This window comes from Pelodiscus sinensis, chromosome 3 (genome assembly GCF_052426305.1).
Source record: "Pelodiscus sinensis isolate ZL-2025 chromosome 3, ASM5242630v1, whole genome shotgun sequence".
NCBI classification, from domain to species: Eukaryota; Metazoa; Chordata; order Testudines; family Trionychidae; genus Pelodiscus; species Pelodiscus sinensis.
The window spans coordinates 36,307,454-36,451,632 of record NC_143054.1 but is presented as its reverse complement, the minus strand read 5'-3'; the positions used below and the strand labels follow the sequence as shown (position 1 = coordinate 36,451,632).

At 41.7% G+C, this 144,179-nt stretch overlaps 1 long non-coding RNA gene across 2 annotated transcripts; it reads right to left on the bottom strand.

Moving 5' to 3' along the window:
• Positions 1-65,314: 65,314 nt before the first annotated feature.
• Positions 65,315-123,662, bottom strand: LOC149524638 (uncharacterized). Of its 2 annotated transcripts, none has more exons than XR_016349129.1 (3): positions 123,180-123,662; positions 109,022-109,103; positions 65,315-65,588 (listed from the first exon to the last, which is right to left on the bottom strand). It is a non-coding gene; the product is annotated as an uncharacterized LOC149524638 (long non-coding RNA). The 2 variants fall into 2 exon arrangements; XR_016349130.1 differs by lacking the exons at positions 109,022-109,103; positions 123,180-123,662 and adding exons at positions 73,657-73,748; positions 74,571-74,888.
• Positions 123,663-144,179: the final 20,517 nt, after the last annotated feature.

The following is a 144,179-nucleotide window of genomic DNA, read 5'->3' as shown; positions in this document are numbered from 1 at the left end:
AGTGCCGTGGTGTCCCAAGTGAGGGCAACCAGAGCACACAGAGACAAAATGCTTTGTCTCTTTGCTGTCTCTCAAAATGCTTTGCTGTCCCTTGCTTGTAGGCAAGCAAGCAGGGAAAGCTGAGAACTGGCTGTCCAGGGGGAGTCCCTTTAAGCATAGGTCTCAGCCTCAGACAGCAGCCACACAAAGTAATTCCTGACCTGATGCCCTGGTTCCAGCCGGCTTTAAATTCAATTCAGCGTCCACTCAGTGTGGATGTGCTATTTCGAAATAGCAAAATGCTATTCCGAAATACATTTTGTGTGTAGACGCGTTATTTCGAAATAAGCTATTTCAAAATAACTATTTTTAAATAAGATATTTCAAAATAATGCTGTAGTGTAGACATATCCTGATAGAATATTGATATTTCTGGAATTAAGGAGGCGGGTGAGTGTCTGTGAAAAAGATTTACAATCTATGTGTAGATAAGACATGATAAATCAGAGCAGTTTTGGATGGTCAGCTAGAACTAATAGCATATTTTATCTCATAAACTGTTCAGAAGTGTCTTGACAGGACAACATCAAGCTGAACATTTTGATAGAATAACATAGCCATACAAGAATGAAAATAACTGGATGCTTTATCAAGGGCATTTGCTAGTTTCAACAAATTGCCTATTTCAATTATTTAAAAAATGCCTCTGCTTCTTCAATCATACTTTCCTAGCTACAACAATACATTTGAACAAATGCACTAAAGATGTCATTACAACTTGTCTATGATGCCTTCTCCAACATTGCTGAAAATTTCATCATAGCAGAAATATTGATAGATGACTTACAACAATCATTTATTCTGGTTAGACACTTAATAACATGACTAAATAGAATCTGAGTCAAACAAGTCTTCCACTGAAGACAGTATCTTGCCTTTAGCAGCGACTAAACCTGATGCCATAAATTACCTTCTTGAGACAGTCCATTGTTTTATTTCAGCAAAAAAGCAATGGTAATATTTTTACAATATTGTCTGCATTTTAAAACTGTGAAAGATTTTTTTAAAAAGAACATTATCTGAATAAAATCCACCTATGTTTCTTTGATAATATTCTCAGCAGTAAACTAAACTCATATATCCTATTGTTTCTGTATTATGTACTGTTTTAACATAGTGACTTTATTTTGCCATCTTATTTGCATATTTATTTTTAATTAGTATTGTAAGTTTGTTTGTTTTGGTGGCTCAGAGCTTTACATGTCATTTAACAAATTACAATCTTTTCTTTGTCCTTGTCCTCTGAATGTAAACCACATCTTATTCTGTGCACCTGCAGATTGTAGAAAGTATTTATTACAGCCAATTATTCCTCATTACAATATAGCCGTCTTCTTTTTAAGCTCATTGGATATAGGATCTTGGGCTCCAGCAGTTCAAAATAACTGAATATAAAAGTAAGAAAAAGAAAGATTATGTTTATTTTGTTTTAATTTTTAGCGCATCTTCATCAGACCAGAATAAAAGAAGGCCAGAAACACATCGGGAAATTAGGATACTGTTCTCATAAAATAATTAGAATGTAGTCATGTCTCATGTAACTTGATGCAGGACAGTTAGGAGTGTTGGGAGAATCATTCATCAAGCTAAACATGCCGAGACTTGTATTGGATAGAGAATACACAACAAAGCAATTAATCATGTATTTTAAAGACCTGCTATTTTGTGCTGTGTATGCTCTGCAGCCCATGTTGCCCGAAACAGTTGCTGGCAAGAAGGATTCTAGGCTTTCGGGGGAATTTACACTAAGTTCCACTAACAGACACATTGTTACAGCATAGTAACAATGTGCTGTTGTGAAATATGTTTTATATGTAGCTTATGTAGGGCTAGACTGAGCCTATCTTTCTATATACATTCAGGGGAAAAAAGAATAAAGGATCATACCTCATTTTATATAATCATATATATTGTGTGCAGCCCAAATATGGCTATGCAGGGAATAAAGGATGCCTCACTATTTTGCAGGTCCATCAGGACTTCCAAAGTTATATATTCTAGGGAACCCTAGGCATTCCTCAGAGGCTCCTGAGGTCTAAAAAGTGAAGAGTGAGTGGAAAGGGATATGTAGTTGGTGGAGCCTCCCAAATGAACAGCCAACAGGACTGGCTGTGTGAATGGGGGACAGATAGTATGTAGCACCCCCTAAAGAGATGTCTCAGATTGTTCCCTCCCAGATCAACAAGGTAGCCCCAGAAGGACTTGTAACTCTCAGGGAAACATTCTGTTTAAATAAGCCCATATTGCTTATGCATAAGGCAGCAAGTCTTAGAATCATAGACTCGTAGAGCTGGAAGAGACCTCAGGAGGTCATCAAGTCCAGCCCCCGGCCCAAGGCAGGACCAATCCCAACTAAATCAACCCAGCCAGGGGTCTTCCACAGAGGTCGCAGAAGTCAGATTCCCTGATTTTTTAGGATCTCTGTGACTTCTGCAGCAGCTGGTGTGACTGACTCCCAGGCTTCCAGAGCAGCTTAGGTAGTCCCTGGGCCAGTTGCTTCTTGGTTGGCCCTAGGCATCTAATCCCAGGGGCTGCTTTAAAGCAGCTATCCAGAGCATCAATGGAGCCCCGGGCCATTCCCCACCTGGAGCTGCAGCAGTGGTGGTGCCGCAGCTGTTCTCACCCCCCATGGAGCAGCTGCAAAGTCGTGGGCCACCTTCCCCTGAGCAACAGCATCCACTGGAGCATCACCCCCCAACATCATCATCTGCTGGAGATTTCCTTCCTCTTCCCTCTCCCACCCCCCAGTACCTAAGATGAAGTTAAGGATATTTATAGCACAAGCCATGGACAGGTCATAGATATAGTTCACCCAAGATGTGTGGCAATGCAGCTTCCCACTTAGCCCCTCACAGGAGCTGTGCAGGGGCTCAATGCTGAAGTAGTGAGGGATCTTTCCCCAAGCCCTGAAGCTGAAGCCAGCATGGAAAAGCCCCTCACCTCCATGACACACATCACTTTCACATTGGTGCATATAAGATGCACATTGGTGCATCATTCTACTCAGAGGTGGGTAACATTACGGGGAACACTGATCATAGGCCATGGATTTTTGTTTATTCTCTGACCTGTCCATGGCTTTTACTAAAAATACCCATGACTAAATCATAACGTTATTTATGCACAACCTAGTCCACAATGGATAATTAATTACAGATTGTTCTTGTGTATTAGTAGTACTCATTGAATAATTAATTCAGTTTCACACAATCCTGGGAAGATTCTTTGTATCTTATGGATGTGGCTGGAAGAGACCAATCCTAGGGTAATATTAGGTACCACATTTTGAATTATGAAAACAGTAGGTTAATATAACCATATTCTAAATCAAAGTAGTTTAATGTTTTTTAAAGTTTATTCTTATTTATAGCTACTGGTTTATTAGTAACACAGTAATCTCTTGCCATTTGTATAAGTTGAAGCTCCCTAGTCCAGCTCTCTCTTATCCGGCAATATCTGTGGTCTGTCATTTCAGTTAGTTGAATGTCCACTTATCCTGTGTGTAGCCAAGTTTCCCACCGTCCCATTAAGATTGTTTATAGCCACCTGTCCTGGCTATGTTCTGTGCTGTTATTTAGCTCCAAATTGCCCCTAAATGTCTTCCAAGAGCCCAGCAAGCAGTGGAAGTGTTGGTAATGCTGCTACACAATACTGACCTCCCGTGGTCTGGCAAATTCTGTGTCAGCACCGATCAGATTCCAAGGGTGCCAGACTAGGGAGGTTCAACCTGTACTGTTTCCTTTGCTGAAAAATAAGCTACCACTTACAGAACTGCTCACAAAATGCAATACTTGTACACATGGAATTGCAGCATTTGATGAAGCACATAAACAGATACATAATGGCACAACTACAACTATTTAAGGATTTGTTATTCCAGAAGTGCAATACGCACAAGGGCCAAGGCATCAACCCTGCCACTGGTGAGGAAAGATGGTCATGGCAACAACCTCTTCTTTTGGAAATGTACAGCAGAATTTAATTTAGAAAAAAAAATATAACTTTGTAACTTACATATAGAATTCCATAGAAGAGACTTAGATTTTAAAACATCTTATAACTGTTTTATTTTTTATTTTATTTTTTATTTTCATTTAATAAATTCTATAATTGTGTTTATACAAAGAACTTCTATAAGAGATAAGCTTAGCCTCATGAAGGCTGTGGACTTTTGTCAGAAGAATTATTGCTTTTGCGTCTCAGGGCATGTCTATACTAGGAAATTATTTCAAAATAACTAAATTCGACAGAATAACTCCTGATTTAACAAAATCAAAATAGTGTGTCCCCACTATGGGGAAGCATTCAAATTAATCAGGATTATTTTGAAATAGGCTACACACTGATTGGAGCTTGCCTCTGACTTAGAGCACAGAGAAGCACTCTGGGGAGGACACCAGGAGGTCAGAGACTTCCTGTGGCTGCTTGGTCACACAAGCTTTGACGCATGCTTCCAGGGGCTCCTCTTTACGGCTGCGTCTCACACACCACTCCTCCAGTGCCTCCCTACTCGCAGGAAACAAAAAAGACGCAGTGGGCATGTGCCTTATGCTCTGGTTGGCCTTGCGGACCCACAGCACTCACAGCATAAAGCCAGAGCTGCTGCAAAGCAGCGCCATGCTCATGGGCCTTGTGCTGCATCTCATGGAGCAGTACTTCCAGACTGCCCACATGTTGCTCCAGTAAGATGAAGACCAGGACCGCAGGCCCTGCTCACCCAGGTCCTGGCACTTCTGCTGCTGCATATGCCCCTCAATCTCCTGGACACTGCGGAACACTACTTCTGGCTGTGGGAGATGAGCTCGGACTGGTGGGACCGCATCGTCCTGCAGGATTGGGATGGCCAGCAACATGTGGACGGCCACCTGCCTGTATCTCTGGGACTGCCTTTCCCCTGCCCTCAGGCAACAGAACACATGCATGCGACCTGCGATTCCCATGCAAAAGTGCGTAGCCATCACCCAATGGAAGCTCGCCAGGCTAGACAGCTACCACTCCATCATGTTGGGAACTAGTCCAGCGTGGGAAAATCCATAGTCAGGGCAGTACTCCTGCAGGTATTGAAGGCCATCAACCAGGTGCTGCTACAAAGGGTCATCACTCTGGGGAATGTGGACACTATTGTTGATGGCTTTGCCACTGTGGGCTTCCCCAATGGTGGGGGGCCACAGACAGCATGCACATCCCCATCCTTGCCCCTGACCATCATGCCTCGGACTATATAAACAGGAAGGGGTATTTCTTTATGGTGTGGCAGGCCTTCATGGATTACAAGGGACCTTTCACTGATATCAATGTCAGCTGGTCAGGAAAGACGCACAAAGCCCGCATTTTCCAGAACTCCTGCCTGATCCAAACGATGCATGCTGGCACTTTTTTCCCCGACCACACTGTCAGAGTTGGGGAGGTGAACATGACCATAGTAATCCTAGGTGATGCAGCCTCGTGCTTGTTCCCCTGGCTCATGAAGCCCTACATGAGCAGCCTGGACCTCACCAAGGAGTACTTCAATGCCAGACTGAGGAGACGCTGCATGGTTGTGGAGTGGGCATTCAGCTGTTTAAAGGGGAGTTTCAGGAGTCTCCTCATCTGCCTGGACCTCTGCAAGCACAACATCCCTTTTTTGGCATCCAGTTGTGTGCTCCACAACCCTTGCGGGAACAAGGGGGAGACTTTTCTGCCAGAGTTGGGGGCAGAGGCTGAAGGCCTGGCCAGGGAATTCAAGCATCCAGACACCGGCACCATCAGGAGAGCACATCAAGGGACTGTGCTCATCAGGGATGCTTTGAGGGAGAGTTCTGTGCAAGGCTAGTTGTGACAGGTCCTTGTATTTCCTGTGTGTGCCTTTCCTCCTCCACCCCTCTCTTCCCCTGTCCTCCCTTTCCTCCTTCTCCCTTCCCCTGCAGAGCAAATAATAAAATCTTCTTCTCTGAAACAACATGACTGTTTATTGGGGTGGGATATACAACAGCGGAGGGACTGGGGAAAGAACTTGGACTGGTGCCTGCTTCCGAATGGTCAGGAGGCTTTGGCTGCACGGGTGGTCTCACCACCCAATGTTCTGGGATCCCGGAAGCTTTGGGTGAGGGGGCGGGGGGAGAGAAAGTTGCTGGTGGCCTGCTCCATGAATGACACCATATACCATCTGGGGGAGGACATAACTCTGTGCCATGTGTGGCACAGCTGTGTGGTTCCATGACCCCAGACTTCTTAGAGGTCGCTTTTCGTGGGAAGGTTTTCCACCATGGAGGCTGGAGTAAGGTAGGCCTCTCCAGGAACCTTGTGAGAAGGACCGAATAGATCCTGTGTGATAGCATCATGGGGTTGAGTACTCCAGACTGGTGCTCCATGTGCACCCATGTGCATGGGCTGTTGTGTGGCCCCCCAGGCCTAGTAGGCCAAGACAGGAGTATTCAGACCCTCGCAGTCCACCACCTGCCGCTGCATGTATATAGGGAATTATAGAACTCATATGAAGTGCCTTCCTTGAGTTCATCTGAAGCCTGGGAGATAGCCTGGGAGCGGGGACTGACTCCAAGGTGAGGAGTAGGTCCAGGATGGTGGGCATGGTCTCCTGGCTGTCCTGCTTCTCTTCCTCCTTCTTCTCCTCCTCCTCCTCCTTGTCCACCATCCTGCCCTCCTGGAGGCTGACACGGGGTGTGTCCTCTCCGGAGTCCACAATGATGGTGGGGGGGGGGGGAAAGGTGACCAGCCCTCCTCCCAGGATGGCATCCAGATGCTGGAAGTAGTAGCAGCTGTGCGGTGCTGCCCCAGAGCATCCGCTCTACTTCTTGGGTCTATGGTAGGCTTGCTGGAGCTTCTTAAACTTCATGTGGACCTGGTCCAGGGTTCAGTTGTGGCCTTTGCTGGCTAGGCTGGTGGTGATCCAGCTGTGGACCTTCACATTTCTCTTTCTGGTGTGGAGATCCTGGAGGGTGGTCTCCTTCCCACAGACATCAATGAGATCCAGGATCCCTGCACCATTCCAAGCCAGAGCTCTCCTGCATCCCTGGCCAGTTGCAGCCAAGGGAGCAGCACGAGTGCTGGCAGCCATGGGAAGCTCTGAGGGATCACTGGGGTCTGTCACAGCTCCCTCACTTGCTTCTGTCTCACACATGGCTTTCACTGATCTCCAGTGCATGAGAAGCCCTTCTCCTGCTGCTTGGATGTTTAAGCTCTGCAGGAGAGGGGGAACAGTAGAGACACCAGGTGTGGCCAGACCAGTCAGAACTGCAGCTGTGAGAGGCATTTGGAGGCCAATTATTTTGCATTAGCAGTAGCGGAGCATCCACTCTAACACTATTTCAAAATAACTCTTTTGAAATTAGTGTTATTCTCCAAAAAAGCAGGAGTACACATTTCAAAATAACCAGCCTCTTATTTTGGAATAATGGACTTGGACACTCTGCTTATTAATTTGACCTAAAGAGGCTTATTTCAAAATGACTCCCTAGTGTAGAGCAGGGCTCAGTTTATCTGCTGCAGACTAGAAGGGTCCTATATAAAATATCTCACTGAATACAGAAGGTTGGAAGCGGGATTTTTTAATTGTCTAAATCTTTTCTAGTCTCAAGTCACCAAATGACAGACATAGCAGTCATAATTCCACTTGTCACTGGAATAGTTTTTCTGCTATATTTCTGAAAATATATACCATAAATTAACAGAGCGCTTGAACATTGGTCTAGTCTAACTCATTACAATGGTGCCTGACCACTTTAAGGTCTGAGTAATTTATGTGTTTCTATACCTTTTGCAAGCAAGATACAATTTCCTGTCTTGGTTTATTCTGAAAATGGTAGAATAATTTTCATTTGCCAGGAAAAAATTGAAAAACAACTAATAGTCTAGCAGCACCTTAAAGACTAACAAAATATGTAGATGGTACAACCCACTTTCATTGGTACAACCCACTTCTTCAGATGAATGGAGTATAAAAGTCCAGATCCAAAAATAAATAGGGGATGGGGGGAAAGGAAAGGGGAAAAATAGTCAATTAACTAACTCAGCTACCCCTCTGAAGCTTTCATTTGCTAGTTTATCAGCTTCTCACTGTTTTACTCTGCTTTAGGTTTTTATTTTACTTTATATTTTATAAATAAGCGAATGATTGTTTTCAGTTTAAATGCTTAATAGATTAATAATTGTATTGATATGAATATTTTATTCAATTTTACTCTTGTCAGATGAATATATACAGTTCCTCATAAATTAATTATGATATATTAATGTGTTTAAATAATTTATGTTAATGTAACAAATACATGTACTAATATATCTATTCTAAGTTTGACTAATACATTCAGATTGAACACAGGGCTGCATGAATATATTAAGATAATAAATTGTTTCTTGAACAACTGAATACATTTGTATGACTGGATAATATAGGTCTAGCTAATCAATATTGCATTTTACAACTCAAAATTGGAGAGTCAGACTTTGCCGAAGCTTTTCTGGATATTTTCTAAAGTCGCTGTTCTTAACTTCAGATTATAGATACAGGTTGCTTTAAATTATGGCACTCTTTAAAATGCAGATATACTTGTCAGTGGGAAGAATGGGATGCACACAGAGCCTCTGCCAGGTTTAGGTGACATGGGGAACTACAGTATGGGGGAGAGGGAGAAACTGGGAGAAGAGAGAGAGCACGCAGAAGTCTTGACATGGGAGGAAGAATGCGGGACAACTGTAGGCAGGGAGGGGAACGTAGGGGAAACCGAGAGCTTCAGCCAGTGAGGTATAATTGGGGATTGTAGTATAGAGGGAAGAAGAGGGAATACAGAGAGCTCCTCCAATGTAGAGAATGGGTGAAAAGGAGAAATGAGAGAAGGGGGCACAGATAGTTCCTGGCATATGGTAGAGGGGAGAATAGGAGACACACACAGTCCCTGGTATGAAAGGGAGGGGTGCAAAGAGCCCATGAAATAGAGAGCGATGACGGATAGCATTTGTGGGGCAGGATGGAAGAACACAGGGAGTGCCTGTTGTGTGCAATGAGTTTACCCTTCAGAAGCTATGAAGTGTAAACCTAATTATATATATTTCTTATGTATATTTTTAAGGAACAGATTCAAATAATTGGAAAATAAAGCTAAGAAATGGTAACTGGCTTATCATTGATTGCTTTGCTTTGTTAAACTTCTCTTGGCTTTGTCCCAGCCAGAGAAAGTACATCAGGGCAGAGCAATACATGGCCCATGGTCTGGATCCAGTCTGCTAAGCCACTGGATCCGACCCGTGGAGGTAGCGAGGAGCCTGAGACACGTTCCCTGTCTGTCTCCCTGTCCCCTGCACGCCACTCTGAAAAGTGGATGCCAGGCCATTTGTCTTTCAACAGCTGTGAGCCCAGAGAAGGAGGGAGGCAAGAGAGGCTTCCCAGCACAATCCCATTGACCAGTTTCTGGCCAATGGGAACTGCCTGTGTGAGGCACAGGCAGCACATGAAGTACCCCTTACACACTTCCTAGTTATTCTCAGACTCATAAGGCCCCTGTTTCCGGGGTTGGAGCAGAGCAGGCAGAGAGCCTTCCTGAGACACCTGCTGGGCTGCTGGCCAGAAGCCACCCAGGAAAGTGTCCCAGCCATAGCCTGCCTCTGGCACCCCAGCCCCTCCATCCTCCAACTCTCTGCCTGCTCACTCTAGCCCATCTACCCCACATAACCCAAACCTTATGTCCCTCCTGCACCCATCCCACCTCCCAGACCCTGTACCCCAATCCTCTGCCCAAGGTCACAACCCAAACCTTACACCCCCTCCTGCACCCCAGTCCCTTACCCCAGGTCACAACCACCACCTTCACTCAAACTCCCTCCCAGACCTTATATCCCCTCCTGCACCCCAATTCCTTACCCCAAGCTCTCTTCTGCACCCAACCTCCATCCTAGACATTGCACCTCTTCTATTAATAACATGAAAGAGTGTGGCCCTTGACCACTTTCCAAATTCTTGGAGTGCTCCCCCCCTCCGCCCATCAAACATTATTGTGCATCCCTATTCAACATCATTCACTAGTGAAGAATGTTAACTTATACCCCATTATCTCCCTTGTGAATAAAATCTGTGAACATACAAGCAAGAGATCTGCAGCAAGCTGTCTGCAACAAATTATTTTCCTCCAGGCTCATAACTTTAGCTCTTATAGTCATGTTGAAGGCTGAGCAAAAGTCAAAGCAAAATGCTAGAAAATGTCAAGTTGCTTCAAGCATGGAAGCCAGTCATGCTGCAGATGCTGAAAGGGGAGAACTGTCTGTGAAAACATGCAGCAGCTGTGGGGGATTGGAATTGGTGATCTTGGGGGGTTACCTCAGATGCTCAACTATTATGATACAGAAGAAAAAAGGCCAAGCAAAATCCCTGCCTCACTGCTGCATTCAAAGCAGGCTTTCATTGGCAAGTGTGATGCAAGCTTTTCTCCACACTGATGTATGTCAGCAAAAGAAGAAGAAAGGGAAACATGCCGTGAGCATAAAAAACACCCAAAATAGCATTTTCAAGTGCTGAAAAGCAGCAAGGGTGGAAGGAAGACAACAGGAGAAGTAAGCACAGAAAATGTCACACAGTGCACAGTCAGAGGATAGGTCTATATAATGAAGGACTTCTGATTTTAATAGGATGTCCTTGTACCATCAGTGTCACTAGGCTGGATATATATTGTACATCCCCAGGCATTAGCAAAGGTCAATTTTCTGTTATTTGTAGAGTTTTCTTTCTTTTTTTTTTCTCCCTTCTTATCTGATTTTTAAAAATTCCTCCTGGTTGCAACCTCTTATGTAGGTCTTTCCTGTTCAGTCTCTCAGGGTATGTCTACACTACCCCACTAGTTCGAACTAGCGGGGTAATGTATGCATACCGAACTTGCTAATGAAACCCGGGATTTGAATTTCCCGGGCTTCATTAGCATAAAGCCGGCGCCGCCATTTTTAAAAGCCGGCTAGTGCGAACCCCGTGCCGCACGGCATACAGATAGTTTGGAGTGGCTACGTAGTTCGAACTATCTAGCCCATGCCGCGTGTAGCCGCGCGGCACGGGGTTCGCACTAGCCGGCTTTTAAAAATGGCGGCGCCGGCTTTATGCTAATGAAGCCCGGGAAATTCAAATCCCAGGCTTCATTAGCAAGTTCGGTATGCATACATTACCCCGCTAGTTCGAACTAGCGGGGTAGTGTAGACATACCCTCAGATATTCTAGATACGGAAGCAGAGAGATGATGTTGACTTTGGCATCTCTCAACAGTCAGCAATAACCAGAACATTATTAGTAGTCTCAAGCAACACAGTGTTATATTTTCCTCTAGAATAAGTAACTTAATATTTGCTGCTGCTCTTAAATTTACATCACTGAGGCTGATTTGGCATTGCAGCAAGAAAGGCTATTTCTTTATCAGCAAACTGCACAATGTTGTTATTAGTGTTAGGCTGTGTCTACACTGGCAAGGTTTTTCCGGAAAAACATCTGATTTTCCGGGAAAACTTGCCAGCTGTCTACACTGGCTGCTTGAATTTCCGGAAAAGCACTGACGATCTAATGTAAAATCATCAGTGCTTTTCCGGAAAAACTATGCTGCTATTGTTCGGGCAAAAGTCTTTTTCCAAAAGACTTTTGCCCAAAAGAGCCAGTGTAGACAGCATGGTAGTGTTTTCCGCAAAAAAGCCCGGATTGCGAAAATGGCGATCGGGGTTTTTTTGCAGAAAAGCGCCTCTAGATTGGCCACGGACACTTTTCCGCAAAAAGTGCTTTTCCGGAAAAGCGTCCTGCCAATCTAGATGCACTTTTCTGAAAATGTTTTTAACGGAAAACTTTTCCGTAAAAGCATTTTTGGAAAATCATGCCAGTGTAGATGTAGCCTTAATGTATATAGGGATCCTAAAGTTTCCATGGTGTCTTTTTATGAGACTATGACTACGTTTAAACTGCAAAGTTTTTGCGCAAAAACTCACAGAGCATCCACACTATGTTTTTGTGTAAGTTTTTGTTGCACATTTTTGTGCAAGAAAAAGTACAGTAGATCGTCAAAAGACAGGGCTTTTTGCGCAAGAGTTATTCCTCTTTCTATGAGGAATAAGCCTTTTTGTGCAAGAGCTCTTGTGCAAAAAGGCATGTGTGGACTGACAATAGGGATTTCTTGTGCAAAGAATGGCCATCAGAGCTTTCTTGCACAAGCGAATCCATGGCAGTGTGGATGCTCTCTTGTGCAAAAGCACATGGCAGTGTGGACAAGCTCTTGCACAAGAACTTTTTGCGGAAAATCTCTTCCGCAAAAAGGTTCTTGCACAAGAAGCCTGCAGTGTAGATGTAGCCTATGCTATGTTTTTGGAGCTGCAGTAGCTGAGCTGGAGGAAGTTCTAAGCAGAAGACCTATAGTAAAGCAGAACATGAAAAAGAAAGAGTAGCTGAGGTAAAAAAAAAAAAAAAAAGGTTTTTCCTGTTCTAATAATTCCTTGTTCAGTTTTGGGAAAAAAATATTTTTCTGTGAGTCTTTGACACACAACAAAGTACATGCCTGGAAGATTTTATAATCTACGGACCCAATTCTGTCTTCCTTACCCCCTCTCTATGAGGAGTATTTTAGCTTGTGAATGATTCCAGTAATTTTAACAGGACTACAAAAGGGAAAAGGACTTTGCAACAAAACAAAATGTCTAAATTGTTGTTGGCTTGTTAGTTCCATGACTTTTACTATTATTTAGCAGAATTCTAACATTTTGCTTATTTGGTTATTTTTTTAAAAAGTAAAAAAATGATAATTGTTTATGTTGCGAATGTGGACTCTACCATCTCCTCCCTTACTCAGCCCTTATCCTGCCTACTTGCCGATTGGCCCTACAAATTTTGTCAAGTATTATATATATGCACATTGTTTTTGTTTGTCTTTGTCACACTTTATCTCCATTTGTATTTGGGAACCATGTTAACACGGACATTGTCTATCTTTAATTTATTTATTTTAATTTTATATAGCAGTCACCCATTTCACAATCAAGACTAGAAAGCTCCATTATTCTATGGTTTAATCCTCCAAATATAGAAAAGATCAATAGTCACTCTGTTGTGTCTCTCTCAGCTTACATTTTGACAATGAACTCTCAAGATGTTTGGGCAAGAAAAGTGTTTTTTCGATAATTTGCTCATATTGTAACCAAAGCATTAGTGTGACTGAAAAGGTGTTAAAATGCATTTACATAGGTGTTGAGAGAGCTTTTCAATCATTCAGCTAACTTGATTTTTAAAAGAAACTTTTTTTACCTGCATGCATAGGCGGAGGAATCTCATATCTTCCTCAAATTAAATAAGTACTTTGCAAATAAGTGCAATATTTTATCTCCAGGAAGAAGGATCATTTTTACAGCTTGCCTTACACCTTTCCATAAAACAACATTTTCCTTAGTATTTTCTGTGCTTTCATTGTCCAGCTATACCAAAAGAAGGACAGGAGACACTAGATATGGATTTAATCAGGCTGTAACTTTAGTATCAGATGTCTGGGATGATCCAGCTGATAAAATTGTACAGTCAGGTAACTCCCTGTTTATTCCATAACTACCCAGAGGCTGCCCCTCTTTTTCCATCCACGTCCTTTCAGTAAATCTATTGCCAGGACCTTACCATTCACTCCCCTGATAGGAGGGTTAAGGTGGGCTATAAGAAAATTGGCTCCCTGCTGTTCTAACCACAGAAGCACCAAACCTCCAGGCTACGTCTACACTGGCCCCTTTTCCGAAAGGGGCATGCTAATTTTCCAGGTCGCAATAGGGAAATCCGCGGGGGATTTAAATATCCCCTGAGGCATTTAAATAAAGACGTCCGCCGCTTTTTTTCCGGCTTGTAGAAAAGCCGGAAAAGAGCGTCTACACTGGCCCCGATCCTCCGGAAAAAAGCCCTTTTCCGGAGGATCTCTTATTCTTACTTCAAAGAAGCCATCTTCTCTAACCACAGCATCTGATGAGGTAAGTTTGCCTATATCCTAGTTTGTGCTTCTGACTTTCATTGAAACTACTCATTGTAAGCAAATCAGAATATACACACAAATACTGCCTGATTATATCTATCTACTTAAACTAGGCTGGGGTTTCTCCAGGTGTGCCTGTACTATAAGACCTGCATAGATAAGGATGGCAGCCTCCCAATTTTCTGTTTTGTTACAGATCAATTCCACAAGCCAAATACACAGTGAAGGACTGGAACTACAATTAATTCACAAGTTTGATATTCATGCTAATGGATTAAATAAAGATACTTGATGGCTGGGACATTATCAACCTACCAAACAATAAAGGGGCCAATGGTTCTTTGTCTGAATAGTATCTGCCGTTAGTACTCTTTCTCTCTAATTGCCTATTAATGGTTCTCATCTGCCTATTTTGACTATCCAGTCTTTAGGTACTTATAGGCTATTTGTTTTTCCTGTTATATTCCAGCTCGGCTTTCCCCTTGATATTTTTATACCCACTGCCTCTTCTTGTTCCCCTGCCTCACCCACTACCAATTTTTTCCTCCCCCCTCTTTTTCCCTCTTTATTTTAGTTCTGGACATCCAACACTCTGGTCATCTCAAGAAGTGGGCTGTGCCCATGGAAGCTCATGATACCAACATATTTTGTTAATCTTTAAAATGCTACCGGACTATTTGTTGTTTTTTAAGTTTATCCTGTACAGACTAACTCGGCTACCCCATGAAGCTCCATGCAATTTTCTGAGGTTCTAGGCCCGCTAGGGTGCTTAGGCAATCCTTTATTCTGTTGGCTGTGTCACAGCTTACTTTCTGTCAACATCTCCCTGTGCAGCAGGGATATGTCCACATATTCTCCTCTCTTCACTTTATCTTTAGTCATATTGAGAAGGTGAATTCTTATTGGGTCAATCACCCTAGAATATGGTACTCAGGATAAGCTGACTGGGCAGCCTCCATGCCCTGTTCCCCCAGAGCACCTCCCAGAATCTCAACTCTGTTCCAGGAGGTTATATGTCTTAATGACTGGTGTGTCAAAATGTACCCAGGGGCTTACCCACATCCCTGCCCCCAACCGCATTGTGTAGTGAGTTTGCTCTAAACATCTCCCGATTCCCAAACTCATGCCTATGCTGGACCTCCCCTAGAATCCAGGCCCCTCAACTCAGATGCCTGAAGTTGTTGCAACAACTGCAGTTAGCTGGCAGCATCTATGCAACAGCATCATTTTTCCCATCTTGGGTGCGCTATCGAATCTGGGAATCTCATTCCTGGTCTCTGCCTATTTATTATCCCATAAAGCCCATTTCCATCCCCCTGAACTAAACTCAGGTTACGTTAAATTGGAAAAAGCAGCGTTAAATTGGAAAAAGATACGCAGTTTGAAGTACCCAAATTGCTTATCTTTTTCTGATTTACTTTTGAAAGACGCTTTTCTGAAATTTGGTGCATCTACGTGGTGCCAAATTTAGGAAAAAAATGCTTTTGACACATTCCTTATGCCTTGGAGAACAAGATTTACAGGGATGGTGAAAGAACATGTCCGCTTTTTCGAAATTTTTTTTGGAAAAGCAGACGCGTTCTTTGGATGTGGCATTGCTTTTCCAGAATACCGCTGGTATCCCAGAAAAGCAATGCAGTCTAGACATAGCCTCTGAGAGGGAGAATTCGAGCATAGGCCTTGGATGCCCTGAGTGCAGGAAGTTGGGAGAGCGTAGGGGGTTCAAGGTAGGAAGGTAGAGTTTGGGTGGGTTGTAAGATTTAGGGTAGGCAGTTGGGGGTCATAGGCTCAGGGCAGAGGGTGGGGGGTTCCGGTGCATTCCACTGGGGTACACTGGCTTATTTTGACCTTTGGGCATGATATGACATTGCATTATTGCAGTTCATCATCATTATGTACTACTAATGCAATGCCAGGAACATAGTGTCACTCCATCAGTTAGATGTTGGTTTGTATTTCTTAGCAACACTAACACTTTTATACTCCTACTTTCAGCACCTCCACCTCTCTTGCTTTCTTCATTAGTTATTCTCCTCTTGTTCAGCATCCTTTGAAGATATGGGAAAGAAACCTGAATTCCCTTTGCTCAGTACACCAGGGCTGACTCATGTATGGCTGGCAGAACTACACGATGATCAAGTTTGTGAATTATATTCAAAACATATGCAGCCTTAGAGCCTCAGACTGGATATCACTGGATTAGACACTTCTCATGTTTTCACAAGTTCTTTAAATGATATATCTTATGCTACTCTCCTTACTGTAACCTTTACACACCCAGTGTTCTGTCTTTCCCAAAGCACCTTCTTTGAATTCAAATAATATATTCAAAATAGCATAAACAACCATGTGTAAACATGAAAAATGTGAAAACTTTCATATTAGCCTCTCTTTGTGAGAAATTGACACATAATGTGATATAAGAATATTTCTGATGCCAATTGTTTTAGCACCACAGTAGGCTGTAGACAATTGAACAGCAAGAGGTTAATCGTATGGACCAAATACAACGTTCCCATTAACTATCATGTAAAATTTGTTAGTTATACAGTGAAAGTGCTTTACTCATGCTAATGTCTAATTGCCCTCACCATTACCTACTGTTTTAAACATTTCATGTTCTTATCTATATTGAATTTTGGATTCCACTGAGACTAATTTACTGTTCATTTACAGTGACTGCGGCATATGGTTCACCCATTAGGAAATTGTTTTTCCTACACCTATTGGTATTAAATAATTTCCATGCCGACTCATGCAGTAAATTAACAGTGCTAGTGGTGGATAACCTATTAAGGGCATAATTATCCTCGATGAAGATGATAGTAGTATTCTAATATGGGAGTTATATTGTAATGTGATCTGTGTATTGCAATATAGCACATTTAATATGACCTGGGACATGATATCAGCTTTCTTTTGAAGGATCAAGAGCTAGCATTTAAAAGATTTGTTCATAGAGTTCATTGTTTTCATACAATATAATTAAATAATTATTTAAAGTCTTGCTTTTTTAACAGTTTGTAGTTTTATTGCATAATTTTAAAAAATAGTCTGAAAGGCCCATATTCAAAAGGATCATCAAAGCTGTTCATGCTTCTTTTTAACAATAAAATCATACTCAGAATACCAAAGAAAATGAGACACAATGTTTCTTATAAGACCAATCCTGGAACAATTTGAGTCAACTCTCATTGAACATTGTCATCAGTTTAATTTATAATGTCCGTGAGGGGACTCAGCACGTGGCGGGATTGGACTGTATTATCAGTTATAGAGTTGTATGTTAATGCTTTCTTTAAAAGTAGCAGAGTTCTGATAAAGAACATGTTACCAGAAGATAGCTTTAACTTAATTAACAAATTATAGAATGGTTCTATCACATCAATTTATGAAACAACATGACAAGTTTTTTTCTGGGTTTGCATTTGCAGTGCTACAACCATGAAAACATCTCTTCTTACTTACATATGTTTACCAGAGATAATGTTGACAGCATTTTTTATGGAAACTGAAGTGTTTCATGCTGCTAAGAGTCATTTGTAGTGTTATTTTAAAGAAAAGTCATCTTCATTTTCCACTGCAGAAGTACATTAATCATGTAATGTACAGTAGTAGCCTAACAGATACCACCATTTCAAAAACTGTTTCACACATACTCTTCCAAAATAGTGTTAGTTTTAGCAAGAAGAGGGAACTGATGCATAATATTTTGGATTAAAATATTTTGGATTTTGTGTGTAGAGCCTATCACACACTACTGATCAGAATGGAAAATTAGAACAAAAGCCGTTAGCAAATGTATACATGTTTTGTTTGTTTGTTTTGTTTAAAATAGGGCATGCACTGACTGTAGAGAGCAACCATGGTAACAGTTATAATATATAAAAAGCAATAAAGTTCAGTATTACTACCTTTCCTAACTCAGAAGGATTTTGAGCACTAGTAAAAATATTTCAGACAAATATCTTTAAAATAAGACTCTTTAAAAATGTTAACTTCTAAAATAAATTTAAAATTATTAGAATGCCCTCTTCTGTTGAGCAGATATAGGTGGCATTATTGGTTATATGAAGGCAGTAGTCAATCTTGCACTAAGATAGTGGGTAAAGGCTATATTGAGGAGGGGTTTGATAGCAAGCAAAAGAAGTTTGTGTTGGATATGGTAGAAGAGGGGGAGACAATGAAGGGATTTAAAGAGGGACAATGAGCTAACAGGTCTTAAAGACATACAAATCTTTGCAGAATTTTGAATTGACTTGAGAAAGACCACGGTTGGAAGCATCAATTGACTTGAGAAAGACCACGGTTGGAAGCATCAAGCCCATGAATTATCAAGATATGAGATGATCAAATTTCGACAGCATGAGCAGAGAGACAAGGTCTAATGTTGGGAATGTAGTACAAATCAATCAAATGAGCCTAAGAGCATGTCTACAGAGCAGGGCTTAAGCCAAAATAAACTACACAAGTTGAGCTACATCAATTGTGTAGCTTAAGTCAAAATAGCTTATTTCGGCTTTTGGCACTGTCTATATAGCAGGAAAGCCGAGAAAGAGCACTCTTACTCCAATTTCCCTTATCCTCATAAAATGAGGGTTACCAGAGTTGGAGTAAGAAGTCCTCCAGCTCAACATTATTCTAACATTATGTCAAAATAACTGCTTGCAGTGTAGACGCGGGCTATGTTATTTCCGAAATAACACTATTGTGTAGACATACCCTTTTTATAAAGTCAGCATATCCATCTTGAAACACTGTTAGAATGATCGTTATAGAGAAAGAGGGGAAAGCTTTGTGTGAATGATCATAAACTCATTATAATCAATGTAAGATTTACTATTGACTTAAATGGAGCATTACTGAGTTGTTCATAACTAAGAGACTGATTTATTTTTTTTGTAATATATTATAATTCTAGCCTGAGGCAATTGTTTGTCTTACTATGTTGCATGCTATTGAGATTAGTGGATACCACTCAGTCCTTCTCACACTGTTTTGAGGACTTTTAAATCTGACCAGACATAATTTCCATCTCATGTATTGTTTAGCTGTGGTGTACTGAACATGTAATCTGTAATTCCACATTTATAAAATAATGAATAGGAATATCCATTTTTTTACTGCTGGACCTGGACCTTATAGGCCTAGACCAGAGCATCTTTTTGGCAAATCACAAATTATTAGTCTACAAATATGTTAATGATACTTACCTTCTGTAAATGTACCTGTATTTATTTAAAATCCAATATATTTTCAGATGTTTATTATGGTAAATAACATGTAGCAGAAGACAAGGGGTATGCACATGGAGAGTGGACCAGAGTGAAAGGGCTTTTCAGTATTTATATGTCTTACTGCAAAACAGGTTTATTCCATCTCAAATTAACAGTAATAATAAAGTGTGTGGCTACAAATTTCAAATGAAAATTTCAGTAAATATTTTTCACCTAGTTTTGTCAACATCGTGATTATCTTAGTGTAGAAAATTGGTCTTATTTGCAATCAAAACATTATGTAACATGTAATGGTGAGAAATAGAAAAATGTAAGGAGTTTAAAAGGTGACTGTGGCTGGCTAATTTTTTGCTTCTAACATTGTATATCCTGATAGCCTGTCACTTTAAATGTTAGGGAAGCTGTGTGCTCTCTCCATGATCTCCAGCGTACAACCTCATTTTTGTGTTAGTTTCAGTATTGTAGCCAAAACAATAAAGCAAGCACAGCAGAAAGGTGTGTTTCCATCAGCTACCTCTGTGTCTGTTTGTCTATTTCTTTCTCTCCTGGCTCCAGAAATATAACATTGGCAGAGATGATCTTCTATAAGGACCACCATGGTTCCAGAGAAAATGTGGAAATGGCAGAAGTGCTTAACGACCTCTTTATTTTGGTTTTCACTGAGAAGATTGATGGTGATTGGATGCCCAGCATGGTGAATTCTGGAGAAAATGAAGTAGGTTCAGAAGTAAAAATAGTTAAAAGAACAAGTTTAAATTATTCAGAAATGTTAGATGTCTTCCAGTCAGCAAGTCCTGATAGAAGCTGTAAATGTGGTTTATTTAGGCTTTAGTAAAGCATTTGAAACAGTCTCACTTGACCTTCTTACAAATAAAGTAGGGAAATTCAAGCTAGATAGGGCTATTACAATGTGATGGACAACCATTCCCAGAGAGTAGTAATCAATGGTTCACAGTAATGCTGGAAGGGCATAATAAGTAGGGTTCTTCAGGAATCAGCTTTGGGACGAGTTCTGTCCATTATCTTCATCAATTATCTAAATAATGGCATAGAGAGTATGTTTTCTAAAGTTTCAAGTATCAGAGGGGTAGCCATGTTAGTCTGAATCTGCAAAAGCAGCGAGGAGTCCTGTGGCACCTTATAGACTAACTGAAGTGTTGGAGCATAAGCTTTCGTGGGCAAAGACCCACTTCGTCAGATGCATGTAGTGGAAATTTCCAGAGGCAGGTATAAATATGCAGGCCAGAATCAGGCTGGAGATGAGGAGGTGGATCCAATCAGGGAGGATGAGGCCCACTTCTAGTAGCTGATCTGGAGGTGTGAATTCCAAGAGAGGAGAAGCTGCTTTTGTAGTTAGCGAGCCATTCACAGTCTTTGTTTAATCCTGAGTTGATTGTGTCAAACTTGAAGATGAACTGTAGCTCAGCAGTTTCTCTTTGAAGTCTGGTCCTGAAGTTTTTTTGCTGCAGGATGTCTACCTTTAGATCTGCAATTGTGTGTCCAGGGAGACTGAAGTGTTCCTCTACAGGTTTTTGTATGTTGCCATTCCTAATATCTGATTTGTGTCCATTGATTCTTTTACGTAGGGACTGTCCAGTTTGGCCAATGTATATAGCAGTGGGGCATTGCTGGCACATGATGGCATATACTACGTTACTAGATGTGCAGGAGAATGAACCAGTGATGGTATGGCCATCTGGTTAGGTCCTGTGATGGTGTTGCTGGTGTATATATGTGGGCAGAGTTGGCACCGAGGTTTGTTGCATGGATTGGTTCCTGAGTTCGAGTTATTATGGTGCGGTGTGTAGTTGCTGGCGAGAATATGCTTCTGGTTGGCGGGTTGTCTGTGGGCAAGGACTGGCCTGCCTCCCAATGCCTGTGAAAGCGAGGGATCATTGTCCTGGATGGGTTGTAGATCACTAATGATGCATTGGAGAGGTTTTAGCTGAGGACGGTAGGTGACGGCCAGTGGTGTTCTGTTGGTTTCTTTCTTGGGCTTGTCCCATAGCAGGAGGCTTCTGGGTACACGTCTGGCTCTGTCAATCTGTTTCCTCACTTCCTCGTGTGGGTATCGCAGTTTACAGAATGCTTGTTGAAGATCTTGTAGGTGTAGGTCTCTGTCTGAGGGGTTGGGGCATATGCGGTTGTACCTCAGTGCTTGGCTGTAAACAATGGATCGTGTGGTGTGTCCGGGATGGAAGCTGGAGGCATGCAGGTAAGTACAGCGGTCAGTAGGCTTTCGGTATACGGTGGTGTTGATGTGACCGTCAGTTATTTGCACCGTGGTATCCAGGAAATGGACCTCCCGTGTAGACTGGTCCATGCTGAGGTTGATGGTGGGGTGCAAGCTGTTGAAATCATGGTGAAATTCTTCCAGAGTCTCCTTCCCTTGGGTCCAGATGATGAAGATGTCATCGATGTAGTGTAGATAGAGAAGGGGCGTAAGTGGACGAGAGCTGAGGAAGCGTTGTTCCAGGTCAGCCATAAAAATGTGGGGCCATGCGGGTGCCCATAGCAGCCACCAAAGGTTTAAGCTAAAGAAGATAGAACTCTCTCTCTCTCTCTCTCTCTCTCTCTCTCTCTCTCTCTCTCTCTCTCTCTCTCTCTCTCTCTCTCTCTCTCTCTCTCTCTCTCTCTCTCTCTCTCTCTCTCTCTCTCTCTCTCTCTCTCTCTCTCTCTCTCTCTCTCTCTCTCTCACACACACACACACACACACACACACACACACACACACACACAGACAAACAAGGAAGCACACACCCCTCCTTTCACTCACTCATTCACACCCATTCATTCCTGCCCTCAGGCAATCACACACTTACACAGACCTATGGGTTGCAGAAGGAGCCAAGGCATGTGGATCCTGGAGGGTCTGTCTGCTCATCATGGCTGGGGAAGCTGGTCAGGAGAGAGAGAGACACTGGAGAGGAGCTTCTCAGGAGCAGGGGAAGGAAAAAGAGAGAGTCTCACATGTGCTACTTCTCCTTATATAGTGTCTGTATGGCCCCTGTGACTCATTCACCTTGTCATCAGGGAGCATGCCCAGACTTCCCTTTCTCCAGCAAGGAGCATGCCTAGACTGTGATGACTCATTGAAATGTGCTCCATTGTTCCAAGTCTTCTTCAAGCACACTCTCACTCTCTCTCTCCATTCACTCAGGGGAGAATGCAGCTTAGAGAAAGTTACAAGCAAGGTGGCTGAGAGTTACAAAGATTACAAAGTTGCAGTTTACAGTAAGTTTGAGAGTTACACAGATTACAAAGTTTGACAAAGATCACAATGAGTTACAGTTTAAAACCTTAGACCTTACAGTTTGGTGTAGCTTCAGAAAATCCATGTATATAAATCTAGTGAGCTCAGGCGGAGGCTTTTTTATGCAACAATAGGGATGTTAGATATCGTTTACTTGAATAGTTCATGTATCCTCACCAAAACTTATTGGTTACACAATTATTTGACTGTTCCCAGGAGCGAAGCCAACAGTCAGTGCATTCCCGGCCTCACTGCCAGGGAGCCTCCAGCCAACCCATGCTGCTGCCTCTGATACAGAGAAGATCCATGAGGGGAGCTGGTTTAAAAATGGGTTCCCTGCACAGACCAGCTCTCGCTAACATCCCTACTAGGCACCAGTTTCATTCCAGAACTACAGTTACAAATAGAACAGTCCCATCCATAGGACAGTTTGGGGCAGCTGCGCCAAGCCTGTGACAGGGGGTCCGAGCTCCCCACAAACAGATGCTGTGGGGGGCCCAAGTTTCCTGTGGACAGAGGCTGCTTCACCATTCCATAGAGGAGCCTCTGTTCATAGAGAGCCAGGCCTGCCATGGACAGAAGCTGCTCCACAGCAGCAGCCCCTGTCCATGGAGGGGCCTGAGCTCCCTGCAAACAGGGGGTGCACTGGCTTCTGCATGCCCCCCCCCTTCTGTAGCAAAAGCAGCAGGACAGCGGGGGGAGGGGGTAGGCAGCTGTGCAAAGCTGGTGCTCAGGTTACCTATCTCCCACCTCCCCCCACCACTGCCTCTGTGAGCCCCCTCTATCAGAGGCAGCAGCCCAGAGGTGGGGGAGGCAGGCAGTTCTGTGGGATCCATTGCTGATGGGGAGCTGGCTTAAAAGTGGGCTCCACACAGGCACCAGCTCCTGCCTCCCCCTTTCTGCTGCCTCTAAATGATATCTAATACAAAGCAGCAATTGGGAGGGGTAGTGCGGGTAGTGTTAGGATTAATTGATAAGTACAGTCTTATTGGTTAATTGTTTACACGACTATACACTAACATCCCTAGCACCTAGAGAGCTTGTAAATTACAAGGGGTCTGTTTCATTCATGATAAAACTATCTGATAGTATTCTCTGGGAATACCATATGAACCAGTTGTAGCCTTGTCTACTACTGAAGTCCAGGGATGTTCTAGTAGAACTTTCTGTTCCTACAATTGACCCTCTTTCCATTATAACTTCAAATTCTGATAGAAGAAACTTTAGTACCAGATTCAGCTGATTTCATACAAGATCCAATTGATTCCCTTCACTGACTGTTCCTTTTGATCAAGACACTGCCACATCATCATCAGTATATACTTCAAAGAGAGTGTGATAATTAGTTTTGTGCCTAACTTTATGCATTGTTTAATTGGCAAGTTGCTATCCCTGACAAAATAATCCCTTATAATTTACAAATCTACAGTCATCCACAATTATTAGTTTTTATGGTGTATCATGATAGCCATGCAAATGATAATGAATATGAGTTTGGAAAGTTTTTTAAAGTAGGGTGAAGGAATATGATTCTTGTCCTTTTAAATGTTCAAAGGGTTCTTCCCCCCCTCCATCTGCACAAAGCCTCACTTTTTGTGTTAGTTTCAGTTTTGAAGCCAAGGAACACAGCAGACAGCAATGTTTTCATTAGTTCCCTCTGTTTCTGTCTGTCTAGCTCCTCCTCTGCTGACTTCAGAAATATAATACTTATTATTTCAAATAGAAAAATATATAATTACAGAGCATCACAATAAAGAATATAGTGAATCTAAAAAGAGCACCATGCTGCGTTTTTTTAATCAAGTGCTCATTAAAATCTAATAGGGTGAAAAAATGAATCTTTTGAAACTAACTTTTACAATTGTTCAAGTAGATTAAAAAAAACACCACTCTGGTATTGAAACCACTGCTGATCAACATCCACTTTGCTGGAGTCCCGATGCAAAGAAACCATAAAAGCAAGTTCCTTTCCAGTGGACACAGCATCCATGCTGTTTAAAATTCCCTTAAATGAAAAGGTACCCTTTATATGCTAATTGGCTCAGTTCAAAGAACAACTCAGTGGCTAAAAACGTGATCAAAGTGGAAAGGGGGAGAGGGAAGAATTATGAGAGAGACTTTGTATTAGGGAATAATAAAGTATGTGGCAACAAAGAAAGGAGAAGTTGCCCAGCCCTCATTAGAAACTTCTTCCAGCGACTCTTAGCTGGAGGGAGGGCAGCCAATGGAAGAAAACTAGATTACTTTTTGTCACCTCACTGATCATGTCTGACAGACTAGTTTGTCAATACAAAATATGAAATAGTAAACATATTTGAGGGTCCATAAGCTATTTATAAATGGCTGATGCACTTTCTGGGTGAGGCAGAATGTTAATTTCCTGCAGTCCTTGTTTTTATATTTCCACTTAAACTATATACATTGGTTTAAGTATTTTACATTTGCCTGCACAATAGCTATCATCAGGGCAAATAAATCAGTGCAATTACTCTTGGCTAAGTTTTTAAAAGTATTTTGAAAATTGTAATGCTTAAACTAGCAGATCCCATGATAATTACCAGAGTGTAACACAACATAGTGAAAGCAAGGTGTTTTTCTATCCAGTATTATTTTAAGAAAGACATGATTAAATGTCCCCTCATTGTGTTTTAATAGCATTTATCAGTCTAAACATAAGATTAAGGAGAGCATACTAACATGACTGCCAGTGGGAAAATATCTCACACCTCTCTGGCTTACTCAGAATTCCAGATTGTCTCTTGAGCTTTTTCAAGATGAGACAATGGTGTAATGATGACAATAGGCAGACTTAGGGCATGATCTTCTCACTGGGTGTTGAGCATCCATGATTGTAACGGGAGTCGTGGGTGACTGTAACCATTCTGGACAGGGCCCTCTGATTCCAGTGATACAACACTAACTGACCTCAGATAAAATCTGCCCCAAACATAGGGAGGTGGTGAAACCTCAATCCCTGGAAGCTTAAGTCCCAGCTTGACAAAGTCCTGCCTGGGATGATTTAGTTGGAGTTGATCCTGCTTTGGTCTAGGTGTTGGACTAGATGACCTTCAGAGGTCTCTTCCAACCTTATGATTCTAGAAGCCCAAGTTTGTCCTGGGAGTTGCATAGGTTTGATACAGTTTGGAGAAGGCAGCAAAGGCTACCTGAACATAATGCTGGCTGCTGAAGTTGTAGAAGGGACAGCAGGAGGATTATTGTTGAAGAGAGGGAAGCTAATTGCAGCCAGTCCTCTACAAGCACTTCTTCTGTGGGTACAGCTACACTGCAATCATAGATGTGACTCTGGCAGGTGGTTTGATCTAGTTAGCTCAAACAACAAGAGCAATGATGCCATGGCAACATGAGTTATATAACCCTGACTAGAATCTCAGTTGTGTTTTTGAGTATTCCATGCACCATCTAAGCTCCTGTGGCATCACTGCTGTTGTTATTTGTGTTACCTTAATCAAAGCCAGCTCAGCTATGTCTACACAAGTTGCAGTCACAACTTTTATTGCAATGTCAGCATACCTTGTGTTGCATGCCCAGGAGCATGCCTCCTGCAAGACTTCCTAGAGGAGCAACAGTCCTCTGCTATGGTTCTCTTATTATGCTTATGTTCAGCTTGTTTCTTCTGTCCCAACCTCTACCCTCTTGCTTCCATCACAGCAACGCCTGACGCTTCCTTTTTGTGCAGGGAGTCTAAGGAACCTCCTCCCTGAAAAGTAGATTCTTATGGCACCTATGGTTGTGTTTGGCAGCAGTGTAATGAAATATTTTGCCTTCAACACTCTGAGAACCCTTACAGCACTTTAAAAGGAGTTTGCAGAAGAATTTTGGAAGAGATGTAAAGTACCATAAAGTTCACATCTCTCAATTAATATACTTAAAATGGTGACAGTATCTGGACCCTTTGGAGAATATAAAATAATAATTAGTTTTAAGCCTAATGCATTAATCAAGTCCCAATTAATGTTAGTTTACACTTAGAAAATCCAATCTGTTGGGCCAAACTGGTGGCTATAGAGTTGGTGCAGTGGGAAATTCCACTATCAAATAGGGTTACCAGGTAGGTTTAGAAAAAATACCGGACACACTTGATGGGGGGGGGGAGGAGGGGATTGGCTGAGAGGGGGGCGGGGCTGGTCAGGAGGGGGGGCAGCATGGCTAGCTGTGGGAGACGGGGGGGCCCAGGGGGCAGGGCTGGTGGGTGGGGGATTGGGCCAGCACAGCTGGTCCGGAGAGATAGGGGAGGGGTCGGGGTAGCGCAGCTGGCCTGAGGAGATGGGGGGGGGGGGGGTCGGGGCAGTGCGGCTGGCCCGAGGAGATGGGGGGATCGGGGGCAGTGCAGCTTGATAGGGGAGATGAGGGGCTGGAGGGGTGGGGCTGGCAGGTGGGGGGTCACGGGCAGCTGGCCAGGGAAGATCGGGAGGAGGAGAACCGGCCAGCAGGAAGCAGGGGTGGATGGGAGGAGGTCGGGGGCAGTGGAGCTGGTCACGAAGGGTCGGGCAAAGTGTATGTGGGGGGGTGGAACTGACCCGGGCATATGCAGATCCTGAGGCTCTGTCAGTCCCGCGCACAGTCCGGAGAAGCTCGAGTAAGTCCGGCTGCAGCTCCACCACACGGTCAGGAGCAGGAACAGGGCTTCTCCTCCTCCCCAAGGTGTCAGATGCAGCCAGGGCTCCCAGCGCCGATCGCGCCCCACCTTCCAGCCACTCCCCCAACCCCCGCCAGGCTTCCATCTGGTGCCCAGCCAGAAATCTAGGAAATACCGGACATTGCACATGTCTGGTATTTTCTGGATTTTTTTTACCGGACAGAGGGCCCAAAAACCATACTGTCTGGTAGAATACCGGACACCTGGCAACCCTACAAAAGTATAGGCTTCTGCGTTAATTCCATGCCCAGAGGGAGGAGCACTACTCATCTAAGAATAGTCTCAGAAGGAAGAGCACTCCTAAGAATAATATTGATAACAACGAGGAATGACTGAGCATAAATGCTAATTACAGAAAGCTGTACAAGTTGATTGGCTGAACATTTGAATAAATTAGGATAAAGAGCAGACCTTGAGAGAGCAACCAATATACAAGGCCAAGAGCCAGAAGGCTGAACTTGCAGTGGGTTTGGAGTTTCATGAAGAAAAGAAGCTTCAAGACAGCAGCAAAGAAGAGAAGCTCCCTGAAAAACAGCAAGCAGCAGAGAGTGGAAGCCTGAGTTTACCCTGGCAACAGCCCCTTAGCTAGCTGCCTCTGCCAGCAGCAAGCCTCAGCATCCTCAGCAATTAGGAAGGCAGCATCCTCTGGGCAACATAGATCTCCATAGCTGCTACCTAAAGCTGTCACCTCAGTGATGACCTCCACTGCTTCTGATGACACATGAAGGAGACAACTGCACCAGCTAGAGAGAGAACATCACCATCCATTGAGAGAGCAAAAGGCCTTGGTGACAATTCAGAGGGAAATAAGAATGATAAAAGTGAGTATAATTATCTGTCCTTCATTAAGGAAAGTATTGGGTTTTGCCTGTAAATAAAGCTGGAGGCTTGTGGCCTGTGAGAGAGTTTCCCCTATCCATCTGGCCGGTGCATATTGGATGTTAAGGATAAAATGCTGAACATTAAATGCTAAAAGTTAAAATGCTACTGCTAAGTAAATATGTATGCTTCATTGTATGCTATGAAGGCTATGTCCTTTAATTAATGCACCACTAAATTTTAAACCATATTTCTTTTATGATTTATTGATTCTTATTTTCTGTAACGGTATATCTCTTTCAATAAACAATTATTTCTGTTTCAAAGAATTTCTCTTTCAGTTTGTCAATCCCTATGCAAAAGGTGTCATTTTTCAGAGGTCAGCAAGACCAGCTTGCTCTGGGAAGCAGTGTTCCCTCAAAGATTTTTCAAGCGAGTTTTGGCTTTTGCACCAACATTGAGATCATGTATGCAGGTTTGGATGTGTGCGAGTGAAAGACAAACCTCCTGGGAAAACTTTTGCAATTCCTTTAGGAGGGACATTATCTTATTATTCTTTTCTAAATTTAAGTCATTCTTGTAGAGTCATTTAATTGGTGTCTTAAATCTTCCAGACATCTTCAGGTGCTCCCTGATGGTGACACAGTGGTGCCTCTTGCTCACACTGACTTCACTGAGAGCAGGATTGAGCCTGATCTGGGCTATTCTGCAGTGTTGCCACCTCTTGCCATTTTAATGTGAGTCTCACAATATATTGAGCATTCCTTAAACCCCACAGGTCCTGGAGACAAGTGTTTACTTAAGAAGCTCATCTTTCTCTAAAAACATGCAAGTTTTTTGCTCCCATGGTTATGGTGGAAACCTGAATATGTTTACCCTAAAGGTTCAGAAACCAAAAGGCCAAAAAGGAAAGGAGTTCTAAAGGAATGAATTATTAAAATCTCATGCTTTGGAGCCCAACATACAATTTTTGAATGCTTGGAGTTTGCAATACTGATGCTCAGCAGAAAGCTGAGCTCCTGGGGAGCCCACACAGCATGTGCATTATGTTTAATTTTTAGCTTGATTAAAAGGGAAACTTGGTTTCTCACCAAAAGCATTCAAACACAGGGAGAGCCACAATAATAACTTTGACACATTTCACTCCTGCATCATCATTACATATTTGTATTAGGCCCCATTTTACTTAGCACTGTACAATACAGAGTTTGAGGTAGTCCTTCTGAAGAACGCACAGTCTAATTAGGCACAGAGATAAATGGTGGGAACTGAACATAGTCACACAGTGGCAAAGGCGCCTTCCCAAAGTCATGTAGCAGGAACCTAAATCTCAGTCCAGCACCTTCTCTTTTGACCATGCTGCCTCACCATACAAATTAAATAATTTCTGCATAGACTTCTAGTGGCCTTTGTGCAATTTACTTAAATTTGTTTTGGAGATTCAATGTTCCCCTTATACCTGTACAGTTACGCACCTGTTTTATTAATCCACTGTCCAGATGAAGTGGGGTGAAGTCCTAGGATATTTTAGTCCATCTGCTTCTTCTGCTTTATGAGTCAGAGGAGCCAGGAGGTTTATAGGAGAGGAAGTGTGAGGGAGGGACAGCTACAGCACATGTAGTAATTAATCACTGTCCTTTTGAGTTATTTCACTGACAAGGTATGTTATCCAAAAGGCCTGCAACAAAGGTGACAAAAGGAATTTTGCATATTCCTGTTGCAGGATCAGGCTCATAATGGAGACAAGAGAAAGAGGAATGCCTTTGTCTTAACAAATATTACGAAGTCGAGTGCAGATGGTGCACTGGGGGCACACAAAGGCATTGAGTTGTTATACATTTCATATAGCTAGAGCTGCAAACAAACTTCTTGAATGAACGAGTTTATTCATAGGAGTCATCTAAATGTGCTATCAAAAAATGTAGCACCACACTTGTAGAGGAAAAAAGAAGCATTTATCATCTTTCCTTAACATTATGTTGATGTAAATCTGCTTGGAGACAATAAATCTCTGAAAGAAAAGAGCCTGTTTTATCAGCTGGGAAATAATAAATGTCAACACATAAAATAACAAGGCAATTATATTTAACAGTCTGTTGACACTGATTGGCAGAAACAGTGGCAGAGGTTCGGATGCCATAACAACCTATTGGTTTATTTGAAAAGCATAATTTCAAAGACTGATATTTGTATTTTCAAATTAGAGCGATAGCAGTAATGAAATCCCTATTCCCTGTGATAGAGATACACTGGATATGTGCTCAATGACTCATAGACACATCTTTCTCCTTGGTGAAAGTTAAATGCAGCTGTGCCATGAAACCTTCATTTGATTTCACCTCACCACAAGAAACATTTTCCATGTGTTCTCTCTGCCTCCAACATTATCACTAATAATTCGTATTAATGTAGTGATTCTTCTGGCTAAATCCATTGCCCATTTGTGAGAATCATTATTTGTAACATTGAAGGCCCTGGAAAAGGATGGAGTATGAAAAGCTAAAGCATTTAACATTATTTAATTAGGATAAAAATGTAAAAATATGATAGAGGCACACACAATGAGCGAAGATAGGGGAAAAAAAATGATCAGGCCAAAATGTAGGAGTCAAAGGTTCTGCAACTTTAGCGTGGTCTATTATATAATAGCCAGCTAAGTATGAAATTCAGATCCATATCTGTGTTTGCAGATAAGGAGAAGTACAGAAGCCAAAGTGTGGAGTATAGAGCAAGGGTGGGAAACCGTTTTTGAGTCGGGGGCTGCAGACCTGCAGAAAAGTCAGTTGGGGACCGTACACAAGTAAAAAGCAAAAACCAACCAAGCAAACAAACAAACCCTCACTGATGTGGCCCCTGACTGAGAAGGAGAAAGACACTCCCCACATTCCCTTTGCACACCAGAGCCTAGTGAGGTCCAGGCTAGTAGTGTGGAGGGAGAGCCATGAGCCTTGGAGGGATGGATCTAGGCAAATCAGGGGCCACATCCAGCACCTGGGCCTTAGGTCTCCCACCCCTGGTATAGAGATTAGGGGTTAGTTTCATCAAACAGTTTTGATGCACTTCTAAGTGTCATGGCAGTGGGAGTGGGAAGCATAAATACAACTGTTATAAATGCAAGCACATTTTCACTTTCCTCTGAAACATGTAAGTATCCATTAGCAGTCTTAGAACAGGATACTGTTTATCTGGTACTGTAAGGAGATTCCTAATTCCTATTCAATGCGAAGCAGGCTAAATGAATCGAACAAAATATATTTACTTTATATTTTGGGTCCTGTAAATGTCTTAGAACACTGATTTCATTGTTTCTGCAAGCCCCTTTGACTTCAGTTTGTTATCAGAGAGGAATTCAAAAAAGCTAAGACTCAAACACATTGTGATGGGGTGTACCAACCCTGCACTGGACCTGCAAGGGTTAATAAGAGTTGCCTGCCTGATAGATCCCTGCCCTCAAAGCACTGAGGGTCATGCTCCAATTGGAGGCCAGCTATAAAGCCCGGGGGAGCAGCTGAGTCTTGGCTGATGGCTGCTGGGGAAGGAGGTGCTACCAGAGCTCCAGAGGAGGAGTTGCAGATGGACTGAACCACAGAGGTCAGTGAGCAGGGAACAGCCAAAGAAGCCCCCAGTTCACAGGAACATGGCAAAGAAGGTGCTTTGGTGAGACCAGTAGGAAGGAGCCAGGGTAGAGAGTTAGGGTATGTCTACACTACCACCCTAGTTCGAACTAGGGTGGTTAATGTAGGCAACCGGAGTTGCAAATGAAGCCCGGGATTTGAATTTCCCGGGCTTCATTTGCATATTGCCGGGCGCCGCCATTTTTAAATGTCCGCTAGTTCGGACTCCGAGCCCGTGGCTACACGCAGCACAAACTAGGTAGCTCGGATTAGGCTTCCTATTCCGAACTACCGGTACACTTCGTTCCACCGCCATGTTAATTGCAAAAATTGTAATATATATAATATGTCTAATGATACTTCTCAGCCAATCAGGTGGTTTTGTCAGTCAGGATGTTTATAGAGTGCAATACAGCAAAGAGGTCTCAAATGCAGGCCTTGATTCCTGACACGGGGAATGCTACAAAATTGAATGCAGATTTAGTTATGTGTAGGTTCACTAGCTTGTCTCAGTTATTCACTGAAAGATAAGTCATGGGCATTCAAGACAGAGCCACACCTATAAAAACATCTCTCATTTTAAAAGTATGCATTTTGAAATGTGCATGTGATAGAGCAAGCATATGTTATCACCCCAGTTGAAGTCTGTATGTTGGTTAATAATTTTTAAAAGTGCTCTCTCTTTCATTCTTATAATTACTTATTTGTGTTTTACCATAGGAGTCATATTTTACTTCCATATCTGTGAGATGGATCTGAATAGTCTGCTCTTTGATTGTGACACATTTGCTACCTGGAATTTATCAGTTTTGATTATGTACATCCATATTATAAAATTATGTATAGGATGTATCCCTTTCCTACTCAAATTCATACTTAAAAACCTACCCTCTTCACTGATAACATGAACGCAGTGTAAGTTTTGTGCATGCCTGTTACAGCTGGGTGAATAGGGAAAGAGTTATTTCATTAAAATGTTTATTAAATCTGGTGATTCAAATCTTACTATTCCTCTTCCTCATTAGTTTGCATTTCTGCAAAAAAAGTGTGACTTTTTTGAATGAATTTGGGAAGAGCTTTTATTCATGCAAGTAATAATATTCACATATGGATAAGATTATTCGTGTGAAAAGTTCATTTGTTCTGGACATGATCTCATGGCTACTGATATATATTCTGGTTTTGAGGTTTTCTAAGTGGATTTGTTGGGAGGAAAGGAGGCACTGAGAGATTGTTTTCAAAATCACTGGCTTTGTATGCATGGCAGCGAAGGTAAGAAAAGTCAGGGATAGCAGAGATGAGACTTGAACATAAGAAAAATCCTTTGTCTAGAGACATGTGCATATATTCCAACCTCAGAACACGGAATAAGATTTCTATACTAAGAATGGTTGACCAGAATCTGGGGACTACTGCTGTATGAGCAGGGTTTTACCCAATAACTGCACTTAGTAGTTACACAAATTAGAGGTTGGACCTCGCTTGTCTAGCACCCTTGGGACTGGCAGGTCCCGAACGAGGGGATTTGCCAGACATGGGAAGGTCCTTCTCCTCATGGCCCATACTGCCACCAGGTTAGGGCTCCAGCCTGCCCCCATTGCTGCCTCAGACCCCTGGGGCTCTCTAGAGGCCATCGGCCCCACTACTGCCAGGGCAGAGGGCCACGACCAGAGCTTCACTAGGGGGGCAGAGCTCCGTAGCCACCTGGCTCCATGGCTGGGACTGGAGTTCTGCATCCAGGGCAGAGGGATGGGGCCAGAGCTCTGTGGCTAGGGCTAGAGCACCATGGCTGCCACTGGGGCTGAGGCTGGAGGTCCCTGGCTGCAGTAGTCAGAACAGGGCCAGAGCTCCATGGCCAAGGCTGGGGCCAGAGCTCCTTGGCTGCCATTGGTGTGGGAGCTCCCTGGCTGCAGCCAAAGCTCCATGGCTGCTGCCAGGCTATAGAACCCCTTCTGCTGGGGCCAGGGAGCTCTTCTGAGGCCAAAAATCCCCACCATGCCACCCATCCAGCCCTTGCTCTCCTCCCCTCCCCCCCCACAGAGCTCTGGGCTGAGTTGCCAGTGCCCCCTACAGCGCTCCTGCCCCACCTCCAGACCTTCCTCTTCCTGGGCTCTGTGGTCCATGCTGGACAATGGATGTTGCCACACCAGGGAGTCCCAATTAAGGGAGGTACAACCTGTACTGCAGTATGAGATGTTAAATAAAGGCGTTTCAAACCAAGCTCCATCCAGCCAAAGACCTCTTACTGATGCACTAATCCAAAGAAAACAGAAAAAGATAGGTGACCATACCCTTCAGCAGTCCTACTGCCATTCCTTACAGTTTCCCCAAGATTTTATGCCAAACTCCTTGATAAAATCATAGAAAACTAGAACTGGAAGGGACCTCGAGAGGTCATGGAGTCCAGTCTCCTGCCCTGGCAGGACCAAGCACCATCTAGACTAAGGCTGGGAAATACGGCCCAAGGGCTAAATCTGGCCTGCCAAGTGACAAGATCAGGCCCATGGATGCAGCAGGGAGCCTCAAGCAGACTCCCTGGTTGCCCAATGCCACCCTCCGCCCACCCCACTGCTCAGAAAACTGATTGTCATGGCCATTTCTCTTTCTCAGCTGTGAGCCTGGGGAAGGGGAAGTGGTGCTTCATGTGCTGCTCCCAAACCCAGCACAATCCCATAGGCCGATTTCTGGCCAATGGGAGCTGCCTGTTTAAAGAACAAGCAGTGTGCAAAGCACCACTCCTCTCTCCCCTCAAGCTCTTATTGAATAATGCACATGACACCTGCAGCCTGTTAGATGTTTATCTAACCTGCTGTGCTGCTGGCCAGGAGTCACCCAGGAAAGTGTCCTAGTCAGAGCCTCCCCAGGCATCCCAGCCTCCCCCTCCTCACAACCCTCTGCCTTCCTTCTCCTGCCCCTCTACCCCACATAACACAAACCCTCTGTCCCCCTCCTAAGCCCATACCCCTCCCAAGCTCTATACCCCAATCCCCTGTCCTTGGACACAACACAAACCCACACACCCCAGTCTCTTGCCTCAGGTCACAATCCCCTCCTGCCCTAGGTCACATCTCAAATCCCAGTCCCCTGCCTCAGGTCACAACTTTCTCCCGACCTAGATCACAACACAAAACCCTGCACCTTAGTCCAATGCCCCAGTTCACAACTGCCTCCTTCACCCAAACTCCATCCCAAATCCCATACCCCCTACTGCATCCCAATCCCTTACCCTAAGTTCCCTTCCGCATTCCACCTCCATCCTAGACTCCGCACCTCCTCCATTAATGTCATGGAAGAGTGTGGCTCTTGACCACTTTCTGAAACCCTAGAGTGACCCTCCATCAAAAATTATTGCCCACCCTGATCTAGACCACCCTAATAGATGTTTATCTAACATGCTCATAAATAACTCCAATTATTGAGATTATATCATCTACCTAGAAAATTTATTCCAGTGCTTGACAACATGGGAAGTTAGGAAGTTTTTCCCAATGTCCTACCTAAACATTCCTTGCTTCAATTGAAGTCTTGATCTATTGCAATTTAAGAACTTGTTGTTCTATCATGAAAAGTTAAGGAGAATAATTTTTCTCCCTCCTCCTTTTAACAAATGTTTAGGTACCTGAAAGCTGCTATCATGCCCCCTCTCCAAACTAAGCAAACCCAATTCTTTCTGTCTTCCCTCAGAGGTAATGTTTTCTAGACCTTTAATCATTTATGTTGCTTTTCTCTGGACCTTCTCCAATTTGTCCATATCTTTCCTGAAATGTGGTGCCTGGAACTGGACACAATACTTCAACCTAATCAGCACAGAGTAGAGTGGAAGAATTGCTTCTTGTGTCTAGCTCACAACATTCCTATTAATGCATCCCAGAATCATGTTTGGGTTTTTTTGCAACAGTAACACACTGTTGACTCATATTTAGCTCGTAATCCACTATGACCTCTAGATCTGTTTCTGCAATACTGCTTCCTAGAAAATAATTTTCTGTTTTGTATGTGTGAAACTGATTGTTCCTTCCTAAGTGGAATACTTTGCATTTGTCCTTATTAAACTTCATCCTATTTACCTCAGACCATTTTTCCAGTTTATCTAGATCATTTTGAATTATGACCCTGTCCTCCAAAACACTTGCAAGCCCTCCCAGCTTGGTATCATCTGCAAACTTTAAAAGTGCACTCTCTATGCCACTATCTAAATAGTTGATGAAACTATTGAACAGAACTGGTCCCAAAACTTATCTTTGTGGAACTCCACATTTTATGCCCTTCCTGCATGACTGTGAATCACTGATAACTACTCTGAAAACAGTTATCCAACCAGCTATGCACCCACGTTATAGTAGCTCCATCTACTTTGTATTTCCTTAGTTTATTGATAAGAAGGTCATGCAACACTGTATCAAATGCTTTACCAAAGTCTAGGCATACCCCCGGATCCACAAGGTTTGTTATCCCCTCAAAAAAAGTTGTAAGATTGGTTTGATATGATTTTTTGCTTTACAAATCCATGTTGACTGTTGCTTATCACCTTATTATCTTCCAGATGTTTCCAGATGGATTATTTTATTATTAGCTCCATTATCTTTCTTGGCAGTTTCCTTTCCAGAAGTTAAGCTGACTGGTCTGTAGTTTCCTGAATTGTCATTATTTCTCTTTTTATATATGATCACTATATTTGCTCTTTTCCAGTTTTTGGAATTTCTCCTGTACTCCATCACTTTTCAAAAAGGATAGCTAATGGCTCACATACTTGCTCAATCAGCTCCTTGAGTGTTCTAGAAGACATCTAACTTTTCTAAGTAATTTTGAACTTGTTCTTTTCCTATTTTAACTTCTGAACCAACCCTGTTTTCACTGGCATTTACTATATTAGGCATCCAGTCGCTACCAACCATCTTAGTAAAAACCAACACAAAGAAATTGTTAAGCACCTCTGCCATTTCCATGTTTTCTGTTATTGTTTTTCTCCTCTTCATTGAGCACTGGGCCTACTCCATCCTTGGTCTTGCTCTTGCTTCTATATATTTGTAGAATGTTTTCTTGTTATCCTTAATGTTTCTAGCTAGAGTAAGCTCGTTTTGTGTTTTTGCCTTTCTAATTTTGCCTCTATATACTTGTATTATTTGTTTATATTCATCCTTTATCACCCATCTGCAGAGTTCTTTTCATGGACTATTAGGGTGCATCTATATAGTACCCTTGCATAGCTTATTTCTGTACTATTTCGAAACAGCTTATTTTGTAATTTGGCTCTGTCTACACAGTGCCAAATATCGAAATAACTCACTATTCTGAAATTTCCCATAACCCTAGTGGAACGAGGGCTACTGGGATGCCAGAATAAGCCTCCCATTATTTCAAAATCTATTTCTAAATAACGAGCTGCTTCAATAGACATGGAATAGCTATTTTGGGATACTTTCAGTATGCCGAAATAGCTCTGCCATGTAGATGTACCCTTTATGAATATATTAAACAATATCAGTTCTATTGCGGAACTCGAATGTATCTATATACGATTGCAAGTTTACTAGTTAAAAATTCCACCTAATGAATATATTAATAAAATATTGACTGCTTGAAACAGAAATGAACTGAAATACTTACCAGTCTAGGCCTGCTACTAACAATGAACAGTGAGTGCATGATAGAAAGGATCAAGTCTACCCTGGAAGACAAAAGCAAACATAACAGTATTGGGTTGCTATTATTTTGTTTTGTGTTTTCGCAGTCAGGTTTATTGACTAGGTAGGATAGTCAGAAGAGAATATTATGGATTGCAGCCTTAAGAACATAAGAACGGCCGTACTGGGTCAGACCAAAGGTCCATCTAGCCCAGTATCCTGTCTGCTGACAGTGGCCAGCACCAGGTACCCCAGAGAAGGTGGACCGAAGACAATGGTCAAGCGATTTGTCTCCTGCCATCTCTCTCCAGCCTCTGACAAACAGAGGCCAGGGACACCAATTCTATCCCCTGGCCTTTTATGGACCTAACCTCCATGAATTTATCTAGCTTCTCTTTAAACTCTGTTATAGTCCTAGCCTTCACAGCCTCCTGTTGATTTTTTCCATTATATGAACTTGCCACAAGCTATATGAACTTAGCCACATTCTGAGTTCAAGAACTGCTCCATTGTAGTACTCTCATAGATATTATGTACTCCAAAGAGACATGGAAGGGAGCAGAGGAGAGCAAAGAAGATCAGGCAGGACTTTGGTAAACATAGTTCCAAGTGCAAGAAAAATCATGGTACACCTTTCAGTAGTGCAGTGAACACAGAGTTTTGGTGCTCTCCCATCATGTTCCCCAAAGTTCCTCTTGTGGTGGTATGGTTTGAAGGCACAGTCTGTATTTCCATAATTTTCATTCCATCTCTGTTATGTGCAGATATAAAAAATGATACAAGCTGTAATAAGACTACCGTATATACTCGAGTATAAGCCGAGTTTTTCAGCACAGTTTTTGTGCTGAAAAATGCCCCCCTCGGCTTATACTCGAATCAGCATCTCGAGAACTGAGGCGGGCTCAGCGCGTCTCTGCCGCTGGCCGGGTCTAGCCGGGTCTAGCCCCGGAAGTCGGGGCGAAAGCTGCTCCGGTGCCCCTGGTCTGCTGGAGACCGTCTCCAGCAGACCAGGGGCACCGGGCAGGTTCCCGCGCTTCTGAGGCTTTGCCAGAGTAAAGCCTCAGAGGCGCGGGACCCCCCCCCCCGCGGCTGCGGCTTCAGTCCGGGAGCCTGTGATCTGCTGGGGACGGTCCCCAGCAGACCACAGGCACCCAGATTGAAGCGGCAGCAGCGGCAGTTCCCCGCGCCTCTGAGGCTTTGCTTTGGGGACTACTGCTGTATGAGCAGGGTTTTACCCAATAACTGCACTTAGTAGTTACACAAATTAGAGGTTGGACCTCGCTTGTCTAGCACCCTTGGGACTGGCAGGTCCCGAACGAGGGGATTTGCCAGACATGGGAAGGTCCTTCTCCTCATGGCCCATACTGCCACCAGGTTAGGGCTCCAGCCTGCCCCCATTGCTGCCTCAGACCCCTGGGGCTCTCTAGAGGCCATCGGCCCCACTACTGCCAGGGCAGAGGGCCACGACCAGAGCTTCACTAGGGGGGCAGAGCTCCGTAGCCACCTGGCTCCATGGCTGGGACTGGAGTTCTGCATCCAGGGCAGAGGGATGGGGCCAGAGCTCTGTGGCTAGGGCTAGAGCACCATGGCTGCCACTGGGGCTGAGGCTGGAGGTCCCTGGCTGCAGTAGTCAGAACAGGGCCAGAGCTCCATGGCCAAGGCTGGGGCCAGAGCTCCTTGGCTGCCATTGGTGTGGGAGCTCCCTGGCTGCAGCCAAAGCTCCATGGCTGCTGCCAGGCTATAGAACCCCTTCTGCTGGGGCCAGGGAGCTCTTCTGAGGCCAAAAATCCCCACCATGCCACCCATCCAGCCCTTGCTCTCCTCCCCTCCCCCCCCACAGAGCTCTGGGCTGAGTTGCCAGTGCCCCCTACAGCGCTCCTGCCCCACCTCCAGACCTTCCTCTTCCTGGGCTCTGTGGTCCATGCTGGACAATGGATGTTGCCACACCAGGGAGTCCCAATTAAGGGAGGTACAACCTGTACTGCAGTATGAGATGTTAAATAAAGGCGTTTCAAACCAAGCTCCATCCAGCCAAAGACCTCTTACTGATGCACTAATCCAAAGAAAACAGAAAAAGATAGGTGACCATACCCTTCAGCAGTCCTACTGCCATTCCTTACAGTTTCCCCAAGATTTTATGCCAAACTCCTTGATAAAATCATAGAAAACTAGAACTGGAAGGGACCTCGAGAGGTCATGGAGTCCAGTCTCCTGCCCTGGCAGGACCAAGCACCATCTAGACTAAGGCTGGGAAATACGGCCCAAGGGCTAAATCTGGCCTGCCAAGTGACAAGATCAGGCCCATGGATGCAGCAGGGAGCCTCAAGCAGACTCCCTGGTTGCCCAATGCCACCCTCCGCCCACCCCACTGCTCAGAAAACTGATTGTCATGGCCATTTCTCTTTCTCAGCTGTGAGCCTGGGGAAGGGGAAGTGGTGCTTCATGTGCTGCTCCCAAACCCAGCACAATCCCATAGGCCGATTTCTGGCCAATGGGAGCTGCCTGTTTAAAGAACAAGCAGTGTGCAAAGCACCACTCCTCTCTCCCCTCAAGCTCTTATTGAATAATGCACATGACACCTGCAGCCTGTTAGATGTTTATCTAACCTGCTGTGCTGCTGGCCAGGAGTCACCCAGGAAAGTGTCCTAGTCAGAGCCTCCCCAGGCATCCCAGCCTCCCCCTCCTCACAACCCTCTGCCTTCCTTCTCCTGCCCCTCTACCCCACATAACACAAACCCTCTGTCCCCCTCCTAAGCCCATACCCCTCCCAAGCTCTATACCCCAATCCCCTGTCCTTGGACACAACACAAACCCACACACCCCAGTCTCTTGCCTCAGGTCACAATCCCCTCCTGCCCTAGGTCACATCTCAAATCCCAGTCCCCTGCCTCAGGTCACAACTTTCTCCCGACCTAGATCACAACACAAAACCCTGCACCTTAGTCCAATGCCCCAGTTCACAACTGCCTCCTTCACCCAAACTCCATCCCAAATCCCATACCCCCTACTGCATCCCAATCCCTTACCCTAAGTTCCCTTCCGCATTCCACCTCCATCCTAGACTCCGCACCTCCTCCATTAATGTCATGGAAGAGTGTGGCTCTTGACCACTTTCTGAAACCCTAGAGTGACCCTCCATCAAAAATTATTGCCCACCCTGATCTAGACCACCCTAATAGATGTTTATCTAACATGCTCATAAATAACTCCAATTATTGAGATTATATCATCTACCTAGAAAATTTATTCCAGTGCTTGACAACATGGGAAGTTAGGAAGTTTTTCCCAATGTCCTACCTAAACATTCCTTGCTTCAATTGAAGTCTTGATCTATTGCAATTTAAGAACTTGTTGTTCTATCATGAAAAGTTAAGGAGAATAATTTTTCTCCCTCCTCCTTTTAACAAATGTTTAGGTACCTGAAAGCTGCTATCATGCCCCCTCTCCAAACTAAGCAAACCCAATTCTTTCTGTCTTCCCTCAGAGGTAATGTTTTCTAGACCTTTAATCATTTATGTTGCTTTTCTCTGGACCTTCTCCAATTTGTCCATATCTTTCCTGAAATGTGGTGCCTGGAACTGGACACAATACTTCAACCTAATCAGCACAGAGTAGAGTGGAAGAATTGCTTCTTGTGTCTAGCTCACAACATTCCTATTAATGCATCCCAGAATCATGTTTGGGTTTTTTTGCAACAGTAACACACTGTTGACTCATATTTAGCTCGTAATCCACTATGACCTCTAGATCTGTTTCTGCAATACTGCTTCCTAGAAAATAATTTTCTGTTTTGTATGTGTGAAACTGATTGTTCCTTCCTAAGTGGAATACTTTGCATTTGTCCTTATTAAACTTCATCCTATTTACCTCAGACCATTTTTCCAGTTTATCTAGATCATTTTGAATTATGACCCTGTCCTCCAAAACACTTGCAAGCCCTCCCAGCTTGGTATCATCTGCAAACTTTAAAAGTGCACTCTCTATGCCACTATCTAAATAGTTGATGAAACTATTGAACAGAACTGGTCCCAAAACTTATCTTTGTGGAACTCCACATTTTATGCCCTTCCTGCATGACTGTGAATCACTGATAACTACTCTGAAAACAGTTATCCAACCAGCTATGCACCCACGTTATAGTAGCTCCATCTACTTTGTATTTCCTTAGTTTATTGATAAGAAGGTCATGCAACACTGTATCAAATGCTTTACCAAAGTCTAGGCATACCCCCGGATCCACAAGGTTTGTTATCCCCTCAAAAAAAGTTGTAAGATTGGTTTGATATGATTTTTTGCTTTACAAATCCATGTTGACTGTTGCTTATCACCTTATTATCTTCCAGATGTTTCCAGATGGATTATTTTATTATTAGCTCCATTATCTTTCTTGGCAGTTTCCTTTCCAGAAGTTAAGCTGACTGGTCTGTAGTTTCCTGAATTGTCATTATTTCTCTTTTTATATATGATCACTATATTTGCTCTTTTCCAGTTTTTGGAATTTCTCCTGTACTCCATCACTTTTCAAAAAGGATAGCTAATGGCTCACATACTTGCTCAATCAGCTCCTTGAGTGTTCTAGAAGACATCTAACTTTTCTAAGTAATTTTGAACTTGTTCTTTTCCTATTTTAACTTCTGAACCAACCCTGTTTTCACTGGCATTTACTATATTAGGCATCCAGTCGCTACCAACCATCTTAGTAAAAACCAACACAAAGAAATTGTTAAGCACCTCTGCCATTTCCATGTTTTCTGTTATTGTTTTTCTCCTCTTCATTGAGCACTGGGCCTACTCCATCCTTGGTCTTGCTCTTGCTTCTATATATTTGTAGAATGTTTTCTTGTTATCCTTAATGTTTCTAGCTAGAGTAAGCTCGTTTTGTGTTTTTGCCTTTCTAATTTTGCCTCTATATACTTGTATTATTTGTTTATATTCATCCTTTATCACCCATCTGCAGAGTTCTTTTCATGGACTATTAGGGTGCATCTATATAGTACCCTTGCATAGCTTATTTCTGTACTATTTCGAAACAGCTTATTTTGTAATTTGGCTCTGTCTACACAGTGCCAAATATCGAAATAACTCACTATTCTGAAATTTCCCATAACCCTAGTGGAACGAGGGCTACTGGGATGCCAGAATAAGCCTCCCATTATTTCAAAATCTATTTCTAAATAACGAGCTGCTTCAATAGACATGGAATAGCTATTTTGGGATACTTTCAGTATGCCGAAATAGCTCTGCCATGTAGATGTACCCTTTATGAATATATTAAACAATATCAGTTCTATTGCGGAACTCGAATGTATCTATATACGATTGCAAGTTTACTAGTTAAAAATTCCACCTAATGAATATATTAATAAAATATTGACTGCTTGAAACAGAAATGAACTGAAATACTTACCAGTCTAGGCCTGCTACTAACAATGAACAGTGAGTGCATGATAGAAAGGATCAAGTCTACCCTGGAAGACAAAAGCAAACATAACAGTATTGGGTTGCTATTATTTTGTTTTGTGTTTTCGCAGTCAGGTTTATTGACTAGGTAGGATAGTCAGAAGAGAATATTATGGATTGCAGCCTTAAGAACATAAGAACGGCCGTACTGGGTCAGACCAAAGGTCCATCTAGCCCAGTATCCTGTCTGCTGACAGTGGCCAGCACCAGGTACCCCAGAGAAGGTGGACCGAAGACAATGGTCAAGCGATTTGTCTCCTGCCATCTCTCTCCAGCCTCTGACAAACAGAGGCCAGGGACACCAATTCTATCCCCTGGCCTTTTATGGACCTAACCTCCATGAATTTATCTAGCTTCTCTTTAAACTCTGTTATAGTCCTAGCCTTCACAGCCTCCTGTTGATTTTTTCCATTATATGAACTTGCCACAAGCTATATGAACTTAGCCACATTCTGAGTTCAAGAACTGCTCCATTGTAGTACTCTCATAGATATTATGTACTCCAAAGAGACATGGAAGGGAGCAGAGGAGAGCAAAGAAGATCAGGCAGGACTTTGGTAAACATAGTTCCAAGTGCAAGAAAAATCATGGTACACCTTTCAGTAGTGCAGTGAACACAGAGTTTTGGTGCTCTCCCATCATGTTCCCCAAAGTTCCTCTTGTGGTGGTATGGTTTGAAGGCACAGTCTGTATTTCCATAATTTTCATTCCATCTCTGTTATGTGCAGATATAAAAAATGATACAAGCTGTAATAAGACTACCGTATATACTCGAGTATAAGCCGAGTTTTTCAGCACAGTTTTTGTGCTGAAAAATGCCCCCCTCGGCTTATACTCGAATCAGCATCTCGAGAACTGAGGCGGGCTCAGCGCGTCTCTGCCGCTGGCCGGGTCTAGCCGGGTCTAGCCCCGGAAGTCGGGGCGAAAGCTGCTCCGGTGCCCCTGGTCTGCTGGAGACCGTCTCCAGCAGACCAGGGGCACCGGGCAGGTTCCCGCGCTTCTGAGGCTTTGCCAGAGTAAAGCCTCAGAGGCGCGGGACCCCCCCCCCCGCGGCTGCGGCTTCAGTCCGGGAGCCTGTGATCTGCTGGGGACGGTCCCCAGCAGACCACAGGCACCCAGATTGAAGCGGCAGCAGCGGCAGTTCCCCGCGCCTCTGAGGCTTTGCTTTGGGGACTACTGCTGTATGAGCAGGGTTTTACCCAATAACTGCACTTAGTAGTTACACAAATTAGAGGTTGGACCTCGCTTGTCTAGCACCCTTGGGACTGGCAGGTCCCGAACGAGGGGATTTGCCAGACATGGGAAGGTCCTTCTCCTCATGGCCCATACTGCCACCAGGTTAGGGCTCCAGCCTGCCCCCATTGCTGCCTCAGACCCCTGGGGCTCTCTAGAGGCCATCGGCCCCACTACTGCCAGGGCAGAGGGCCACGACCAGAGCTTCACTAGGGGGGCAGAGCTCCGTAGCCACCTGGCTCCATGGCTGGGACTGGAGTTCTGCATCCAGGGCAGAGGGATGGGGCCAGAGCTCTGTGGCTAGGGCTAGAGCACCATGGCTGCCACTGGGGCTGAGGCTGGAGGTCCCTGGCTGCAGTAGTCAGAACAGGGCCAGAGCTCCATGGCCAAGGCTGGGGCCAGAGCTCCTTGGCTGCCATTGGTGTGGGAGCTCCCTGGCTGCAGCCAAAGCTCCATGGCTGCTGCCAGGCTATAGAACCCCTTCTGCTGGGGCCAGGGAGCTCTTCTGAGGCCAAAAATCCCCACCATGCCACCCATCCAGCCCTTGCTCTCCTCCCCTCCCCCCCCACAGAGCTCTGGGCTGAGTTGCCAGTGCCCCCTACAGCGCTCCTGCCCCACCTCCAGACCTTCCTCTTCCTGGGCTCTGTGGTCCATGCTGGACAATGGATGTTGCCACACCAGGGAGTCCCAATTAAGGGAGGTACAACCTGTACTGCAGTATGAGATGTTAAATAAAGGCGTTTCAAACCAAGCTCCATCCAGCCAAAGACCTCTTACTGATGCACTAATCCAAAGAAAACAGAAAAAGATAGGTGACCATACCCTTCAGCAGTCCTACTGCCATTCCTTACAGTTTCCCCAAGATTTTATGCCAAACTCCTTGATAAAATCATAGAAAACTAGAACTGGAAGGGACCTCGAGAGGTCATGGAGTCCAGTCTCCTGCCCTGGCAGGACCAAGCACCATCTAGACTAAGGCTGGGAAATACGGCCCAAGGGCTAAATCTGGCCTGCCAAGTGACAAGATCAGGCCCATGGATGCAGCAGGGAGCCTCAAGCAGACTCCCTGGTTGCCCAATGCCACCCTCCGCCCACCCCACTGCTCAGAAAACTGATTGTCATGGCCATTTCTCTTTCTCAGCTGTGAGCCTGGGGAAGGGGAAGTGGTGCTTCATGTGCTGCTCCCAAACCCAGCACAATCCCATAGGCCGATTTCTGGCCAATGGGAGCTGCCTGTTTAAAGAACAAGCAGTGTGCAAAGCACCACTCCTCTCTCCCCTCAAGCTCTTATTGAATAATGCACATGACACCTGCAGCCTGTTAGATGTTTATCTAACCTGCTGTGCTGCTGGCCAGGAGTCACCCAGGAAAGTGTCCTAGTCAGAGCCTCCCCAGGCATCCCAGCCTCCCCCTCCTCACAACCCTCTGCCTTCCTTCTCCTGCCCCTCTACCCCACATAACACAAACCCTCTGTCCCCCTCCTAAGCCCATACCCCTCCCAAGCTCTATACCCCAATCCCCTGTCCTTGGACACAACACAAACCCACACACCCCAGTCTCTTGCCTCAGGTCACAATCCCCTCCTGCCCTAGGTCACATCTCAAATCCCAGTCCCCTGCCTCAGGTCACAACTTTCTCCCGACCTAGATCACAACACAAAACCCTGCACCTTAGTCCAATGCCCCAGTTCACAACTGCCTCCTTCACCCAAACTCCATCCCAAATCCCATACCCCCTACTGCATCCCAATCCCTTACCCTAAGTTCCCTTCCGCATTCCACCTCCATCCTAGACTCCGCACCTCCTCCATTAATGTCATGGAAGAGTGTGGCTCTTGACCACTTTCTGAAACCCTAGAGTGACCCTCCATCAAAAATTATTGCCCACCCTGATCTAGACCACCCTAATAGATGTTTATCTAACATGCTCATAAATAACTCCAATTATTGAGATTATATCATCTACCTAGAAAATTTATTCCAGTGCTTGACAACATGGGAAGTTAGGAAGTTTTTCCCAATGTCCTACCTAAACATTCCTTGCTTCAATTGAAGTCTTGATCTATTGCAATTTAAGAACTTGTTGTTCTATCATGAAAAGTTAAGGAGAATAATTTTTCTCCCTCCTCCTTTTAACAAATGTTTAGGTACCTGAAAGCTGCTATCATGCCCCCTCTCCAAACTAAGCAAACCCAATTCTTTCTGTCTTCCCTCAGAGGTAATGTTTTCTAGACCTTTAATCATTTATGTTGCTTTTCTCTGGACCTTCTCCAATTTGTCCATATCTTTCCTGAAATGTGGTGCCTGGAACTGGACACAATACTTCAACCTAATCAGCACAGAGTAGAGTGGAAGAATTGCTTCTTGTGTCTAGCTCACAACATTCCTATTAATGCATCCCAGAATCATGTTTGGGTTTTTTTGCAACAGTAACACACTGTTGACTCATATTTAGCTCGTAATCCACTATGACCTCTAGATCTGTTTCTGCAATACTGCTTCCTAGAAAATAATTTTCTGTTTTGTATGTGTGAAACTGATTGTTCCTTCCTAAGTGGAATACTTTGCATTTGTCCTTATTAAACTTCATCCTATTTACCTCAGACCATTTTTCCAGTTTATCTAGATCATTTTGAATTATGACCCTGTCCTCCAAAACACTTGCAAGCCCTCCCAGCTTGGTATCATCTGCAAACTTTAAAAGTGCACTCTCTATGCCACTATCTAAATAGTTGATGAAACTATTGAACAGAACTGGTCCCAAAACTTATCTTTGTGGAACTCCACATTTTATGCCCTTCCTGCATGACTGTGAATCACTGATAACTACTCTGAAAACAGTTATCCAACCAGCTATGCACCCACGTTATAGTAGCTCCATCTACTTTGTATTTCCTTAGTTTATTGATAAGAAGGTCATGCAACACTGTATCAAATGCTTTACCAAAGTCTAGGCATACCCCCGGATCCACAAGGTTTGTTATCCCCTCAAAAAAAGTTGTAAGATTGGTTTGATATGATTTTTTGCTTTACAAATCCATGTTGACTGTTGCTTATCACCTTATTATCTTCCAGATGTTTCCAGATGGATTATTTTATTATTAGCTCCATTATCTTTCTTGGCAGTTTCCTTCCCAGAAGTTAAGCTGACTGGTCTGTAGTTTCCTGAATTGTCATTATTTCTCTTTTTATATATGGTCACTATATTTGCTCTTTTCCAGTTTTTGGAATTTCTCCTGTACTCCATCACTTTTCAAAAAGGATAGCTAATGGCTCACATACTTGCTCAATCAGCTCCTTGAGTGTTCTAGATGACTTGAAGACATCTAACTTTTCTAAGTAATTTTGAACTTGTTCTTTTCCTATTTTAACTTCTGAACCAACCCTGTTTTCACTGGCATTTACTATATTAGGCATCCAGTCGCTACCAACCATCTTAGTAAAAACCAACACAAAGAAATTGTTAAGCACCTCTGCCATTTCCATGTTTTCTGTTATTGTTTTTCTCCTCTTCATTGAGCACTGGGCCTACTCCATCCTTGGTCTTGCTCTTGCTTCTATATATTTGTAGAATGTTTTCTTGTTATCCTTAATGTTTCTAGCTAGAGTAAGCTCGTTTTGTGTTTTTGCCTTTCTAATTTTGCCTCTATATACTTGTATTATTTGTTTATATTCATCCTTTATCACCCATCTGCAGAGTTCTTTTCATGGACTATTAGGGTGCATCTATATAGTACCCTTGCATAGCTTATTTCTGTACTATTTCGAAACAGCTTATTTTGTAATTTGGCTCTGTCTACACAGTGCCAAATATCGAAATAACTCACTATTCTGAAATTTCCCATAACCCTAGTGGAACGAGGGCTACTGGGATGCCAGAATAAGCCTCCCATTATTTCAAAATCTATTTCTAAATAACGAGCTGCTTCAATAGACATGGAATAGCTATTTTGGGATACTTTCAGTATGCCGAAATAGCTCTGCCATGTAGATGTACCCTTTATGAATATATTAAACAATATCAGTTCTATTGCGGAACTCGAATGTATCTATATACGATTGCAAGTTTACTAGTTAAAAATTCCACCTAATGAATATATTAATAAAATATTGACTGCTTGAAACAGAAATGAACTGAAATACTTACCAGTCTAGGCCTGCTACTAACAATGAACAGTGAGTGCATGATAGAAAGGATCAAGTCTACCCTGGAAGACAAAAGCAAACATAACAGTATTGGGTTGCTATTATTTTGTTTTGTGTTTTCGCAGTCAGGTTTATTGACTAGGTAGGATAGTCAGAAGAGAATATTATGGATTGCAGCCTTAAGAACATAAGAACGGCCGTACTGGGTCAGACCAAAGGTCCATCTAGCCCAGTATCCTGTCTGCTGACAGTGGCCAGCACCAGGTACCCCAGAGAAGGTGGACCGAAGACAATGGTCAAGCGATTTGTCTCCTGCCATCTCTCTCCAGCCTCTGACAAACAGAGGCCAGGGACACCAATTCTATCCCCTGGCCTTTTATGGACCTAACCTCCATGAATTTATCTAGCTTCTCTTTAAACTCTGTTATAGTCCTAGCCTTCACAGCCTCCTGTTGATTTTTTCCATTATATGAACTTGCCACAAGCTATATGAACTTAGCCACATTCTGAGTTCAAGAACTGCTCCATTGTAGTACTCTCATAGATATTATGTACTCCAAAGAGACATGGAAGGGAGCAGAGGAGAGCAAAGAAGATCAGGCAGGACTTTGGTAAACATAGTTCCAAGTGCAAGAAAAATCATGGTACACCTTTCAGTAGTGCAGTGAACACAGAGTTTTGGTGCTCTCCCATCATGTTCCCCAAAGTTCCTCTTGTGGTGGTATGGTTTGAAGGCACAGTCTGTATTTCCATAATTTTCATTCCATCTCTGTTATGTGCAGATATAAAAAATGATACAAGCTGTAATAAGACTACCGTATATACTCGAGTATAAGCCGAGTTTTTCAGCACAGTTTTTGTGCTGAAAAATGCCCCCCTCGGCTTATACTCGAATCAGCATCTCGAGAACTGAGGCGGGCTCAGCGCGTCTCTGCCGCTGGCCGGGTCTAGCCGGGTCTAGCCCCGGAAGTCGGGGCGAAAGCTGCTCCGGTGCCCCTGGTCTGCTGGAGACCGTCTCCAGCAGACCAGGGGCACCGGGCGGGTTCCCGCGCTTCTGAGGCTTTGCCAGAGTAAAGCCTCAGAGGCGCGGGACCCCCCCCCCGCGGCTGCGGCTTCAGTCCGGGAGCCTGTGATCTGCTGGGGACGGTCCCCAGCAGACCACAGGCACCCAGATTGAAGCGGCAGCAGCGGCGGTTCCCCGCGCCTCTGAGGCTTTGCTTCGCCAAAGCCTCAGAGGTGCGGGACCCCCCCGCGGCTGCGGCTTCAGTCCGGGAGCCTGTGAAGCCTCAGAGGCGCGGGGAACCGCCGCTGCTGCCGCTTCAATCTGGGTGCCTGTGGTCTGCTGGGGACCGTCCCCAGCAGACCACAGGCTCCCAGACTGAAGCTGCAGCTGCGGGGGGTCCCGCGCCTCTGAGGCTTTGCTCTGGCAAAGCCTCAGAAGCGCGGGAACCCGCCCGGTGCCCCTGGTCTGTTGGAGACGGTCTCCAGCAGACCAGGGGCACCGGAGCAGCTTTCGCCCCGACTTCCGGGGCTAGACCCGGTATCTATCTTCATTTTTTACATTTACCAGTAGCTGCCTCATTTCCTACCCTAGGCTTATACTCGAGTCAATACTTTTTCCCAGTTTTTTGGGGTAAAATTAGGTGCCTCGGCTTATATTCGGGTCGACTTATACTCGAGTATATACGTAATTTAAAATGAACCAGTAAAAGATATTGAATGAAGACCAAGATTGAAGATTTATCTTAGGACAAATTCTGTTTGGCTCACACATCAGTAGGACCAGCTGGTGAGCATGGGCAACAGAAGCAGGATTGGATCCTTTTAAGTTCATCCGTAAACATTCTGTGCCAGGTCTCAGGACTTCCTGTTGGAGGAAGCAAATAAGCTTATTGTATCACATCCATGACTACTATTCAGATCCTGCAGATATCTGAACACTACAGAGACATGGACCATTTCCAGCATAGCAGTAAGTCTTGAAACATACTTTTATTGGAAGCTATTCTCTCTGTCCATATAGACCTAAATAGGGGGCTTACTAAAGCTGGGTGTAGGGGAGAACATTTTGTAAAGAGATTACTTAGTCTGTTCACAAAAGCTGCAATGTGCTACTTTATTTAACTCCATCACAGTGGAATGGAAGAAAATGTTTACTGACTAAACCAGGAACTTAGGGAAGGCTGAAACATAGCTCCACCTTATAATACCCTAAGTAATCAACCCTGCCATAACGACTTTACTGCAAACCTCAAATTGAGCAACTTTGCAACAGTCCTCCAATCTCCCTTCATACTATTTGTTAGGCTCTTACAGTGTTCCCCAACCTCTAACAAAGGTGCAAACAGGGGCTGTGTGTGATAACTATTGTACCCCATAGGCTACCTCCAGGCTGGATACAAGATTCTGTCTTACACATTCATTGAAAAATTGGCTGCACAAAATTTTTCTCACAGTTCCTTTTAGAAAACCCAATTAGTTGAGCTGAGAGTTTAAAGAATCCATTTCATGTGCTAGGGCTTGTGCAGTGGAGTATTTCATTCAAGAAAATAATAAAAGTTTTTCTTCATTTGACTCATATTGTGTGATTATAGTAGTTTATGTGATTATAGTAGTTTAACTGATGGGTGGGAGGGATGTGAGATAAGGAGAAGTGAAGAATGGGTTTGTTTGTGTTTTTAAGTTCTGGAACATTTTCAGAGACAACTAGAAATGTGAGAAATGTGTATAAAAGTTCAGACTGAATTCACTCTGTCTGGCAATAGTGGGTACCCCAAGTTATATTTCTAATAGGTTTTGTTCATCTTTAAATTTCCTGCCTCCATCAAATTCACAGGAAAAGAGTTAAAAATAACTGACTGAATTTTATCTCAGCAGGATATCTGCAATCTGTTTCAGTTTTGAGAAATATTGTTTATAGACAAATGATTGCATGTGGTAAGAAATTAGTGAAAAACACCTGGGACAATACAATGTCTTCTGGTTAATTTATTTGAACTTAAAGACCTGCAACCTTTTAATATAAACAAGAAAAATATTTTTAGAGTTAGATGTGGTCACAGCTTTTATTGCATGCTAATAGTTTCATTCACCTGTATTTTGTTCTCATACTTTTCCTATTAACTATACAACAAACATTTCCATAAGAGTAAATTTCATGGCTTGAATCAAGGGTTACCAAAAAAAAAAAAAAAGATATAAAAAAAGCATAACAAAAATAGATTTAAACTTGTGTGCAGTTATGACCTTTCTGTAAAAAATCAGAGAAAATTGTCCACCTCGTAGTGTTAGAACCAATGTTAGAATTGTTAGGCTATAGTACAGCACAACATTTAAGCATGTACATAACTTTAATTACTTGAGGAGTTCCATGGACTTCAGTGGAATTACTCAAGTAATAAAGCTATTCATTGGCTAATGTGTTTTGTATCAGGAGGCTTTAAAACAAAAAGTATCACTTATAATATAAAAATAAAAGTTACTAAAACTGTTAAGTAAGTAACTGAGTGTTTCTGTATAGTTTATTATTTGATTAGAAGTAATTACAAGTAATACTAACATATCTTATTATTCATGCAAATACAATTTTTGTGGAGGTTTAAATAGATGCAGTTTAGAAGAGGATGCTGAGAGAATTGTGCGCTTGTTGTCAGTGGGACAAAATAATGAATAAGGTACTAGAGATTTGTCAAAGATGAATCTGATAATGTCTAGACTACATCCCTCTTTTTACAGAAAACTAAGAGGTTTACAGGATCTTTTGAAAAAACCTTCCCTTTTCGAAAGAACCGTGTCTAGACCGCGGCTTTACTTTCGAAATAGCGCTTTTTCAAAAGAGCACCATGACGCGATTATGCAAATGAAGTACGGGAAATTCAAATCCCAGCTTCATTTGCAATTTCAAAGTGCCTAATTTACATCCCTCTGTTGAAAGAAGGATCTAGTCTAGACACACTCTGTTTGACAAGTACATACTGACGTTTATTCATATGAAAAGTTGAGTATGTAACAAACTGAAGCTGGGTTCAAGCCTATTTGAAAAGTTAGCCCTGTGTGTGTGAATGCGTGTTTGTTAGGGGCAGAGAGGTTAAAGACTCTATATAATAGAGAGAAATAACCATTTATCTTGTGAGTTAGGAATGACCATATTACTCAAATGTAATGTTTTGAAATTCAAATGTGAAACATTATTATACATTATCCTTATTTTATTATGTGATTTTTTCTGTGTTCAATGGGCAAGCATGCTAATTGTTTAGGCATAATCTATACAGCCTAATACTGATTTTTTTCTCTTAAAGTAAGCTGCTCTCTTCACAGTTGTGATATGATAGGCAGGATACAATGCATAATAACTTGCAGTACCATGCCAAAAACGTATCAGTGCTATAATAGCACATACTCTGTGCAATCAGGTATATGTGTAGAATGTTCCTGATTAAAATTAATGATCCCCTTTGCATCTAGACTTCATGGAGTTTTCCTGAACTGGCTACTGATAAAAGCTTCTCCACCTGAATGAGGAAAACAGAGAAATGCCGAATTAATGTTGGCTTTTATATATAGCATATTCTGGTTGGTATATACATATTTTGGATAGTAAAGATCCTTAATAGAATGAATGGAATTATCTAATATATGTAGAAGTTACAAAGGAGTCTCTATAGTATAGATTATGTCACTTAGCTCACAACTGTCAGGTTAAATCAGAACAATCAGCACCTTTGATATGGACTGGGCTGCTGAGTTATTTTGCACTGTATACCACAGGACGTGGTGCTAAATTGCTGATTTGATACAGTGGCAGACAATTATACAGGGAGTTATAACATTTTAAAATTACATTACTAAAATAATGAGTAGTTTGAGACATAAATCCACAAAGTCAAGGAAATCCTGACTTAAGGTTGCCAATTTAGGTTTAATGCATTCCAAATCCTAACATCCATAGTCACTCTAAAGGCTTAGCCACCTTACTTATTTAAAGTAAATACATGAAATAACTTTAATGTTTGGGATAGAAAACTCAATTTTGCAAACTTTACTCTCAAGAGGGGTTTAATAAGCTCTAGATAAAGGACCTACTTCTGCAAACAGTCAGTTATGGACATACTGTTGATTACTTCAGCAACACCTGGTATTAAATATTTGCAGAATTAAGCCCTGGTAGATGAACTTGAAGCCATTGAGTTCCATTTGGTCCTAGTAAAGTATAAGTTCCAGATTGCTAAATATTTCTTCCTTAGTTTTTCTGGACACAGAACAAGAATTAGATTGAAATGTGAATTCTTGTTTATGTGGCTCGTTTTTTAAAGTAGAAATTGTTTTAAAAATAAAGTTCCCTTTGAAAAACAAACAATGTTATATTATGATATTAAAAATTTAGTGAAACTCGGGAAGACTTTTGAAAAGCCCAGAACCTTTCAAAAGTTTTGGATATTTCAGTAAACCTAAATCAGATTTTTTGTACTTATCTAAAATATTTTTACTTGCCAATCTCTCATTCAAAATGTCTTAACAATACTGTGTTAAAATTGTGTCCCGCCGCCCGCGTCCTCCGCAGCGAGAAAAGCCACTCTGTGTCTCCCTGGTCTGCTGGGAGGGGGGCGCAGCTAGTGCACCCCCACCCCCCAGTAGACCTGGCTTTTCTCGCCACTGGTCAGTTTCAGCAGCGGCTGACTCGGGGACACCTGGGGCAGAGCAGCTGGGGTGCTGCCGGGTTGGTCCAGTAGCACCGAGGTGCGGCGCTGCGGGGACCTACCCGGCAGCGCCCCAGCTGCTCTGTTCCAGGAGTCCAGATTCAGCCGCTGTTGAAACTGATCAGCGGCTGATTCCAGGAAGCCCGGGGCAGAGCAGCTCTGCCTCAGGCTTCCTGTAGTTAGCCGCTGGTCAGTTTCAGCAGCGGCTGACTCGGGGACACCTGGGGCAGAGCAGCTGGGGTGCTGCCGGGTTGGTCCAGTAGCACCGAGGAGTGGCGCTGCGGGACCAACCCAGCAGCACCCCAGCTGTTCTGCCCCAGGCATGTCCGATTCAGCCGCTGCTGGTCAGTTTCAGCAGCGGCTGAATCGGGGACACCGGGGGTACTATATGTACCAGTTCCGACTTACGTACAAATTCAACTTAAGAAGAAACCTACAGTCCCTATCTTGTACGTAACCCGGGGACTGCCTGTATTTAATCACATTTTAAGAAAAGAGTTACTGATTAAAATTCTATGATCTGTGTTATGCAGGAGGTCCGGCTAGACTACCATTGTGATCGCTTTTGGCATTAAAGTCCATGATCCTGTAGGGTGCTGCTTGCAGCCTTTCTTCAGGATGAAGTCAAAAAAGAATAAACCGGAATCTCTTTGGGTATGTCTACACTACAGATAAGATCAAAACTGCCACTGTCTACCTTCTAGGGTTCGAATTAGTGGATCTAGTGAAGACATGCTAATTCAAACTGAGAGGTGCACTCCAGTTGATGCTGATAGTACTGCTTCCACTAGGAGTAAGGGAAGTTGAAGGGAGAGTGTTTTCCCTTCGATTTCTTGCACTGAGGAAAGCACCAAAAGTCGAGTTAAGGTACTTTAACTTCAGCTATGAAATTAACTAGCTGAAGTTGGGTATCTTAATTCGACCTTATCCTGTAGTGTAGACATACTCCTTATTTGAGCTCTGTGTGATATATTTAGGCTCTAGTAGCTGACATTTCTGTATTGTTAGGTTTCAAAATATTCGTTTGAAGGGCCCATCTTTTAAAAACTGGATGTTAAACTACGAATGTCATGCTGGTTATATTGTTGTTTGGGGTAGTTATGTTGCTTTGTGTTTAGTGGGGATTGTGCCAAGGAGATTTGTGTGAGTGATGAATTGGGTGTTTGTATTTGGGGTTATTGTATATGTTGGTTGTGTGGGTGACTATGCATTTATGTCATGAGGGCAGGGTTGTGTGGGAAATGTTGTGCCAGTGGCAAATGAGGATTTTGTGTTGTGAAGAGGGATCATAGATTCTTGGAGTTATTGCATGTAATGCTTGTATTGATTTGATGTGGGCTGTATTGTGCTGGAAGATTTGTGTGGATTTTTATGGGAAGTGAATGAATGATGGGATTGTGTGCTGAGTAAGGGGCTAAGTGTGTTTGAAGTTACTGTGTATAGTACTTGTGATAGTGAGAGGGTTGTTGTGTTGGTTTGAGTTAGTGGATGTTCTGGGAGATTTGTGTAGGTTGGGTGCATGGCTGTGATACATGGGCTAAGTAATCAACCATCTATGCAATGTCTCTCAGGCAACCAATGCATGCAAATTAAATGTGGAGTAAGATTTGTAATTGGTTGAGTTACCTTTGGTATCACAGTGATCTAAGGCTCTTTACATGTTTTACTATAGCTGTGCATTGCACAGGTGAAATCCATAAATCAAAATGACAGAATTGAAAATTTTAACAGACCACAAAACTCAGTGATGATTGCATCTGGTGATATTTTGAGTACAAAGAGCTCTCATGTGTAGCTGTTTCCATCACTTCACACACAGACTCAGAAGACATATTAAGCTTCAGAATGACACTACAGGCAGCCCCCGGGTTACGTACAAGATAGGGACTATAGGTTTGTTCTTAAGTTGAATTTGTATGTAAGTCGGAACTGGCTCCAGATTCAGCTGCTGCCACTGAAACTGACCAGGGCTGACTTCAGGAAGCTGGAGGCAGAGTTGCTCTGCCCCCAGCTTCCTGGAATCAGCCTGATCAGTTTCAACAGCTGCTGAATCTGGAGCCTGGGACAGAACAGCTGGGGCGCTGCCCGATAGGTTCCCACAGGACCAACCCGGCAGCACCCCAGCTGCTCTACCCGAGGCGTCCTGCAACAAAAGCCTGGTCTGCTGGGGGGGGGAGGGGCGCACTAGCTGCGCCCCCTCCCCCCCCCCCAGGAGACCAGGGACACCCGAGCAAAGCCGCCGCCTGGGCGGCTTTGCTCAAAGCCGCCCAGGCGGCTTTGCTCAGGTGTCCCTGGTCTGCTGGGGGGAGTCCAGCGGCTTTTCTGGGAGAAGCTTTTCTCGCTCCGGAGGACATGGGTGGCGACCCGCTGCCCATGAGCTCCGGGGCGAGAAAAGCCCCGTTCATAAGTCGGATCCACGTAAGTCGGGGACTGCCTGTATTTCATTTCTAAAATAAATCTCTGGGTTACATAGATACATACCCTAGCCACTCCTCTTATGGTGTACCTCCTCATGGCATGGTGGCACAGTTCGGTCTTATATGTTTTTTAGTGTAGGAAAGCTGCTTGATTTCACGTTAGGTAGTAGTGAGAAAGGAGGTTCATGTATCAGAACTGGGGTAATACACAATAACTCCAACTGTGACTTTGTTCTACTCTGGTACAAATAGCAGGCATATAAAATGAAGATACAAGCAAGCATGGCCTGCAGTAAAATAAATTGGAAATGAAAAGCCACATCTCTTTGCAATTATTTTTAAAGAACCAAAATAGAATAACCAAATGTATCACTTTGTTTTACATCCCTTCATTGATGTGGCCATTAACAAGAATAGATAAGACTGATTAAGTGTAGTGCTGACCGCCCTAAACTTTCACTTATTTCAGTGGGTAGCTGAGGATGACCAGGATCTCCCAGGATCAGACCTGTGGTAAATAACTCAGTGGTGCATTACCAGTTTTTTAATGTAGTCAGGGTAAGAATGCTGTATGCAGATCAGGCCTTCATTAATTAACTAAATTAAAATGCTGATTGTGGAAAAGCTTAATTCTATTTTTTTAAATTAATTTGTCACACTGAAATAAAAAGCATATTATCAGGAGACCCTATGCAATGTAGAGCATAAAATAATTTTACAAAGTAATATTTCACTGGGGATAGCTACAGACCAAGGAGCATGGAAGAGGGAAACATATGGAGAAAGCATTCAATATGCATGGAGGAGCTGATGAAATCTTAATCCACAAAAATAGTATTTTTATTCAAGTGTCTTTTAGAAATTCTTTTCAAATGGGAAAAAAATACATAAAATCTAATTTTTTTCCATATCACAGCAGCTATAGATTGGTTAATAAATTTAGTTATTAAAAACATAGCCAGGCATATTCAAGACCAGATTCTGACCTATATGTCATTTTACACTGGAAGCTTTGCACAAAGAACTGTTAATCTTAATGGACCAGGTTAAACTTGAAGATTCTGCTGCCCTCAAATCCATTTTGCAAAAGTATGATACATAGCATTTTTAGCTAGGTTTGTCATAATTTTTTTGTACAAAATATTTGCAATGTTTGTACACCATTAACATATATTTCCAGAATCAAAACCAAATACACAGATAGTTTTTTTACACTAATACCTTGCAAAAAATCTGTCCCGAGTACAAATTTATTTTTCTTCATTTAACTCCAGAGTTCGTAGAGTTAAAGTATGTATGAGAGTATGAATTTTAAAAAAATGCTCACTCCTCACATTCACATGGACCCAGCCCTGAAGAATTACTCAAGTTGTTTGGTTTTGGTTGGTTGGTTGGTTTGATTTAAAAAATTAAAATATACTCACTCTATGGCCAGAAGACACCAGTTTGATCATCTAGTTTAATCTCCTGTACAACACAGACCATTTCCCCCCCCTCCTCCCAGGAAATTGGCTTACAGAGGTCCTTTATAAAGACATCTAATCCTTTTATAAATACCCCAAGCAGCGGTGTGTCCACCTCTATCCCAGGCCAACTGTTTCAATGGTTAATCACTCTCACTGCTAGGAAACAGCATCTTATTTCAAGACTGAATTTGTGTAACTTTAACTTGCAGACACTGGATTTTTTAATGCCCTTGTCTGAAAGACTGAAAAGCTACCACTAATAACTATTATCGCCAATTATTATTAGTAGTAGTAGCAGTAGTAATGTATAGCGTGTACTGCAATTGTGACTAGAAGTCTCACATAGTGATCAGGGCTCCTTTGGATGAGGCACTATACATGACTGTGACTGAAGCATGTAATGTTCCAATATTTGCAAAGTCCTCTATATAGGTATGCAGCTATGTGCATGAACGACCTTAGTGGGTATGCACTAAGGATGTTACGAGGTGGGTAACTGACTAATCATGTAGTCAATAAAATTTGTATCAACTACACGATTAGTCGATAAGGGAAGGTGCTCTGTCCTGGCTTGTGCAAGTCCAGGAGCTATCGCTGCTGCGGTTCTGCACTTTAAATGTAGTAGGAGACGGGTGCACAGGCAGCCCACAGGTCGCCCAGCTGTTACTTCATTTAAAATGCAGAAGGGCAGCGGTCCTGGACCAGTGCAAGCCAGAACTTCTTGGACCCGGTTCATGCCAGGTCCAACAGCCCCTGACTGCAGCCAGCTAACCTGGGTCACATTAAATAGGGACTGCTGCTGGAGCAGCCTCTGTCTGCAGCCAGCCCAGACCACTGCAGCCAGGGATTGCTATCAGACCAGCTTCAGCTTGCCACACATTGAGGCTGCTTCACAGCAGCCTCCCCTCTTTCCACCCCCCGCACTGCTGTCTCTAGAGGAAACAGTGGGGGCGGGGACACTGGAGGGATGGTGCTGGGGGGAACCTGCTTTTAAGTTTGCTTTCTCCAGCACCGGTTCCTGTTTCCCCCCTCCCCTTGCTGCCTTTCATAAAGAGGCAGCAAGGTGGGGAGGGAAGCGAGTAGTTGAGTACTCGACTCATTGAGTATTCAACATCCCTAGTATGCACACTGTGGAAGATGTTTGTGTCTCAACAGGATGCACACCCATTTGAAAACTTCAAGTAAATATTGTATTGTCTCAATCTTTAAACAATTGCAATATAATGCAGAGTGAGCCCATCCAAAGCAGGCGTTGCTAACATGATATGCATTACATCCATAATATATTATATATACACTGATCTCACTGACAACTTCATCAATACCACTAATTAAGTTGTTTCTATATATTGACATTTCTCATTGACCCTAGCAAAATGTTAGCAACTTGTTTAGAATACTGGTAGACCATAAATTCAATGGCTGAGTAATTTGTTCAACCTGTCTGACATTATTGCTTAGTGTATGCATGTTACATAACAAATGATCTTTACCCTTAACAAATGCTGATCAAGTGATAAAGACATTTTGGGCAGTATGCTTTGAATCTTAAAGATTTATGTCAACAAAATGAACTTTAGAATTCTTGCTTACATGGTATTTAGAGGCTAACTTGATTAATAGATTTTATTTCTACTGCAGTCAATTTTTTAAGTCCCTGAACACTACTTTTACTTCCCTTAGCCTTTAACTAATTGTGAATAACAGTTTCACATATGCCACTCACAGCATTCAAAATAAAAACTCCCAAAGTGGAGGAAAAAGTCCTTGATTGTTGAAGTTTTGTTTTGATTTTGCCTTAAAATGTTACTTATGTCTATAAACTCTATGGGAGTCTTTCTAAAGCAGTATTTCTCAAAGTGGTCTGCAAAATCACTTTGAGAAACTTGCTAACTGGCTGCACCGGTGTGTTTATTTACCAGCTCTGCAGCCTTACAGCTCCCTTTGGCACTGGTTCACTGTTTGCAGCCATGGGGAGCCGTGGGGAGTGGTGTGGGCTGGGCCACCACTTCCTGCGACATCCCTTGTCTGCAAATAGTGAACCAGAGCCAACAGGAACAGTGAGGCTGCAGGCCAGAGAGCTGTAAATAAACACACCGGAGTGGCCAGTTAGCAGGTTTCTCAAAGTGGTTTTGTGGAGCACTTTGAGAAACACTGTTCTATAGCGTGGTTTTGAAAAATTGCTATATCCACTTAATTGGCACACTATCAGTCACTGAGGATATTGTACTTGTCAATGACAGAGGTATTTAGTTACTACTTTGATTTAATTTTCATCAAGGAGGTTTGTGGTGATTGAATGCCCAACATAGTGAATACCTGTGAAAATGGGGTAGGATCAGAAGCTAAAATAGGGAAAGAACGTGTTAAAAATTACCTAGACCAGTTAGATGTCTTGAAGTCACCAGAACCTGATTAAATGCATCTTAGAATATTCAGGGAGATGAGTATGTGAGCCATTAGTCATGGAATATGAGAGAAATTCCAGAAAACTAGAAAAGAGCAAATATAGTGCCCATCTATAAAAAGGGAAATAATGACAATCTAGGACACTACAGAACAGTCTGCTCAACTTCTGGGAAAGAAACTGCCATGAAAGATAATGGAGCAAATAATTAAAGAATTCATCTAGAAGATGATAACATGATAGGTAAGAGTCAACATAGATTTGTAAAGAACAAATCATGTCAAAACAATCTTACCGCTTTCTTTGAGAGGATAACAAGCCTCGTGGATAGGGAGAAAGTGATAGATGTAGTATGCCTAGACTTTGGTAAAGCATTTGATACAGTGAAATTAGAAGAAATTCTTCTGTTCTACTGCATACTGATTAATCTTGAGATGGTGCAAAAGTGTCCAGTTCTGGGAACCACATTTCAGGAAAGATGAGGACAAATTGGAAAAAGTCAAGAGAAGAGCAACAAAAATGATTAAAGGTCTAGAAAACATGAACGAGGAGTGAAGACTGATAAAAACTGGGTTTGTTTACTTTGGAAAAGAGAAGACTGAGAGGTGATATGATAACCATTTCCAAGTCACTAAAAAGTTGTTATGGGGAGAGGGATAAAAATTATTCTCCTTAACCTCTGATGATAGAACAAGAAAGCATGGGCTTAAATTGCAGCAAGGGAGGTTTAGATTGGACATTAAGATCAGGAGAGAGGACTTGATGACTTCCTGAAGTCTCTTCTGATCCTTTGATTCTATGCTTCTCTTATGCCAAGATATGTGTGATGCTTAAAGCAGGTATGTGAGGGTATGTCTACACTTGATTCCTCCTTTGAGAGAGGAATGCAAATGTAGACATCCAAAATTGCCAATGAAGCGGGGATTTAAATATCCCGCTCTTCACTTGCATAATCTCGGACTGCCACTTTTCCACAATAGTGCTATTTCAAGACATCAAACTCGGTCCCCGTGGAGTTATTTCGAGAGAAAACCCTTCCCTCGAAATAACCATTACTCCTCAAAAAATGAGGACCGAGTTTGATGTCCCAAAAGAGAGCTACTGCGGGAAAGCGGCAGCCTGCAATTATGCAAATGAAGCGAGGGATAGTTAAATCCCTGCTTCATTTGCAGTTTCTGATGTCTACATTTGCATTCCTCCCTCAAAGAAGGAATCAAATGTAGACATACCCTAAGGGTGTGTCTAGACTACATGGCTCCATCGATGGAGCCATGCAGATGAATTTACTAGACATAGCAAAATGAAGCAGCGATTTAAATAATTGCCGCTTCATTTACATCAAAATGGCCACTGCGCTGTGCTGACAATCAGCTGATCGGCACAGCGAGGTGGCCATTTTGATGTAAATGAAGCGGTGATTATTTAAATCGCCACTTCATTTTGCTATGTCTAGTAAACTACCTACATGGCTCCGTTAATGGATCCATGTAGTCTAGACACACTCTGAATGTATAACGGATAATATCCCTCTGGGGTTGGAATTCTGCAGATGACTAGTTGGCTCATTAGTGCCACACACTGCTTCTGAAAGAGAGCTGGAAATTAATCTACTGACCCTTATAAAAGAGGGTAGTAGGAAATGGAGAAGGAGATAGCAACACTTTCCAGGACCTATGGTCTATGCTTCCTAACCACTGCTCTGGGAATTAATGAAGAGAGTTTTTGCTTCAAAAACCAAATAAGCAGAAAGGATTTGTGATTCGCTCACAAGGTGTGAGACTCAGCTGGAAGGCCCTATGGGAGAAGGAGAACCTAAGGACTGAATTGTAACTGCCATTGAGGCATAGATTCATAATTTTTAAGGTTAGAAGAGGCTATTAATTGTGATCAGTTAATAGATTCATAATATAGAGCATAGAACCTAACCCAATAATTCCTGCTTCAAGTTCATAGCTTCTGTTCATACTACTTAGAAAAATATCCAATCTTGATTTAAAGACTGCATGTTATGGAGGATTCATCAAAGCTCCAAGAGGCAACTGTGTTAGTCTGTATCTACGAAAACAATTAGAAGTCTTGTGGCAACTTAAAGACTAAAAGATTTATTGGGTGTAAGCTTTCATTGGTAAAAAACACTTTGTCAGATGCGTAGCTCCCTAAGCGAGATATTCCAAGGGTTAATTACACTCACCTTTGAAAATCTGTGACTTATTCCTTGTCTGAATTGGTCTAGCTTTAGCTTTCAGCCATTTGATCTCATTATGCTTTTTTCTCTAGGATTAAAGAGCCATTTACTAGCTGAAATAAATCTCTTAAATATGTAAGTATTTGTAAGCTGTGATCAAGTCACCTCTTAACTTTTTGTGATTGAACTAAATAGATGAACTTCTTCAGTTTCTTACTATAAGGCATGTTTTCAAGGCCTTGAATCATTATTTAATAACTCTTCTGAGCCCTTTCCCTATTTTTTTCAATCCTCCCTACTTGATATTAGCCAGCTTATACATCCATGGTAGTATCACACTTGGAGCTCCAGTACACAGTTTTTCCTGTCACAACACCAAAGACCTTTTCAGTATTTGTGCATTCCAGGATACAGTCCTCTATATCCACATCTGGCCTACTCCTTTTAGTAGCTACTCCTTACTCTGATCTAATGGCAACTCTGCATTCCAATCCTCTAAAATGCAATGCAGCTCAATTCACTTTTCAAGAGAAAACTCTTAGTATTAGAGTATGGATATCTATGGGTCTAGATTGCAGGAATGCTGGCTCCTGTGTGGCTAGGTTCTCCACAACACCTTCTGAAAGGCACCTTCCAACTGCTCTGGTAAACTGGGGAATAGCAGTGAACCATAAGGATTCATGCAACACTGAAAGTTCTACCAATGGAGGTCATGTCTGGCAGAGCCTGATGTGTTCCCTGATTGGCCCAGCTATGCTATTTAAAACCTAGAGAAAACACCTAGAGGCTTTCTATGTAACAAAGCAGGTCTCTAGCTTGTTGCTCCAAACAGACCTTGCTGCAGATTCTTGATTCTATCTCATACCTGGCCTTGCTCCTTGTCGTGGTTCCTGGTGCCCTGCACTTCTCCTGACACCTTGCCCTGCTGTAGCTCCACTAACTCTACTTTAGCTGTTTCATGTGGCTCCAACCTAGTAGTGCTTGTTGACCATAGAAACCTAATCCTAATGCAACATATTGACTGCTACTTCTAGCTTTGGCCCTCTAGAATTAATTTAGGACATGTTCTCAAGGCCCCTGTAATCCTCTGGCTTGAACCTGGGCTTCCACAACCGAGGTCCTGACAAGCAGCCCTTATCGCTATTACTAACAGTGTAATTAACAAAGACATGAAAATATCTTCTGTGTTATGATACTGCCCAATAGTTCCTCACTTCCCTCATGATTTTAAAATCACAAACAGAAGATCTGGTGATGAGGGTGTAGCCAGACAGGAACCCCCTGTAACATCCATCTTTGCTTGCCTGGAGCATGCAGGGCACACAGAGCAGTAAAAGCCTTGAACAGAAGGCCCGGATATGCAGGCCCAGGCTGCTGTGACCGTGAATGGCTGTAAACAGAGATACGCCAATTGCTGACCAAGAGGCTGCCGAGGAGTGCCCTTGACTGAAACCCATATTGATACGAACACACAGCCGTCCGCGGGGGGAGGAATCTCTCGCCCAGTAAAAAAATGTTCAGTATTCATAATTTAGTTATCTCTCTTGCAAGTGTAAATCAAGTTGAAACTTGCTTTTAAGAACAGGCGCCACAGAAACGGACCAGTACAATTTGGCATCTTAGATAAGAAAGAGGATACGGGCCCCTATGGGTATAAAATGGGTCCAGCAGCACATTTACTTTGAGTGTCAATCTACCATCTATCTGCTGGTCGGGTTAGGTGATTGACCTCCCGAGGTTCCACGGGGACGCCCACCTTGTATTCGTCTTTCCTAGGAATTGAGGGACCAGCCCTGGCTTGACCCACTAGAGTCGAGAGGCACAGAAGGGGGTAAAAATTGTACCTGGATGTGGTCTTTTGTCTTAAGTGTACACATAGACTTAGAGCTCTTTAAAGATTAAGCTGTCACTTGGTACCATTATTTCTATTTTCTATCTTTATTTTCCTTGTAACCATTTTTAAGATCTATATTTGCTAGCAGTTAAGAAATAGAGCAATAGCCATTGTAACCATATGATTTATAAGCTTCTTTAAAAAACCTGTAACTGTTTAAGTTTTAACCTGACTCCTTCAGTTGCTGTAACAGAACCAAGCACAATTTAAAAGAACTTCAACTGGTCATAAGGCACAGGTATAGGAAGAGCTTGGGCATTTTGGATCGTGTCCCTCCCAGGGGACAGATCAGTTGGGGCATCTCTCAGTCTTCCCTAGACTGCCTGCTGCGAAGGGATCCTGTATCCTAGCAGCTAAAATCTGAGATGTAATAAGCTCTTCCTATAAACTCTGGGGCGTCTGTCAGCCTGTTGGCTGCCCTCTGCGACAGGACCCCGGTCCTAGTGGTAAAGTTACGGACGTTAAACCTTTTCTAGGTAACACACACACACACACACACACACACACACACACACACACACACACACACTGCCCTGACCGTTGGCTGACAGAGGGCCATGTAAGTTCACGAGTGGATAAGAATTTTCGAGGCTGTAAAGTACTGTGAGTGGCTATTCTATGAAACTAACATTTCCTTTCAACTCTTCCCTGCTCCCTTTTCCTCCTAATATGCATCATATTTTGAGCTAGTAGGATATGGAAAAATTTCTGCCTTTTAGACAGAAAATGCCTTTCAGTTATGAAATATTTAACGTTATGCAGCAAGAGAAGTTCACGTATCAAGAATGTCACATCTATTAAATCAGATCTTCATTTTTCAGGCATTCTATAGGCAGTTGAACCCGATGGTAATGTTAAGTGACACAATGAATTTAACCAGAATATACTTTGAGCTGCTTTCTTTTTTGACACCAGCTTCACATTTTCACAAGATATAACAAGTTAGCCTGTTTAACAGAACTGAAATTTCAAAAGCTAGAGGAATACAATTTCAGCTGTGTTACCAGTCCCAGTTCTAACAGAAAAATGTCCGGGTAAGATGGTGGTTGTTGTTCATTATGTTAAAAGGGGGACAAGCCTAATAAAATATTAATGTTCTTTTCATTTTAAGAAGAAATAGAGTAAAATTACTCAGAACCTCATCTGTACTAATGAGGGATGTGGGGGGGAGGGAGAGCTGGAAATGCAATTTTTATCTTGTGGTGCCCTTGCCTGTTGTATCTGACTGTTGTCTTACAGCTGAATTGTAAACATCTTGTCTTTTTGTTAATTTGGATTGCACTGCACCTACTAGAGTGGAGGACTGATATGTAATTGAAGATCTAATCATTACTGCATAAGAAGAAGAAAGAGTAGCACTCACTGTTCTTCAGTCATAGGGAAGCTGTTAAAATACGAAGCCGTAGTTGGGTGAAGCAGGGAAGAGAATAAATCTTCAGGAAGATCTCATCTGTACTGTTTGTGCAGTGGGACACTCAGGTATTCAGACACTGCAGGATTGAAGTGTTGGAACAGTCCTTAAATATAGGCTAAATTTAGTATCACATTTATTTTTTTACACAAACCATGGACAATTGCAATTCTCACAGAAATGGATGGGGGAGAAGATTGTACTGCACATATTGTTTTATACTCTGGCTGTTGGTAATATTGGTAATGTTGGTACTATTGTGAATATTCCTACTCATTAGCAGTGTTGCAAGAAAAAAGTTTAGCTCTCAATGTAGGCCTAAAACACACTTAAAAGAAAACTAAGATTTTTAATTAGTTTTTTAAATTCGACTTTCAGAAAAAAATAAATTCTCACAGTACCAATGCTTTTAACTTTTATGTCTGCAGGTCCTTTTTCAATGAATAGATGATTATTTGAAAAAAGAGAAACAAACCAGCATAATAATAAACATATATTTTGGCAGTCACTTTCCATTGACCTTTACCTTCATAATACCACTGGAGGAAAAATTCCATTGTATTTCAGTGTGATTTGGCACCAAAAGCTCTTGAAAGTCTCTTGAAAATCCGAATCACACTGTGCTATTGTAACCCACACACCAAGACTACGTCTACACGGTGATATTTTTGCGGAAGAGGAAATGCAAATGAAGCACTCATTAACATTTCTTGTGCTCTCATTTGCATATTCTCTTCCAATCCTTTTTGAGGCTTTTGCACAAAAAATGCAGTGTAGATGGTGCCATTTTGCACAAAAACCCCTTTTGCGCAAGAACCCTTATTCTTCCATTTTTTTGAGGAATAAGGATTCTGCCTACCAGTTGTACTTACTTGTTTTTCCCTTTGATATTTTCATGCCCTCTGCTCCTTGTTTCCCACCCCCTTTCTTTTTTTTCTTTCCCCCCTTCTCCTTTCTCCCCTATTTATTCCGGGGCTGCACATCCTAAACTCAAAATTCCAGTCATCTGAAGAAGTGGACTGTGCCCACGAAAGCTCACAATACCATTTACATATTTTGTTAGTCTATAAAATGCTACCAGACCATTTGTTGTTTTTTAAGTTCATCCTGTACAGACTAACTCTGCTAGCTTCTGAAGCTTCTAAATCTAGACTGTTTTAATCACTGTTCCGTACCTTCACACAAACTATTTTCCCTGATGTTAGAAGTGACCTGTGTATTAATGGAAGCTGTCTGTTGTGAAATTATTACACAATACTTTGAATTTACCAAAACCTTGCAATTTCCCTACTTCTGGAATTTGAGAATATATATCTGGAAGTGTAACATATTTGGTTTTTAAATTAAAAATAAAAAAGCTTCCTTTATTTCTATGAAAATATTTGTTGCACTGTCAGAAAAGATTTATGTCCAGTGACATACATCTATGTGATTTTTTTCTATATAGATACACCATAACATTTAGTTATTAAGAAGTTAAGACTTTCCAGTGTGATAGTATTAACTTTGTTCTGTCTAAACCCATTTTGTTATCCCTTTCTTCTTTAAATTCATTTTTCCCAGAAAAGAATGAGAGAAGAACAGAATAGTATCCAATTCCAGGTTCATTTATTATCAAATTCATTCATAGATTATTCAGAATTTTATCAAGACCTAGATGGAAATCTATCAGGTTAATCATTTCAAAGCATAACTATGTACCAGTCACTAGAGTATTTCACATATGAAAATGTATTTTATGGAAGAAGCATGAACAGTTCATGCACTTGATGAAATGACATTAGGAAGTATCTTCCTCTGGATGTAGGGTTTACACCGATGGTTCTTGAAAGCCTTTTCAAACTCGCCTTTGCTTAAAAATGCATAAATACGAATAATCTTTTTTCCATTAGGCTTTTATGACCTTACACTTTGTACATGATAACAAAAGTGAATGATCTAACAATGACAAGATTACGGCCATTTTATTAGAACATATCATTAACTAGATATTGCCGTTCTGGTAATTGAGAAATCATATTCAGAGATGTGGTGGGAACTGTCATTATTAATGCCATCTCAAAACATTTTACATTAGTTACTTAGATGATGCTCCCAAGTTATGGAATGAGTGTCAAGGCTCATATCTTTAAAAAAACCTATTTTACAAAGCAATCTTCCAAATTTCCTCTCTTGATGAGCCACTTTCCATCCTTGCTGAAATATTCTAATACATCATCTCATCTATGCAAGAAAAGACAATGTGGCAAACTTTCCAAACCTAGAGAAAAGACAGTTTGGAGCGGTAAAAAAGTACTGCCATTGGAAAAAGAGTGTGTGTGTGTGTGTGTGTGTGTGTGTGTGTGTGTGTGTGTGTGTGTGTGGAGGAGGGTAACAAAACAATAGGTTTGTTTAGAAGGTAAAACACTGCTTCACTGTGAGGAATGGTGGGAGAATTGGGCTCTCCGTAAATCAGTTTTGCCTGCTTTTTAAAATTATTTATAGTAAAGTATCACCTAGATACTCCAACCAATATCTGGATCTCCTTAATGCTGGGCACGGTACAAACCTAGTAAGAAGCAGTTCCAGTCCTGAAGTCAATAAAGTCAAAGGGAAGGGAAACAGAAAGGCTACCCCACATTATGAATTTTCTTGGTAAAAAATATGCAAATTAGAGACTCATTTGCATGAGTGGCGTTCTGCCAATCTGTTTTTGCACTGTGGTTTTTGCGCAAAAACAAGCAGTGTGGACATTTTCTTTTTGCGCAAAAACCCCTTTTTCTGCAAGATCCTTATGCCCCCAAAAAGGAGGTATACTGATCTTGCCAGAATATTCTAGTTTTACTCAGTATTTATTATTATGTTCTGAATTGAATTCTAGTTATACTCAGTATTTATTATTATGTTCTGAATTGAATGGTCTCACTGCATAACTTCAACTTAGATAAATCTCACTCTTTTATATTTAACGTTATTTATTCCCATGACTTTGTAAACCTAAAGCTCTGAGAAGACATCTTCCCACCTTTCCAGTTCTGAGGGTACTTCAATACTTAGGTGAAGATCAACTCTCCAGAGGCCGATCTAGCATTAGATTTAGAGAGTCTAATGTAGTTCTGCAAATTGAATGCTGAGGACAGCCCCCCATCGGCATCTGGTATTCCTCATACTGTGAAGAGTAACGGAAGCCAATAGGAGCATGTGCTCCCATCGGCCTCCTGCAGTGTGAACGCTCAGCTTCAGGTAAGCCAACTTCCACTATGCATTTGTAGTGGATGATGTACCTTAAGGTGACCTGCCTGGTCTAGAATAGACCAGGCCCCAGACTGCACTCTGCAGGGTTTGCAGCTTCATTAGTGCTCATGATTCAAAATGAGGTGTTTTTTATATTAGTTCTACTATCGTCTCATCAGCTAAATTTAGTACTCACTGAGTTAATGGCTTTGGAATACAGGGGACTTTCCCCCTCCATTATTCCCAATTGCTGGGAGTACAGGCAGTCCCCGGGTTACGTACAAGATAGGGACTGTAGGTTTGTTCTTAAGTTGAATCTGTATGTAAGTCGGAACTGGTGTCCAGATTCAGCTGCTGCTGAAACTGATCAGTTTCAACAGCGGCTGAATCTGGATGCCAGTTCCGACTTACATACAGATTCAATTTAAGAACCCCAGGCATCCCCAAGTCAGCTGCTGCTGAAACTGATCAGCGGCTGATTCCAGGAAGCCCAGGGCAGGGACTTCCTGTAGTCAGCCGCTGGTCAGTTTCAGCAGCGGCTGACTTGGGGACGCCTGGGGCAGAGCAGCTGGGGTGCTGTTGGGTTGGTACAGTAGTGCCGCCGCTCCTCGGCGCTACTGGACCAACCCAGCAGCACCCCAGCTGCTCTGCCCCAGGTGTCCTGATTCAGCCGCTGCTGAAACTGATCAGCAGCGGCTGAATCAGGACTCCTGGGGCAGAGCAGCTGGGGTGCTGCCGGGTTGGTCCAGTAGCGCCAAGGAGCGGTGCTGCGGGACCAACCGACAGCACCCCACCTGCTCTACCACAGGCCCGGGGCTTTGCTCCACGTCTCCCTGGTCTGCTGGGGGGGGCGCACTAGCTGCGTCCCCCCCCAGCAGACCAGGGAGACGCTGAGCAAAGCGGCGGAGGACCCGGGCGGGACCGCGGCACTGATCTGGAAGCGCCGCGGTCCTGCCCGGGTCCTCCTCCACTTTGCTCCGCGTCTCCCTGGTCTGCTGGCTCCTCTCCTCCCCCTCCACCAACAGACCAGGGAGACGCAGAGCAGCTTTTCTTGCCCCGGAGGACGCGGGCGGCGGGACCAGGCGTCCCACCGCTCCCATCGTCCGGGGCGAGAAAATCCCTGTTCGTAACTGCGGATCCGACGTAAGTTGGATCTGTGTAACTCGGGGACTGCCTGTACTTATCATGTCCAAGATTCCCAGCTTCAAATCCTCAGGTCTTCCTGGCAAGTGACTTGCTTATGTTGTCTAGCAGAGTCACACATCCCCTCCCTCCCTGCCATGTGCGATATCTGTCATTTGTTTCCACCCTAAACTAGGCAATCTCATGAATTCTGGCTCCAAAGACACCTCATGGACTGGGTGATGAGGCCCCAGTCTGACCCAGCCCTAGCTCATCTGACTTTGCTCCCACTGCCCCAATACTTTCCATTTGCAGACCATCAGGTATTAGGCCTAAGAACTCTAACAGGCAAAGACAGGAGGTGGATAAGGGCACATACCCTCATAAAGAGTAGAAGTTCCTTCCTATAGCCTATATGTAGAGAAGTACCTGCCCTGCACTTTCAGTTTTAGTGAGGCACTGCATGGTTTTGTCAGGAGCTCACAGGGAGCCTGAATCCTTATTGCCTGCACTAAGGGCCAAGAACGTCCCAAAACTGCTGAAAAGGCAAGACCAATCCTTGAACTAGCAACAAAGTGAATTTTAAGTGCAACAGTGGTATCATACCACAGCAAAAAAGAGATTCAACAGTACTAATGCTTGCTATCCAACCTAAATCAGCATTGTCCACTGCACCAGGAACCCTTTTCCCCGTCTGTTAGACTTGAGTATGCTATCCCTGATGAAATAGCTGTGTGTGTTCTTACCCAGAGTCACTGATAACCTCTGAACCAGGTCCGAGTGGAAGTGGGAGAAAAAGCCATCATTCTCAAAAAATGCACTATATTTGATTGAGGTATGGATTGCATCATTACAAATTAATTCAGCATAGCAAAGCAGAGGAGGCCACTCTTCCTGTTGGTGGCTGAAAAGCAGCAAAGATGCTGCTCCCATATTTGATCAACTCTTTCCGTTTGCCTATTAGTCTGCAATGTAACCAAATATAACCCAGCAAGCATAGCATAACTCTGATTTGACTGGGAAAGTAGTGATGAGGGACTATCTATTTTATCTGTATTCATTTCCCTAAAGTTGAAGAATTTTCCATTTCTTTTCTTGTAATGACTTTTGTTTATCATATCTAGCATGACTTACATCCCTCAGTAAGGAATATATTTATCTCCATGCTTTTTAACTGAGAAAATTAAAGAGAAACTGGAAAAAAGAGACAGTGAAAGAAGATACCAGGACAACTGAAAAGGCATGATCTACTGTAGCTGTACTTGTGTGTTATAAACATCATATCTCTCTGATGCAACAGATGTCTAATTAGCAAAAGGGTAGAATTGTTTGATGGGTTTTTGCATCTCCACTGAATAACAAGTCTATGTTATTAACTATTAGCATGATCTTAACTGGAAATATTGGATCAAGATTAAATAAAGCACAGATTTAAGGGGGTCTTCAAAAAGAATTCAAAATTGTACTGCCCACCACTGAATTCTTTTGACTTGGATGCTTCTCAAATCAGATTCTGATACATAAACTTCATATTCAGTCTTCAGTGAACAGCAAAATTTGAATTTTATTACATCAATCTTTATTTCTGTTAAACTTCAGAGTTCATTGTGTGATCTAAACTTTGTACTATTAATAATTTTTTTTACATTATTTCTTTTAAATTTGAATTAATTTTACAGAAATATAGTCTTTCAAGGAAAAAAAATACAGGTGTTCAGATATAATTCATATACAAAAATAGATGTAATTCATATTCAACCAATAAAGTAATAATTGTAAGGTCATCTATCTTTGTTGTCACATTATTTCTATTATCTGCACATTTCATCTCCATTATATCAAGAAATATGATCCTTGACTTTGTTATATTTTCCTTCTCCTTCGTAAAAGATAAGCAAAATAACTTCAATAAATCAGCCTTAAAATTATAGAATCATAGGGTTGGAAGAGGCCTCAGGAGGTCATCGAATATAGCCCCCAGCCCAAAGCAGGACCAACCTCAACTAAATCATCCCAGCCAGGGCTTTGTCAAGCTGAGACTTAAAAACCTCTAGGGATGGAGATTCCACCGCATTCCTAGGTAACCCATTCATGTACTTCAACACCCTCCTAGTGAAATAGTTTTTTTCTAATATCCAAACTAGACCTCCCTCACCTAGACATCCCCCACTATAATTTGAGACCATTGCTCCTTGTTCTGCCATCTGTCACTACTGAGATGTCTCTCCATCCTCTTTGGAACCTCCCTTCAGGAAGTTGAAGGCAGCTATCAAATCCCCCCTCACTCTTCTCTTCTGCAGACTAAATAAACCCAAATTCCTTAGCCTCTCCTCAGAGGTCAAGTGCTCCAGCCCCCTAATCATTTTGGTTGCCCTCCGCTGTACCCTCTCCAATGCATCCACATCCTGTCTGTAGTGGGGGGCACAGAACTGGACACAGTACTCCAGCTGTGACCTCACCAGTGCAGAACAAAGAGGAATAATCACTTCTCCAGAACTGCCGGTAATGCTCCTTCTAATACACCCTAATATGCCAGTAGCTTTCTTGGCTACAAGGGCACACTGTTGACTAATATGCAGCTTGTCATCCACTGTAATCCCCAGGTCCTTTTCTGCTGACCTGCTACTTAGCCAGTTGGTCCCAAGCCTGTAACAATGCTTGGGATTCTTCCATCCCAAGTGCAGGACTCTGAACTTATTCTTGTTGAACCTTGTCATGACCATGAGGGATGGGCAGCAGCCTGGGGACTAAGGGGTTAACTTTACCTAGCCAGGTATCTGCTCAGCCAATAGAAATTCAGATAGGGATTTCAAACTGGGAGAAAGGAATTTTTGGGTTCTTCCCTCCTTTGTCTTTGAGCAGTTTTCTCTCCAGCTACTGAGGGGGACAGACAAAATGTATTGCTCCAAGAAAAGACTCTTCACTATCTATAAGCAGGGTAAAGTTTAGATAAATCCATTAGGTTTTATTGTTTGGGATTAGGAGTCTGATGTCTGTGCAGTTAAAAATGGGTTTTCCTCTCCTTTGTAACTAAGTTTAGGCCCATGGTGGAATCCCCGCATGAGTATATTAATTGGTGACTTCCATCTAGTCATTATCCTTGCAACAGGAATATTGTGGTGATAATAAAAGTTCTTTCTCTTTTCTTTTTATTAACCTGGTATTGGTTAATTCTTGTGTCCTGGTTTTACTTTGGGGGCTGAGATTTCCCAAGTAGTCTCTCGCTGGTGTCTTTATTATTAGTGGTGTGATGGCAGCGGATTTTTTATCCCCAAAAATCTAGGTTTTTAAGATTTGGGGGGGAAGCTTTATACCAAGCCTGAAAAGATAAGGTTTTGGGGTCCTTTTGGGGTCCTACTTCTTCATTTATCTTGCCAGAATGGGGAAAAAGCCTTGACAAACCTCATCAGATTTCTTTTGACCCAATCGTCTAATCTGTCTAGGTCACAATGGACTCTATCCTTGCCCTCCAATGTATCAACCTCCCCCCATTTTAGTGTAATCCGCAAATTTGCTGAAGGTGCAATCCATCCCCTCATCCAGGTCATTAATAAAGATGTAAAATAAAACTGGCCCTTCAACCAATCTTTGGGATAGGCTGCTTGAAACTGACTGCCAACCTGACATCATGCTGTAAATCACTACCCATTGGGCCTGACAATCTAGCCAGCTTTCTATCCACCTTACAGTCCATTTATCCAATCCATATTTCCTTAACTTGTTTGCAAGAATACTGTGGGAGACTGTATCAAAAGCTTTGCTAAAGTCAAGGTCACATCCACTGACTTCCCCATGTCCACAGAGCCAGTTACCTCATCATAGAAGCTAATCAGTTTGGTCAGGCATGACTTGCTCTTGGTGAATCCATGTTGACTATTCCTGATCACATTACTTGTGACCTTGTCTGTGAAGACAGAAGCAGAAAAGGCATTGAGTACTTCAGCTTTTCCCACATCATCTGTCATTAGGTTACCCTACTCATCCAATAAGGGCCCCACACCTTCTCTAATCACCCTCTTATTGCTAACATGCCTGTAGAAACCTTTCTTGTTACCCTTAACATCTCTTGCTAGCTGCAATTCCAATTGTGCTTTCTCCTTCCTGCCTTCCCTTTACAGCTAAAATTTTAGAGGACCAATTTTCTCTTATTTTCAGTCTAGCATGAATATACTTGAAGAAACATTTACTAAAAGGTGAAGTTCACTTTTCAATTCATAGTTCAGTTTTTCTTTCTACTTCAAATTCCCCTTTTCCCATTTGTGTGCTTACTTTCAAAATAGGCTTTCCCATACCTACTTAGCAGACTGTTTTAACAACCTTACCCGTATACTTGACTAGAAAGTAAAAAAGCTGAAATTAAGATTGAAAACAACTCTATTGCTTCCACAAAAACACTCTGTGGAACCCACTGTAGTTTGCAAAGAAACCCCACAAATTCTGGAAAGTTCAGGTTCTACTACACATGCCTCTTCCCCTCCTACTCATATTCATACCACCACCTATTTATCTTTATCATCACAGTGTCTAAATGCTTCCCAAGTATTTATACAGAATAATCCCAGTAAGTGGCCCTCTTTTTTTCCCTTCTTTTATTGATAAAATAAAGAACTTGATTATTTTACAAGAAGAGCTGTTTATGTCTGTATCAGAGACAAGTTAACTAATCTATCTATAATTAAGGTAATTAATGAGGAAAACCAAGACAATGAATGTTGCATTTAATTACCTGTGAAAGAGATGGGATCTGTGTTGATTTTATAAGAGTTCCAGATCCTGTGAAAGTTCTGTTCTCTGCAACTTGTGTTGATTGCTTCACTTTTTCCAGAGGGATACTGCTGCATTGTGGAGAAAGAAGTGATCTCTAGAGTGGCTAGGGTCTATTTCATGGAGGGCTTTGACTATCAGGACACAGACCTTAAACAGAATTGTAGAGTGGGGAGTCAAACTTCCATATCCCCTGCTATGTTTCTTTCACATGATCTTTGACATCTGTGATATTTCAGATCCAATAGTTTCAATAGCTGTAAGAAGTCACCATCCTATATCAGGGATGCTCCTCATTTGAAAACCACTGTAATATCATAACCAATTTTCTGTCTTTCTGTCATCATTTTTTTCCTAAGGGCTTTAAGAAAGGCACATTCACTAGCAACAGATATTTTAGATATTTTAATTTGGAGAATTCATTGTGTGCACAGGACTGCCAATGAGGGGCAAAGAGGGCAACTGTCCTGGAGGCCAGTAGTTCAAAAGGGCCTGAGACTCCCAGCCACTGCTGCTGCTGCTACTGCAGCATTGGTGGTGATCAGAGTCCCTGGCCCTCTAAATCACCACCAGAGCCCTACATGGTGAGCCCAGGGGGTGCTGAGGGCTGGTGGGGGTGTGTGGAGAGGTCCATGTGGTGCTGAGGGCTGACTGGCCCAAGCCCTGCCCCGTCTGCTCAAGGCCTCACCCCCTTGGAAGCAGAGAGATTCGCCCCACAGATACGTTGCCCAGGGGTCCAGCAATTCTGTCAGTCTCTGTGTGTCTACATAGTTTGGAAAAAAATAAAACACAGGAGTATTGTTACGTACATGCCTTTAATATAAATGGTAGAATTTTGCTACCAAGCTAAGTTTTGATCAATCTGTGTGTAAAGGGACTGTTAGCCCCTTACTAACACTCCATGGGAGTTTTTGGTTTGCCAGCTCCCAGTATCAAAAGGAGAAAGGTCCATGAGAAATCAGGGCCCTGAGACTGACAGACCCCAGAGACAATGGAAAGCAGCCAACACTTCAGCTCGGCCTGATTGACAGGTTGGACAGGCAAGTGAGGAAAGTAAGAGGCCAGGCCCCGTCTTTCGTGTGAGCTGGGATTTTCTGGGTCTCTCTGAGGAAGGAGAGAGAGCTAAGAGGAGCAAGCTGTGTGGAGAGAAAGTTCTGCAGCAACAGAGCCAGGCACACACAGCCAAGGAGTACAAGCTGTGTGGAGAGGCAGTCCTGCAGCAACAAAGCCAGGCACACACAGCCCAAGGAGTGTAAGCTGTGCTAAGGGGCAGTCCTGCAGCAACAGAGCCAGGCACACACAGCCTAAGGAGTGCAGACCCTGTGTTGAGCAGCAAATTGGCAATGATCAGAGAGCCAAAGGGGACAGAGAAGCAACACAAGGAGCTGGAGACTGGCAAAGCAGCACAGCCTGTAGCTGGGTGTGGTGAGCAGCTGGGACCTGCAAAGTGGGGAGAGAGGCTCTGGGCAGGGAGAGACCACCAGCCAAGAGGCCCTGCAGGCCAGACTGGGAGAGGGGTCATACCACCTAGAGCCTGAGGCCCTGGGGTCACTGCCAGAGCAAGCGTGTCCAGCCTGCAGCCCCCCTGCAGCACAGCCAGGATCTATAAGGGACCTATAAGGAACAGATTGTGAACTGTCCTTACACTCTGCAGACTGCTGTTTGTGATGTCCCCATGCTACAGAGCAGGACTGTGTGTTCTCATTTAACCATTCTCATTTTTTCTTTTCTCTTTAATCAGTTGATGTTTAATAACTAGTATTTGCTTTGAACTTTATGAAATGATCACTGGGCCAAGAAAGCATGCAGTGTGAAGAGAGCACCCCGGAGTGGGGATACCCTAGCGCCTGCCCCAAGTGACTACAAGGTCGGGGATTAAGCCTCAGGAAACCTGGGTCCAGCCTTGTTGTGGTTTTGAGGACTCTGCTACTCAGGAGAGTGGAAGGGGAGCCCTCAGGGTCAGGGAGGCCCGTGGGGTAAAGGAAGTGGGAGCGGGGACTCAGATCCTTTCATTGGTCCATTTCATCGGGGTGGTATAGAAGCCAGGAAAGTTCCACACAATAGCGGGACCATTTCCCCACTTACATATGTAATCACCACGTTATCATCTTAGCCAAGAAGGTTTGATACATAGATTCATTCCTCCGGATCCAAAAAAGAATCACAAATATCTTTTTTAACGGTCACTAAGATCTGGTAGGTCATATTATGTGTTATTTGTGACTATTTGATGACTACTGGTTTGGTCATGAAAACATTGATAAATCCTGAGCATTACAAATCTTAGCATGAATAAGAATATGTACCGAATTCATTCCAGTTGCGTGGTGTTTGCTTTTTGATGTTCAACATTCATTATTCTCCTGTTTTTAAAAAGTTTATCTCCAGGCAAGGAGTAAAAATAACAGTCTGATTGATGGCTCATACCACAGTCTGTGAGCAGTCATTGAGTCAAAGTAAATAGTTTGCAAAGAAACACATAGTCTAGAGTTTGTTGACAAACTATTCACTCTGTGTGAATAATGAATACATTAGTAGAAACAGGGTATGGTTGCCAATTCTTTGTAAGCAGAAATCATTATATTCATCCAGCAATTCATTCCCAATGAATAAGTTAACCATCTGTGCCAATGACCCTTGCTTAATTTGTAACATATGGAATCCTTGAAGTAAGTTGCCCTCAGTATGTGATTTATCCATTTAGAGAGTATCAAGGAATATTTTTACTGGGCACAGCATAGGGCAGCAAACACAAATAGTTGCTAGAACTGCTATATTCTCAGAGCAATGATTCTGAGCAATTTTTTGGCCACTGATAAGATTCACTCATTGATGTGTCTGAAGGATAAGTCTGATTTTAGGTTGTTCTCAGGTTGGCTTTGAATGTTGGAATGACTCTCATTGTCCTCTGTTAGGATTCGCTTTCTACTTATTTTTTTCAGGAGATGGACTACCCAGACTAGCATTTGTTGGATACTCTTGTTGTCATTCAGGTAACAGAGTTCTCTAAAGGAGTTTTTGACTGAAGTAAGTGATGGCTTGTTTCAAACCCAACTTTCCAAGTTAATGATTCCTCTCCTTCCCTCCTCACTGGCCACCCCTTCCATCCCAGTCTGCTAAGAATTTCCTTGAGTTTAAAAACAATGTTTGAAAAATCTCTCTCTAAGAATTGTTCAATGCCAGGAGACCAGAAGGACCTGCAGGGTGTGCATGGGCTGACTCTTCCTCCTGTCCTCTAGCAGATGTTTTACAGGAAAGAGCTTCCCACTCTTGCTATCTCCATTACTCTCAGGCTATGTCTACACTGCAGGCTTTTGTATGCTAATGAAGCATATGCTAATGAAGTATGCTCGTGAAGTATGAGTATGCTAATGAAGTGCTCATTAGCATTTATCCCGCTGTCATTTGCATATCTCTGCTGATGCTTTTTGCACAAGAGGTTTTTGCGCAAAAAACGAGCAGTGTAGACGGGTCTGTTTTATGCAAAAAATCCCTTTAGTGCAAGATCCTGTATACCTCCTTTTTGAGGCATAAGGGATCTTGTGCAAATGGGATATTTTGCACAGAACGGACCCATCTACACTTCTTGTTTTTGTGCAAAAACCTCTTGTGCAAAAAGCATCAGCAGAGATATGCAAAAAACAGCATGACAAATGCTAATGAGTGCTTCATTAGAATACTCTCTGCCAACAAAAGCCTGCAGTGTAGATTTAGCCTCAGTGTCCCTGATTGTTTATTTGTCTTTCACTTTTCCCCCTTACAAACTATTCAGGAGAAATGTTCCTCCACTCTCCTATCTCATCCTACAGAACATCTGAATTATTTCCACAAATCTCATCTCCCTTTTTGTAACAGAATCTCCAGCCCTCGTTAGAGCTCCTGAGTGCCACAGGAGAGAAATTCCCTTTCATTGCTCATTTGTAAGTGCCCATCAATACAGCATATTCAACTGTTATGCATGCTTTATACAATGCTCTTAGAAAATATGCCTTGGGATCTTTGTTTTCTACAAAAAGCCTCACCAGAACTTAGACTAGGGGGGTTTCTCCTTAAAACTACCACACAGCCAGCATCATGAGCCTCAAATTTTCTGCTTTAGAGGAATAAAGGGCCGATGCCCAAACTACTGAATCACTTCCCTCTAGCTATGAGAAGTTATTCTTTCTTATTCTAACTGGCTCTTTTTGTAGGACTAACTCCAAAATAGCCTCTTTCTGATAAGGCAAATTCACCAACTGCACAGGAAACCACCTCTAGAACCATCCTATTCACTTTTATCTTTGAAAAATTGCTTAAATTTGACTTCTTTATAAAACTGTTACTTGCTGCAGTATTATTATTACAGATCTAATTTCTCCAAGTGCCATGCAGGTTCCTTGAAGTACCAGCAAATAAAACAAATGTACAGTCCTTAATTTCTATCCAGCCTATCTGTTATTTCAACAACAAAAAAATGATATGTCTCTGCAGAGACTCTGCCATACTTCACTGGATGTGCCATGTTTCCTGCTTTATTTTGCCCATCTCACCAGTAAATTCTGAAGCCTGGTATTTTAAACCCTCCAATGAATTTCCAGCTCAGTGTGTCTCTAGTTCTAATATTAATCTCCCATACTGCTTATCTTTGAAAACATAAAAAAAGATGAAAAGGAGAAAGACATTAGAATTCTTTTTAATATATTATGCTTTGCCACACCAGCATAAGACTCACAGGTTTACTGGTGTCATTTGTGATGAAACAGAATCATATTTTCAACTCTCCTTGTTTCATGAAACTTTCCACCGTTATCTGCCTTAGGGGTTTTGTTCAATTTTATTTTTAAAAAAACTGTTCAGCTTTCATTAGCGGTTTTCATTTCTCTGAGTGGCAGAGTTCCAGCTGCAGAAATGATCCACAATCTTGGAGAGTTCATTGCTGATATGCTACAATGGAAGGATTCCAAGAATGATGGTCTGTGGCCTCAATTCAGCAAAGTGCTTAACCCTGTGCCTAATTGGAAGCACAGGTGTAGGTGTAATCCAACCAAAGACAATGTGACTATGCAATGTTTAGGATTAGGCACTCACACACCTCTTGCTGAGTACTTGCAAAATGCCACCACAGTTGGCAGTACACATAGAACAATCAACAAATGTCAATGAAGTAAAGCTGTATTTTTTTCCATGAAAAAAGAGTGTGTTGCTTTTTTCTTAGGTAACTTTTCATAGACAAAAACATAAAAGCTTCTCTTATTGCTGTGTGAATTCGGGAGGTAGGATTAGGGATTGAAACTGCTTACACTTTTTACAGATAATCTGTCATAGCCAAACACACACATTTGAGGCTGACATTTTTTTCTTCGGAGACAAGTGTTACTGAAATACTTTAATTGCTTTTTGCTTAACATTTTGGGGAAAACATTGCACCTGGACGCATAATGCACTTTGTTCTAGTATATGTAGAACATGCACTTCAAAATTTCTAGCAATCCATATACAGTTACTTCTTAATGTGATTTCTACAGGTTTGGCCAGTAAAATCAGTGACTTGTCTCTCTCACAAAAAGCTTTTCCTGCCAGAGGACAGAATGTTCCTGCCGGGAGACACATCAACAGGCTCTCTAAATTAAGAGAAAGCTACCAGAGGGAGGGAGATACATACAGTTTACAGTAACTGCCTTTCCATTCATATTCCTAGTGGCTTTTTAGAAAGACTGAATTCCTCCACATGGTTTATTATTTGGATTATGGTATTGCCTCATCAGGAGCAGAGCCCTATATGTTAGGCTCTGTATAAATAGAGGCAGAGAGGGTCCTTGCCCTGGGGAATTTACCATTTTAGGACATAGTTAAGAGGCTGGTTGCTATGATTTTTTTTTAAATGGACTTCATTGGGTGATTTGCACCACCACAGATAATACCATTGGTTCTTGATCGACAAGGAGGCCACGTTCCTTTGGTTTTGCCATATGATAATGTTTGCGCCTAAAGGTGAACACAGGATGGCTACGTCTACACTGGTCCCTCTTCCGGAAGGGGCATGTAAATTTCACGAGTCGTCGTAGGGAAATCCGCGGGGGATTTAAATATCCCCCGCGGCATTTAAATAAAAATGTCCGCCGCTTTTTTCCGGCTTTTAAAAAAGCCGGAAAAGAGCGTCTAGACTGGCCCCGATCCTCCGGAAAAAGTGCCCTTTTCCGGAGGGTCTTATTCCTCCTTTGAAGTAGGAATAAGACCCTCCGGAAAAGGGCACTTTTTCCGGAGGATCGGGGCCAGTCTAGACGCTCTTTTCCGGCTTTTTTAAAAGCTGGAAAAAAGCGGCGGACATTTTTATTTAAATGCCGCGGGGGATATTTAAATCCCCCGCGGATTTCCCTACGACGACTCGTGAAATTTACATGCCCCTTCCGGAAGAGGGGCCAGTGTAGACGTAGCCGATATGTTTACACTGACGTGTTGTTGCAGATTGGTGAGGCATATCCATGCTATTTTAAATAATCTAAGAACATGGACCTAACTGTAGGCTAGTAACATGAGCATGAACCCAGATCTGGGGTCAGACTTATACAGCCCACCCTGAAGCCAATGTTGCTATGTCTTCACTTCTATTTTTTATCATTGCAAGCAAGACTAAACCTAAGTTTAACCTAAATTTAAACCTTGGCTAAGTAGCAGTTCTGCAGAAAAGGACCTGGGGATTAGTGGATGAGAAGCTGGATATGAGTCAACAGTGTGCCCTTGTAGCCAAGAATGCTAATGACATATTAGGTTGCATTAAGAGGAGCATTGCCAGTAGATCCAGAGGTGTGATTATTCCTCTTTATTCGGCTCTGGTAAGGCCACATCTGGAGTATTGTGTCCAGTTCTGGGCCCCCAGTTACAGGAAGGATGTGGATGCATTGGAGAGGGTCCAGCGGAGGGCGACCAAAATGATTAGGAGGCTGGAGCGTATGACCTATGAGGATAGGCTGAAGGAGTTGGGTCTATTTAGTCTGCAGAAGAGAAGAGTGAGGGGGGATTTGATAGCAGCCTTCAACTTCCTTAAGGGAGGTTCCAAAGGGGATGAAGAAAAGTTGTTCACAGTAGTGATGGATGACAGAACAAGGAACAATGGTCTCAAGTTGCAGTGGGAGAGGTCCAGGTTGGATATTAGGAAAAACTATTTCACTAGGAGAGTGGTGAAGCACTGGAATGGGTTACCTAGGGAAGTAGTGGAGTCTCTGTCCCTAGAGGTATTTAAGTCTCGGCTTGACAAAGCCCTGACTGGGTTGATTTAATTGGGATTGGTCCTGCCTTGGGCAAGGGGCTGCACTTGATGGCCTTCTGAGGTCTATTCCATCTCTATGGTTCTATGGTTCTAGTGCAGGTTTGTCTACTTGAACCCTTATCTCCAACTGCAGTGTAAACATATCTCAGAGAGCATGTCTAGATTTGCTTTTGCTTTCGAAAGAGTATATGAAAATTCGGCACAAATTTGCATATCTTCTTCTGATGGCATTTTCGAAAGCAGATCTTTCGAAAATGAAAGTAGTCTGAACACAGTTTTTTCGGAAAAAACCCTATTTCAAAAAAAATGCGTAAATCTTTTTTTATAAAGAGCAGGGGTTTTTTTTAAAGGTTTTTTTTTTGTTTTGTTTTTTCGAAAAAAACCTCATCCAAACTACCTTCATTTTCAAAAGATCCTCTTTTGAAAATGCGATCAGAAGAAGATATGCAAATTCATGCCAAATTTGCATATCCTCTTTCGAAAGTGAAAGCAAGTCTAGACGTGCCCTCACAGGGGAAATAGAAATACAATTGTCCTTGGTGTAACACCAATAGGCAGAACCAAACCTGGGACCTCGGGAGTTTTGTGCATGAGCCTCTATTGCTTGAAGCACTGTGGAGGTATTTTATCTTTCTAAGGCTATAGATCAAATTCATTCTCTCTCTCTGTAAGTGGCCTAAACACCACTACAGGGGACAGTGAACCACTCCTAGAAGGTGTGTAGGTTACACTGGCACTAGGCTTACAATTTAGAGCAGTGTTTCCCAATTTTATTTGGCCATGGAACCCTTTTGAACTCGAAAGAATTTTGTGAGACCCCTGAGTCACTGTGTGGAACCCTTGACTGACTGCACGCACAGCGCTGACTAGTGACATCATTGTCCCCACTGTCTGGTTAAGCTGGCATTACACAGGGAGACTTATTGTGGCAAACACAAATGAAAATTGTTTTAATAAAATTCATAAAATGAATGAAAATTCCATTCCATTACAATAATTTAGATTATAATGGAATTTTCTCGCGGAACCCTTATTTTTACTTCGCAGAACCCTGGGGTTCCGTGGAACACCATTTGGGAAACACTGATTTAGAGAGAGCTTTTTTTTCCCCCTCCTGCATACCCATTAAGCAAATCACACAAGTCAATTCATTTCTAAACTTGGGCCATTTAAAATAAGTGACAGATTTAGGGCCATTACTGCCATCCCTGAAATGAATATGCACTGAGCAACAGCAACAGCGTACCCACAGCTAACAGCCATTACTCTTACTAAAAGATCAGTGGGTTTTGGTCTTGTATCAGAGTGGCTGCCATCAGTGGAAAGTTAATTTCAGCCAAATTAATTCCCTCTGCACTCTCTTTGTTTTTTAATTTATTTTTATTTATGTCTCCATTTAGATAGCAAAGCCTTCAGGGTAGGATGTGTGTTTGCATATGTTAAGCAAACAGCTATGCCCTCTGTTTTGTCTATGCAGTCCTATTGTCAGTGCCAAGCAGTTATGATACTTGCAAGGGATCTGCTCCTCAATTTGTATGCAACAGGAAAAAAGAACTAAAACAACTAAACAATATCAGAAGCTTTTCTTTCAGAATTCATGACTTTAAATAATGTGTTATCTAAGTTACAAGTTAAATATTTGTATGTTCTTGGCAGAAAACAAGAATAATGATGTTTATTGCATTGCAGCTCTATATGACATTAGCCAAGAAGCACTGAAGGTCTTAAAGAAACACAAATCACACCACTGAAACTGCACTATTTGTGCGACTACAGTTAAGTGTCAGCTTTTTTCATTATACTGTTATTGTTCTGATGTTTTTTAACTGGTGAGAAGTCACTCTGGTTTGTATCTTTGGATACAAGGTCTTGGCATGTGAAGAATTTTATTTTAAGCTGTGACATGAATCTTTGTTTTAAAGTTATGAAGCAAAATACTGTTGTGTAGTCACCGAAATTTTTACACTGATGTCACTACAACAGTAGTGGGTGGGTGCATAACTATCTGGATAACCTTTCTCAGAGAGTAGTTATTAATGGTCCGCAGTCATGCTGGAAGGGCATAACAAGTGGGTTCTGCAGGGGTCTGATTTGGGATTGGTTCTGTTCAATATCTTCATCAATAATTTAGATATTGGCATAGAGAGTATGCTTATCAAGTTTGCAGATGATACCAGGCTGGGAAAGGCTGCAAGTGTTTTGAAGGATAGGGTCATAATTCAAAATGATCTGGACAAACTGGAGAAATGGTCTGAGGTTAATAGGATGAAGTTTAATAAAGACAAATACCATGTACTCCAACTAGGAACAAACAATCAGGTTCACACATCCAGAATGGGAAGTGACTTGTCTAGGAAGGAATGCTGCAGAAAGGGATGTAAGGGTATGTCTACACTACTACCCTAGTTCTAACTAGGGTGGTTAATGTAGGCAACTGAAGTTGCAAGTGAAGGCCGGGATTTGACTATCCCGGGCTTCATTTGCATCTTGCCAGGCGCCGACATTTGTAAAGCCCCGGTAGTTCGGACTCTGTGCCCGCGGCTACACGTGGCACGGAGTAGGTAGTTCGGATTAGGTTCCACGAGGTGTACCGGTAGTTCAGATTAAAGAGCCTAATCCGAACTACCTACTCCGTGCCGCGTGTAGCCGCGGGCACAGAGTTCGAACTACCGGGGCTTTAAAAATGGCGGCGCCCAGCAAGATGCAAATGAAGCCCGGGATATTTAAATCCCAGGCTTCATTTGCAATTTTGGATGCCTACATTAACCACCCTAGTTCGAACTAGGGTGGTAGTGTAGTCATACCCTTGTAGATTAGTTTACTAGACATACCCAAATGAAGCGGCGATTTAAATAATCGCCGCTTCATTTAAATTAAAATGGCTGCCGCGCTGAGCCGATCAGCTGTTTGTCGGTTCTGTGCGCTAGTCTGGATGCTCCGCGGTCGATATCAAAGGCATTTGTTGACCACCCCATTATGCCTCGTGGGATAAGGATTAACGGGGTGGTCAACAAATGCCTTTGATGTCGACCACGGAGCATCCAGACTAGCGCGCTGAGCCGACAAACAGCTGATCGGCTCAGCGTGGCAGCCATTTTAATTTAAATGAAGCGGTGATTATTTAAATCGCCGCTTCATTTGGGTATGTCTAGTAAACTAATCTACATGGCTCTGGCAACAGAGCCATGTAATCTAGACATACCCTCTGGGTCATAATGGACCACAAGCTAAATATGTGTCAACAATGTGATACCGTTGGAAAAAAATGCAAATAAGATTATGAGATGCATTAACAGGAGAGTTATAAGCAAGACACGAGTAGTCATTCTTCTGCTCTACTCCATGCTGATTACACCTCACTTAGAGTATTGTGTCCAGTACTAGGCACAACATTTCAAGAAAGATGTGGAGAAATTTGAGAAGGTCCAGAGAAGAGCAACAAAAAAGATTAAAGGCCTAGAAAACATTTTGATTTAGTTTAAATGGACACAACTTCCTCAGAATATATCAAAGAGTTTGATGTATTTTGAAATGGATTATCAGTTAAAGGCCAGACCCTGCTCTCCCTAATACACAGACAGAACAACCACTGAGGCCTGTAGTGAGGAAGCATGGCCTTCCTCAGAAGATGACATATAGGGATGACAACACACACCCCCCACGGATAGAAATAGGAGATCCACATCTATCTTGCTAGAAGTGGATTCAGGACAAAAAATGAGCCCTGCAGGTCAGTTGCACTGCAGTGTCCAAGGGAGACAAACATACCCCACCAACTGCTGAAACTTGCAAAAGAACTTCGCAGTGCTAAGGACTGGCCAGATCTCCCTGGGCTGCCAGCTTATCCAGATGCCGAACAGCTGCTGGGCTGCAGCCTGAGGAATGGCAGACAACCTCCATAGCAAAGTATAGAGATACCAAATCCTGGGATGCAGGAAATAGCCCAGGAGAAATAGATGACCAGCTGATTGAATGTTGGCCTACTGTGTTGTAGGAGGATCCCAGCTGATCTAGTGGCAAACCACTCCACAGTTTTTAGTCTCTAGGCTGAGACATAGTGGAGTTGAATGAATCTGCATCCCCTATCCTCTGAAAATCCACCCTCTGGGTGGAGTGGGAGTCTCCCATATTAGGCCAGGAGTCCTGAGTTAGTTTACCATCTGCTGAGGTAGGATGCTAGCTGGTGCTATTGTTCACCCCTACCTGAGCCACTAGACTCTGCTGATAATCACCCTTTCCTGGGGCTCTTAAACTGCTTAGTTACTTTGCCCTGATTGCCTGACAGAGCTTACAATTTGCTGTCCTGCCCTGACTGAAGACCAGGGACTCAGACTGCTATACTGTTGTGCCTGGCCATAGTTCTGGAGCACTAGGTGCAGCTAATTCCCCACTTTGAACTCACCCCTGCATGTATGCAACAGCAAGGAGGTGTCACTTCCTTCCGAGAGTGATAGAGAGGGAGCCATAAAGTCTATAATGCCAAAATACAGTGTCAGTGATGATGTTGTTTTTAATTAACATACCACTAGAGTATCTGATTTACATATACTTTGTCTTTCAGCAATAATAACAGTTTTACAGCCAATACTTTTACATAGTTGTTAGAATCTCAAAATGATTTTTAAATGGAAACCAATTGTTGAGAAATATCACTGTTGTTGATATACTACAACAGACAGAAAAGACATAGTGTCTTGTGTATACAGGTTGTAATTGAAATGTACAGAAACATAATTCTCTCAAATAAAAAGAGACATAGAAGCCTAATTTTGCATTGTTGCTTTCTTTAGTGAAATGTATGCTTTGTCCTCCTTCTTTGTTTGTTATCAGTAGCTCATAAGAATCTATCACCAAAACATCAGTAATTAAATTTTACATTTATATTTTATGATGTAGAACAATGAAAGTTTTATGGCAATTAAAACTGCAATTAATAGTGGAGGGTGTGTTGCCAATTGTTCTTATTTAAATTAGGCGTTTACAGAATTATTCAGTGCTCCTGAATGGGTGTTCAGTGCTGTAAATATTGAGTGGATTATGGTTTAATTAATTCATGCTGCTTTTATGTGATTTCTAATCCATTTCTGCCTTACACCAGAATCAGAATGCATGACACAACAGATAAATCTCCTCTAAGGCAAGATAAGGCTTGCGGTACTGATACTGAACTAAGTGTGCTTAGCTAGTAATAATACTTTGCACATTTACAGTGCCTTTCATCTTAAATATTTTTTCAAACACTGCTGTCTTAAGTCCCCCAACACACCCACAGGAAGGAGATGTGGCGACAGAACTGCTTTGATCTCAGAATGGGGACAAACTAGTAAGTGGCAGAGCTCTTCAACATGGTGAAGAATCAGAGGATTTCTGGCATCTATATATAGTGAGCGTGCAATTTGGCAGTATTCTCTCTACTTGCGATTAGTCTGCTAATACCTGGGAAAGTGAATAAAGGGCTGATGATAGCTACTATCAACGTTGACCAAACTCTTATCAAGATTCCTGAAGAGGAAGTCTTTGTTTCACACTAAAGACTAAATGCTTTGTACTAATGGCCAACTATTTGAAAGATACATCTAAAAACAGAAGGGGTAAAAATGTAAGACCTGCTTTTCAATAAGCTCGTGGGTATGCATTTGCACATGCACAGATGCACATCCATTTTATGCATGAACAACTGGATGTGCACGTGAAAATCCCCATCATGTACAGACAACTGACATACTGAGGCAGGACAGTGCTCTGACACTTGCATTATGGGATCTTGGAGAGAAGACATTGCAAATCCTTTTTAAAACTGTTCTTCTGACTTAAATACATTAATTTTAATCTCATTTTACTAGGCTAGATCATGCTTTTGTTTTACTTGGCCAAAGGGGTGATGGGAATTAGATTTCCCAGCCCACACTCTTCATGCAATCCAACTAAGAACTTCTTGGAACCTGGGCTTGGGTCTAGTGAGAAGCATAGGCTCTGTGAAGTGCCAAACTGTCTGTGCCACATTGAGCTACAGGGACCTGAAGCCAAGAAGAAAGAGCACTGTTGTAGCATGCTAATGTAATGAAAGATATGACAAACATAGGATTTACAAACAGATCTCAGCCTGAACAATACAAACAAAACCACTAACATAGTGCCTCTGCCTATGTCATGTCCCTTCTAAATACAAAATTAAGTGTAATGGGGAAAATTTGATAATTTAAATGAACCATTTCCTTTTCATATATAGCAGAATCTTTCTGAAATTAGTTTGAAAAAAAAATAACACACCTTTTCAAGCAAAAATATAAGAACATAAGAACAAAGGAATTTCTATATTGAGTCAGATCAAAGGTCCATCTAGCCTAATATCCTGTGTTTTAACAGTGGCCAATGCCAGATGCCCTAGAGGGAGTGAACAGAACAGGTAATCATCTGTATCTAAACTACATCCCTTTTCTTGAAAAAGGGATGTAAATTAGACACTTTGAAATTGCAAATGAAGCCAGGATTTAAATTTCCCATGCTCTAGTTGCATAGTGGTGGCCACAGCTTTTTTCGAAAAGAGGCTTTTGAAAGAAAAACAGCTGTTTAGACGGGTATCGTTCAAAAATAAAACCCTTTTCCGAAAGATCCTGTACTCCTCATTTTTTCAGGGCTGTAGTTTAGACACAGCTCAAGTGATCCCTCTCCTGTCACCCATTTCCAGCCTCTGACAAACAGAGGCTAGGGACATCATTCATACCATTTTGGCTAATAAGTACTGATGGACCTATTCTCTACAAACTACCTGAATTAATCAGCTGAGAACTAGTCTCATCCTGAGATTTGTCTGAACATTTTTCTTCTCAATTCACACTTTATTTGATCCGTCTCCAAGGAGACTCCTCCCAGCCTCTAGAGAAGTATATTTCTGAGGTGTTTCTGATATGGAATGTCCAAGGAAAGCTTCATTTTTGGCCTGAACAATTCCATTATTGACTAAGGCAACTTTTTAATCTATTGTTTTAAATTGAGGTTTTGTAGTAATGGTTCACTGCTATGGTAAAAAAGGCAAAAAAGGCTCTCCACTGGAGAGCTTGAATGAAATAAACCATAGGATAAGCAATTACAATATACAGTCCATAAAATTGTCACATTTATAAGAATTGTGCTGCTTCAAAGAAATTGTACGGAGGAGCTTCTAATTAAGTAAAAGACAAATAGAGAGTTAAAAAGTGGGTATGAAAGCAGCTGCACATCTTGCTTTTAGGGAAGCTGAAGATCAGTCATTGGGACTGTTCATGAGTGTTAAACTAAGCATGTGCTTATATCATTACATGATTATAGATATAAAGATTTCAGTAAGTTTAATATTTGCTTTGATTGTCATTGTGACCTAACTCATTCAAAAGTGTGGACTGTCTGTCCTTCTGTCTCCATCTATAGAAGGGCAGATGAGAAACCTGACTGGCCTGAAATCCAGTGTTCCAAGTTACAACTGCTCCTTTTGTCTTCATCCAGGCAGCCTTGAATGAAGGAATTATTATCATTTAACTGGGACAAGAGGTTTTGGTGGTCTGTATGGCACAGCCACACAAAACCCAGGATGGTTAGAAGGTATGCTTAGTACATATTAGATTAAACTTTTCACTGCTCCCCTGGGAGGCTCCCATTTAGAAGAGCATATGGAAGCTGAAAAAGCAACAATATCTATTACATTTCCAGACTCTCCCCAGGGCTGCTGGGGAGAGTCCCCATGCAATGCAGGGCTGCCTACTACCTCTCTCAGTCCACTTATTCCTGCTCCCTTCTTCCTGGAGGGCAAAACAACACAGAACTAGCCATAACTTGAAAAGGGGGCGAGAGACACTACAGGTGTAGAAGAACCCACACATAAAAGAGACTGAATCTATGCACTGATATTGAAACAATCTGGCCTCTGGTTTTTTGTTCAGAGTAGCAGTTGTCTGAACTGTTGAACGGACAGTCTATCTCTCACATTCTGTACCTAATTTTCTTCCTTTATTGATGTTTCTTTTATTTTTCATAATGTCCTTCTCACTCTGCATATGACCTTTAGACAAGCAATTTTCATAATAATTCCCCTGTCTTGTTTTGCTTATCTAACCTCTTGTGAATATACTTATTATTGCTCCTTGCTGCCCAGCTTTAAGTTCTAGCCGATCTATCACACATATAGAAAGCAGAGAAGGGAATGGGATTTAAACATTGTTACATTAGAAAGAGGTGGTAGCCTGTTCATATAATCAAGTAATAATTTTGAAGAATATTAGACTTATAGACTCAAAGGTCAGAAGGGACCATCATAGTCATCTAATGTGACCTCTTGCATACAGAACCTCACCCACCAACTCCTGTAATAGATTCCTAACTTCTGGATGACTTACTGTAGTCTTCAAATCATGACTTAAAAACTTCAAGTTACAGAGAATCCACCATTTTCACTAATTTAAACCTGCAAGTGCCAAATGCTCCATGCTTCAGAGGAAGGAAGGAAGATGAAAAACCTCCAGAATCCCTGCCAATCTTACTGGAGAGAAAATTCCTTCTCGACCCCAAATAGGGCAATGAGTTAGACACTTGTGTGAAGTTACCGTATTTTAATAGGAAAATGCAGATCGTTGTTGTACCCACTATTCTGTGTTTGCTCCAAATTCCGTGCAAAGTGGTCTATGAGGTATCTAATGAAAGCTTATGCTATCTATGGTGATTCTATATGCTATTCATATTTATGTACAATTTTTAATGTAAAGTTATGAATAGGGGCTCTGTACTTGTATTTTTTTTAAAGTTCTGTCTGGGAGACAATAGCTGGTGTTGACCATCTATTGTGAAGGGTGGTTATTCAGTAAATAGCTATGCTACATCGACAATGGCTCTTAAGTGTTGGCAATAAACACTTAAGAACTTTGCTGGGATTCTAAAGGATTGGCACAGTGTGTTCTTTTGGGTAAGAGCTAAGGTATAAATTGATTGGGAATGTGGCTGGGACTGGGAGAACCTGTTCAGAGTTGGTGAGATTGGTTTTTATAACTTCACATCTGTGTAAGGAGTGATGCTGGTGTGGCACAGGTAAAGCTAGCATGTCTAAGGGGATTGCTTGTAAGACTTCTGGCTCACCACAGTGGCAGCTAAAGTGCTCCATGTGACTGGTTTTGTGCCTTAGAGGAGGAGCCCAGTCTTGGGCTGTAAGCAGCCCTGGTTCTAAGACAATTCCCTTAATCTGACCCTCACAGTGGTGCACCCAGGCCATCTGTTACATTATAACTCGACATGTGGGTAAGAACCATCAACCAAACACCTGGGAATGCATTATTTGTAGTAATTCAGAGCCCTCTCCATCTTGTGTCCCATCACCAGCCATTGGAGATATTTGCTGCTAGTAATAATAAAGTGGCTATTTACCATGGTAGACAGTCTCATAACACCATTCCCACCATAAACTTATCAAGATCAGTATTGAAGCCAGTTAATTTTTTGTCCCCATAATTTCCCTTGGAAGATCATTCAGAACTTCACTTCTCTGACTGTTAGAAAACCTTTGTCTAACGTCAAGCCTAAACTTCTCAATGGCCAGCTTATATCTATTTGTTCTTGTGTACACACTGGCACTTAATTTAAATAACTTCTTTCCCTCATTGGTAGAAAGATGTATTTATAGAGAGCAATCATATCTCCCCTCAGCTTTCTTTTGACTAGGTTAAACAAGTCAAGCTCTTTTAGTCTCCTCTCAAATACAGTAAACTTCCAATAATCCGGCACCTTTATGACCCAGAGGGTGGCGGATTATAAGATATGTCGGACTATCGGAAGGGGGGATATGAAGGGTCATGGGTGGAGTGGGGGGATGCACCCCTCGGTGCTGCGAGACCAACCCGGCAGCACCCCAGCTGCTCTGCCCCAGACTTCCCGGAGTCAGCTGCTGGTCAGTTTCAGCAACAGCTGACTTGGGGAAATCTGGGGCAGAGCAGCTGGGGTGCTGCCGGCTTGGTCCCGCAGCACCGAGGGGTGGCGCTCTGCGATTCAGCCACTGCTGAAACTGACCAGCGGCTGACTGGGAGAAGCCGGGGGCAGAGCAGCTCCAATTGTCTGGCTGCCCGGAGCACTTCCGGGTTCCAGATGGTGCCGGACCATCAGGAGTGCCGGACCACTGGAGTTTTACTGTAGTAGGTTTTTCATTCTTCAGATCATCCTAGAAATCTTTATCTGCACCTTTTGCAGTTTGAATTCATCTTAAATATGGGAGACCAAAATTACACATTATTCCAGCTGAAGTCTCACCAGTACCTTATATAATGGTACCAACACTTCTCTTCATCTACTAGAAATACTTCACCTAATGCATCCTAGGACTGAATTAGCCTTTTTGACAGCTTTATCACACTCATTGCTCATTATCATCCTATAATCAACCAATGCTCCCAGGAATCTCTCCTCCTCCATCACTTCTGATTGCTTTGTCCCCAGCTTATAGCAAAAATTGGTTGTTAGACCCTAAATGCATAAACTTACACTTTGCACTATTAAAATTTCATCACATTTCTATTACTCTAGCTTCCAAAGGTCATCCAGGTCATCTTGTATGCAATTATAGTAATACCTTTCTTATTCTTAATTTAGACAGGGATTTGTAAACGTTATTTATCTTATTAATTCATGACCGAGTAGTCCCATCAGAAATAGTAGGCTCTGAGACTGCTATAATATGAAATATATGGCAGAATGCTTGTAAAACAGAACAGGAGACATACACTTCTCCTGCAAAGAGTTCAGTCATAAATTTAATTAAATCATTATTTCAAAGATCTTCATCAGCATAGACATGGAATGTCTGGAATGTTGGCTGAAGCATTAAAGGACATAAAAATGTTTAGCACATCGGGCACATGAATATCTTGTAACACTGGCAAGAAAAGTGACACATGAATGCCAGTTCTCACTTTCAGGCGATACTGTAAATAAGAAGCAGGCAGCAGTATCTCCAGTAAATGTAAATAAACTTGTATCTTTTAGGACTGGACGAACAAGAAGTAGCACTGAGTGGACTTGTAGGCTTTAGAGTTGTATATTGTTTTGGTTTTGGTTGCAGTTATGTAACAAAATATCCACTTTTGCAAACTGCATTTTTATGATAAAATGATTGTACTATTGTATTTGCATGAAGTGAACTGAAAAAAATTATCATTTTATAGAGCAAGTATTTATTATTAATAATTATTATTATAAAGTGAGCATTGTACACTTTATATTTTGTGTTGTAATACATTCAGTATATTTGAAAATGTAAAAATATAAATTTCAATTAGTATTCTATTGTTAAACAGTGTAATTAATCATGATTTTTTTTATCAGGATTCATTTTTGAGTTAATTGTGTGTTAACTGAGATTAATTGACAGCTCTATAATTAAACAAGAAGAAAATGAAGTAGTTTTGAATTGTATATAACACTTTTATGAAATAATATTTCTCCAGGTTTTATTGCCACACATTTGAATGCCAGAGCACCTTGAAAGACTGCATCTGGCTTACAGATTAAATACAAGACACCTCACAGAGACTGATATCTAGGAAACATTTAAATTACAGGTAAGAAAACTTGCACATTAATAAGCACTTTCTTTTCCAAAAATCTTGTTAATTGACATTACTGGCTTTGTGAGATATATATGACTTAATTTTCAAAAACAATGGAATTTGGATTCTCATGTAACTCCACTTACATTATATATAACTTTTGAATTGACTGACAAGAAGTAGCTTGCTGGATCAGACAAGTAGCCTACCAATTTAATACCTGACTCCAAATGTAGTCAGTGACAGATGGTTCAGAGGAACTCAAAAATTAATGGTTGAACTATCCCATGAAACAGGACAATTTAGATCAAATATCTACATGAGTATCTAAAATCACATAGACAGATATATAGATTAGATAAGATTTTGGAATACATATGTAAGTGTGTCTATATACTTCCTAATTGTGGATATTCTTATTATCCTCTTATTATCCATATAAATATCTAATTCATTCTAGCCTCATTGATATCTTTTAGTAGTGAGTTCCATGGGTTAATTATGTGACGTGTTTTTTAAATGTTCCCTTTTATTAAATTTAAATGTGCTGTCTTTTGATATCATTGAAAGTCCCCTTTGTCTTATATAATGAGAGAGGATAAATAGGATCCAGGACTATCTTTAGGATTTATGGGGCTCTACCCTTTACTATAAAACTGGGGTCCCTAAGACTGATGACAGCCATGGGAGAGGGGATGATTTTTCAGAGATGTGATTTTATAATGAGCGCACTAATTAAATATTTTAAAGCAAATTTTAAACTATGGTCCTGTAGACTAAAAGAATAAATTCAGATTGACAAGATATACCTGGGGTTGACAAGTGCATGTTCAATGGTTTCATTACCTCTTTAATAGCTTTTTCACAAGTTCGGTGTTCTGCTAATGCGGCTGGCAGACTTTTTCACTTTTAAGTAAACTAGACCCTCTCTGGAGCAAATGAAGCTATTGGACATAGATAAAAAGAGGTGAATATTAAGACCCAGTGATGCCCCACATTTTCGGGTGCCCTAACACAGCATCATATTCTGCATATTGGTAAAAACAACCTGGTAGGGCCACCAGTTTTCTTTCTTTATCCCATAATTTAGTATTAAGTGCCCTCTTACTCAGCTATTCTGTGCCAAAATTTCAATCTTTCTTTATTCAGAAGCCTTTCTGTTTCATTTTTGTGAATTATCTCTTGATTCCTTGTGTTGCAGCCACATATATTTTTAGAGATAGGGAAGTAAGAATTACTGTACTTGTGTGTAGTCCAAGGTCCAGTGTGCTTCAACACCAACCCTGGGAACTACAAGTTGTGGACTACAAACTGTAGCATGTTGGGAGAACATCCTGGTTCCTGCCATCGATGTACCTTCTGCCCCCAGCAGGGTCTCCGCTGGGACTGAGCTAGAAGCAGCATACACGCTGTATGCAGAGAGGAGGGGCTGCTGAACTGTGATCCTGTTCTATGGTTTTTTTACAGAATAAAGCCTGTTCCTGGTGGTTTGTCTGAGCGGGTCTGGTCTGAGGTGCACACACACAATACACAATACAGAGCACACCAAAGAGTCTCAGGCCTAGCCTCCCACATATTTCAGTGTAAAATGAAGGGGGAGGAGGGTTTAAAAATGTTGACCATGATTTTGCCTCCAAAATCTTATTTATCCTCTACTACAAAAATGACTCATTCACTTCATGCTAAATTTACTATATGTTTAAAACAAATGTCAAGAAATATTCTTGCATTTAAAAAATGCATCTTTTGCATGTAGTCATTTACCTGTGTGTTTTCCAGGCAGAGTCCAGCTCCTGTGTCTGAAAAGTTTTTCTTTAATACTGAAATACAGAAATTATATCTCCATAATTGAAATTATTTCATTGCTTTGGAATCTAGCAGCAATGAAATTATGTGACCAACTGTAGCAAATTCTCTATATTGTTAGATAGTGATACCAGATGAATGTTTTAATTGTATTAAAACAAGTACAACCCTTTATAATGCACTTTCTATTGTGCACTATGTGAACCATATTGATCTAAATGAAGAAATATTGAAATATTGCCCTATGAATACACAAAATGTGCATGTGGAATTATTATAGCTTGTTATCTTAAATCAATTTTTATTCAATTTTCTATGTCAGATACAGCTCAACAAGGTTTTATTATATATTTCTATGTTAGTGTAAAACAGCATCAAGCATATCACTGAACCTGATGAAGAATTGTGAGTTGTACATTTAAACACAATTGCATGCATATAGTTAATCAGTTTTTGAACTACAATTCATCCAAGAATGGGAAATATTTTGACAGTAATACAAATATAAGAAAAAGGGGGGAGGGTCTACAGGTCAGATCCATGGTCCATTTAGCACATTATTCTGCCTTCTGACAGTGGCCAATGCCAAGTGCCTCAGAGGGAATGAACAGCAGGCAATCATTGAGTGACCTGTCCTCAGTTATCCTCTTCTAGCTTTTGGTTAGGGACACCCATAACATGGGATTGCACCTCCAGTTAAGTAGTATGAGACCATTTGCTGAATTAAGAACATTGCCCCTCCAGTGTAAAATAAAATGTTTTAAAATTTATTGAGCTGTCTAATACAGCTAATCTATATTCCCAAATTAAAATGTCATCAACTCATTTGCCTGAAGTAAATAATTTCTCAAGCATTTTTAATCTACAGATACATAACAATCACCATTTTTGTTTTAATTGCTCCTAAGTCAGTCTCAGGAGTGAAGTGCTTACGTATATTTATTTAATCCTGCAAAGTTTTTTGCCCTATGACTCCATCGCAGAAAAGAACTTTACTATGTTCTTAAGTTTAATTCATAAGCAGGGCTCGACAAATAATACAATCTACTCGCCTATGGTGAGTAGATTGTAACCCGGAAGAGCCGGGTTCGGGTGATCTGCGCATGCACAGATCGCCGGACAGCGCGGCTGGCAAGCGGGGCTTGCTGTGGTTCGGCAAGCCCTGTTCATAAGAACCAAGAATATAAGCAAGGCCATACTGAGTCAGACCAAAAGTCCATCTAGCACAGTATTCTGTCTTCCAACAGCGGCCAATGCCAGATTCCCCAGAGTGAATGAATGGAAAAGGAAATCATCAAGTGACCCATCCTATCACTCATTCCTGTCTTCTGACAAACAGAGATTAGGGTCACCATTACTGCCCATTTTGGCTAATGGTCATTGATGGACCTATCTGCCATGAATGTATCTAGCTCTTTTTTGAACACTGTTAAACTCCTAGCCTTCACAAAATTCTCTGGCAAGGAGTTCCACAGATTGTGCATTGTGTGAAGAAATATTTCCTTTTCATTATTTTAAACCTGCTTCCTATGAATTTTATTTGGTGACCCCTAGTTCTTATAGGAACAAGTAAATAACTTTCCCTTATTTACTTTCTCCACATCTATCATGATTTTATAGACCTCTATCATATCTACTTAGTCTCCTCTTTTCTAAACTGAAAAGTCCCAGTCTTATTAATCTTTCATATGGCAGCCGTTCCATAATCCTAATAATTTTTGTTGCCCTTTCCTGAACTTTCTCCAGTGGCAAGATATCTTTTTTGAGATGAGGCGACCACATCTGCACACAGTATTCAGAATGTGGGCAGACCATGGATTCATGGATTCAGGCAATAAGATATTCCCTTAGGGTACATCTACACTTACTCCCTATCTCGAGATAGAGATGCAAATGTAACCGACTGAAATTGCTAATGAAGCAGGGATTTAAATATCCCGAGCTTCATTAGCATAATCTCACCCATGCGCTATTCCGATTGCCAATTGATTTGAACCAGGAAGTGCGCTCCGGGCTGCGTTAGTTTGAATCAAACCCCTTGGTTTGAACTAACGTTACTCCTCAAAAAATGGAGTAAAAATCCCCGCTTCATTAGCAATTTCCGTCGGCTACATCTGCATCCCTATCTCAAGATAGGGAGCAAGTGTATATGTACCCTTAGTCTCTATCCCCTTTTTAATGATTTCCAACATTGTGTTTGTTTTTTTTGACTGTTGCTGCACATTGAGTGGGTATTTTCAGATAACTATCCACAATGATTCTAAGATCTCTCTCTTGAGTTGTAACAGCTAATTTAATCTCCATCTTTATATGGGAATTTTTTTAAAGTGTATCAAAATCAAGGATATGTAAAATTATGCAAATTGATAAAGAAAAAAATCACATATTGCTACAAGAATATTTCATCTTATGAGGAAAGGAAAAAGCTATGAATGCACCACTGAGAAAACAAGCTATTTTCTAGAAAAAAAAAAGTTACGATTATAGGATTTGATCTTGTGTCCACTGGTGAAAAATCAGGGATAACTCCACTAAAGTCAATGAAGTTACCATGGCATAAAGCCAATGTAAGAGATCTTAGAATGAGGTCCTATTAATCCAAAACGCAGCATCAAAAGGGTATATATCATCAAATAATACTAAGAATTCACATTTATCTGGAATACAATTAACCGAGGTACTGCAACATCTTAATTAGCAATACAAATGTTCTCAACTAAGTAAAATGTGGTAATATCTGTCACAGTCAATAGGTGACAGAACATAGAGGAATGTGCAAGATGAGTGCTCCATCAACCACCATGATTATCAAATAATCAGAAGTCATATCTTAATATTTTCTGAAAGAAATCTAAGATGTGATCTGCAATTTTAGTCCAAAAAGCAATCTCTGATTAGCGAACAGGATCCATATAATTCTATGGATTTACAATAGAGGGGAGAGGGTGGGATAGGGCTGGCAGAAGCTTTAAAGAATATTCCTATTGATTTCAAAACAGGTAAACAAACTGGAACCATTACACAAACATCAAATAGGGACTGCAGAAAATCTCGTACAATTTCTGGAGCAATTTCTTGTACAATTTCATAGTTTCTCCCTTTCTTCATAAGATGAAACATTCTTATAGCAATATGTGATTTTTTCCCTTATCAATTTGCATTATTTTACATATCCTTGATTTTGACACATCTTAATTTTTTTCCAATATAAAGAAGCATTTTATCAATATGCTATTTTTTAGAAAGACTCATTAGGTTTGATGACTATAAGATTGGAACCAGAAGTCTGGGCTGAGTTAAAATTGGCTTTATTTTGGCAGGTTCCTGAGGAGACATTATCTCTTATCACCTCTTATCTCTGAGGGAATAGCATACACTTTTTTATTTTTACAGCATAGACAATATTAAGAATTCTCCTAAGGATTTATTCTCAGACTAACTTTTCCTTTTCCTAAATACCACAGAACAATCTGGAAGTCTACTTATAACATTGCTTCATCACTGCTGACAAAGCTGCCACTGCTGACAAAGCTGCCAATACATACAGTGGTTTTTTCCCATTTTGATTATTCAACATAGATTTTGTTTGCAGATTGCCATGCTTAAGCTAAATAGATAGTTACTTTATTAAGGTTGAAGCAAACCACCATTACACAAATCTGTATTAGCAAAGATCCTTTCTTATATTGTACTAAGTGGTAAAGTTACTACATTCCTCGGTGTTTACAATACCTCTCAGATAATTAATAAATATGTTTGACATCAAGTCTAATGCTGATTCTTATTTATCTGAGAGGCTGTGGTACATTTCTGTCACAGTCTATTCTTTAGGCTATAAATCCCTTTTAGTAAGGATGCCTTCCTGTGGAATATAAGTATATATACACATGTACTCTACATCCAAAAGTCAGTGATTACAGAGTTATCTGTCCTAGGAGACTTATATTTACTTTGAATAATTATAAAGAGTATAGGGAATTTTCTGTTATGGGTAAGTCTCATTGTAAAACAGTTAATTCTCCAAAAATGGAAATCTTCTGAAGATCCTAAAACTACTGAATGGAATGGAAGCAGTTTAGAGAATAATGTTTCACTAAATATATTTTTAAAAAATGTGTCATGGTTTTTAGAATTGTAGAAATGATATAATGATTTAACATAAATCTAGTAAAAATGAGAAGTGTGAATGAAATCTTATATTTATATGTTACCTTATATGTTCAGAATTGTTGCATTACCTAGCTTTCTATTGAGATAAAGAATCTTAGCAATCAGATATCTTTTAGATGAATTTCAGCTGTCATGGGGAAACGGAAGCAATGCCACTGAAAATGTTAATTATACAGTATAGGTTATTCCCTTGGAGAGAGCTCAGGTGTAGCTAGATGCACAAGAAAAATACTATATCAGAAAGGAACAAGGCCCTAAACTTTCAAATCGTGAATGCATATGCTTTAAATTACTCCTTTGAGTGATTGCATTGTAAATTAGGGTTGTGTCTAGAAAGTGGCACTATTTCAGGATACTTCTGGTATCCCGAAATAACTATTCCATGTCTTTTTAAAAAGCCTGTTATTTCAAAAAAGCTTTTGAAATAATGGGCTCGCTATTCCAACATCCTTGTAAAACTCATTCCACGAGGAATAAGGAATGTTTCAGAATAGTGCTCTATTTTGAAATATCTTCAAAATAAGATTGCATAGTTTATTTTGAGCTATGGGTGAAGTGTAGATTTTAAGGCCAGAAGTAACCATTATATAATCTGGTTTGATCACTGTATATCACAGTTAATTTAATTTTGCCCTGGTACCCATGCATTGAGAACAGGGATGTGTTTAGCTAAAGCATAACTTGTGTTTTTGGATTATTCACTGTAACTATTCATATGCTCAAAAGTAAGCTCTTACGAAAGTGTTCAACGGATCAGGATTGTGAGTGAACTGGGAGAACAAGGTGAACGAAGAAGGCACAGGAACATACTTGAAGTGGATCTGATGGGAACTGGAAGGGCTTGTAGATTTTTTTCATGAAGATTTAATTTGTTTTCATTTTCACACGCAAATTACAATGTACAAACATTATTCAGGAAACTGTTTGAACATGTACAATTATCCACAAACAACACCTGTGTTTTTTAAAATGTTAGTAGAAGCTATCCAGAAAGTGTGTTTCTTTGTTGGGTAGAAAAAAAGGGAAGTCCTTGAAGTCTTCTGTTTTAGATATATTAGTTTGTTTTAAAAAATTGCTCAAACAGTGTGATACCCTGATAAAAAGAAAGGGATTAGTTTCTGTGTCTCGACACTCTTTTAAACAGTTCACGCTTCCTCCTCCTCGGTTTATATGTTCCTTTCCATCAGTTTTTCCCAAGGGTCACCTAAATACCTATTTACTTTCACCAGATTACAAATATAGTCTGGTCACGAAAAAGTGGTAGCTGCATCTGTAGTAAAAATGATCTTTCTTTCTAATTCATTCTGTTTCCCATACTACTGTTCTTGGCATGGTCATTGGGGATTTCTTACTTTTTCTTGCTTCATATTTCATATAAAACAAAAAAAAAATGCAGGTTCTTCTCAGTGCTGATCTCACCTAATTTTTTTATTTTCTTAAAAGTATTTTAGAATTCTAAATTTTATTATAACCTCATCAGTTTTGACTCTGATCCAATGTGACAATGCAGAGCAATAATCTCTCACATAACACCTCTCTCATTGTGAGTAAATGCAGCCAATGAGGTTAAAATCACACCATTTTGACAGCAATTATCGACTTTCCTTTGTTCCTTTTTACTAGTGCTTTTTAAGAGAGATCATTGTAAAACCAGTTGAAATGTTCACTGATTTCATGTTAAAATTTCTCAAATGTGAATGTAATTAAAATATTTAATCAAACAGAGTGTAATAAAAGTTTCCATACATAATTAATCCCTTGCCTATTAAAATATAATTTGTAGCAAGGTTCACCAGGTGGTGCTGTTATACATAATTTTAGAAGCTGCAGCCTTGCTTGATCTTCAGAAAAATTATATGTTGTTGTTAGTTCTGGAATACAGATTATTTCAGATGGATTTGGGTCCCAAGGAAAAGGAAGGATTTGGCCTATATCTTAATTTTTTAAACTAAAGTAATTTTTGTAGACAGAGTTGCCCTCTAGGAACTAGGCATTTGGCTGAGATTCCTGAAAGAAAAGATTTTCTGTTGAAAGACTGATGTATTTGTGCAAACACAGAAAATAGTCAAACTCCACATCACTGATTTCTCTCTGTAACAGCATATTTACCTCCAAAGCCCAAAACTTGCTATCAAGTGACAGAGGACCACGATTATTGGTTAAGGAATCACTGGTACATTAGTCATGCTTTGTGACACTTTAGCAGTGAAAAGCCATTTTAACTTGTCACTAGAGGATCTTCTTTCTATTGGAGACTCATCTGGTGCTGTAGAACCCCCATAGCCATTTCTATTACAACATCTCTCTGCTGCTGGTGCAAGTAGCATGAAAAGGAGGAAAGAAGGTATACAAGAAGCTCCATTACAGTTGGCAGATCTATGGGTGATGTAACCATTCCTGGGCAATGGCGGCAGTAGGAACATAATATAACCTAAGATTACAACTGGAGATATTGTTGTCTGGCAGGTATGGCACTAAATCTCCTCCAATGGATCATAATCTAGATGTGATGGAGTGGCTTAAATGTCCCCAAGATCCTCAGAGCCATACCGTTGGGAATCTTGAACTCCTAGCAGGGTGATTCAAGGCAGCAAAGTCAAAGATGAGCTTCCAAATCCAAGCCCCTTCTCCATGTCCTCAATAGCTGTGAAGGCAGATTAGGGCTGCAACCCTCCAATGAAAGTCTCCAACCATCTTGTTTGCCTGCCATTGGAGTATGTTCCTCAACCTGGCAAACACCATGTGGCAGTCGTGTGCAGCTGTGTCCCCTTGTAAAAAAAATCATGCACAGGAATCTTCCGTAGTCTTGTGGTGATTGGTGGCAATGGGAGCAAGACAATGGTGACTGGAAACTCAAGCTCATATACTTAATGCTAGAGTTGACATAACTCAGAACTTTGGAACTGCACAATTGGAAAGGAATGACTGAGCAAGACCAATGGAATTCTTCTAACCAAATGTGCAGAACATGACCTAATTATAACAAACACCTTGTGCTGCCTAAATAACAAATACAAGGTATTGTGGGAACACCCATGATATAAACATTGACACCTGAATGACTACGTCATTCTCTGTGCTCACTGTCATGAAGATATTTACATGTCTAAAATGATGACTGGTACCAATCCTTGTTAAACAAACCATTGTTATCAACTCCATCACTTCCATCAAACTTTCACCAAAATGAAAAAATACAGAAGAAATCAGCCAGATGTAAGATCAACATTGTGAGTTTGAAAGGCCCCGCTAAATGTGACTGTTTTCAGCAGTGTTTCACTGTGAAATGAATGAATATAAAACCAAGTTAGAGAGCCTTAAATATTGCTGAAAAGCACTCAAATCAACCATCTGTGTTGTTAGCAAAGGAACACTGGGTTTCTCAACTAGGAAGCACCAAGACTGGCTTGATAAGAATGATCAGTAAATCTATGATCTAATTGACTGTAAGTATAAACTCTTCTGGGCTTGGCAAAATGATATTAGTTCCAAGCAGAAGCAATGCATCCACAATCAACTCAAAGCTGAGGTTTAAAGGAAAAGCCAAGAAATGAAGAGCAAGTGATGGAAGAACAAAGTGAATGAGATCTACCAACTCACTGACATCCATGATATGCATGGATTCTTCAACACTTTCAGAGCCCTCTATGAAAGCAAAACCCACAGGTTAATATTCCTATGATCCAGTGGTGGAGATAAACCTCTCAGGGACAATGAAATGATCAATACACAACAGAAGGAATACTTCAGAATCATTATGAATCATGATTCCAATGTAGATCACAGTAGTTTTGGCTTAGTCTCTCAACGTGACCTCAGAACCCCACCAACATTCATCACAGTAAAGAAACCCATGAAACAGTTGAAGTACAAGAAGGCATCTGGTCCTATTCTCAATTAGCTGATCCCCTTGGTCGAGGTAATCATCCCAGAATCACAGCATGGATTAATAACATCTCAAGTATAGCCAGAAATGAACCCCCCTGTGACATCCATCTTTGCTTGCCTGGAAGTATACAGGGCACACAGAGCAGTAAAATCAGCATAGTCTTTGAAGCCTTGACAGGAGGCCCAGATATGCTAGCTCACAAGTGACCCTGGACAACTGTAAGCAGAGATAAGAGGGTGGTCGAACTAATCGCTGACCAAGAGGCTGCCAAGGAGTGCCCTTGACTGAAACCCATATTGATGCAATCACACACTCACCTGGGGGGGGGGGGGGGGGAGGAGGAGAAATCTCCCACCAAGCAAAGAATGTCCGGTACTCCTAATTTAGTTCTCTCTCTCTTACAAGTGTAAATTATTTGAAACTCCCTTGTAAGAACTGGCGCCACAAAGACGGACCAGTACAATTTGGCATCTTAGATAAGAAAGAGGATATGGGCCCCTATGGGAATAAAGATGGGTCCAGCAGCACACTCATTCTGAGCGTCGATCTGCCATCTACCTGCTGGCCGGGTTAGGTGTTTGACCTCCTGAGGTTCCACAGGGAACCTCGTATTCGCCTTTCCGAGGAATTGAGGGACCAACCCTGGCCTGACACGCTGGAGTTGAGAGGCACAGAAGGGAGTACAAATTGTACATGTATGTGTCCTTTGTTTAAGTATATACATAGTATTAGAGCTCTTTAAAGATTAAGCTGTCACTTGGTATCGTTATTTCCTATCTTCCTTTTCCTTTGTAACCATTTTAAGATCTGTATTTGCTAGCAGTTAAGAAGTAGAGCAATAGCCATTGTAACCACATGCTTTATAAGCCTTTTTATTAAACCTGTAACTGGTTAAGTTTTAATCTGACTCCTTCAGTTGCTGTAACAAAACCAAGCACAATTTAAAAGAACTCCAACCAGTCATAAGGGACAGATACAGGCAGAGCTGAGCATTTGGATCATGTCACTTCCAGGGGACAGATCCGTAGGGGCATCTCTCAGCCTTCCCTAAGCTGCCCGCTGCGAAGGGATCATGTATCCTAGCAGTCAAAATCTGAGGTGTAATAAGCTCTCCCTGTAAACTCTGGGGCGTCTGTCAGCCTGTTGGCTACCCGCCGTGATGGGACCCCGGTCCTAGTCGTTAAAAACACGGATGTTAAACATTGGGGCATCTGCCCGCCATGGAGGGACCCGGTCCTAGCGGTCAAAGACATGGACGTTAAACTTTTCGGGGCACCCATCAGTCTTCCCTAAGGCTGCCACTGTGACAGGACCTTTTGTCCCAGCAGTTGAAGACTCGGGTATATAACACACACACACGCACTGCCCTGACCATCGGCTGACATCAAGGTACAACCAACATGATCTTCATTATGTGCCAACTTCAAAAAAAGTACTGTGAGCAACATCAGCCTGTGCAAATGGCCTTCATCAGCCTCATGAAAGCATTTGACTCCATCAATCATGCAGCTCTGTGGTGAATTCTCCTTAAATTTCTATGCCTTTTGTATATCTCCCATCCTGTCATCCACCTTCTCATTGCTTACAAGCTCCCCTCTGGATTTGACAACCAATACGGAATGGATGACAAGTTCTTTAACCTCAGTTGCCTCTGATCCTAGACAAAGACTATCACTAAATCTGTCATTGAACTCTAATATATGGACCACTGTGTCCTGTGTGCTCACTCAAAAGAAAATTATTAAAAAATAGTCAGTTTCTCTGAAGTGTGCAACCAACTTGGGCTCACATGCAGCACCAAGAAAGTTAAAGTACTCCATCAATAGGCTCAAAATCATCAGAATTCTGCTCTATAATTCAGATCAATAAAGAAACCTTAGAGAACATCAAACACTTCCTTTATTGCAGTGACAGAAAACTTCCTTTAGTGACAGAAAACTGACACTTCACTTTCAATGAACCAGTGCTGTTTTAGATGCTTGAGAAAATGTGTCTTCAAATAGCATGACATCAAGAAATGAACAAAGCTTCTCTTGTACCAGGTCATTATTATCCCTGCTCTCTTGGACAGTGCCAAAACCCAAGTCACGTGCCTTAGACTCCTCAAGGTTCTTGAATAATCATGATCAACAGTGCCTCTATAAAATCTTCTGAATCAAGTGAGCTGACCTACAAACAAATGTCAGTGCTTTGTGCTAAGACAAAATGCATGAAGCTGTGATCGTCTGCTACCAACTCAATGGGGCTGCTCATGTTCTTGAATGCCAGTAAAGTCAATTCCCAAAGCAGTTCATGTTCTCACAAATAAGTTCACACACACACACACACACACACACATATATTTATATATATCTATCTATATAGATAGATAGATAGATATAGTGCTACAAAGTCACCCTCAAAGCAAACATGAAGTGCAATATTGACATAAACTCAAGGGAAACCAAAGGCATGAGGCATGAGGATGGGAATATAGGGGATGCAGGAGCCAGTGCAACTGTGCGTAGTCCCCATTTCTGGTCCCTGGCTGCCCCCCTGTGGTCATTACATATTAGAAATGTCCCTGCTAGTACCCCTCCCCTTTCTGTGTTATGAAAAACAATCCCATTTCAGGCATGCGCCATTGTCCTGCCCCAATCAAACTCTTACCTTGCTTTAAAATATAAGAGAAAGCTAGGATATATCTACACTTGCTCCCTAGTTCGAGCTAGGGATGCAAATGTAGGCTACCGAAACCGCTAATAAAGCAGGGATTTAAAAAATGAGGAGTAATGTTAGTTCGAACGAAGGGGTTTAGTTCAAACTAAGATGTCCCAGCACACACTTCCTGGTTCTAATCAGCTGTTGAGCAGAGTAACACATCGGCGAGATCATATTTGAATCCCCGCTTCATTAGCGGTTTTGGTCACCTACTTTTGCATCTCTACCTCGAACTAGGGAGCAAGTGTAGATGTACCCCTACATATCAAATGTGGTGGTCCTAGCTCGTGCCATTTAGGAGGTGTTTTTGAACAAACAGATGGACAGGCTGACAGACTCACTCTTTCGCAGACAATCAGTATATAGTAGATTTTGAAATAAAGAAAGCATTTTTCATTTTTCTCTTACAGTAATCCAAGAACTTTACACATTTCTGTTTACATTTTTCAGAAAATAACAACAAATACTTAGAAAATGATCACGCCTTAATTTTTTTTCCCTGAAAGGGGCAAGTTTTTGAATGTTAAGGGCAAGTGAAAGCTGAGAATTTTCTTTGAGACATAAGTGCAATCTTAACTATAGCAATCACAGTGGCTCCCTGGAGTGAAAAATTGAGATAGAGCTGTGTGAAAGTTACATTACAAAATCTGAAAACTTATGAAAGTCCTCTGATTTGGGAGGTAGGATGCAATTTTCAAATCAGTGGGATTTTGTTTAAATGTTTTTGAACCTGACTGGCTTCCAGCAAATCTAGTGGTTAAACATACAGGCAGTCCCCGGGTTACGTACAAGATAGGGACAGTAGGTTTGTTCTTAAGTTGAATCTGTATGTAAGTCGGAACTGGCGTCCAGATTCAGCCGTTGCTGAAACTGACCGCCAGTTCTGACTTACATACAGATTCAACTTAAGAACCCCAAGCGTCCCCAAGTCAGCTGCTGCTGAAACTGATCAGCGGCTGATTCCAGGAAGCCTGGGGAAGAGCAACTCTGCCTCGGGCTTCCTGTAGTCAGCGCTGGTTAGTTTCAGCAGCGGCTGACTTGGGGACGCCTGGGGCAGAGCAGCTGGGGTGCTGCTGGGTTGCTCCAGTAGCACCGCTCCTCGCTCCTTGGCACTACTGGAGCAACCCAGCAGCACCCCAGCTGCTCTGCCCCATGCGTCCTGATTCAGCCACTGCTGAAACTGACCAGCAGCGGCTGAATCAGGACCTGGGGCAGAGCAGCTGGGGTGCTGCCGGGTTGGTCCAGTAGTGCCCAGAGCGGCGCTGCAGGACCAATCGGCAGCGCCCCAGATGCTCTGCCCCAGGGTCCACAACAAAAGCCTGGTCTGCTGGGGGGGGGCACACTAGCTGCACCTCCCCCCCCCCAGCAGACCAGGGACACGGGGAGCAGAGCCGCAGCGGCAGCGGGGTGCCGCGCCTCTGAGGCTTTGCTCTGGCAAAGTCTCAGAGGCGCGGGACCCCGCCGCGGCTGCGGCTTCAGTCCCGGTGCCCCTGGTCTGCTGAGGACCGTCTCCAGCAGACCAGGGGCACCGGGACTGAAGCCGCAGCAGCGGCGGGTTCCCGCGCTTCTGAGGCTTTGCCAGAGCAAAGCCTCAGAAGCGCGGGAACCCGCCGCTGCTGCGGCTTCACTCCCGGTGCCTGTGGTCTGCTGGGAACCGTCTCCAGCAGACCAGGGACACCGGGACTGAAGCCGCAGCAGCGGCTCTGGCAAAGCCTCAGAAGCGCGGGAACCCGCCGCTGCTGCGGCTTCAGTCCCGGTGCCCCTGGTCTGCTGGAGACGGTCTCCAGCAGACCAGGGGCACTGGGAACAGCTTACGAACGGGGCTTTCTCACCCCGGAGCTCGCAGGCAGCAATCCGCCACCTCGACCTCCGGGGCGAGAAAGCCCCGTTCGTAAGTGCGGATCCGACGTAATTCGGATCCGCGTAAGTCGGGGACTGCCTGTATTGCTGTACAGGCAGTCCCTGGGTTACGTACAAGATAGGGACTGTAGGTTTGTTCTTAAGATGAATTTGTATGTAAGTTGGAACTGGTACATATTGTAGGGGAAACTCTAGCCAAACATTTCTCCAGAGCTCAGTTTTATTCTCCCACACCTCACTTCCCTCAGTCCTTTATTCTCAAGCTGAGGTGTCTGTTGAGAAAAGCCGCTCCGCGTCTCCCTGGTCTGCTGGAGTGGGTGGGGGGGGGGCGCTAGCTTCACGTCTCCCTGGTCTGCTGGGGGGAAGCAGCTAGTGCGGGGTTGACTCACCCCGTTTGTAAGTAGGGATCAGATGTAAGTTGGATTCATGTAACCCGGGGACTGCCTGTATTTGGAGACATGTGAAAATGAAGGGGCTTGGACTTTGCAATTTGTTTAGGGTACATTGGGGAACCCTTACTTAGATAGTAGCAGAAATGATGTGGTTAGTCGAATCTCTGAGTACCACTGGGGAAAATAAACTTCTTGTAAATCTTCTCACACAAAAATGATATTTTTGTGATACTGAGGAGCAGATAGTGAGTGGAGAAACACAGGGTGAATTTTTAGTTTGGATGATTACTTCTGGTAAAAGATTAATCATTCTATCTCCACCAAAGGAGGTAATATTAAATTGATTGTGAAGGCTAGATTATGCCTCCCCTCCTGTAGAAGAGACCTACAATTATTGTTCTTGGCTAGTTCTAATGTTCTCTTTAAGTAGAAAGTATTAGAATACCTTTTTTGCGGAGCACAATTTTCTGTTTGTTCAAGCACGTACAGGTTTCATAAAAATAGCATGGGGGAAGGGTGTGTGGAGAATTACCAGCAATACCAAATACATTTATAACATCATGTGCAAAAAACTTATAATGCATTCCTTAAGAAGCAGCCTTTCCATTGTCTCTACATTGTGTATCCCTATTGAGCTCTCAAGATTTTAACATGCAATTTTGGGTATCTATATATATCAGAATTTCAGGATTACACAAATCAGGTAGACAGATAAGAGATTACCCAGCTCACATGTACAAAAAATTATATGCAATCAAGCACAAATTAATACACTCGGTATTGCACACATACCTGAGAATGGCCATGCTGGGTCAGAGCAAAGATCCATCTAGACTAGCATCCTGTGTTTCAACAGAGAGCAATGCCAGATGCACTAGAGGGAATGAACAGAACACTTAATCATCAATTGATCTAAGCCCTGTTGCCCATTTTCAGCACTAACAAACAGAGGCTACAGACACCATCCCTTCCCATTCTGGCAAATAGCCATTGATGAGCCTATTTTTTATGAATTTATCTAGTTCTTTTTAGAACCTCATTGTAGTCTTGGCCTTCACAACATCTCCTGGCAGGGAATTTCACAGGTTGACTATGAATTGTGTGAAGAAACACTTCCTTTTGTTTGTTTTAAACCTGCTGCCTATGAATTTCATTTGGTGATCCCTAGTTTTGCGTTATCTATTTTCTCCACACCAGTCTTGACTGTATAGACCTCTATCATATTAACCCCCTTAAGCATCTCTATTTCAAGTTGAAAAGTCCCAGTGTTATTAATCTTTCCTTATATGGCAGCCATTCCACATCCCTAATCATTTTGTTGCCCTTTTCTGAGCCTTTTCCAATTCCAATGCCTGCACATAGTATGCAAGATGTGGGTGTAACATGGCTTTATAAATAGTTAATAAGATATTTTCTGTCTCATTATATCTCTCTTTCTTAATGATTCCCAATATTGCATTTGCTTTTTGACTGCATCTACACTTTGAGAAGATGTTTTCAGAAAACTATCCACAATGACTCCACAATCTTTCTTGAGTGGGAAAAGCTGCTTTAGACCACATCATTTTATATGCATAGCTGGGATTATATTTTCCAATATGTGTTACTTTGCATTTGCATGCAAAACGGGGGCATGCAAGGATAGTGACCATTTTTAAAAACTTGACCTGAATCCATAGCAGTTTGACTCTGGAAGATAAACCATGTGAAAGTTGGATTTACAGTCTGACCTTGCTGGCCTCTGAAAATTGCAGAAGGTGGCAGGAAGATACCAGAATTTCCCAAAAAAGACTGAAGAAGAGGAAGTGGCTTCAGGCCACTGGTTCTTTATCCCTCTCAAATCACAAAAGGATAAAAAGGATTATTTGAAAAGGGAGAGCAGATCCAAATTAGCTCGAGAACACGTGAAACTTTAATGATTTTAGTTGTTTTCCTTTGAAGTTCATGAGTTTCAATGAAGCTGTAACTTAGGCAATGTAAAATCTTGTAAACCAGCTTTAACTAAAATGTTCATTGAAACCAGGAAATTTTGGACTCTTTAATATTAGTTACTATGTATTTGATCATTTGGAGTTTGAAAAAAACAAACTACCCCTACAAATATATCAGATGAGTAGGAAATAAATCTGACTGGGATAAATTTGTTTATAAAGAGATTTTTTTTCATTACAATTTGAAAAATACTTTGTTTTTCCTTTTTTTTATTCAGAGTGCTCTAAAAATAATCAGTTATGCTGTACCTCAATTTTTCATTGAGTAACATACGAACTGCCATACTGGATCAGACTAATGGCCTATATAGCCTAGTATTCTCTCTTAGACCATAGTCAGTATGGGTATGTCTATACTGCGGGCTAAAATCGAGTTAAGACATGCAACTTCAGCTACATTTATTGCATAGCTGAAGTCAAAGTACCTTAACTCGACTTGTGGCATTATCTACACAGCAAGAAGTTGAAAGAAGAATACTTTTCCTTCAACTTCCTTTACTCCTCATGAAGTAATGAGTTTGAGGGTTACTGAACTTGGAGTAAAAAGCCATTATTTTGAAATAACATGCTTGCTGTTTAGACGTGCACTCTGTTATTTCAAAATAAGTGTCCAGTGTAGACATAGCCTACCAGAGCTTCTGGGGAAGTAAACAGAAAAGGCAGTTGAAATGATCCATTGCTGTCTTCTGGCATGGATACCAGCTGTCAGACTTCAGGTCAGTCTGAACGTGGGGCTGCATCATTGACCTTCTTGGCTAAGGGCTATTGATGGGCCTATCCTTCATGAACTTATACAGTGTTTTTTTAAACCAAGTTGTACTTTCAATCATCACAACTTTCTATGACAATGATTTCCACATGCTAATTATGCATGTAGGCTCCCTTTGCTATAGGAGCCTCTTACTTTTACTGGGAGGATCTTTTGTGCTGCAATCTAGCCCTAGAGATTACAACTCCCATGATGCTTTGGAAAAAAGGAGGGATACTGTGCTCTCTTTTTGGACTCCAATTTGGAGAGAGGAACCAGACTGCTGGTGGGGAGCTCTTTCCAGTCCAGGAGCTGCTTCTGGAAGCTAGAGTCTGCCGCTGAGAGCCTGATGGGGCTTTGATCTAGCAGGCTGCTTCAAGTGCTGTTGGTGATTGCCCCTGGAAGGGAGAGATTCAGGCTGTGTGTATGGCTGAGAAGGGCCTGCACAGAAGTAACTGTAAATAACTGTGGCTGTTTGGGATAGTGCAGCCTGGGACAGAGCATAGAAGACAGACTGACTCTGAGGGGGAGGGGGGGGGCTCTGATTTGGTAGGGCCTGCTCCAGTGTCGGAAGGATTTTGCAGCTTGTTGCCTGTCTGGACTGACTGACACACACACACACACACACACACACACACACACACACACACACACACACACACACACACACACACACACACACACTGCAGAGTGCTGTCTCTACTCTAGCTGCAGATCTTCAAGCGCGCCTACACACACACACACACACACACACACACACACACACACACACTGCAGAGTGCTGTCTCTACTCTAGCTGCAGATCTTCAAGCGCGCCTACGCAAGCATCTGGGACTCTTGAGATCCAAAGGAGTACACACTCTGGGGTGGGATAAATGTTGGTGGAGTAAATGCCAGTTAGATAAGTGTTTCCTTTATTTATGTGTATTCTGTTAATTTATTTTATTTAATTATAGCCTGTTAAACCCTGTTTCTTTAAATTGTTAAATAAAGGTGTGTTAATTCTAATTTAGTCAATTAGATGTATATTATTTATAATTGTTGTTTTGGAGTTAGATCCAGATTATTACTAGAATAAGTTTATTCCTGGAGGTTCCCAAGGCACATCATTAAGTGTGTACAGGGACCAGCCATTGTATATTCCTTTAGAAGCAAGGGACTGCAGCAAGATGGTGCACAGGGGATTCCCACTATCCAACATCACCACTGGGATATTCAGGATCTCTTTTAATGTTAAAATCATTAGCCGTCCAGGCACACAAGTAAGCACTGCCTGTTCCCGAGTAACCTAGGGAGGAAAAAGGGTGTTACATGCATTATGTGAAAAAGTACTTCTTGTTTGTATTAAACATGCTGCTTATTAATTCAGTTGGGTGATCTGGGTTTTATATTGTGAGATAGGATAATTAACACTTCTGTATTAATTTTTTTCAGACCATATATTGCTTAATGGATGTCTAATACAGTGTTTCTCAAAGTGGTCTGCAAAATCAGTTTGAGAAACCTGCTAACTGGCCGCTCTGGTGTCTTTACTTACTGGATCTGCGGCCACAGAGCTTCACATCTCCCCTTGGCTGCAAATGGCAAACTGGAGCCAATGAGAGCCACGGGAAGCAGGCAGGGTGATGGGCTCCAAGACTCTTCAGCTGCCCAAGTCTGAGTATACACAGATGGGGATCATGGTAAGCCAGGTGTTCAAGGCAAGGAGCTCAGGAAGCTGAGAGTCAGGCTTCACACTCACCTACCAGGTAAGCAGCTGATCAGATGGAGAGCTGGGAAGACCACCACGTATGCTACGTGGGAAACTCAGGATTCTGACAGAAAACAAGCCAGGTAGCTGTCTGTTTTCTGTTGAACATTTTGAAGGAATTGACACTTTCCAGAGGAATGTTTACAGACTGTCAAAACAGCGTTATCTGACACAAAAACTTCCTTTTCTGTATGTGTGAAACTGATTGTTCCTTCCTAAGTGGAGTACTTTCCATTTGTCCTTTTAAAATTTCATCCTATTTACCTCAGACAATTTCAATTTTCAAATTGTTGAGCACCATAGCTCCCATGGACCTCAGCAGGAGTTGTGGATGTTTAACAGAAAATAATAAATGCCTTTTCTTTGAAGATTCTGATCCATGACACTAGTCACTTACAGTATGTATGGAGAATCTTTATATTGTGTTTGTACTTGCTTTAGGGTTACAGGTATTTTGCTTCCCAAGATTATATTATCTAAAATGTTATACAGTTCTTCCTTTTGCTTTCGTTCAGAAACATTTCCAAAGTCCCAAAGAAGAGGTGAGAAAAAGTCATTAATAATCATCACGGCATTTGCAGATAAAAAAATACTAATGCATACATATAGTATACTGTTTTAAGGTCCTGATTTTGGTCTCAATGATATTAATAACAGTGAAATTCAATGTGAGTGGTAACAGAGGTGTACATATAGCATGCATACACAAGTTAAATACTTGTTAAATTACTTTAATCTGATTAATGGGAACAGTGATGACTGTCACACGATATAGGGCTGATTTTCTCCATTGTCTTTAGGTACATCAAGACATATTGACCAAAGAGTGTTGATGCAGCCAGATAGAATTTGCAAAACTTCCAAAAATCCCAAACTTTAAAATTATCAAATTGTTGAGAGAGAAATTTATTTGGATCTTAGGAAATTATCTGAATATTTTTAGTACACTAAATAACTAAATTAAAGAGAATGTATTGGGTAGATTCATGTCTGAGTCAAATTAAGGCTAAACTTATATCATTTACCTGCTGAGAAGTTGAAAGAGTGCTGGTATATGAAAAGCAAATAACAGTATGATAAATGAAGGTGTAAGCTAAACAAGGCCAATTGTTAATGTTGAAGTAGTAGTTGTTTTAATCAGCTTCCTATTTAAGTTTTATATTTATTCATACTCTCCTCTTAGGGTATGGCTATTCAGGAAAGTTATTTCGGAATAACGGACGTTATTTGGAAATAACTATGTGAGCGTATACACAGCCATTCTGTTATTTCAAAATAATTTTGAAATAATGGGTCGCTTATTCCAAAGTCTGTAAATCTCATTCTGTGATTAGTTAAAAATGATTTGCAAATACAAGGTGCCAAATTTAATTCGATGAATCATTTGAAATGAATATTCTAAACAAGTCTAGTTTCTCCCTATATCTGAATACACATACTTGTCTCAACTTTAGCCTTAAAAAAGGGCATTTTATTTTTTGGTGCCAAATCAGATTGAAAGTTCTGAGTTCTCTAGAAAGATGAGTGAAATGGGGCTATTATAGATGCTATGAACATTTTCTTTTATTTCCTATTCTATTTTACATGGGTTACCATTAAATATATACTCTCCTGGCATTTTGCAGGCAATAAAAAGAGGCAATAAAATTGTTCCTTTCTGCAAATTGTCCACTTCTACTATTTTTAACCAAGTATTCTTGCTTAAAATGAAGTTTAGACCACTGTGATGTCAAAGAGAACTGACAATTTGTTCAAATAGTTTCAATGTACTAGTTTAGCTGTTTGAACAAGTCAGGCAATGAATTTAACCCTTAATTGTATTGGTTAAAACCCCCAAATCTGGGACTCTCGGGTCTGGTGACATTCGTGGTCTGGCAGTGCCATGGATACTGCTGGACCAAAGAGTTTGGGAAGCCAGGAGCAGGAGCGATCCAGGAGAATGCAGGGCTGGGAAGCCCTATCTGGCCCAGCTTTGGCTGGACCAGGCAGTGACTGCAGAGCCCCAGACAGGCTAGAGCAGGGCTACTCAACATGCAGCCCACAGCCTGTTTCTTTGTGGCCCGCAGTTCGGTTTGGGTTTATGCAGGGATCAACATATGGCCTGCGGGTGGGATCCTTTGAACATGGCCTCCACTGAAAACATGCTCCACAATGGCGAGTCAATATAATGGTCTTCTGTTGATATGTGTTGTAGTAGTTAAATTCCTGAGCTGTCATTGCTCATTAAAAGTGCTGTGGAAATCGGGTAAATATTGCATGTTATTAATATCAACAGAACTGACTTAAATGGGGCCTGTGTGTTGTGTAGTCTTGCGTCTTTGTATTCATGCTCGTCAGTGTGAAAGAAGCTATTTGCATATATATTTGCATGTATATTCAACCACACTTAAGTTGTGGCCCTCGGCATGTGCTGTGAGTATCATTGTGGCCCCTGGGACTTCTAAAGTTGAGTAACCCTGGGCTAGAGAAACCCTCTAGCATCAGCAGGGTTTGGGGGGGCGGGGAGGGAAGCCTGCTCTGGCCAGGGAACCTCCAACATCAGCAGGGCCAAGTGGCGAATACTGAGCCTGTTCCCCAGTCAGCGAACCCCTGGCAGGAGCTGGGCCAGGCAGAGGCTGGGTGATACCAGGCTGGGGAACCGCTGGCAGGAGCAGGACTGATCCTGGACCAAGAACCTAGGGAAGTTCCAGTGGAGCAGGGCTAGGTGACCAGGGATCTCCAGCCAGGGAACCCGGGGAATCCTCAGTGGCAGTGGGGCTAGGGTGGCTGGACAGTCCCAGCAAGGGACCCTCTGGCAGGAGCAGGGCCAGGCAGGGAACCCCAGAGAACACTCAGTGGCAGCAGACTATTTTTTTTTTTTGCCAAAAAAATGCATATTCAGAGCAACCAAAACATTTTGCATAGAACTGTATAGGCCAAATTTAAAATACCATTCTGAAAAAATTAAAACATACTGTTTTTCATTGTCTAAATGAAACAGTTAAATTTGAAACTATTTTTTATTTCTAATGTTGGGCTTTGTTATAAAGGTAAACACCTTCAAACGTTATGTCCATCCAAGCCCCTCCAGCAAATGCACTTCCAGGATCTTACCATACACAGAGGGCTTCAACCAGCTCCTCCTCTTTTCCTATCTAGGACCCACCAGCAAATCCATTGCTAGAACCATGCCATCCAGTCCCCTCATAGGAGAGTGAAGATGGGCTATAAAAATGGGGGTTGCCTCACTGATTTGCCAATGATAGGAGTCCCCAATCAGTCTGCATTTGTTTCTTTAACACAAACCTCATTTAAGTCCTTTCCCAAGCCATTTATCTGGACACTGTATACCTTTCCTATGGAGTACCTGCACTGAACATCTGCCACAAGGAGGCACCAGCCAAGTCCCTGATCCTCTCTTACTGCCCCCTTTATATTGGCCAAAACAAATGGGCTCCAAAGCTTTAACAGGAATTTACCTGAATAATTTGGTGCCTAAGGATACCCAAATTGTTCAGCCTTTTATGACCACAAGGGATCCCACCCACCCATTAGAAAAGATTCAGGGTTATCACTGGAGATAAATTCAGCCTATTTATGTTTCTAGACTGCTGAAGTATACAGAAACAAAAAGTGTGAAACCTTTTGGGTTGAGTTGAAATCTTGTTCAAACTTGTATAAGCCAGCCCCCCCATTTAAGATGTCTGTAAGGTATTTTTAAGGGACCATATCTAAACCAAAGCCTAACAGAATCTGCCAAGAAACTAATACCAGGTGAGTGGAGAGTATAGCTATGCTGAAAAGTGAGAACCTCACATTGTGAATTATTTTTTTAAATACTGCAAAAATATTCTTAGTCCAAATGCTATAGTGTAGTTAACATGAACATGTTCCTATATGATTAATACATACTATGGTTTATCTTTATGTATATTTTAGAGTTTGTGCATTTGTCTGTAAGTATGTCTGTGAGTCTATTTGTTCAAGAACTCCTCCTAAACGGTTAGAACTAAAACCACCAAATTTGGTAAGCAGTTTCTTCTTATCCTACATTAAAGCAACATCAGGGTTGGGTCAAGGAAATGCCTGGGATAGGACTGTTTTCCATAACGCTGATCAGAGTACAGGAATACTACAGGGTAACCATTGGGGACAGCTAGCATGGCCTGCAGACTACAGAGTGAACACTGGTGGCAACTGCATCAGCAGTACAGTGACCAGCTGGGGACAGGGCTTTCCACATTGCTGGCCACTGGACTGGTCAAGTGGCCACCCTACCTCAAATAGTGCTGGAGGGGGAAGTCCCTTGCCCCCCAGATCTCCTGCCACAGCCCCACTGGAGCCACCCCTTAGACTGGAGCAGCGTCACCCTTGCAGCTACAGGCAGCCCTGGCAAGCTTCCCACATAGCCTCCCAGAGCTTGGGGCTTAGCAACAGTCAGGACATGTCTGTATCCTTCACCAACTCCCCACCAATTGATCTGCAGGGCCCACCTTTTAAGCTTCCTATATGTTACCTGCCCCTCCCTGCTCCAATGAATCTAGATTACATGGAATAAATAGATGACTGAACAGCAGCACTCTCACTAATGTGGCAGGATCCAGATTCCCTGACATCTCTCATTTTTACTTTGTGTTTATTCATACATACCCAACATAACATAGTGCATAAGAGGTTCAAGCCATTCAGATGCTATTTCTTTATTCCCCAGAGGAATCCACAATGTGCCTGCTCTCATATGTCACTGATTCTCATTAACAACATAGGATTAAACAAAACAACATTTACTTTGGCAGTAAACAAGAATGATAAAAATAACTAGACGACTACCTGGTGTTGAGGATGATTCAGAAGTCAAGGCAGGGGTTTGGAGATATGGGGGCACAGGGTAGGAAGCAGAAGGTGCCAGGAGTATGGTGAGGGTGAGGAAGGGCTTAGGGCAGGGCGTTGGACTGTGGAGGAGTCAGGGTTGGGGGTTGAAAGGCATGTGGGGGGGAGTGGTTCAGGGCAGCGGGTGAGGGCCGCCACTGGCTTTTCGCCAAGGTGGGCCTGAGGCAAGGAGCTGCACAGCCTGCCTAATAGCTGCTACTAGGGCTGGTCTGAGATGAGAGGGATTGTGCAGCCCTCCCACCAGATTCTCCCCAGGGCTGGTCTGGGACAGTGGACATGCAGGAAAAGGGATTGTGCAGGCTGGCTGCTGGCTTCTTCCTGAGACAGTGGGGCTGGGCTGCTCTCCAGTGGCTGCTCTTCAGGACTAAGGAGCTAGCTGCCCCCCGTGGTCATTTAGGGGTATAACTGTTCCTGCTATTATATCCCTCCCTTTCCATTTGATACCCATCCTATTGTCCTGGCACAACTAATCCCTGACCTTGCTTTAAGTTGTGATAAAAGGAAGCAGCATACCAAATTTGATGGTCCTAGCTCTTACGTTTAAGAGTTCTAGAACAAACAGATTCACAGAAGGATGGAAACGCATGCATGTGCACGTGTACGCGCACACGCACACACACACACACACACACACACACAGACTCTCAACTATATAGTATACATTTAAAGAAAGCATTTAGATTACATACACAAGTTTAGAGTTTTGATGACTATTTCAGATAATCTCTCTCTATAATTTTGTTTCCCTGTGGGATGACTGAGTGATGTCATCATGTCACTCTACATCCCACCTGCCTCCTTCCTCCCTTCCCCTCCTCTTTCCCTAGTGCTCAGGAATTGGGGCTGCAGCACTGTGGCCTTGCCACCGCTCCATGGTGGCTAGAGGGAGAGAGACAGGCCTGGCAACATCTAAAGTTTGAATTTACTCTAAGATAACCTGATTTCAAGAGCTGCTTGAATGTTTTTGTTTAAACATAGATACATGTTAGCAGTGTCTGAATGAAGTCAATCAATGCTTCCTGGAAAATCTAATTACTGCCTTGCAGACATTTTTTTTCACTAAAAAGCCTTTAGCCTTGGAATCTATGTGCCTAAGTAAATACATTTTATATAATTTTGTATAATTATAGTGGGAGAGGTTCAGAATCTGTTCTGCCAGTGCAATGTACATGTGTATTTGTGTGAAAGGGGCTTGGGATGATAGAGAATATAGACAGACCTGCAACGCAACACACTTTTTAATCAAACATCCATTTCTGTTTCCATGAATACAGATTTTGTTCAGAACTACACTTCTAAAATTATTTCCGGATTCATTTTCAGTGAAGATACTGTTAGAATAAAAAGTTTAATATCCATCCTCAAGCATTCAAAAATGAGATTTTAAAAATTCTTTTTATTTGCTTTCTGATTTTTGAGCATTGTAAGTCCATATTCTTAAGCTTTATTATATAACCATGAGGCCTATACATTTGTTTTTATTTTATCTAAATGAAAGATTAGACTCAGGTACTCACCTGACTCCAGAAGCCGGGGCTTTAAGAAATAACTAATATAATGGGATGCCTGAAAAAAAATCTCATATTGGCAACTCTAAAATATCAATATAACACTACACTCAGTTTCAATATTTTAAATCATCATATACTTCAGAAGTGTCAAATAAACAAAAAAAAAAAAAGGTAACTTTGCAGGATCTGGACCACAGTGAGATAAAAAAAAGAACAGAAAAAAGAAAGCAGAACTAGGAAGAGAGAAAAGATCTAATGAAAACAAACAAACCAAAAAAAGGAACAGGATTTTACCCTGACTTCTATGAGCCTAAATTTCAGAGGGGGTTGAGGACAGGGTTTGTTACACATGTAATTGCTGATAACTGGACGACTGAGGCCCAGTACCTGCTCTGCTTCTTCCCCAAATCCCATCTCCTGCTTAATATTTTTTCTCCAAAGCCCCACGCACATCACTCACTCCTCTTCAACCTTTTTCTACATCACTTGCTGGGTCATCTCAATGAGCCTGCCTACAGATAAGAGGTAGGCCTGGCTTGTGTAGTTAATGACCCAGTATCTTTCCCCATCCCAGAAATCAAGCACCTTGCAACCCGAAAATGCACCCAGACACAGAAATAAAAATCTAAACTCTCTCAGTAAAAACCAGATGAGTGGCAACCTCAGGCAGGGTATGAATGTTCTATCTTAAATATATAGCACATGTTTCCTTTAGCTAGAAGTTCTTAAAATTGATCATCCTTTAAAAATAAATAGCTCCATGAATTCAAACTAAGTTTGCAGACCTACATATTACTTTGGGAGTGTTATAAACTCTTAAACATGGCAAATTTGCTTACTTCAAATTTCTCTTACATAATTATTTTGTTTCTTCCAATTTTCCCCCAACATCAAATATATCCACCTATTGTCAGCACAGCAATACAGTAAAATATAATTTTGTGAAATTTATCCATCAGATCTGAACATAGTAAATGTCATCTGCTTCTTAGCTATTCAAAAATGTTATGCAATTTTCACTGAACTGTATAAATAATTTAATTAAAATAACGTGTTTAGGAAGATAAGAGTCCCAGGAAAACATATACTGTTTTTGAGTAGGTGGTTTATTTAGTCTGGCCAATTGACTAAGACATTTTAATTAAAAAATAAATGGTATAGACAAATGGAAACATTTGGAAAATTAACTACTACATATTCTACTTATCTCCTTAAGACATTTTCCATTTCACCACCTTATATTATAATGTAATTTAATATGACCTTTATCTTTCTATTTACAATTTATTGGCATTTCCATCTTTTACTTCTCAGTTAACCCATTACTTACACAAAATATGGAATAATGAAATATGAAGAGAAAAGTAATGATACTTTAGGTATAGCAGGGACCCAAGCATGTCATTGACTCAGGAGACCCAAAGGGAAATATATGTGTGCCTCCATTTACAGATAAAAAGTTGCAGAAAAGTTTATTATAGGTCCCCATGCTTGATATTTCTGCATCTACTAAGACCCCCAGAAGAGCTTCACTTTTGTGTGCAGTATCCTCCTTCATAGTACAACCAAACTCTTTCCTGTGTATCACAAACACCTCACTATACCACACACTGGAACATGCTCACCAACTGGGCACATGGGAATTGCCAGGCCCTTCAACAGAGCCTACTGACCACTCAAAATGGCAAGAAGCAGCAGCTCACTCCCAGGTTTATGGCCTCCTCAGATTTCCCAGCACTTGAGCCACCTCGATGTTACTCATCTACTGGCTATTTTATTGTTGCTAAAATTCCCTGCAATGTTTAGTAGAGGGAGTCTCCCTGAAGAGCTATGTGTGTCCTACACACACTGAGGGAAGGCTGTAGGACAAGAGGCACAGGAAGCAGTGGCTGGCCAGGAGTTAAGTATAGTTAAGGAGAGCACTGCCACACAATGATTGGTACATTTTGCCTTTTTTAACTGAGGCGATATGTGGGGTTGGCTGCTAGACCAATTTGGATGAAGCACAGCAAGAGCGATGAAGTGACTCTATAGCAGGTGCAGCACTTATTTCAGAAGAGATTTTACAATGGTCTTCCAAGAAACTTAATCACCTCACTGCACTGCTTTGGAAAATAAAGATATTCTTGTCAACAAAGCTACCCTTTTAAATTAATGGGTTGGGGGCTAAGAAAGAAAAGGGGAAGCTGTTTTGCTTAGCAACGTATCCCAGTCACTGATAGGTGGGATCAAACCTGGGCCTATGGTAGCTAAATGCATGAGCCATTACTGCATGAGTTAAAATCCACCTGCCTATTTGCTGAGGTTGTAGATTAGACTCAGTCTTCTCAGGGCCGTGAGGTGGGACAGAACACTACACTCAGAAGGTGTGTGAGTTACTCTTAATTTAATCCTCTCCTGCTGAGGTTGGTTAGTAAAGTTCCTGGTCACCATCTGTTTCCCCTCCACCACTCTGCCCCCATCCTGAGTGAACAGTTCAGATTTCTTTTACTTTGATTATTGTTCTCTTCCTTCTCAACCTTTTTCACTCCCCAGGTCTCCAGTACCTCTGTCCTTTGGCTCAAACCACTACTTCCTCCTTTTTGTCCCCATACCCTGGCTTCTTACCCTCTCTCACACACTGCAGTTTTCTGACAATGACTGCCTGGTCTGCACCCCTTGTCTTCTCTCACTTTGTCCCCACTCTAGAGACCCAGTATAAAGTTATCACTTTGGAAAAAAAAATCACCCCCCCCCACAAGGCATGCCCACCCCAAAAAATAGGCAACCCCTCTCCTCAACAGCCACTTCTGGCATCTTGAGAGATGACACATATAGGTAAAGCTGATAACTTCATTCTCTTACTTAAACTGTGGCAGTGGGAACACTGCAGCATCCCTAGCTGGACACTGAGGCTGTGTCTACATTGGTGTGATCTTGTGCAAAAGCAGCTGCTTTTGTGCAAAAACTTGCTGCCTGTCTACACTGGCCGTGAGTTCTTGCGCAAGAACACTGATGTTCTAATGTATGAAATCAGTGCTTCTTATGCAAGAACTCTGATGCTCCCGCTCAGGAATAAGCCCTCTTGCTCAACTGTTTTTGTGCAAGAGGCCAGTGTAGACAGGCAATATGAATTTCTTGCGCAAGAAAGCCCTATGGTTAAAATGGCCATCAGAGCTTTCTTGAGCAAGAGAGCATCTACACTGGCATGGATGCTCTTGCGCGAAAGCACATATTGTGTGCAAAGACACATGCAAGTGTAGATGCTCTCTTCTGGAAGAGTTTCTGCACAAGAACTCTTCCGAAAAGAGTTCTTGTGCAAAATCATGGCAGTGTAGACTTAGCCTGAAACTTTTAACATTAGCTCTCCCAGTGTATTGTAACAATTATACAAATCTTCAGTGACACCTAAAAAACCCCCAACCCAATTGGCAGAGTAAGTTTCTTCTTCTGGCAATTGGCAAATCCATATAAAAAAATAAAAACCAAAACAAACAAAAAACCCAAAACACCCAGGCAGTGTTGTCAAATACCAGCCACGTGATAGGTCAGTAGCCTTCACTGTGAGTAAGGGGAAAGTTGGACCCTCTCTGTGGAAGGCAGGGACCAGGCTAGGCCTACCCCAAGGAGAACAACCCTGCAGCTGACCCAGAGAAAGAGAATGGGGAAAGAAAGCGACTCTTGTCTGGGCTGATCGCTGCGTTCGCGAGGCCTGTTCCCAGCTGCTGTTAATTACTCTTGGGGGGAAGCAGGCCGTGGAGGAGGTAGAAATACTCACGGCCCCATGCAATACCGTGGGCTGCCACTAGGCGGGCTGCCGAGCAGCTGGACTTGGCAAGCAGCGGCCCAGGTAGCCCCAGGCGGGCGAGCCTTTTTTCAAAGCGGCTCCTGAAGCCGCCAGCAGCAGCATCCCACGCCTGCCCGTCGGGCACACAGCGCTGGGCGCGCCCCACGGGACATAAATCCTCACCCCCCCCCCCCCAGTCTAGAAGCATACACGTGTGTAGCCCCCTCCCCCACGGGGCCAGGGGAATAACCAGCGGGGGTTCGGGCAGGCGTGGGAGCGCAGCAGCGCGCCCTGAGCCCGCCGCGCCGCTCCTACCTGGCCGCAGAGGACAGGGAGCAGCGGCGCCTGCAGAGGAGCGGAGTGAGGGGGCGCGCGGGACGCCCCGTCCGAGGCGAGGGGCGAACACCGCCCAGGCCAGCCGGGCTGCGCGGCCCGAGTGCGAGCCCCGCTCTCAGCCCGGCTTCTCCTCCTGCGCCGGGAGCCGCCGCCACCGCCTGCCTGAGAGCTGGGACGCGGCTGGCGGGGGCGGGGCGGGAGTCAATGCTTGGTCCAAGCCCTGCTGCGCTCGCCGTTCAGAGAGGAATAATCCAGCTGTATGGGAGGAAATGAACGTGGCGGGGAAGCAGCCACCTCCAGCACCGCTTGAGCGCCCGGCCAGCCTCCTCGTCCCCACCTGGGCAAGTACCCGGCGGTCTCTCTCTCTTCTCCCTCCTTCGCGCCGGCTGGGGGCTCGCCCCACCCTATCCCGAGAGCAACTCTGGTTCCCTCCGGGGAGGTCTGAGATCCTGCCCGCCTATTTCCCCGGCTGCTTCCAAGGGGCCCTGTAACTTCTGGGCATGGCAGGAGGCGTTTGTGAGTTGCGAGAGGCTCAGAGGGCACCTGAGTGAGGGGGAGTCGGTGCACGAGATATCGGAGAGTTTCCCGGCTTTGCTCTGCTTTTGCAGGCGGTGCGTGGACCCGCAGTGTAAACCGGGGCAGCGGGAACGGAGTACCCGATTCGGGTTGTGGCGCGGGATCGCTTAGCAGCAGGGTGATGGTTGTTCGGTTAAAAAAAAAAAAAGCCTCAAAAAGTTCCAGGGGGAACTGGCCGCTACGCGTTGTGTCTCTTGTTTCAGATGGGCTGTCCTCTGCTGCGGTGAAGGGTGTGTGTTTCTGTATGATATATGCCCATATACCCGTGCACACACTAAATACATCTTCCCAAGTGAGTTTCATTACTCACCGGAGATGCCGTACATTTACTTCAGTTTTTTTACATACAGCTCCAGCTCTGATTGATAGTTGACGGAGATTATATCCTCCCATCCCTCTCGAAATAAAAGAAACTTTCACTGCATGAAAGTTATACACACTAAAATTGATTTTTTGATTAAAGGTTCCTAAAAGGTTGATCATATTCGCTTATGGCTGCACCTTTGGATTTGAGAGTTAACTTTAAAGCCAGATCTGTATTTGAATGCTGTGATCAGTTGAAAACAGCTGCTGAGTTAACCTGAAAATTCAGCATAAGTACAGTACATGTTCTCTATGGTCATTGGTTTAAAACAGACGGTAAAAAGTTACTTTATTCAGTGTTTCCTTATGAAGTGTTGGAAAGTAGGAAAATCATTAATAGATTTGCCAGAAATGAGGGATGCTATTGCTATATGGTCAGCAAGGATATAGCCTAAATAAATAGTTATTCAATGGTTTAGGGTATTAATCATTGTATCTATTTCATCCTTCATTAGAATGGTTGATAAACTGCATTGCAAGACCTCACACTAAGTCTTACCAATGTAATAGCTCAATGAGATTTAACTTTCCTTGTTAGGATGAGTTTATATTTTTTAAAAATAATTTAATGCTATCTTTCAACTTTGTTATTAGCATACAAAGGTTGCTCATATAATTGCAATTCCATATTGATAAAAATGGATGGAATCTTTTATTGTATGTAATAATAAAGATGCATTTGGAAGGATAACTGATTCAGAGAGTTGGAAAAACTTGCTGCTTTGAATATTTTTAACAGTGATTTATAAATGATGCCCTTTGATGGTTGTTCATGCCTGTCTCTAATTTTAATAAATAAAAGCAATATGATATCTTTGACTATGAAAATCTTTGTATTTAATAAAAACATTATAGGATGTTATTTTTCAGAGGACATCAGTGAAATGATTACATCATTTTAAGTATAAGTGCTATATTTTTAATGAACTGCGAGAAATAATGCAATACATAAAACTGGATTAATTAATTAATTAGAATTAAACTATAAATATCTCAGTTTACCCTGTTTAAATAATTGGAATTGATTATTTGCATGGCTTATAATGACTTATCTATCTTTACACATACTTTAGAGAAGCTGAAGTCAAGTCATTTTAATTTCTTGCCCATAATTTCTCTAAAATATTACTCCTATGCAACTGGATGAAGGTTGATTAAATTTATTGTCATGGGATAAATAAACACTTAGATATCTATTGTGAAAGTCTGTAATTTTAAAAAGCTGAAGGAAAGTCATGATATATTAAATATATGCATGCTTTAGTTATGCTATGGTTATGAGTGATAGCTAAGGAAAGCTGGTCTAATCTTTGTAAACTTGCTTTAATATTTAACCCGAATGTGTGGGTCTTTCTGACTTCAGCATTTTTATGGTATATAGCATGTATTCTTTGTGCTTACATTCAGAAAGTTTATTTCCATATATGCATGTGTGTGTGTGTGTGTATTATAGAATTTACTTGTTCGGGCTATACAAGAACATCCCCTTGTTTTAAACATACAGTGTTCAAAATAAAAATAATGGGGGGTTGTTGTAATGGTTAATGGGTCAACCATTCACAAGAAAATAATAGTCTCAAATGTACAGGATTTTCTGTACTGCTTTTAATTTGAAAGCCCTGTTCTTAAACTATGCATAATCTGTACATCACTTACCTTAAAATGTTAGCTGCTGTGTAGGTTGGAAATTACTATGCATTAATTTTGAGTTTTTCAGTGTTATAGGTGAAGGTTGCTCACTACCATTCAATTAAAAGCTGCAATTAGTCATCTTATGTAGGTGTGCATTATAACTGAAACATTAAGGGCCAAAGTCTCGCACTGACTTTCGTGGGAACAGTATTGATCCCTGGACGGACATGCAAACATGTCATATTTTGATATTATGAACTAAAGACATGCTGCCACATGGAAGGGAAGGGTGAAGTGTGGGTACTTCAATGGGCTAAGGATTTGGATAGTAAGTCCCAGAACACTGTCATAAATGGAAGGCAAGAATTTATACTTTGACATGTTGCCTTTATTAAAAAGTATTTTTCTTAAACATTAATATATACACAGCATTGCAAAATGTTTTAAAGACTAATAAAATATGCATTTTAGTAAGTTAGGGTCAAATATACCAGTGTGGATGCTTGACATTTGGTATTTACATATTTAGGCACTTTGAGATGACACAAATTTTACTGATGTCAGTGGGAACAGTGGGCTTACAGTACCTCTGAAAATCAAGAATAGTGATAGAAATGTAGCCATGTTAGTCTGGAGTAGCTGAAACTAAATACAGGCCTATGTAGCACTTTAAAGACTAACAGATGGTTTATTAGATGATGAGCTTTCGTGGGCCAGACCCACTTCCTCAGATCAAATAGTGGAAGAAAATAGTCACAACCATATATATAGTCACAACCATGGTATATATGCTTGTGACTGTTTTCTTCCACTATTTGATCTGAGGAAGTGGGTCTGGCCCACGAAAGCTCATCATCTAATAAACCATCTTGTTAGTCTTTAAAGTGCTACATAGTCCTGTATTTTGCTTCAGCTACCCCAGACTAACACGGCTACATTTCTATCATAATTAATGGTATAGTTCATGTATTATGTATTAATAATAAGGTACTACTACTCAGTTACTACTTGACAATTAAATACTACCAAAAACACAGTGCACTAGTTTATTACCAAAATCCAAAGCCATTTTAACATAGAAAGGGAATGTGTGTGTATATTGGTTTTTCACAAAATAAGATATTGTAGCATTAAAAGCAAGAATCACAGTTATAATCAAATACAATTTTGAATGGAGTGTCAATAGCTGCTTGAAGTAATATCTGATGTGTCTGTAATCTTGGATTTGTTATCCAGCTAAATTTCTATTAACATACGGTTTTGTCATTGTGCAGAATTGTGCTTCTGTACGTTTAACTTGACTTCTGCCTTTCAGTCAAAAGAATATAAATGTATTCAGATGGCAAAACCCAGTAGCAATGTTACAATGTATATTCCATATTTTTTAAATGAGTTTTATACTCTCAAGCTGCTATTAATTAGTATGTATTAAGCACTTTATTTTTAATAATCATACTGTACGTATCTTCTGAAAGGGAGAGGAGAATTAATAATTTTTACTAGTATGCTAACTAAAGTTTAAAATAAGCAGAGAAATTTGTCATACATTGTTATATAGATTGTTTTGTATCCCAGTCCCAACTACAGTATTTTTAGATACATAACTAGTTTCTCTAAAGTTACTTATGTATATTCTATTTTAGTCCTAAGGGGTAGCTAATATATTCAGTTTCTTAACAGTGACTAATGTGCATGGAAGCCATGGGAAATCCCACAGATAATCTTTCTCTTTTTAATCTCATCTGAAGTGATGCAAAAAGTCTTATGGAAAGTAACCAGGGTTATCTTCTCTACCTCTCCCCCATCTCCTTTTTATTTCTAAATTTGTTTGGAGTTTTGTTTTGACTCTGTGATGAGGGAGCAGATTCTATCAATAGGAGACTAAAAATGGAGGGGCGGGGGAAGGCAGAGGTTCAGGTGATCAAACTATTAAATTGACTCAGATTTGGCTGAATGTAGATGTATTTCAATTGTTAAACTTGTTTGGCAGATGTTTAATTATTAGCTGGTACACATTTTTATAACTACTTTGGAGTGACTGGGTCTATGACAACTTGCAAAAGGCGAAAATTATCCAAAACTATAACAAAATCGTTCAAAACACAGGACTTGGGGGGAGTTCCAACTACCCAGATATCTGTTGGGAAAATAATATGGTAGGGCAACAATTTCTTGGAATGTGTTGGAAACCATGTTTTTATTAGAGAAGGTAACAAAGGGGCAGATTCTTCCGGGTTTGATTCTGATAAACAGGTTGGAACTAGTTGAGAATTTGAATGTGGAATGCAGGCTGGGTGAAAGTGATCATGCAATGATCGAGTTCATGATTCTAAGAAATGGTAGGGAAAATAGCAGAATAAAGACAAAGGATTTTAAAAAGGGAATGTTTAGCAAACTCAGAGAATTAATAGGTAAGATTTGTGGAAAGCAAGTCTAAGCTTGGAGAAAGAGTTCAGAAAAATAGGCAGGTTTTTTGGAGAGACATTATTAAGGGCACAGGAGTAAACTGTAGGAAAGATAGGAAGTATGGCAAGAGGCCAGGCTGACTTAACCAGGAGATCTTCAGTGACCTGAAACTCGAAGAAGAGTTGCAGAAAAAGTGGAAAGTAGGTCAAATTTCAAAGGATGAAAATACAAAACAAAAAACGTATAGGGATAAAATTAGAAAGGTGCAGGCACAAAAATAGGCTAACCTAGCTAGGAATATAAAGGCTAGCAAGAGAATCAAGAGGAAGATGAGGGACAGGAAAGACCACAGAAAAAGTAGCAATCACCAAAGTTTTCAATGCCTTTTTCATTTAAGTTTTCACAAAAAAAGATAGCCGTGATCAGACACCCACCATAGTGAATATCAGTGGAGAAGGGTCTGAAGTGAAACTAGGAAACGTTTGTGTTAAAAATGATTTAGACTAGTGAGATGCCTTCAAGTCAGCAGGATCTGATGAAATACTTCCTAGAATATTTAAGGAACTGGCTGAAGAGATCTGAGCCATTAGCGATTATCTTTGAGAATCTGTGGAAAACTGGAGAAATCCTGGATCATTAGAAAAGACCAGTCAGTTGAACTTTGATACCTAGAAAAATAATGGAGAAAATAATCAATTTGTAAGTATCTAGACAATAAGATGGTAACAGTAAATATGGATTTGTCAATAACAAATCATATAAAACCAGTCTAATATCCTTCTTTGACAGGGTAACTAGCCTTATGGATAGCGGGGAAACTGAAAAATAGGTAGTTTTTTAGATGTGATAGACCTGGAGATTAGTACAGATTGTACCTCGGTGGTCTGACACCCTTGGAACCTGACTGGTCCTGAAGGAAGGGATTTGCTGGACCATGGAAGGTCCTTCCCCTCATGACCATGCTGCTACCAGACTAGGGCTCCAGCCTGCCTCCATTGCTGCCTCACCCCCTCCAGTGCTCTTCCTGGCCCCACTGCTGCCATGACCAGAGTGCCATGGCCAGAGCTCTCTAGCCGGGGAAGAGCTCTGCAGCCGCCTGGCTCTGCGGCCTGGGCCAGAGCTTCCTTGCTGCTGCTGAGGTTGGAGATTCCTGGTCAGGGCCAAAGGTCCATCATGTCTGTGGCCAACCTAAAACTCCCAGGCATTGGGGCCAAGGAGCACCGCTGGAGTCAGAACTCCCCGCCATGCCATCTGTCCGTTCTCTCCCCCCCCCCCCCCCCCAGACTCTGGGCTCCTTGCTGAGTCACCGATACCCCATACAGTGCTCCTGCCCCACTGCCAGAACACCCTCTTCCTGGGTTCTTTGGTCCAGAAACATCTGTCGTCCATGCCAGACCATGGATGTTGCCAGACCAGGGAGTCCCGGTTCAGGGAAGTACCACCTGTAATGCTTTTGATGCTGTCTCACAAGAACTTCTCATAAACCAGAGAAGCGTAGGACAGTGGTTTTCACCTTCTGGTCTGTGGCCCTCTGGAGATCCGCAGACTATGGTTTAAATTTCCAAAGGGGCCATATTTCCAGTTAATTTTTTTTTAGGGTTCGTAAATGATTGAACATTGCTAGCCTAAATCAACTGGCGCACAACTTGCTGGAAAGCCATACTCAAAGAGTAGTTATCAAAGATTCACAATTGTACTGAAAGGGCATATCAAGTGGAGACCTGCAGGGATCTGTCTGGTTCTATGCAATATATTCATAAATGATTTGCATCACGACAGAGTCAATTTATAAAGTTTGAGGATGGGAGGGGTTGTAAGCACTTTGGGTGACAGGATTGGAATTAAAAATGATATTGACAAACTGGAAAAAATGTTCTCAAATAAATAGGATGAAATCCAGTAAGGACAAGTGAACATACTACACCCACGAAGGAACAGATTAAATTGGGAAATAACTCCTTAAGAAGGAGTACTGCAGAAATTATCTGAGGCATAGTGGACTGTATAGTAAATATGTAACAGTGTTGCACAAATAGTGAATAGCGTTCTGTGGTGTAGTAGGAGTGTTAAAGCAAGGCATAAGAAACAATTGTTTCACTCTTAGCACTGATAAATAGGGCTCCATGATACTGCAGCAGCCAGTGTGCGTAACCTCAGGACTGCCCAAACAGCTGGCCCCGGGGGAAGGGGGCGGAGGAGGTGCAGCTACACTGGCTGCTTCTGGAGCAGCTCTGCAGCCAGGTGCTGGAACAGCCTGGCAGCCCGCCCTACAGTCATTGCCACAGCAGTCATGGCCTTTGGCGGCAAGGTGCATCAGCCACTGCGCACACTTGATGTTTTGAGTCTTCCTCCAGCACATGTATGTTTTCTCTCAGTTCTGTATTCCATTCCATGTTGACAGTGGTTTTCTTAATTTTTGAAAGTTTCAAAATATGGGAAATGTTAAGATGAATATAAAGAAAAACACTTTGTGGAATGAGGCCGAGCAGCAGGGAAGGTTGGGCAGCAAAGCAGGGAAAACAGGTAACCCTATATCCTGCTTCCTGCCATTCTGGCTCTTCAGAACCTCTACACACATACATTTCTGGCCAACTTTTCAATCAACTTTCTTTTAAATAAACACATCCTTCGTTATGACCTGCTACTTTTCATCAGTAGGGGTTGTAATCTGATGGCCCTCTTAAGGTTCACTGCAGTGAGACTGCTCTTGAGCAAACTTTAAGATATTTCCAAGTCAGGGAATTTGTTTCCCTTGTTCATCTGGAAGCACAGCTCCTCAGACAGCTTTGCCGGCAAGTTTTCTTCCACCAGAATGGAACCTGATGTCCCTAGACCTTAATCCTGAAGACTCACAATACTGTTGCTATTTAATATCTATTGCAAACTTGACTGCCTTTAATGGGTAGGCCCCATTGTGCTAATCCCTATGCAGCTATATAATAAATGCAGGTCCTGCCGCAAAGAATTTACAATCTGAAATCCATGTCCTTTTAATGTGACTTCTGATGTGTGCAGTCCAGTCTGTGCAGTATTGGGGTCTTTCACACTAATACAAAGGGTCAAACAAGGCAACAATAAAGAATTTGATTGTGGATGGGGGTTGGAAAAATTGGTATAATTAAGTTTTTAGTGTCAGATAATGCCAATAGCTCTCTCAACTCTTGGAGCTGACTTATAAAACTGAAGACCTTGGGGAACTATAAGATCAAATGGACACTGGTGAAATTTTTGAATCCTATGTATTCGGACTTTAAGTGAAGGTTCTGCCTGGGAAGTCCATCCATCTCAACCCAAGAAGAGGATGAGAACCTGCCACTGGGGCCTTCTGAACCCGTTGCCATATGCTCTTCTCTGCTGTCCTCTCTTCAGGAGTTCCTGGTAACTAAAGATAAAAATCTCTCCCTCTTCTAGACAGTGGGAGCAGGATTCTGTCCTTTTTGAAGTCAGTCATGCCTCAATATGCAGATCTAGTTGTTATAACCTGTCTATACTGCATATTCAGAGTATGTATATAAAACATCTTCCCAGTAGATGGTATGCAGAAAGTTCGTTAAATGGAATCTTTGTCTGTGAGATTCTGTGGAGTTTCTGTTGATTTTGTTACTTGGATCATGGAAGTTCACTTCAGTTTAAAATAATTATTCAGGAACTCGGTATCCACCAGCTCATACTTATGCTCATAAATAAGTGCCCACACCTGAAAATTTACCCTGGTACAGCCTTGCAATAGTGTCAGTTGCTCCTATACTGCCACCTCCTTCTGACATCTTATTAAAACCCAGACATCTAAAGTAACATTCCCTGTATGTTAGGTAGTTATAATAATGTCTTTCATAAGTTGCTTTGGAAATACTGAGAATTCTGGATGATGGGGTGAACTAGTTGAAATACAATAAAAAGAAACTTGACCCTTCACTTAAAGTTCAGAATGAACTGGAGGTTCATACAGCATGTTATCCATCAATTTTTCATTTTCTTGCAATACCAAGTTCCATGTGGGACTCCTGGTTGACAGAATGAAATTGCATAGGAAAGACTATTTTCCTTGCATGTCTAGCATGGCTGAAAACAGCTAGTACTAGAGTCTTTCTATTTCTGAAATTTTTCAAGACAAGTTTTTCAGGTAACTTACATTAGCATCTGAGCTCTTAGGTGATTACATCAACCTTTAAACATTTTAAGTGTTTTTCTGTTATCAGTTTCTTCTTATAGTATTATTTCCCACAGATTCCATGTGGGAATAATTTTAAAATGCAGATGTATTTGTAATTAAGTCTTCCTATGCACCATATCCTGTTCATGTTGTTGAATCTTAAATAGTTTTACTATTTTAACAAGAAATTTTGCAGCTCACATTAAAAAGTGATTGTAAGCTATAAAAACAACCTCTCTGATAGATAATCGAGCTAGATATCTGCATTACAATGTGGCTATTACCGCTTTAGATATCATTGTTTTGTCTAGTGCAAACTAGGTACTATGGTAAATTAAAGAGCAAAGACAACATTACTTGTCTGTGAAGATATAGGCGCACAGAAATGCTGGCAAATGTTGTTTATTGTAAAGATGTGTGGTACGTAGCATGTTATTTGTTTATGAAATCTGAGGTAATTTGTTTGCTACGGCTTCAGTGTTCAGTTTCACATTACTTTCTTTAGTATATTAACATAGACTGTCTTTTTTCTAAAAGTTTAGTTAGTAGCTAGTTAAATTGCTGAAAAGGCTATAACAGAACTGGAGATAGTTTCAGACTTTCAGTCAATATCTAGTTGTGTACTACTGCAGGCTATTAACTTTATCTTTGGAGAATTTGATGTGAACATAATGCAAAAAAATCTTGCAGTATCTTTGTTCATTCTTGAGATCTTACATAAATGTGCATGTTATATTTCCAGAAAAATGTAGGTTAGTTTTGTTCAAGTTTTATTTATTAGCAAACTACAAAATACTGAACTACAAAAAGTTTCTTACGGTGAAGAATGTTAACGTAATCCAGCAAACCAAAAGACTAAAGTGCACTTAATTTACAATACATTCCAGTTATAAAACAGTGTTCTGGTTCGCTACTTCAATAACGTGTTGCCTCTGAAGGCAGCACTGGTATCTCTGTAGATTGGCCCACGTAGCTATAGTATCTGCATACCTCAAAGATTTTAATATATTTAGTCTTACCACTTGGGTGAGAGAGAAAAGAATTTTTCACATTTTTTAGATGGGGAATGGAAGCATAGAGAAATTAAGGGACTTGCCAAAGAGTACAGAAAGTCTGTGGGAGAGATAGGAATGAAATCTCAGAATCCCAATCTAGCATTTTAACTAAAAGACAGTTCTTTCTTTCATGTCAGTATTATGAAATCACAGTATTTCATACTGTGGCATCACAGTATTAGTCCATTAAGGTGACCATGTTAAACATTTATAAGATACTTTTATTTGAATAAATACAAACAAAAAGCTAGTTTTCACCAATTCAGATTCTGATCAAACAACCAAAATACTTTACATACATACATGTAGCAACACACAGAATTTGTGCCTTAATTTGGGTACTGTCTGATAGAGGTGTAATGGAATTTTCTTAATTGCTGTCTGCATAAAGTGGTCAAAGTTCTTTTTTTTTGGGGGGGGGGAGATGCTATATAACTAGTATAGTATAAAAGTTACATGGGTAACTGGTGGGGGGTTGCTCTGGCTGGGCCCAGCTTGGCCAGAGCAGTCCCTCTTCTCTCCCCCTTTCCCTTCCGCCCCTCCCCGTGTGGTATGGCAGATTCAGCCCAGCCTGGCTGGAGCAGCTCCCACCTGTCGCATAGTACATCTTCAGATTGTCATATGAAACTGGCTGGACTGAAGCAGCTCCCCCCTACATCCACATCCCCACCATGGGCGGGAGGCTGCTCCAACCAGGTCGGAGCCACTGCACTGTGGGCAGAGGGCTGCTCCTACTTGGTTGGGCTGCGGCAGCTGTATGCTGTGGTTAATTACCTAACTTGGATTTTACATCTTTATACTGAAGAAGTATTATCATATAAGTTATTCCCATTCTATAGCTAACTTACTTATCTGATTTCTGATTTTAACAAGGTGTAATAGAAAAATGATATTAATATTCAGCATGTTTATTAATTGCTATTCATAGTAAATTAAACTGAAAGCTCACTTGCAAAACAATTACCTTTATAATAGGGATGCAATTAGTTTTAACAAACCACTTCACTCAGAAATGATTAACAATTTGACATGATGATTAGATGATGTTGCCACTAAGGCCCTGTTCATTAAAATAAGCTTGCTTTCTGCTTGAGTCATTGTTCCTGATCATCTTGGCTATGCTAACAGCTATAATACAGTTTTCTCATAGTTATATGCATTTAAAAATTATGTACGTACCCTACTTATATATGACACTCTTACCAGATATCTGAAATGAAGCATTATTATAATGGACATCAGCAATTCCACGCTTAAACTTATTAGAATTACTGTTTGTTTCAGGATAAAGTGTCCTATTTTCAGCAAAATATTTTTTTTTCATTTTTATCTTTGAATGAAGATATAGAAGACATTTTATTGGAATTGTGCTAAATTATTTAAAATTGTATAAGTAAAATGTTATTTTATGTTTTTCGATGTGAACTTCCACTTGATTATATAATGATTGAGATAATTATATAACATAATTTTGAGTCTTAAAAATAAGTGACTACTATAGAGCTTGTTCATTGCTTCAGAATGAATAAATTAGAAGAATTTATACATTTTTTTCATAGTGAATCAGTCATGAATAGACATTTTATAATTTTGACTTTGCTTCTGCAGTCACTTAGAAATGTGCTTTACTTTATTGGGTGGAATCTTAGTGACTCCTTGCATGCTTTACATTGAACACGTGTGTGAATATTTGTATGAGCTGTTATTATTTGCTATTGTTTAGCTTATTTGAACAAATTTAATCTTGCTGGCTATTCATGACTGTTTTGTTATGGAGGATGATTGGTTACCTAAGTCACATAGACTTCCTTATTGGATGACTGATGCTTTAAAAAAAACTAGTGGTGAGCGCTGAATAAAAAAAATAATGAATAGTGAATATTTTTTTCATGCCTGAATACACTTGCTCACTGATACATAAAGAGGGAGAGAGATACCAGTTTTCCTAATTCTTCCAGGCTGCATTCAACAGAATAATGATTATTGTGCAGCACATCACTTGATAAAGTCAGGAAACTTGGAAAGAAAAATGAAGTAATATAAAAGCTTAGATGAAAGATAGATATATTTACCCAATGGAATACTGACGTTCTGCATGTCTCCTTTAAAACTGTCTTTGCATTGTGTCTAGATAGCTGTCAGTGGATTGCCTTTCACTGTTACTAATGCATTGATTTAATAATAACATTGAAAGGAAGCAGAACTTTGCCAAAATGATTAAGTGGCTAAGAAAAGATTTAAAAACTTTGGCATGGGATTCAGACTCTTAAGGAGCTACATATTCTTAGGGTTTCCAGCCCTGTGCCACAGTTATCCTGATGATGTGATGTGACAGGACATGCAACTTAGATGGGAAAGTTTACACCTGGAGGTAAACTCAGGAGCTTCAGGCAGTGGGGTGGTGGCTATACCTGGCTAACAAAGCTTTTAATGAGATGCCCCAAATGATAACAGAGTGTTACTGGTTGAGGCTGACAGTTGCAGCCCCTTCTGAGAGACTATCTGACTGCATTCAAAGGGTGTGTCTTCAACTCCAAGTTAACCTGGTTGATTAGCACCTGGGGCAGATCTCCTGGGTTTCCCTCTCCCTAGTGTGAAGAGCACATTATAACTCTCTGCTTGATTTAGTGCCCTCACAGATGCTGTAGTCCTCCATGTATATTAGTAGGACCTGGGGGGACCTGATAATTCTTTGTGCTTCAATTAAAAGAACGGCCATAATGGGCCAGACCAAAGGTCCATCTAGCCCAGTATGCTGCCTGCCAACAGTGGCCAATGCCAGATGCCCCAGAGGAGACCAGGGAGACGTGGATAAAGCCCCGGAGTACACGGGCGGCAGGACCGCGAGGTCCCGCAGTCCGTGTCCTCCGGGGCGAGCCCCGTTCGTAACTGCGTAAGTCGGGGGACTGCCTGTAGAAGGTTTGAAATTAAAAGCAGATAAGAACTGTAGAGGTCAAATTTAAAGCATATTCTTTAATTTCATACCAAAATATGGACACGTTTTAGTCCTTGGGAAGGTGCAGCTTCTACTGAAATCCATGGGACTTGCATGTACTTACACATATGCATGAAAAATTTAATAGAAAAGATAACTGGCTGTTTGTTTGTTTTCTTCAGTGAAGATGGAGAAGAATATTCCCAAGTTCCTGTTGTAAGTTTATACATAAGAGTTCCAGATATTTTTGGACTGTCTGTTCAGAAGTATACAGCTTGCTATTGTCAGGACAGTACCACAGATTCCTAGTAAATCTCATCACTGTTCACACCTTTACGATAGAAATTTTTTGTAATAGCATATGTCCCTGTTCAGGGTCTGATTCAGACTGCACTGAAAGTAATTTTGCACAGGTGTAATTCTGTTAATGTCAAAGGAATTAATCTTGAATTACATGGTTCAAGATAGGATCAGTAAGTAGTCTGTAGAGTCTCTGTTGCTGACTTGTGTTCCATCACTCAGGCTGACTGTTTCAAGGTGTAAAGAGTGAGTTTTTAGAGAGCCAGCAGGCGTGTCACAGCAATGGCCTCTATTGAGAAAACTACATCATTATAAACTGGAAATCTTCTGTGGATGACCTGAAATGTTTATACTACATATATATATATATATATGTGTGTGTGTGTGTGTATGTGTTTAGCCTTTCTGTCCTGTGTTTTTAAACATCTTGTGTTCATCATTTTGTGTTAAATCATAAGAAAAGCTTAGTTTAACATGCTAGCCACTAAGCCACAGGTGGCTGTTTGGCCAGTTGAGTGTGACTAATTCACTACAGCAGTAGCATCTATAGTGGCTACTGCTTCAGAACTGTTTGTACACCATGGGCTAAGCACCTCTAGCCTTTGTTAAAAACAATGAGAGTCACAGGTATCCTAGCCACACAAGATTTTGCCCATTAAATGTGATTTAGATTTAAAGTTTGCAGTTGACTTTCTACCTTCCTTTGGTAAAACTGTTAAATGTCAAAAAACTTCAGAGGGGTAGCCAAGTTACTCTGTAACTTGAAAAACTTAAAAAGCAACTAATAGTCTAGCAGCACCTTACAGACTAACAAAACATGTAGTTGGTAGCTTACAATACCATCTACATGTTTTGTTAGTCTGTAAGGTGCTGCTAAACTATTGGTTGTTTTTCAAGTTTTTCCTGTTAAATGTTGTTAGAATAAAATGCACAGCATCAAAATTTTTCAACATTTTTGAATTGCATTACCCACCATATTCATGAAAATAAGAACAGTGTGACCATTCACGTAAAAAAATGGATGTTTCCAGCAATTTTGTTTATAGACACACACAAATGGTATATAATCTTAATGATGTGCATACTCATGATAGGTACTCCTCTAATCTGGTTCTTATTGATCATCTCATGATCCAAGTTGTTAAAGCTGTTTTCAATTATCAAGAGAAAGTGAGCTGAAAAGGCACCTAAGTAGCTGTTTAAAAAACCTAAATAACAATTATGCATATGTTAAACTGTAAAACAGTTCAGCAACAATTCTATTACGTATCTGCCAGTGATAAACATAGGAAGTACTTAATTTGGAAGGGGAAGAGAAGAGCAATTGATACAGTGCTCCTGTTCCAGTTTGAAGAGAAGGGCTATTAAGTTTTCCATTCCTCAGATCATCCTACCTTAAGAGAGGGGACTCAAAGGGCTTGGCTTGGTTAACCTCACCCTTCTGCCCCCAAATCTTTGAGAGGAGATATGTGTGTCTATAAATACATCAGAGGGTAAGGAATTATTTAAATTAATTGCTAATTAGGACATAATACCAAATGGATATAAAGTGGTTATCAATAAACGTAGGCTTGAAATTACACACAGGTTTCTAACCATCACAGGAGTAAAGTTCTCAAACAATATTCCAAGGGGAATTGTGGGGGCTAAATGCCTTGCTGGCTCAAAGACTGAGCTTGATAATGTAACTGAGTCATCTTCCAGCTAACTCTGTGGTGTTCATTTACCATTAATGGTGATGATGTCCATAGAAGCAAGATACGGCCATATTCTTCACTCTCTAGTCACATAATAGGGAGGCCAATATCATCTAATCTAAAAACAATAACCTAGTAAAACATACATTAACTAGAAAAACAAATTTAAAATATATATATGGAAGATAGTGAAGGTAAAATTAAGGGGTAATTAAACTTGAATTTCATCAACCTCCCATATAGCCTCAACTTTATGCTAAAGTTTAGTGCGTGTGAGATAAATGTTTAATATAAATAATTATTCCTTTTGAATCAAGCAGTTAGTCAAAATTCTGTTCTATTGTGTGGTTTTGGTCAGGCCCTAGGTGAAAGCGGCATGTGGTGAGGGAATCAAGAATCTCTACTGTGTGGGTGAAGTTGAGAAGAGGGGGAAGAGAATCCCAAGGCCCTGAGAGGACTGGTGCAAGAGAGGAGGAGGGGAAAGGTGGTATCTCTAGACTACATGAGGAGCTGTGGGTGGAAATAAATCCCCTAGCCCCGAAAGCAGCAATGAGATGGGAGAGAGGGGGACAATCCATAGGCTCCATGAGGAGCTGCACTGGGGTGGGGAAGAGGAAATTCCAGGCTCTGGGTGAAGTGGCATGGGGAGGAAGTAAGAAGGTGGAGAGGAAAGCCCCAGATCCCATAAGGAGGCTTGTGGGGGAGGCAAAAGGAACCCCCACCACATTCTGAGGAACATCATAATGGGAATGGGGAAACTCCACACACCCATGTAAAGCAGTGGTGGAGAGGGGAGTGTGCAGATGCACCTACGTGGTGGTGAGAGAATCCCCAGGCCTATAGCAGGGTGTGCATGAGCGAGAAGTAATGCCCAGGCCTTATAGCTGTGGGATGAAGAGAGGCGGTCCTTACCTGTAGAAGATGGCCTGGCTGGCAACATGCAGAGTCCCATCCCCAGCCGGTCAATCTCGTGCTGGTGTGGCTGCCCCCAGTGCAGTATCTTGTTGCTGCTTGTTGCCCCCAATGGTGAGTGTGAAAATCACGTTCCTCCTCTTTCTGCCCCTCCCTTTCCATGTTGTGCCCCATTCCTGCCACTGCCCATGTTTCTGACCCAACCAAACCCTAACCTTGCTTTAAGTTAAGGTAAGAGGAAGCTGTCTACCAAATATGATGGCCTTAGCTGTTGCTGGTTAGAAGGCATTCTTGCACATACTCAAGAACGTTTCATAAACTCCAATTTTAATTTACTGTAGCAATGTTTTTCTGGGCATTTTTTGCCACATTGTAACAGAAAAATGTAAGTGACTGATTTCTGACTTAACTGATCCAAAAATATATTAAAAGTCAAGTTAGGAAAAATATATACTTAATCCAAAGAAATATGTCCTGGCCAGAATGAGAGTGCTAGTTATTTTATTGGATAAGCTAAACCAGACAGACATAATACAAATACACCTCTTTTCCTAGTTAGTAAACTCATATAAGAGAATTTTTTAATGAGTACTGCAAGAGCAAATTACACAGAAGAATAAGATATATGTATTCAATGTGTGTTCAAAATCTGTTGGTTGACAATGTAATGCCTTTTTTTTCATTTTCATTAGTTATGAATGACTGCATAACCCTAAGGGGAATGTAGCCTAGTATTGAACACAGCTTTTTTTGCTTTAAGCAAAATATGTTGATGTTGACCTCAATCTGAAGTTAACATTAATTTACTATAAGGGACTAGCTGTATATTAGTCTGAAAGAATGCTCAGAATCATTGTTTATACCTCATAACATTTATAGATATAAAATAAAATAAATAAATTGTAATCTACATAACTAGCAATTGAGATGTAAGAGTTCATTCTGTTCCACAATCATTTGATGATCTTCACTTTTATAATTCATGTAATAACACAAAGGTTATAACTATCTCAGTTAGTTTCTTTTTTTGCTGATTTGTAGATGACAGATTGATTCTGTTGTTTGGATTTCTTTGCATTCTAGTTGTTTTGAACTTTCTATCTCAAGAACAGCATGACTCTGCAGTGAAAGCTGTCATGCCAGAATCCCTCTGCCACTCTTTATTCATGTATATCAGCAGGCAGATTTCTATAATGAGATTTACTAACTCTCCAAAGGATATAACCTTCAAATGCTGGAGCTCTTTAGCACAATCTAATCAATATTACCTCATTTATCATCTCCTTGTGAAGCTCTGATTGTAGAAGGGACAAAAATGCATTTGTAACATTTAGAGAAAAAGTTCTAGGCAGGAAAATCAATACAAAAACTCAGTGATTTGTACTATATTAAAGAGAGATACTACATATGATCCTGCTTGTGTCCAAAATGTGGCTACTTCCTCAGTAATATGGATGTATTTCTTTTGGTTATTCCCTTTCCAAATTTATAGAACAGTTTTGGGTCACCTGGTCAATAAAAACAAGGAAGAATATAGTTTAAATATAGCCATTTCTATAGAGTATATTGTGGATGCGCATTGAGGAATTCCTACCGCTTAATTGTAGGACTGACAGTATTATCCTCCCGATTTTGCTGTTAAGGTTACTGAGGTAAAAACAAGTTAATTGAGTTACTCAGGGTCATAAAAGAATACTCTAGCAGAGCTGAGAATAAGACTGAAATCTCTGGCACTAGTCTTTGCCTTAACTACATGACTACCATTTTCCATAAAATATAAGACAAATGTGATTATGGTAGGGGAAAAAATGCTACTTTTTGAGATTATAGGATATCAGATGAATTACCTTTTTTCTTTTCATTTTAAGCTTTAAAATAGACCTTTCAGAATCAGACTCAGTGTGTTTTCTTCTATTAAGAACTAAAGTTGAGCTAGCCAGTGGACAACTGTACTCCCCTTCTATAGGGGTCACACTACCTGTGAGTGCTTAGCGAGATTCACAGTGTCACTCTAAGCCATTGGGCTGTATTCTAATAATAATTAGTGATGATAAATAGTATTTCACACTTACGCAGTATCTTCCATTGTCATTCCTAGCCTGCAGCAGAAGAAACTGAGGAATAGAGATTGAATTAAATCTGCATTTTTATAAGACTTTTCTGTAGTCCAGTACTCCGTCAAACCAGTGGTATTGGATGCTATATGATATATCTGAAGATTAGTCAGGAAAATGCTATTCACCATTATTGTTTTTCTTAATAATGTTCAATACTATTTGTTCTCCCTGTTCAGAAAGTAAATAAAAACGTCTTTTACTTTTAACACACTATTGAATAATTCAGTGCATGTAAAAGCATACATTCCTAAACTTCAGAACACTTAATAGCAGATGTTTTTTCTTGTTATGCATATCTGGACTAGCAACCTATTCACTCATTTAAGCATAAAGGAACATGTACTTTCTAGTCTTAGAGAAATACAGCCATTATGAATATTCATAAATATTTTCTTGCATGCTTTAATTAATTAAATGTTCATGTTCTGCCTGCATTTTCTCGTAATATTAGCTTGTTGGAATTTATGGGCACACATATATGGGAAGACTTAACTTCATAGACGCATCTTTAACTATGCCTTGAAAGATGGATAATAGCTGAAAATGCCGAATTCAAGTCACACTGCTAAGAAAATCTATGCCCAAATGTTTGTGGTTACTACCCATAAGATATACCAAGCCAGCTATAAAATAAATTATCACCACACTGGCTAACAAGAAATCATAAAAACAGTGCTTGAGGCAATCCTCTTGTATATCACCATCAAAAACACTGGTTTGAGAGATGACTTGTTCCTTACAGCCAGTCTCATCAAATACAGGCAGTCCCCGAGTTACGCGGATCTGACTTACGTCGGATCCGCAGTTACGAACGGGGCCGTTCCTCTCCCTGGTCTCCAGCAGACCAGGGAGAGGAAGCAAAGCGGCAGAACACGTGGGCAGCGGACAGGGCTGTCCGCTGCCCACGCGCTCCGCGGCTTGGCTCTGCTTTGCTCTGCTTTGCCCCCACCCCGTCCCCCTGGTCTGCAGACCAGGGGGACGGGGGGGGGGGGGGGCAAAGCAGAGCCAAGCCGCGAAGCGCACGATCAGCTGACAGCCCAGACACGATCAGCTGACAGCTGTCCCGCTGCCCCCGTGCTCCGTGGCTTTGCTCCGGACACCTGTGGTACAGCAGCTGGGGCGCTGCCAGTTGGTCCCGTAGCGCCGCTCTGGGCGCTACTGGACCAACCCAGCAGCACCCCAGCTGCTCTGCCCCAGGCGTCCCCAAGTCAGCCGCTCCTGAAACTGACCAGTGGCTGACTACAGGAATCCCCTGCCGGGCTTCCTGGAAGCAGCCGCTGATCAGTTTCAGCAGCAGCTGACTTGGGGATGCCTGTGGTTCTTAAGTTGAATCTGTATGTAAGTCAGAACTGGCATCCAGATTCAGCCGCTGTTGAAACTGATCAGTTTCAGCAGCGGCTGAATCTGGATGCCAGTTCCAACTTACATACAGATTCAACTTAAGAACAAACCTACAGTCCCTATCTTGTACGTAACCCGGGGACTGCCTGTAGTAGGTTCTTCTGATCATATCTAAAGGACCTTCATAGTTAATGTCCACAGTCTCTTAGCCTGGGAGAACAAATGGCTTTTGATGTAACCTTTCGTCTCCCAAGGATTGTGGCAATTAGCACAGGGTAATTTATTCTTTAAACAGTTCATATGCAGTATATTACAACCTGCAAATAAACATATAGACAAAAATACTGCTTCAATCAAATCTCATCACAAATGTTAATATTCCCATTTGATCTTGAATCAGGGCTACAATAGTGGATGAGAAATGTTGTTTATATCACATGACCTGAGCAAATAGCTACCATTCTAATGCTCTAACTATGCATGGTTGTATTTTAAAGTTCTGCTCTAACCTAATGTGCTATCCCAACTGTCCTTTATATAACTTCCTAACAGGTCTTCATAGGTTGACCATGGTCATTCAGCCTATGAGCTGGTTAACCCTTTCTGGCCATGTGCTATATCTTAATCAAGTGTCTAACTTTCCAATCATATGTCACATATACTTAACTTCATAGATGCAATCTCAAAGATGCACAAGTAACTGAAATTTAGATCAATACACAAATATTTGTACCACGTGTTTTTGTACTTGTGAAATCCAATACCAAAAACTCTCTGACTTTCCTTGCTAGTCAAAACTAATCAAGTTCTGATGCTGCAAGGATACTTCCTTGGAACCCGTGTGATACAATAATTATTGAGGGGCGTACTGAGTATGGATGTAAAACCCCAGTTAATCTGTTACTCAGTTAAACATTATGTTTAATCCATTAACCGATTGCATGGAGCAGGTGGGGGGAATGGGAGGGCGCTCCAGCGGAGTGGGACTTGAGTGGTTCCCTCACCTGCCACAGTTGGCTAGAGTGCTCGCCTCCCCATTTCAGACATTGGCTGGAACACTCCCCACTTGCAGCAGGCTCCCCCTGGCTTGAGCTGCCTCCTTCCTGTAGAGAGAACCATTAAACCAAACTGTAAACCTTGTGTAGGATGGAAACCACTTCATGTCAGCTCCCGCACTCAAGTCATAGTTCTAGCACAAATGCTTGACGTTATAACAAAATAACAATATTGACTATACTTCTAAAGAGGTCAACACATTTGTTACAAGTGTAGCGGGGTATGCCTATGTGTATGTAATACTTCACATATATAAGTGTATTTTTGTGTCTATAATTACATTTAAGTTTGTGTGGATGGTGGATTAAATACGAAATAGACATAATTCCTGCAAAAAGAGCTTGCTGTCTAATTTTATATGGTATGTCTTTCTTTAATTTGTTTTACACTTCTGAACACCTCATAGAAAGTTTTAGAATGTTCCTCATTAGGACTA